This window comes from Misgurnus anguillicaudatus, chromosome 16, assembly GCF_027580225.2.
Source record: "Misgurnus anguillicaudatus chromosome 16, ASM2758022v2, whole genome shotgun sequence".
Taxonomy (NCBI): domain Eukaryota; kingdom Metazoa; phylum Chordata; class Actinopteri; order Cypriniformes; family Cobitidae; genus Misgurnus; species Misgurnus anguillicaudatus.
Window position 1 is genome coordinate 13,640,212 of NC_073352.2, and position 114,899 is coordinate 13,755,110.

General features: G+C 37.8%; 3 protein-coding genes across 5 annotated transcripts; 1 reads left to right on the forward strand and 2 right to left on the reverse strand.

Annotated features, from left to right (window-relative positions):
• Positions 1-11,138: 11,138 nt before the first annotated feature.
• Positions 11,139-73,183, forward strand: glra1 (glycine receptor, alpha 1). 2 transcript variants are annotated; one of them, XM_055178919.2, is made up of 10 exons: positions 11,139-12,036; positions 17,887-18,011; positions 26,017-26,055; positions 37,750-37,817; positions 41,729-41,952; positions 45,622-45,704; positions 46,154-46,291; positions 49,980-50,194; positions 56,304-56,450; positions 71,270-73,183. In XM_055178919.2, the coding sequence occupies exons 1-10, from the start codon at positions 11,990-11,992 to the stop codon at positions 71,555-71,557; spliced, it is 1,374 nt and encodes a 457-aa protein (XP_055034894.1). In that variant the 5' UTR covers positions 11,139-11,989; the 3' UTR covers positions 71,558-73,183. The 2 variants fall into 2 exon arrangements, with proteins under 2 accessions (XP_055034894.1, XP_055034896.1); XM_055178921.2 differs by lacking the exon at positions 26,017-26,055.
• Positions 73,184-80,427: 7,244 nt separating this feature from the next.
• Positions 80,428-91,094, reverse strand: g3bp1 (GTPase activating protein (SH3 domain) binding protein 1). Of its 2 annotated transcripts, none has more exons than XM_073854146.1 (12): positions 90,934-91,094; positions 89,873-89,989; positions 89,560-89,641; positions 89,295-89,468; positions 86,525-86,615; positions 86,348-86,438; positions 84,793-85,003; positions 82,275-82,376; positions 81,811-81,928; positions 81,404-81,532; positions 81,214-81,323; positions 80,428-81,128 (listed from the first exon to the last, which is right to left on the reverse strand). In XM_073854146.1, exons 2-12 carry the CDS (start codon positions 89,965-89,967, stop codon positions 80,904-80,906), a joined length of 1,428 nt encoding a protein of 475 aa, XP_073710247.1. In that variant the 5' UTR covers positions 89,968-89,989; positions 90,934-91,094; the 3' UTR covers positions 80,428-80,903. The 2 variants fall into 2 exon arrangements, with proteins under 2 accessions (XP_073710247.1, XP_073710246.1); XM_073854145.1 differs by having other exon boundaries at positions 81,802-81,928.
• Positions 91,095-93,702: 2,608 nt separating this feature from the next.
• sparc (secreted protein, acidic, cysteine-rich (osteonectin)) lies at positions 93,703-104,248 on the reverse strand. The gene is made up of 10 exons (XM_073854147.1): positions 104,117-104,248; positions 99,769-99,838; positions 99,579-99,605; positions 98,193-98,280; positions 97,662-97,783; positions 97,348-97,468; positions 96,462-96,595; positions 94,423-94,564; positions 94,170-94,325; positions 93,703-94,089 (listed from the first exon to the last, which is right to left on the reverse strand). The coding sequence occupies exons 2-10, from the start codon at positions 99,823-99,825 to the stop codon at positions 94,061-94,063; spliced, it is 876 nt and encodes a 291-aa protein (XP_073710248.1). The 5' UTR covers positions 99,826-99,838; positions 104,117-104,248; the 3' UTR covers positions 93,703-94,060.
• Positions 104,249-114,899: the final 10,651 nt, after the last annotated feature.

Below are 114,899 nucleotides of genomic sequence, written 5' to 3' on the forward strand. Positions count from 1 at the left end.
ACGTCACAATTGAAAGACAGCAGTGCCTGGGAAGACACAGTATTCTGCCTTTATATGAAAAAGAAAAGTCCAAAATAAAACCTGTGCATCACTTTCACGTTAGTTCACAAGCCTGTGAAAATGTAAAGCTTTGGCTGCTGACACCACCAACTCATCTGTCTGATTTAAATGCGGGGTGCATGATTTTTGAAAAACACTTTGGAAAAGGGAGTTGGGCTAAGTACCAAAACACACTTGTAGCTAATCAGCAATAAGGGGCGTGTCTACTAACCAACATCGTTGGCAGGGTTGCACATGTGTGGGGCAGGTCTATCAAAAGAAGGTCCAGATTTTATTGGGGTAGGGGCGTGCTTATTTAGGTGATTTCAAATGTCAACATTGGCTTTCAGAGATCATGCACCCCGCCTTTAAATAGTATGTATCAATTTATATCATGTAACTTCAATTCTTTAAATGACATTGTGCTGCGTGGGGTTTTGATGCATGGTAAAGATGTCTATGCTAAAGACATTCGTTGTTTTGTATATGTTAGTAACAACACTTACTGTATTTATTATTTGAATGAACAAAACCTATTAAAACTGAGCTTGTGTTAAACACCTGTATTACTGTGAGCATAACCATACATAACTTTTGCTTTTGTTAAAGGTGGGGTATCAAATTTAAAAAAAATGCTAAAGGTAGCCGACTAGCAATGAAATCACGATCCCACCCTCCATCCAAAGTTACGCCTCTTTCAAAACACATGAACAGGCACAGATCAGACGGTCACATCTCATGTCTCATTCACCAGTCCCTACTGAAAAATCCAACTAAGACCAGCATAAGCTAGTAGCTGGTTTTAGCTGGTTTAAGTTGGTTTATGCTGGTCCTCCCAGCCTGACAAAGCTGATCATGCTGGTGGGCCAGCTGGTCTTCCAGCCTGACCAGCTAAGTCCAGTTTGACTAGCTTAAAAAGTGACCAAAACATAGCTAGACCAGCTTGCTACACCAGCAAAACCAGGTTCCTACACCAGCAAAACCAGCTAAAACCAAGCTGGGAGACCAGCTAAAACCAGCTCACCAGCTTAGTTCGGACCGAGATCTATGATTGGTTGAACATTTTTTGGTCCTACACCTTTCACAGATGACATAAATTTCTACAAATACATTTAAAAAACTAAACATAGTGATTGGCAGAACCCGCTTAATCTCCCCTTAATCTTCGCTTAATCTCCATATCCATTTCAATGTATATATATATATATATCCCTAGGGTTTTCCCCCCCTAGGACTTTTTTTTACTTCCCCGGCTAAAAAATTCCGGGGTTTTTTTTCTCCTAGGGGGGTTTTCAACCCAGGGAGGCAGCCTTCTTGGGCTTAACTTCTATATGTTACATTAGTAATAAATTTGCTTTAATGTTGATTTAAAGCCGCAGCAAATTTAGCTGCTTGTGCTATTGTGTATTATGTTGTGCTATCTGTCGATTTTCTGTGCTTTTCACTGCTTCTATTAATGTAAAGCTGCTTTGATACAATTACCAAATTGTGAAAAGCGCTATATAAATAAAATTGAATTGAAATTGAATTGAATTGCTATCAGAATGTGAGGAGACTTTTAACCAGCATAACTAAAAATGTTTCTGGATCAAATAAGATACCCTGCCTTTAATAGACATCTGCTGTTTTCTTAAAGCTGAGCTTAAATATACTTACAAGAAAGACATTTAGTAATTCTTAATGTATTATACTGACATGTAATATTAGCTTTGTCACATTTGATTAAGCTAAAGTCCATTAACTACAGATACAGAAATATAGGCTATTATATATAATTGCATATTTGTATAATTGTAGTTTGTGTTGCTGTCAAAATACAATTATAAATGATAACAATAGAGTTCTATTCTCACACATACTATGGTTGTGTGTGACTTTCTTCTTGTTGTTTTTTTAACTAAAGGGGGCACCACAGTAAAAGGCCGCTTAGAGTACCAATTTGGCCAGCAGCGGCCCTGTGCAAACATTAAAGGTATTTATATTTTGTACATTATCTATTAAAGCTTATATTTATCAATCAAGTAGTTGCATGTTTTGTGCCTTCTCTTAAACATTAAGAAAATGGAGCATTTAAGTACAGTATCATTTGATCTTATAACTGAGCAATTATGCCCTCTTTTCCTTGGGAAACTTCACTTCTTTCTCATGAATCCTTCCCACAACTTCAGTTAAATACCTGAGGGATGTGTAATTGCATTCGTCTCAGACCAGTATTACAAGCAGACTAGACTTATGCATTATTCATCTGCATTCCCCTTTGCTGTAGTTCAGATTAGAGGTCATCGTCTTGTAGAAAGCGAGGTGATGTTACACCGGCCCACTGGTAATAACACTGTTGTGAAAACTTTCATGGTATTTACAAGTATAACAGTGCAATATAGTTATCTTACAAGATGTGCTCTCTCTCTCTCTCTCTCTCTCTCTCTCTCTCTCCCCCTCAGCTTACCTGTCATAATCTTTGACACACTGCAGGGTCCCTCACTGATCATTGATCCTGCTTTAGCAGTATCTCAGTAAGATCTCAGTAACTCAGCGGGCTTAGTGTAACACCTTCAAGAGTGCAATTACAGAGTAAGACACTTTCATTATTCTTTTCGAAAATAAAATTGATCATTGACATTCATACATTGTGTAGAGGAGGCACAGCTGTAGCTAGTGGCCCCAACTACATCTAGTGTCACCATGATTGACAGTTTGTAGCATGAGTAGAAAAACGCAAGTGTAATTCCGCTTACAATTTTTTTCTGTGTCGTAAATGACCATGAAATCGTTGCTTTGCATCATGGGAGAGCAATCGAATCAGAATTATATTGACCCACTAATGCATTATACCCTCCTCCATAGAGGTGGGGTCTTACGTGTCGTTTGCGCCATGACACCAAGATTTACAGATGGTTACACGTTATGCATACAATTCTCAGATTCCTTGTGATCACCAGTCTTTGCAAACTCAACACAGGTTTTTTCTGAAACAGGTCAGTACAAATCTCAAGAGCGGTCAGTGGAGTGAAGGACCAACGTTGCCATTTATCAGTCTGGCTAATTTACAAAGATTGCACAATGCGGTTCCCTCCACAAAGATGAACAAATGTGGCTTTTAATGTGATTGCCAGAGGCGCTTCTGCCATCAGTCAAGGTTATGGTTGCTTGCGGTCATGGGGTTCAATATTATTCTAAGAATCTAACAACAATACACGTGGATGCTTTGAAATAGCACCTGTTAAAATTAATGAGGCAGGGAGCTGACTGCTCTCCTTTGTTTTACGCATGGGATATTTCTGAAGAGATGATAGCAATGCTCCGTTGCATTGCAAGGATGCCATAATTTACTCTAGCAAGTTTGCTGGAATCATTCATACTGTAAGCCAATAGGTTAACACGTAAGCGAATTTGTCAGTACAAACAAATAATCTCGCATTGGCTTGCATTGATTTGTCCAACGACATCAGCACAGTGCACCCGCTCTGATCACTTTAAGCCCGGATGAGAACAGGAGGATGTGCTCCTTCACTCCGAGGACAGGTGGATTTATCATCCCTATAACAAATCCAAGAATTTGTCTAAAACTGAATCCAGATGAGGGAGCATTCAAAACAAGAGAGGCCCTGGCCTCTGTTAGTTGCATGAACGCTTTCGAGGGAAATGACACATTGGTGAGCAAACACAGGGTTCAGATTTGGCATGTGTGACCTGTTAACATTGGTTCCAGCATGCTCTTTCTCATGAATGTGCACCTCTAGGCACAGGTGTGTCCATTTAGCATGAATAATCAAAATGGCATCCTGTTTTATAGATGTGTGTGTGTGTGTGTGTGTGTTTATCAGTTATAGCACCCTACGGGTCTCTGTTTTAATATAAAACAGAGAAAGTACAAACCTCAGTCACACTTCAGCAAAATTACATTTCCATTTTGCAAATGGTTCCTATCTCCATTTTTGCAACCCGTTAGAATGCATCTATTAGGTAGGTCAGTCTCATGCCAACTGCCTGTTAGTTCTGTGCTTTGTAACGAATGGTGATCATCCAAAAGTCAGTAAGACACCTTTCTTTTCACCTTATTTACTAGTTTAATCTCAGACGGTGGTTGTAAATGCATGCCCTTGTGCCGTAAATGTTTTACAGTGCATTTATTTTGCTGCTGAACCGCATATATTAAGCTGATTGCCGGTAAGCTGTTTCATCAAGAGAGAGAGATAATGTTACTACGGTACATTGAACTTATGACTTTGCGCTGCCTTTGTGTTTCCCCAATAAAAAGGTCCTCGTTTATGATGAAGTACACAAAACCTCTCTCGTTTCTTTCAAAAACACATGCCCTTTATAGAGAAACACGCCCTTGATTAGCCCAAAAATATCTTTGTGACTGATGGTCGGCTTTGTTAAAGTAAATTGGATTGTGTGGGCATCAACAACAGGTCATTTTGATGGAGACACAGATGAGAGCAGATGAGAATGTGTTTTTCTACCCAGTCTCACGTAGATGCGTATAAATAGCACGAAGTTTAAAGGGGCCATGGCATGAAAATCTGACTTTTCCATGTTTAAGTGGTATGATTGGGTCCTCAGTTCTTCTGTCAACCTAGAAAATGTGAAAAAGATCAACCCAGTAACTTAGGTTTGGTAAACCATTCTCTGCAAGCATGTGAAAAAATAGGTTGTTGAAATTTGGCTCTCCTTATGATGTCATAAGGAGCTCTTGTTATAATACTGCCCCTTAATCTGCACTATCCAATCACAGCAATGCCATTTAGTGCAGAAAAAAAGGAGAGAGAGAGAAAATTATTGACAGCACAATTGAGTTTCAATTGCATTAAACCACCATCATTGTGATCAGTGGTTGCACTTCATTTTAAAGGACACACCCAAAACGCCACATTTTTGCACACACATACAAAGTGGCAATTTTAACATGCTATAATAAATTATCTATATGATATTTTGAGCTAAAACTTCACATATGTACTCTGGGGACACCAAAGATTTATTTGACATCCTTAAAAAGTCTTGTGCCATGGCCACTTTAAAAATCGTGCAATACATACGCCAAATTGCACTTTGGCTGCGTATGATACGCCAGTCCTTCCCATTCACTTAAACGGTGCATCTTTTTTGTCGTTTTATTTATTGGTTTCTCAATTTTTTCTGTTTTTTAAACCATTTTTGCTTGGGTTTAGGGTTGGATTTTAGATTTGCTTAATGAGGTTATTTAATATACAGGTTCTCCATGTTTTTGTCCATATTTAAGCCATGGTTGCTTGGAGTTGGGGTCATTTTTATATAAAAAAAAGTTGTTCTAACTCTAAACCCAAGCGAAAATAGTAAAAAAAAGCAAAAAAATTGAGAAACCAATAAATAAAACGACAAAAAAGATGCACCGTTTAAGTGAATGGGAAGGACTGGCGTATCATATGCACGCCAAAGTGGAATTTGGCGTATGTATTGCACGATTTTTACCCTTTGTGCTATTTATACGCAACTCTGTGAGACTGCGCTGGACTTTTTAGGACAGGTGCACAGATGCTCTGACAGTATATAACCCAGTAATAGCAAGGTTTAATAAAACACCTTTGGACCCAATGTGTTCATATTAGTACCTTAGAGCAGTGGTTCTCAAACTTTTTCAGCGTGCGGCCCCCTTTGTGTACGGTGCATTCCTTCGCGCCCCCCCCCAAAAGAAAATTTATGACAAAAACCTGTTCTAAAACTTCACATTTTAATTAAACAAAACATTAAATTATACAAAGTAGTGCTGCCTTATTTTTTTAAGTTTAATTTCACACAATTCATGAAAAATTAATGTATTTTATAAAAATGTAATAAAACTGGGGCCCCCCTGGCACCATCTCGCGGCCCCCCTGGGGGCCCCGGACCCCAGTTTGAGAACCACTGCTTTAGAGGTATACACTGGTACAAAATCTGTACCTAAATGATATATTAGGATCATTTTAAAGGTTACTGCCCCTACGCTTAAACAATCCTGTTAAATGTTTATTTCAATTTGGCTGACAATCAAAATGATCTGGCACTCCTATGTGGTTATGCATTTGTTGATGTTAACAGCACAGGCATGGAAATAAACTTTTTATAGTTATGTTTAATTGGATTCATTCATTGTGTCCGCATTTAATGCCCGAGGCACCGTTTTTGATGGATGCAGCAAATTCGCACGCTACGTAACTTTAAACACACTCGTATTCTTGTGTTTTAACAACCACTTTATTTAAAACATTATCAACATTATTTAGTTTTGCCATAATGAGTCGTATAAAGAGTTGGAACGTATTATGATCTTGCCACCATACAGTTACGTGATTTGTGGTGCTCTCATCCAGGCTAAAGTCTCGTAATCTTATAATGAGAAATAACCTTACCCAATCAAAATATCAAGGGTATATTTTCACAGAATGTCCTTTATATAATATAGAATGATTTTATGTAGAAAAAATTTTCAAAATAGGCATTGCATTATTTAACAGCAACAGTAGAAAAAGAGATCTAAACACCTGGTCATGAGCATTAAATGAACTTCAGTGGATGATGATTGCTTAAATAATCACCAGACGCACATGCAAAAAACACATCAGTGTCAAACTCTGGTAGCAAAATCCATAACTCCACACCACAAGTAATGCAACAGTTACTTAAAAAAACTCTGTAGTAACTAAAGCTGTCAGACAAATGTGGTCATCGCTCCATTACTTCCAGGAATGGCAAGCTCCAGCAGCCTGGTCATTTCTCTCCACTCATAATCCTTCATGTTGAAAACAAACAAACGACAAACACAAAAGCCACTTTTCTTAAAAAGAAAATACACTTTAATCTCTTTCATAAACTTCAGCATATCCCCTTTTATCCCCAGTCTGATAAAGGTGTGTGTGGTTATGATAAATTATGTATGTATTATATGCCTGTGTTACTTAATAAAAAAAAGAAAAATCCCATCTGTTCAACAGCTGGAAGTTAAGAGACTTATTGCATCTATAAATATCTCCTTTAGCCATCTTTATCGTCTACTGAAATTTAGAAATGTCTTAAATGGAACCATAACATGAGTTGTGTTATGCAGGCTAATTAATCTAACAAGTGTTAAAAATATTAATGGTTAAGTAGGCTAGTTAGTAAAGTGTTGCCCAGATTCATGGGCGTGGAAACTATGAACCACCCACTTTTTAATGCCAATGATATAGGACCCACTCACTTTTTCTCAGATTTAGTGTATATGTCTGTTTACTTGTCAGAGCCCTGTCAATCAAATTCAAGCGACAATTTAAAAAAGCAGAAAAAATTGAGAAACTAACACATAAAAAAGCCATGAAAAGATGGGAAGGGCAGGACTGGTGTATCACATGCACACAAAATTGGAATTTGACGTATTGTATTGCACGACTTTTCACACTGCTTGCTATTTATACGCATTTAATGGTAATGGGTTGCTATTCTTCATGATATAATGAGCTGCCAAGGTGTTTGACAGAGATACAGTACATCTGTGAGTCACACTTTTGTAAAAACTGATAAAAAGTGTAAAATTGATCCATACTGATTAAAGGAGCCGATCAAAGGAAATTAAGAGACCACTCCAAAATTCTTTTGATAAAATAATTGTCAGCTATGTGCTTACCATCATTTATCAAAATATGAAGAGTTTGATTATGAAATCAAATAACTCATTTTGAATTTTTCAAAAATATTAAAGAGCAACTGTCGTCCGATTCACGATTTCACATTTCCTTTGGTGTGTAAGTGTGTATTAGTACATGTTAACGATATGCAAAAGGTACAAACCCCAAAGTAAACAACGTAAGTTATTGTCTCCAACGTAAATCTCTTTTCTTGGACTACAACAAACACACGGATTGTAGGCAACAGTTTACTTTCTGGGCCTGTTGACGTGGACAAGACCGACATTATCATAATTCCTCCGTCATTGGACTGTAAGTTAGCCTGTAAGTTTACTCCTGTTATCGTTGCATTGTGAGCGAATCTTTCAAACATGGTATGGAGCGTTACATTTCTGGCTGACGTCAGAGGTATTCAGGCCAATCACAACGTACAGATTAGCTGGCCAATAAGGGACACAGCGCTTTCAGATCAATGAGTTTTGTACAAAATCAATGCGTTTGAGGAAGGCAGGATATCTGGAGCTATAAAAATGTACAGTATGTGGAAAATAATGTGTTTTTTAACCATAAACCACACATTGTATTATACCAAATACAAAAAATAACATTGTTTTTTAGCAATGAAATAGGTGCACTTTAATAAACATGTTTTTTATCCGGTTTTGGAACCAAACTCTTCGTATCTCCCAACAAAATAAAGAAACTCATAAAGGGTTAAAACAACTTGAGGGTGAGTAAATGAAGACAGACTTTTCATTTTTGGGTGAACTATCCCTTTAAAGGTTCTTCATGGAACCATAAAGCTTGACAAAGAACCTTTCAGGAACCTTAGTTTTCCAGAGTATAGTGGCCTGAACCCCAGAGCTCAGGTGATTAAAAAGAGCATAAAGCAATGGCAGGATCCAAGAGCAGAGCCAAAGGGGAAAGAAGAGAAAGGCCTATCCATCATTCCCCGTTATATACAAGAGAAAGATGTCTTACTGTTGAGAAAATGTGGTGTTCACTTTTTTGCTTTGCGAGATGTTTCAATGTATCATTCATGAAAGCTTCACTTCCTGGTTATATCACTATTATGCCTGCGCTTTGCATTGGCAAGTATTATTCAATTCTTGTTACTACAAGTGCAGTCAAATAGAATTTAGTTGAAAACATCAAGTGAAACTTAGATGAATTTTACTCTTGATGTTTGCTACAAGAGTGAAATTTAAAGGAAAACACCACAGTTTTTCAATATTTTACGATGTTCTTACCTCAACTTAGTCAAATTAATACATACCTATCTTTATTCAATGAGTGCACTTCATCTTTGCATAGCGCATTGTGAATGTGTTAGCATTTAGCCTAACCCCATTGATTCCTTAGGATCCAGACAGGGATGAATTTAGAAGCCACCAAACACTTCAATGTTTTCCCTATCAGCCTGATCTCACGTGAAATCGTACATATTTTAAACCCAACCCCTAACCATGCACCTAACCCTAACGTCACAGGGGTCAAGGCAAATCGTACCAAAACATTGTGAATGTATAAATTAAGACAAAATTAGCCAACTCGTAAAATATGTACGAACTCTCGTGAGATAGCGTTGTTCCCTATATAAAGACTGTTACATGAGTAGTTACACAAGTAAGTATGGGGGCACAAAATAAAACATGGCAATTTTTAAATCAGATAAAAAATGAGAACTATTGTATGCACTTAGTTTGCAGCACTTCAACCTCTGGTGCAGTACTATAAGCTAACAGTAATGCTAAAATTAAAAACAAAATGTGCACAGTGTGTCTAATGCTGCGTTCACACCAGCCACAATAGAGGCGTCAAGCGCGAGTGATTTCAATGTTAATCAATGTGAAGACACTTTGACGCACGTCTGGAGGTCTCGTGGCGCGAATGGGGTGTGTAGCGCGGCGTGGTGGACGTGATTCCACCTCATTCACACATCTAGTTTGCGCAATTGCCGAGAATTGAGCGTTGCTGCGGGAAATGCGCGAGTTGAAAAATTGGAACTTTGGCGGAAAACTGCCCCGCAATAACCAATCAGGAGCTTGCTCTATTAATGACGTGATTACAGGAAGCGAGCAGAGTCGCAGAAAGGGGCTTTGATGCAAATTTCCGCGTGAATGTCTCGATGACTAGAATTTCACGCACGGCTTTCACGCGCAAACAAAGCAAGTAAACTCATGCTACGTACACACCAAACGCGGGGCATCATGTTACTCGCTCTAGATTACTCTCAGGATTTTATTCGTGTCATGCGAATTTTTCGCTCGAGTTGAATATTTTCAACTTGGGCGAACACGCGTTTGAGGCAAATAGCGCGTGTTTTTGCAGCAAACGTGCACCCATATCGCCCCACGCGTCTGAGCGCGTCTTTGCATTGACTTTGTATGTAATCTACTCGCGCAAATCATTGAACTCGCATCTGGTGTGAACCCACAGTCAAAATGTTCAAGCGGCAAACTAGAAGCGGTACACGCAATTTGACGCCTTAAACGTGGCTGGTGTGAACCCACAGTAAGACAATGACCTCAAACACATGTCTATTGTAAGCAGTTGTTTGAATTAGTGTCAAGTTAATATTGAGTTGGCGGAAATGTGCGATTGTTACTTTATGGATAAGCCTATAAGTCAAACTAATCAATTATTTATTCTGAGTTAACCTGTGATATTAACCAACTGTTGTCATGTTAAATCATACACTCCAAAATAATGCTGTTTTTTTTCAACCCAGCGTTGGGTCAAAAAGGGATGAGCTCAGCCTGTTGGGTTGTAATTTAACTTATGCTGGGTTGTTTCAACACAAAGTGCTGTTGGGTTGTTTTAACCCATTCTTGGGTCAAATATAAACATTTTCGGTGTTTATTTAACCCAACGGCTGGGCTTGTCCCTTGCCCCAACACTGGGTTGAAAATAACCCACAATTTTTTTAAGTGTATTTTACCTAAATGAAATGACATGTTACACTATAAAAATGGCTGTGTTATTTTTGACCCATAATGGGTAAATATTGGACAGAACACACCGCTGGGTTAAAATTGACCCAATGCTGGGTTGTTTAAACCCAACTTCTGGGTTATTAAATCCATGATTGCATAAAAACAATATTGGGTCATTTTAACCAAGCATGCGGTCATTTTAACCCAGCATGTGTTCCGTCCAATATTTACCCATTATGGGTAAAAAATAACACAGGCATTTTTAGAGTGTATCAAGCTCTTTTAAGGTTACCCATCTTACACTTTGTTAACAGAAAGGTGCACTTGTGAACATCTCACCCCAGCTGGTTTAAACACTTCTTGATAAGCACTGTCGGTCACCATCCACCGTCTTTTTGTGTTGTGTTGTCTTTTCCTAAACATTAAAGTAAATATCGACCCAAGGCTTCAGTGCAACCCTCAAAGCTCAACATATGGCAGTGCCCGCGTCTCCAATCCGAAGAGCATGCATTTGTCTGGAGTGCCAATCAGACCAATGACAGCGGCATGTGGGCGTGTGTTGAGAGTGCATGAGCTGCTTTTTGAGTTTAGTAAATGACTGCAGCAAGAAATACTGTGAAGCTGCTAGCGTTTATGAGCGCCTTATGTGCAATGGCACAGACTCTGTGTGCTAAAACATTCATGTTTTGCCATTTATCACGAGGATTTTAGGGAAACGTTGAAAGCGAAAATGAGCAGCGTCTCGTAACTGGACCAGACAATGGAAGTAGCGTCATGCAGCAGTAACAATTCACCCCTGGGAAACGAGTCCGTACTGAATAAGACTACCTGCAGGAGCACATCGGTCAGAGGAAGCTAAACCTAGCGTGTGGCTTCAAAGCGACACATTTTCCCACTGGGATGCGTATGAAAAGAGCCTCGGAGGTACAGAGAAGACGCGCGTGTACAGATTTCCTTTGACTTTGGTGGCATTCCGACGCTGCGAGGAGATCGCGTGTAGTTGCGTTTGTTTGAAATCGCTCGCGCATATCGCCCGATGTGTTTTGGGATGAATATATTTGCCGACTGCACATCTAAAGCTGTTATGGATCGCTGGGAATGAGCAGCTGAAATTGATCTCATCGAGTTCATTCACAGCACCGTTGCCACCTGAAATCCCGCAGCACGCTCGAGTCTCTGTCCGTGGTCCTGACACGGAGCTCGGCTTCACCTGAACAGCCTCTGTCGGGAAAAACATGATCAGCTCGTCTGTACGATCCTGAGATTTCTGTGGCCTTTTTTTGGGGAATCGGAAACGAGCAAAGGACGAATCGTTCACCTCAGAAGTGAGTGGAGAGGGATTTGTAGGGCGCACTGAGCTGTAGCTAACTACATCCACTCAAATCCGACACGATGTTCGCACTCGGGATTTATTTGTGGGAAACTATTGTATTTTTCAGGTACGTATTACGGTATCATACGTACGTATCATCATTTTCATTTTGTGCATACTTTCAGCGTATTTTGTGTTCTTTTATGCTGATATACACGATTACTTTTGTTCTGTTGAGAATATTGTGTCTCAGGAAATAAGCTAAACAATTGTAAATAACGATTGACGTGTTAACATGCTTAAAAAAAGAAAATTGCTCGTGGAAATGCATGTCTAGAGACTGAAAAGAGAATAATAAACTCATAAATCATAATTGCGTGACGTTCAGCCATCCGAGTCATTCCCTGCAAAGCATTACTGTTAAACCGGACAAACAGCGACCACTAGTGGCTATTTGACGAATAGGAAGTTATCAACAGGCAATTTGACTGCAACTCTGTCAGTCATGGGTGTATTTATAAAAAAAAATGTCGTTAAATGGTGAGGCAGTCGATAGTTAAAAAACAAAACAACCATAGATCAAAGGGTTAAAACACAGAGTGGGAGGATGTGTCTCCAAATTTAAATTTGTTGTCAGTGCCTGCTTACAATCTCATTGTTTCCCTTCATTCATTCATTCATTTAATTCATTCATTCATTCATTCATTCATTCATGCATGTAATAATGGTTTAATGGTATATAATCCACAAAATTATTTTGTTTTTACAGATCTGGCATTGTATAGCGCAGTCATAAGAGAGCATTTACAATTGTCATTTAACGATTAAATGTCACCATTTTCTTACATTTATACAATTTTATTATTTAGTTTAATAAAAATACACACACAAAATGTGTTATTCAAATAATAGTTTTACTAAAATTAATGGGTTTTCACAGATCTGGCATTGTTTAGTGCAGTCCCATAAGACGACAGTGTAAAAATCTCACGCCACCAATTTTAACATTTTAAATTTTGTATCAAATTGACTTGAATTTTTTAGTTTGGAAAATACACACACACACACACACACACACACAAAATGTGATGCTCATTTAAAAATTTGTTCCAAGCTTAAATCGGTTTCATGTTATTATTTTTCCTAACTCATTATCCTAATAGGTAAGAATTCAGTATCATAATAAATGTACTGTAACAGGGCTTGATTCACGGTGTCTAGCTGGTGGTTTGCAGTAATTGTTTTGCATTCTGTGTGCAGTGTTTAGTTAATGAACTAGAATCAGGATATTGCAGTCTCAGCTCTTACTGCTGAACTTTGCAGCGCCTGTTAATTGATATCTCTTTCCCAGTCCCAGGCTCATTTCACATGCAGACTTATTACTAAACATTGATCACTCTGCCAATGCCAATATCACTGACAAATACAAATCGTACACAAACATCATTTGCCCTATGAATTGCGTCACTGTAATTGATTTTCGTGTAAGCTTGCCCATTTTCCATGCAAGGATTGTCATCATGCGAGACGCTGTAAATGTCTTTCGAGTATTTTACCGCCCATGCATAAAACAGGCATGATGTTATGTCACCACACAGAGAAACATTGTATGCAGGTAATGCTACAATTACAATTACAGTAATGGAAATGGCTTCCAAATATAGGAAGCTGTAGCTTAGCCATGACTGCCCAACCTTAAAAAAAATAGATAATGAATTTACATTTTGTCTTGGTGAATTGGAGATTGATTTCAATCTTTGACATGACCTTACTCGGTCAATATAAAATATTTAGAGGTATTTTTTTTTCACAAAATGCTCTTAACATAATGTAAAGTGATTTTATGTAGAAAACAGTAAATCACCAAAAAATGGCTTTAGATGCCGGGTCACATATTGGTCCCAACCCTTGGACGTGCACTATATTTTTTGTAATATTTTACATCGTCATCTCTATGTTGGTTTGGTAAAGATCTAGATGTTTCCTTGCATTGCCTTTGATAATGTACTTGCATCGCTACGTGGCATTAGTGATTGTTTCTCTGAAATCGCTTTGCAAAGCTCATCTATGAAAACCATGAAATTGCACAGAACCCCCAAGGGTTGATATCAGCTAATGGCGACATTTAGTATTGTGCTTTGCTCTTAAGAGACCCTCTTTGGTGATTGTATATACACAGGTAGTGGCAGCAATGAAGCATACGTGTGTGTATGTGTGTGTATGGTCTCAGCTGTGTGTCTGATTGTAGTGCTATTTAAACCTAATTGTCTCATTTAAGGCCGAGAAAAGAAAAACACCAAGTTCAACAAAAAAATTGCCTGCCCAAACAAAGTTCTGTGTGTGTTTCTAACCACCGCTATTAGACAAGTTCATTACCAACTGCTGAGGCATTAAAATACATCATTTATCAGCAAAGACCAAAGCAGATCAAAGCACAAATAACATTGACTGTCGCTGTAGTGTGAAAGCAATTGATGAATCATCACCTTCTTGTTCTATATAAAAAAGCTGGATTATTTTCTACCCAGCACTGGGCGAAAGAATTACTAACCCAACCTGTTGGGTTGTAATTTAACCTACGCTGGGTGGTTTCAGCTCGAAATGCTGAGTTGGCCCTTTTTGATCCATTCATGGGTTAAAAATAACCGAACAATGTAGAAGTGTAAAAAGAAATATGAAGAGTTTGGTTCCAAAAGGAGATAAACGCCATTTAAAAAAAAAATGTTGGCTGTTGCTTGTTCTCACACGACAGCATCAAGCTTCTCTCGTGCTAACACATTGACCCCGTGGGGATCTTATGAAAAACTTTTCATCATTATATTCAAAGTCAACGAAAATTGAGCAGGACCAAACATTTTATATCTGATCAATGTCAAAAAAGTTCAGTGACGACGTCCCAAGGACGACAGTCTTCTTAATAAGACAAAGTAAGTGTTTTGATTAAAGGTTTGTCAGTTTTCTTAAAAAAATCCATATAATTTACTCACCACAATGTCATCCAAAATTTTGATGTCTTTCTTTGTTCAGTTGAGAAGAAATTATGTTTTTTGAGGAAAACATTTTTCTCATTTTAATGGACTTTAATGGACCCCAATACTTAACAGGTTTAATACAGTTTAAAATTGCAGTTTCAAAGGACTCTAAACGATCTCAAACGAGGCATAAGGGTCTTATCTAGTGAAACGATTGTCATTTTTGACAAGAAAAAAAGCACTTTTAAACCACAATTTCTTTTCTTCCTCCTGCTGTGTGACAAGCCAGCGCGACCTCGCGTAAATGCGTAATGACGTCGAAAGGTCATGTGTTACATATATGAAATGCACATTTTGCGGATCATTTTAAACAATTAACTGACACAAAGACATTAATTAGTATCATTCGACATACAACATGATGACGTATTACGTGAGGTCGCGCTGGTGCGTCACAGGACTGGAGATAGATGAGAAGTTGTGGTTTAAAAGTGCATATTTTTTATTTTTCTTGCCAAAATTGACAATCGTTTCGCTAGATAAGACCTTTATGCCTCGTTTGAGATCATTTAGAGTCCTTTGAAACTGCAATTTTAAACTGCATTAAAACTGTTAAGTATTGGGGTCCATTAAAGGCCATTAAAATGAGAAAAATACTGGAATGTTTTCCTCAAAAAACATAATTTCTTCTCGACTGAACAAAGAAAGACATCAACATTTTGGATGACATGGTGGTGAGTAAATTATCTGGATTTATTTAAGAAAATTGACGTATCCTTTAATGCCAATAATGTTTATTTTTTTAATCAGTGTAGTCAACTAAATGAATATAGCATGGCAAAGATCAATGCACATTTGTATGTTGATTCAATAGATTTATAGCATTTTGAGAAAAAAAGTCATGGATTTATTGCATTTTGTGAAAACAATAATCAGTTTTTATTATAAATCTTTTAAAAAACAAATTATGGATTTGAATTTTTAATGTTATTATAACCTAAAGATGCTATGTGAAATTAGTAAAAATGGATGTTTTGCGTATTAAAAACCAAACTCTCCATATTTTCAAGGTCTAATTTCTATATTTTCCCCAAAAAAGTGTGTAGCAGTCTGAATCTGCTCACATGTTTTCTTCTGTACTTCAGCTCGGAAACCACACTGAGAAATGAAGAGCGGTTTGAAGAAATGGCGCCTTGGTGTCAGAGAGGGGCTTTGATTTCTCGAGTGTTACAAAATGCAAGATCAATAAGGATTCTGCTCATCAGTGGTCTTAAGAACATAATGAGCTACACTTAGGGCTAATGATTGGATCCTCACATTAAAGTATGCAGGTCTCTTGGTTATTTGCATATCATTTCTGGCAGCATTTTCTGGTTTGGGTCTTGCAACATCAGCAGAAGCATCAAACCCCCTCCACCGCCATGGCCAGTATTGATTAAGGTTCATTTGTCTAGCAGTGCTGCTTTGATCAGTGAAACCATTAATTATTAGAGACACAGTTTAAATTCAGTCAAGAACCCACACTACATGTCCAGGTTCTCCGTGTGCCAGACACCACTAGACCAAAACTAATAGAGACTGCATCCTGAGATTTCACACAGCCACAAAAGATTTTTTTTTCGACAGCAAAGTGATACAGAGAAGACTCCATAATCTGACGTGCCATGACTAATCTCATTATGTTTACATTGCAAAAGCGTACAGCACAATGGATTTTGTTCCTGTGTTCGCATTTGAATTGAGTCAATATGAAAAACAATTCACACATTTCATTTATAAAATCACTGTCCATTTATTTAAAATGCATACAATTTGGTTTATGCTTCAAAGAAGGAGTTTATTTCAGCATTTTGATATTTGAAGCAGATTTTCTTTCTCAAGAAAGATGATTTATTGTGCTCTTGAAATCTAGATCAGCACCTCCTAGGAAATTTCGCTCTATGATGTATCCACATTTAAATGCCAAAGATTCTTCCAATTTAAAAGTTACTCAAGCAGACGCCGGTAAATGTTAATGAGAAAAAAGAATAATGATGTGCAGAACAGAAAAGACCATCGGTTAGGCCGAACTAAAAGTAGGACTGGACGCAGGAAGTCAATAGATGTTAAAGAATAATGGATATGCTGCCAAAACAGTTAGACAGGATTCAATGGCTGGTTAGGAAAATAAAGCAATTTCCCCAAAGAAGGAGCCATGAAATTGGCAAGCAAAAGAAGCATGTCTCAAGGACCTAGGTGAAATCAATATACCACAGGCTCTTTTGTGATTATTATCCTTTATTTTTCTTCAGACGCACTGAATGCTGTTGGTTTAAAAAACAAGGGATGTGGTATATGTGGGAGGACATAAAGAGGTTTTTAAAATCCGTCATGCATAGAGGAGATTTGACAATTAAAAACAGGCCTGCTAAAGAGCCCTTTGGAAGCAGTTAAAAGCATGGCTAATCGGCATAAAGTGGTCATATTGGCTAAAAGCCCATGGGATGAGGGATCATGTGACTTTCAGACCAGTTAGTGACCTATCATTTAATATAAACCCAGCAGATAGGTTACACAGTGCTAACAGAGGAACAGATACGTACCATATTATCACTAATTAAATTCTAATGTAATCGAATGCAAATGAAGACACGGATATTTATGCGTGACGAGATCTCCGAATTAATATACACATTCATTCAGTTTTTTTCAAGGATTCTCCGTCGGTGTAGAATTAAATTAACTTCTCTGTGGTGATTTGCATGCATTTAAAAACTTTTCTAATTTCCTTTGTTTTGTATCAGTGTTGAAAATTACAGCAAATGATGCAACATTTCAGCTAGAAATGAAAAACGCGACTCGAGTCTGAAATTCATCAGCATGCCTCAGGGCAGAAAATGTAATAATTAAGGAAAGTCTCATAATGTGCTTGTCCTGCATTGTTGATGCTTTCGTCGAGACGACGGCTTTATTCAGCAGGTGAACAGTTCTTTAATGCCCCTGTCTCTCTTTCTCGAATTTCCCAGCTTGGCAGCGTCCCAACAGGCAGCAGCACGGAAAGCTGCCTCTCCCATGCCCCCGTCAGAATTCCTGGACAAGCTTATGGGAAAAGTGTCTGGTTACGATGCAAGAATCAGACCTAATTTTAAAGGTAGGTATATCCACCAATACACTATTGGATATCACAGGAATATAGCCACGCAGACCTTCAAATGCATTCAAGAATTGGCAATAGATTGCAATGTATATGTTTTTTTCATACTGAATAAAGTGAATTTGTCAAAAATAAACTATAAACACAGGTGATCTAATATGGTAATAATTCAACAGGTTTCAAATCCAACGCACACAATGTCCCTGTACAATACAAGATTATATTATAAGGGGAGAACTGGGACGAAAGTAACAAAGCGATTTTTTTCGAGCCCTGACAACATTTGCATTCCGAAACTATGACAGGATCTTTAGCACGCAACCCTTGACAGAGCTGACAAATATTTCGATATTTCGTTATTGTTTCGCACATATAGGTCCAGAAAGCTGTTTTTGATCATGGAAAGTGGTAATTTTTTTCTTATAATGCGTTTTGTTTTATTTCATGTGTTACAGTACTGATCAATGTACAGGTTATTTAATGCTGTAACACATCCTCTAATTTGATTTCATTTAATTTTTATAATGTTCATTCTGTTGAAAATTTTTTTTTTTCTCAACAATTCAAGTTTGTACTGTCAGGTTGCTTTTGAAACATTTGATGAAACGGAAATTTCAAATGAAAATGTAATTTAATGATTTAATAACGACATAATATGTTGGCAGTTACAAGGTCATGGGCATGTATATTTACTAAAAACAAGTGTAACCAAAAAATCTCTTGTTCTGTTGTACCTGCGTTCAAAGTGAAATTATACTGAAGTCGTTTTACATTTGTTCAAAATTACACCTGATATTGATAGACCACGCTTGTGAGTTATTGACCACAGCAAACTATATCTCTGTCTAAAACATTGGGTCCCATTCACTAATAATTGCTTACTTTTTCGTATTTATACGCACACTTGAACTTCTCACGAAAACTTTCAGCCTAATTCACAACACGTGCGTACGCACATTCATTTGTTCTTATACTTGTTATTACGTTAGTGAATTTGAAGTGTTCTACATAAGCGGTTGCATGTACAAGGTTGTCAATTTGCATAAAACACGCCCAATCTAGCTCCATATAAGGGCTTTCCGCAGCGCTAGTCCATAGAAAATTTTAGAGCAGTTTGTCATAGAAGCAAAAGAGCTCGAAAAGAAATCTATGATCATATTTATTATCCGTAAAGTTCTGTTTTCTTAGCATTTTTTATTTAGGAGTCACTGGAGGAAGCCAGTTCTGCCCACAACCAGAGTAACGTTAAAGACGTATTGAATGCTTTAACAAATATGACATTTAATTAATATGACAGAGACGCGCATCTGTATCTAAAATAAAACAGACAGGAAATCAAGTGATTGACGTTTTTAGAAAACAGTTTAAACATCAACAAAAAGTAACGTGCGTCACACAGATTTTCGCTTAGAGCGCCTTTAAGCAGACCCTTTCATATAGAGATTTAAAAAGTGAGGATGGAAAGCGTGAAAATTGGTCATTACGTGCATCTTATTTATATGTGTAGAAAAAATAAGTAGGCTATAATAATATATAATATAATGTATATAATAATAATAATATAGATAATGTATAATAATATATAATACAGAAAATATTATAACATAAAATATAATCATGTACATTATATATATCAACATTATTTTAAACATTATAATTATAGCCTAGTATTTGATTATAGCGTACGTGATTATTGTGTATGATTGGTTTTAGGTTTTCTTGAATGTTTGGGTACATTTAGAAGACATTTTGATACAAAGGTTTTTGTTGAATCACGATTTGTTCGTGAAAACATCCATACGCACATCTCACACATACATTTGTGCATACGCATGCTTAGTGAATGAGACCCATTATCTTTTAAAATTACGTTTTTCTGAAAAATTTTACTTTCGCCCCTGCTCTCCTCTATTATATATATTTAATTATTACATAATTCACCCAAAATGAATATTCTGTCATCATTTACTCACCCTCATATAGTTTTAAACCTGTCTAAATGTCTTTGTTCTGCTGAACACAAAGAAAGATATTTTGAGCAGTGTTTGTAACCAGTTTTTGAGCACCATTGACTTCCATAGTATTTTGTCCTACTATGGAAGTCAGTTGTGCTCCTGCTTCCTGCTTGATTATAAATGATATTCCTTTGGGTTTAGCAGAGCAAAGAAATGTATACAGGTATAAAACAATATGAGGGTGAGTAAATGTTGATAGAACTATCCATTTATCTCTTAATAGTAGCCTACTGTTATTTCTCAATATATATAGTGCATATTGTAGCTAAAATGAAGTAAATGAATTATGCTATTAGTTTTATTTAGAAACCTGTTTCAAAGCTGGCTACATTCCTGTTTAAGGAATGATCTTTATCATTATCCTGAGTGTATGTCTATGGTGGTACTTGGGTACTTATAAGTTATATAGTGTGATGTGCTCTGGCAATGTTAGAAATAGCCACTGCAAGATACATGTCAGAGGTTTCCTTATATTCAACAGTGTCAAGCATTACAAATTATAGTGTGCCTGTTTCTTGGCTATTCCTGGAGATACACAACATTTTTCTTCCAAAGCTATTTCAGTATCTGTCAAATGTAAATATTAAAAATAATCGGTTTGAAAAAATATTTTAAGGAGAATTTCTTGGAAAATGTGTACACATAAATGTAAACGCCTATTGAGGTGTAGTGGTTCTTTTTTTACTTAATTTACTGTACTGTGTGAATATAAAATTTAGGCTATTCAACACTTAAATATATTGTATATACAGTAGTGTGTTTATTCAAAAGATAATGTTGAATGCATATTATTTGTAAAAATGTTAGATTTTCATATATTTGATCTTGCATGTTTTTTTTCTGGTAACACATTACAATAAGGTTGTATTTGTTAAAATGAGTTCATGCATATGAACTAATAGTGAACAATACTTCTACAAAATTGTAGTTCATGTTAATTTCAGCATTTATTTTAACATCAAAATTGTAATTGTTAACATTAGTTAATGCACAATGAACTAACATGAATAACTGTATTGGCATTAACTGACATTAACAAAATAATTTAATAAATGCTGAAAAGTACAATCATGTAACTAATGCTTTTACAACCTTATTGTAAAGTTTTACCTTTGTTAAAAGAAATATTATTTCTAAAATGTATTTTCAAATATATATGTTGTATATTTATGCCTTTAGGAGAAATTGAGACTGTGTCGCATTTCCTTAAAAAATACAGATTGATTATAGCATCATTTAATAAAAGGAACATCGGAGCAATGTATCCAATTGGGACCTTGTCTGCACTGTTAAACCCGCTTGAACGCTTAAATGGTCCTGTTTGATTATGAGGGGCCTTGCATCTTAACCTTGCTTGTGGCAAAGGATTTATGTCTTTTTTTGTTGGCAGTTAGTGCTGTGATATGGTGAATGAATTCTGACATCTTAAATGTTTGCTGTTTGCTGACTTTGCTGCATTCTTCTTTATGGTGAACTGCATTTTACTTTGCACAGCTGGTTGATTGTTTTCTCACTTGAAACGACCTTGAAGTCAAATTCATTGTGCACCTCATAAACTCTGCAACTGTTCGAATGTTAATGTACTGATACAAAAAGAGGTCATGAAATAACAATGTAAATTAATAATTGTTTCCAAAAAAAAACAGCAACATTGGCCCGCTGTTGTAATCTCATTATGTAATGCATTCACTTCACAATTTAGGGACACATGTGGTCACATGACCAGCCAGGACATTATGAAATACAAGAGTTAGTCACGGCCGTCCAGTCAACCGTGTAAGTTCACGCTGAGCGGGGAAGCTCGCGGGTTCACGGCCAATATTCTCCACTCCACGTCAATAAAACTCACATAATGTAAGAATCGCTTCTGAGGAAGTCCTCAACCGAAGCCGAGCGAGGACGTTTAGAGGGTCGCTCCTACGCAAACAGCATCTAATGTGAGAAGAGATTTTCTCAAGCTCGTGGTGAGGAGGAGCTCACCTCCTCTTATTATTGCCTCTCTCGCAAATTTGGTCGTACAGCAACAGTGAAAAAATGAAGTGAAAATGATGAGACTTGCCTGAAGCAACGAATGTGCCGGCATGAGAAGAAATTACACTGATCATGACTGGGACTCACTGTGGGAAATCCTTCCAAATGATTTAGCCGGGATTCAATCGAAACGAAAATCTCAAACTCTGGCATATTTGGGGCACCCCATGCGGCTAGATTGATATATTTTCACATCTTCCACTTTCCCGTTCAATCAACGAATGATGAAAGTTGGCACTTTTTCTCATTCTAGTACAGTTGAAGTGTGTAATTTTTTTCTATGGTAAAGTACTTTCTCCCATCCCATAAAGATGACTTAAGGGCAAGCCACTTAGTTTTGCAGTGAACTCTTAAACTCTTTATAAAAATAAAGATGCTTTCACGATCCCACAGGAGAACCTAAATTGTCCCATAAAGAATCTTTGCCACCTTTATTTTTTTAGGAGTGCGTAGGGTGTTTATTCGAGCATCCCGAGCAGCCTAAGCTAGCAACATTGTCACAATGAGATGCGTTTGGGGGAGTGGCATTTTTGTCTAGCCGATAACTCAGTGTTCAAAAAACCTGTCCGCAATTTCATTACAGGAGTGTCGCAAAATTACACACTTCACCTCTCAGTCTCTGTAATCGAAATCATTTTCCCTTGAATAGACTATTTCTTGACAGATCAAAGTAGCAAATTGGGAATGGGTGAACCTGGGATAGGGACCGTTCGTCCGCGGACAGGCAGCTAGCCGGAGCCGTAATCTGCGGCCGCTGGTGATGAATGGTGCGGAGTGCAGATGTGTCTCCGGTACCCGCGTTAACCTTGTCCCTTCTCATCAGTCAATGTGAAGAGCAACAGGGCCGACAGCCACGAGGTGCTGCGGATCCTCCCAAATAGTGCAATCATCGGCTGCTCCGGCTTCCCCCTCACCCTCAGACCAGCGGTCTCGCACCTGCCCCGTTTCAAATTAGCTGCCACGATGCATTACAGTCATGATCCGTGTAATGCTTTCTGATTACTATGTCACTTTGCTTCTGAATGGGTTCTATGAGACAAGTGTACATTTGTAAATATACAGTCTGCTGCGGTATATTTACTGATTGCTTTTTGATTTTCTTTTTGGATGTCCTGTATTTTACCTCTTTGCATCTGCTCCTCATTCATGTTATGAAGTGCAGAACCGAAGCATTATTCGCTGGTGGAGCTTGATGTTAATTCTGTGCTATCAGCACATGCTTAATGGGACTGTAATAGGATTAATGGGAATACTCTAATGAGCGGGGGTGTAGCGTTCACATACAAATGGCAATGGCGAACCTACTGATGCTTTTCACTCGCTTCAGATGATGAAGAATGAGAGAGGAAGACTCAAAGTCTTTCGGGTGTTTATCGTGTGAAGCTGTTGGATGATGTGTTTAAAGAGTAACTTTTGGGTCCCTAGAATATACAAGGACATGCTAAAGATCTGTGGTTTCTTTTTAAAGGCTATGAATTTGTTACATGACGTGATGCAATGTTTTTCCAGAGTTTTGGCAGAGGTGGTGCGAGTTGTTTTTTCACAATGGTGGAAACGAATTGCTTTAGGGTTACACTAGAGAATGATGTTTTGGCCTTTAAGAATACGTCACAACAGAGCGATCTGAGACAGAGGAAGGTTAGATCTGATTTAAATTTTTCCTACACGTTTTAGCTCATCACCTACAAATTGGTTTAATCCTCGTAGGGGTGCAGACACTATCATGCATGGAAATTTAATTTTAAAACTTCTGTTACTGGGATTCGAAGTCGAGGGTGCGACTTATTTAATTTCCAGTGCAATTTTTCACAGTCTGTTCAGGAGTGCTATGAGATCGGGCCTTGTAAGGTGCCAGAATAAAACTTACATATGTGACCTGTAGCATCAGGGTTTCCCGCAGAATTTTTTTTAGTTCGGGCGTGTGGTTGGGGCCGAGGGCGTGGCAATCAAAGGGGCGGCGCGTATGCGTCATGATGAAAATGTAAATATTTTTATTTAAAACACTTAATTTTGACGAAACATTGACAAAAAATGAACACATACTAGATTATTTATCAGTTAAATGTTTTTACCTCTAACGGGAATAGCTGCGTGGTGAAGTGAAACTAAAGGGTTAATAAACACAAACTAAAGCAGATGTTGTAGAACGTCTGGCGAACGATAATAGATAGCGCAAAAATTATAAAAACTGATTATTTCCCACTATTAATTACATTATCTTAAAGGAGTGTAACTTCTGTAGCATGTAAATAATGCACATAAATAAAGTGAGCAAGAGCGCTCAACAATTATATCTAATCAACAGGCACGTCCAACCTAGCTAGCAGGTTGCTCAAACAACAAAAATCACCAGCTAACTTTCTTTAAATTTGCTATAGACTAATACAATAACAGGCTTATATAAACCTAAAACATAAGTCCACTTACAGTTCTAACGGACACGTGTTTTATCAACTGCTATCCTCCAGAAATGACGGACCACGTCTTATCTCATTTTGGCCGAGTGGTGTGCATGCACGCTTGCGGTGTGAAGTGCGTCTGCGCTATTCTCCGAGATGTTTTATCAACTGGCTAGTTATCCTCCCGACAGTGACGGTCCAAACCACGTCTTTCTCATTTTGGCCGTGTGGCGAGCGTCCCCGCTCGAGGTGTAATGCGCGTACGCGCTATTCTTCAAGATACACTTGATGGCCTTTTTTTTTGACGACTTGGTTAAGGCGGTAGTGTTTCCAAGCTTAGGCGGGCCGCCTAAACTGAAATGTGCTGCGGGAAACCCTGAGTATAAAATACATCGAACTGATCCAGTCAGGTGCACCTGTTATTGATTTTGGGTTTGATGTTCTTCTCTTCTTTTAAAACCTTTTTTACACTTTTTATTCAGACTAGTCTCAGCTTGTGCTTTACATCTTCTGTAGCTTTTCTCAGTATTATCTCTCACATATATTGACAGCTTGTGATTCTTAGGTTTTCTCTATGAGACAGGCGAGACCTCCAAAATGTTTGTAGCAAATTGTCATTACCTACAGTAAGATCTTTAGAGAGATCAATGAAAATCAATGAAGGCTCATTCAGAGCGGGATTGAAATGGTTAACGTAGATCCTTTCACACAAAGGATAAGCCTCATGGGAAGTGCTGGATTAGTCGACGCTGGCATTATTAGTGAACATGCAGTTCTTTAAAGTCTTTAAATCACCCATTTACTTTCATGTTTGTTCAGGTTAATTGCATTTTATTGGATGAGTGATTTCTGTTTACAGTTGTATGCAAATGACGGACACAGTCGGTGCTGCTGCCCTATCGGAATAGATTGAATTGTATTCTTTGTGGTCAAGTGTTCACGTGGTTTTTATCTTTATGTTTGTGATACAAAACCCTACAAAACCCCTGATGTAGAACATGCTGTAGGGAAAATGACCAACGTAAAAGAGTATAAATAAAAGAAAATAAATAAGGGGGGCTGGTCCTGAGGTACGTTCCCATACCTTTTGTATTACACATACCTGCAACCGAGTGAAAGGCAAACCAATCTGATCATTTAAAAAAAGAAATTTTACACTTCGTGCGAAACTTAAGTGAAGCCAGTTTGACATGTAGTCTTTGCATTTTCCCTTTCTCTAGTGTATTGCTTCTATTAGTGCTTTTTGCTATCCTTTGCCTCCCGTGACCAGATATGCATTGCAACCCCCATCCTTTCCTTCATTTCAGTGCTTTGCCTCTGTCCTGCCCGCTCTGAAGTTTTGGACGAATAAGTGCATCCCTCCTTACCCGCTCTTGCCCTTAGTATGCCCTTAGCACCCAGTACTCCCTGCCACACACTTCAAGTGTTGGCAAATGTAAAATAAAATAAGTGAGCCTTGCTGCTTATGTTTTTTGTTGGTTTCGCAAAGAAAAAATGAAAGCTAAACGTCTTACTGTTAGAATATCATGTGATTAATCCTGATCTTTTTTTCATTAGACCCACAAGGCTCCAAATCGGATGGTACTCACAAGAAAGGTACTTTCTTTTATTTATCAAGGTTCATACAAGCTTATTGATTCATGCGGGCGAGAAAATACGGCAGCTGGAGTATTTCTTGGCTAAATGAGTTGAAATGTTTGTGTGTGTCATTACGCCAGCGTGTTTGTTGGTAAATGGTACAGTATCGTTTTTAATGGGAATAATTAGACATCATTTGTTAATGCAGAGATGTACTGTCAATTATGAAGGCTTGTAAAACATTAAATGATGGCCATTGGATATGCATCTGATCTGTATTTGTTGTTGTATTAAATATTATTGCCTGGCCCATCCACCTGATGCAAGATCAAACTATTTGGTTTCAGGCAGGACATTTGCAAAAATAGTGTACATTTGATTATTACATTTATTTTGCTCTCGCTTCGGAAAATGACAATTTTTATTAAAATCTGTGCGCTGCCTCTGGTCGTTGTTTAATTTGTTTTTCGGTTTAAAATGGGAGCTTTGTTTAGCACCGACTCATCCCGTAGCTGAGCTTTGTGTAGCTGCGCATGGTTTTGTCTCTGTGCCATTGATCTTTCGCTATTCTTGGCTTAAAAATAATTGAATGGAGAAAGCAAATGAATTTCTACACCTGACTGAGCAGAAAAACAGCGAAGAATCTTGTTGGCTCACCTTTAATCAAACATAATTGATGCTGTAAGTTATTTATTATGTGCATTTAAATATTACATTTAGATAAAATCATATTTGACTGATTCTGATCAATCCACTCCTATGGTACACCTAATGCCGTCTGTCTTGAGACTGTAGCTGTGGAGGATTTGGTCATGTGGTTTGCGTGCCGGCAGCAGATTGTTGTAAGTTCCTGTTATTTAGCTTTATTAAGGATATTGCATATCCAGCTCACTCTCTTATCTAGACTAATGTGGAGTCCTCTGAATGTTTGTCACGGCTACAATGTTCTCAGATGAATAATCATAGCAGTGGTATTCACAAATCACATTACTGTGTATTATTCTGCATTCATCACATAAGTTTAATCATCATTTTACCCAGCTTAGATTATTGCTATCGATGGGTTTGCTGTAAAATATGCTTTTGTTGTGTTTAATGAGTATTTTATGCATACATTAATGTGCATTGTGTATCATTCTAATGATGGTCAGTAATTATTCTCCATCACAGGTTGTTCAGTTTTTGGTCTTGATACTTTATATTAGGGATGCACCAATACCACTTTTTTGGAATACGAGTACGAGTACTTGCATTTCAGTACTTGCCAATACTGATACCGAGTACTTAATAAAAAACATTATTTAAATTTACAGGTAACAGCTTTAGTCATATAATTTAACAAAAAAACAAGGGACTAGTTTGGAATAAAGAACATTTATTTAAAATAAAAAGCATGTTGTATGCAACATATTACAGAATAAATAATTATAAAAAAATTAAACAGTGACAGTGCAACTCAAGTATTTTTTCAGTTTGTTGTAAACTCTTTGGACAACACAAGAGGCATTAACCCCTTACACGCCGCTCAAAGATAGACATTTCTCAGAGGGGGACTTTTAACGAGTACGAGTACTTTAGAAAATGTGGTATCGAGGCTGATACCTGATGCCAGTATCAGTATCGGTGCATCCCTACTTTATATACAATTAGCAATAACCATTGCCATCTAATATGTGAGATATTGGTAGTCTATTTAGTCTAGAAAATAGCAGCTTTAGTAGCTATTACTACCCAATGTGACCCTTAAACATTAGGGTAAAACTATATATTAATCCATGGGTTTTTAACAGGGGGTCCGTGGCGGTATTACCAGGAGTCTTCCAAATATTGTTTGAATTAAACATGTATTTATTTTGAAAAAGGAAATTCAGTACAATTAAAATGTCACATCGTATGTATGTAACTGTGTATACCAAAAATGTATACATTATTAGGTTGTTTCAATATTTATATTATTTAAAGCTCCCGTTCTATCTGTGATTTTGAAGCTTTGATTGTGTTTATAGTGGGCAATATAACATGTGTTCATGTTTCACGTGTAAAAAAACGCGGTATTTTTCACACAATTTACTTATCTGTATAGCGCTGTTTTCACTGTCCTCAAAACAGGCCGATGTCTTCCTTGTTCTGTGAAGTCCCTCCTTCAGAAATACGTAACAAGTTCTGATTGTGTAGTTTGTTTAGTGTGCTGTGATTCGATAGCAGCTTAGCTTGCTGTTAGCTTAGCTGGCGACTGACGTATTCCTGTAGGCGGAGTTTAGTCAACGAACTGTTTTACTGACGTCATTAAAGCAGGAAATAGAGGGCTGTAGTCCAAACCGGACGTTCATTGTAGGCTTTTAAAGAGGAATTCTATTGAAGAAAATATATCGCCTGGCAGTGAACTTTGAGCTTTATCATTTTACAGGTATTATTTATGCTATTATAGCAACATTACACACTAACTAGGGTTTAAAAAAATGGTATCAGGAAGAACGTGACCTTTAAATATTTGTAAATCCCAGCCCTGTCACACGAAATTATGTACCTATATTTTTTTATTATTTTTCATGATACTGTCACGAATTTCTGAGTTTTTTTGTAATCGTATTACGAATTTCTGTTGATGTGTAATTGTCACGTATTGGTTACTCAACTGTTTTGTCCTATTTTCTTATCATTTTCGCTTCGGTTTATAAAATGACATCTTTACCCAAACCAAACTCTAACCCTAATGCCAGGCAACAATGGTTTAAAGTTTTGAAAAAATAAAAAATAAATCTGAAAAAATAGTATAAACCAATACTTAAAGTGACATCCTAATGCAAACACCAAATCTAACCTTAAACCGAAGCGAAAATGGTTTGAAAATAGGAAAAAACTGCTGAGTAACCAATACGTGACAATGACACAGAAATTCGTGATATGATCACGAAAAACTGTGGAAATTCATGACAGTATCACGAATTTAAAAATTATGTGACTATAGGTACATAATTTTGTGAGACTGGGTAGGTAAATCCAGTCTTAATTTGATACATGTAAATGATACATAAAGAGGTCATTGGCCTGAAAAAGGTTTAAGACCTCTGCATTGAACTATAATATATAGAGGTACTGTGAATAAACATATTTCACAATGTTTATTTTTTTGTGATTTTGGTACCACTTTACAATAACAGTAGTTACAAAATACACAAATTAGCTAACATGAACTTACGATGAACAATATTTAGACACAATACTTAAGCATTTATTAATGTTAGTTCATGTTAATTTCAGAATTTATTAATCTTTTTTTATCAAAAGTTACAAACAATGAACTAACATAAAAATTCTATTGACATTAAAGGGGAAAGAGAATGAAAAACCATTTTTACCTTGTCTTTGTTGAATAATGTAGTCTACCCGCATTCCCAAACATACAAAAAGTGCTAGATATGCTAAATATCTCAGTCTCATAGAAATTCCTCTTTTAGAAATGTCAGTCAGAAAACGGCCCAATCTGAAAAACTGATGCTTATGACATCACAGGCATCTCACTGCCCCTCCACTTTAAAATAATTGGCTACATTTTTTGAGTGGCAGCAAAGTCAGCCAATCAGTAATGAGATTGCAAGTTAAGCCAGTAGGGGGAGCCAAATAGGTGCAAAACCACTTGTTTAAAATCCTCCACCCTAAAAGAGCTATCTGAGAGAGGTTTTTAGGAAGCTTCTAAGGCATTACAGACCCAAACAAATTTATTTTTGTCTACATGTCACATCACAGAACAAGGATAAATACCCCGTTCAATCATTCTATGTCACCTTTAACTATAACATTAACAAAGAATAATAAATAATGATAAACTGTATTGCTTTGATTTACAACTAATGTTTACAAATGCAAGCTTATTGTAAAGTGTTACCATGATTTTTAATAAGTAAATGCGAAAGTATTGTTTATTGTGAGTTCATGATCATTATTTAGTTTGCTATTCAACCATTGTTAATTGTAAAGTGATCCCAAAATTATATTTAATAGCATATACCAATATGCAGTCACATTGCTATGAAAATATATATTTATAAAAATAAATAAATAAATAAGAGTGTTTGTTGGTAAATGACAGTAAAGTATTTACAGACAGTTTTAATTGGGAATAATAAGACATTGGTTGATGCAGAGATGTACTGTCAGTTATTAAAGCTTATGCTGATAAAGCATTCATTAAAATGGCCATCTGATATGCGTCTGATCTAATCGTACTGTAAATGACATCCTATCTGATAGCGCAAAATAGCACTTTTAGATGTGCATGATGCCATTAGTAATCTTTTGTTGTATAATTGAATATTAATGTTTTGCCTTTTCACATGATACAAGATTATTGTTATTGTAGATGTTACCACATCTTTTACACCTGTAGTATATTTCTTATTTTAAAGATTTTTTTACAGCACTGTTTAAAAATATGTACTATTTTGCTGGGGATGCAGCAGTTATAATCTTCTGATTAGACTGAGAATTATTCAGTAGATTCTCAGAAGATTCATTCACACATCTGTTTCCACAGAGCGAACTGCCACAGAGAAACACAACTCCACTGAAATCTCACAGCAAGAGTTTTCCTTGTTTTTTCCATTACTCGTTGTTTTTTCTTATTTAGTCACCATATTATGTAGGGCATCGAATGAAGTCACTGCACATTTATCTGCAATATTAAGCAATGTTACCTTAATTGTTTTTAACACGACAAGACAGGAAATTCAATGGCAGCTTTGACCCAGACCTGATGTCATTTTCATGCAAAGTCATCACAGTACCATTAGGATTTGAGCAAATCCCCAAACGGTAGTGTGTGATGTCATGCACTGCTTGTACTAGGGGCGTGAATGTATGGCTCATTGAAAAGATGTGTGCTTATAAGCAATCGCACTGACAATAGCATAGCGTGTGGGCTCGAACAAGTAGCTCGGTATGTAGTGACATATATATAAGTATTAGTTAAACTGCATAGCAACATCCTAGCAACCACACACAACATCCGAGCATTGTGGCACAAAGGCAAGCGTCATTTATATATTATTATTATTAATATGAATTATATTATTTAACTACAAATCTTTTTTTTTAATGTTAACCATTTTATCTCATGACTTTTGCAGCTCAAGCTAGGTAACCAGTTTAATCAAATGGTAGTCAACTCATTCTCTATTCAGGGCTCGCTGCTATGGCCCGCCTATTGATTTATGTCTGTCCCTCCAGCCTCTCTCTCTTCCAAGGCTGTCATGTTTCCCCGTATCAGTGATGCTAGCCTCAGGGGCAGGAAGAGATCCTGGTAATTTAGCAGTGTGTCATTACTTATAGGCATGTGACAATGCAAACTCAGATGCTCTCACTGAAACTAGCTGTCAGTGCACGGCTAGCTCTTCCCGCCCGTGCCGTGGCTGTCTGGCTCTTATGAATTTTAATACAATCCCCTTAATGGTTAGGGTCGCCTCCAGCTGAACCAAACCTGAAGTGATGGATGGCTGTGGCTCCTGTGCAATCTGGATTTGTTTGTTGCTGTTTAAAGTAGAAAATGCACGGAATATAAAATGAAACAACTTTTTGGTGGACATTTCATTCGATCGTGCACGTCAGTGTCGTTTATAATTGTTTTTGATGCACAGGTTGCATTGCTTTAGCATAAAACTTACTTTCCCTGAATCAAAATATCAATAAAAAATTGAGTTTGGTAGCGGTATGATTTCTTTTTTTGTGTGTGTGTTAATTAAATTAATCTGAAAAATAGCACTCGTTCATTGGTGCTTGCTTATAGTATCAGTATCACTGCTAAAATAGCTCAGATTGCCAATAGATTTACTCAGCATTGGCCCTTATGTCAGTGCATGAGGAGTAAGAGGAAGCCCTTGACATTTGACTTGTGTGATGTTGATTCAGTGAAGTGTGATGAAAACGATGTGCTAACACGAAGAAGCCGGTAGGGCACTCTGCCGTTCCTTTGTTTGGAGTGGCTATCACTCCGTTTTTTGTGAGAAGGACCGTACAGGTACAACCGAAGCCATATAAATATTTAATGCCTCAGTGTCATTGTATTTCTGCTGAGAGCAGCTCGATTTTATACATGAGCAATATCATTAGGCTTGCTTTATTTATATTAGACACTTTCATCTGCGGTGGTCCACTTACCTGAGAGGCATTTCGAGTGCCCGTTGTTTGCAATAAATCCATTCGGCTCCCGCATTGAGGGAGTCCTCGGGGTGCAACATCTCGTGCGCCATTTTGTCCTAAGCTGACCAGCTTTAAACAGACTAATGGCTATTCGGACGATATCATTCTTTAGTTTTACCGCAGAGATGGACTGTGGTATTGATCAGTTTAGGCACAGACCTTGTTAATAATGACTATGAACCGGTTAACTGTATTGTTGGTTTATGAAAGAGTATTTGGTCTCTTGACACAAAGAGCTGGTTTGTCTGTTTGTAGGCAAGATTGTGATTCATGTTTTATTGTATATTATATAAGAATGAATCTAAATGAATGTTTGTTAATACGGTAGAAATGTCCTCCGTCTTTGTCTCTAAGAGAGAAGAGGCTGATCTTTACGACTTGCGCGTCCTGTTTACGTCTGGGTGATAAATGGAAGCGCAGTGAAACGTGTGAGGTTTCTAAACTACCATCACCTCTACAAGACGACGGTGAAGGGACAGATCAGAAATTAAGATCTGAGTTAAAAATATAAATAACCAGAATGTCCCTCCGCTGGCTGTTGCATCCCTCTGCAGAGAGCAGTGCTCGTAGGAGAGACGGGCGCAGATTGTCTGGCAAAAACATGGCACTACAAATCATTGTTGCCGATGAGTCATTCGTTCGTGACAGATAATGAGCTCTGTCTTTCTCTCTCTTTCTCTCTTTCTACTTATTGGAGGCCGAGCTCACAAATGAACTGCAGTGAGGGTGAGGACATTACATTTCCTCTACGCTGCGTCACATACTGCAAGGAAAGCCAAAAACAGACAAATGATTACAGCCGATATAATGCCCAGTGGAAGGAATGTGCCAAGAGCAATGAACCATTGAGCCTCTGCATAGAGACTCATACAAGAACTGCCTAAAACATTGTGTACACACTCAAACAAATGATTTTTGCTGCATAATTTACTTTCAAATGAATTATAATGAGCTAATGTAGAACCATTCTTGGGTATTTTGTCATACCATTGCGTTTAATCCATTTAAATTTGTACTACAGAACTTGACCAAATCTCTGCATTGTAAATTAATATTTTTTGTTCATACAGTAAATGAAACTGAATGAACGGGGAGAGAACATTTGCAATCTGTAAATGTTCCCTCTGTATCCCTATTCCTGTATGCAACGTTGATTAAAATCGCAGGTTACTTTACGAACTTAAAGTCCCCCTGTAGTCAATAAATCTATTAATTAAAACTCATCATTGAGAAGCATAATAGCATATGAAGAGTTTCGTTGCAATCCGAGATAAATCAATTTTTTAACATTTTTGTCAAAACATGTTTATTATTATGTTATCATGTTATTATGTTGTTTTATGGTGCTACTTAGCTCTATTTTTTAAGTTGTGAAGGTTTAAATCAAAACAAACCAACTGCAGTTGAATTGAAATTAATTGGAATGCACAACCAAAAAACGAGATTTCTGAATAATTAAAAAAATGGTGATTATCTCGTTTTGCAATGAAACTCTTCATATGTAAAAGTTATTCATGTGACAGTCATTTCTTCATTCTTTAAAACAGCTTGAATGTAACTCTACACCCTGCCTCATTTAGTATACGTGGATCTATGTATATGCAAATTAGTCCCCGCCTTTTCTCAATCACACAGCTTGGACCATAGATATAAATATGTGGATTAGTCCCCGCCTTGACTTTTGCACTACCTCGGACCATAGATATATATGTAAATAGATGCTACATTCTGCAGTTTCGGACACATAACTGCTAAGTCCGGTTTTACACAATGCATACATGAACTGTGCGTTTGCAGCACTATTTATTTATTTATTTATTTTGAGCATCAGTAGAAGTAGAGCTGAAGCAGCTGTGCTGCGATTGTTTCAGCGTGAGTCTATGCGACACCCATACATAATATCTATGGCTCGAACTACTGATACACTTGTTTAACTGTGATGATGTGATTGGTTAAATGTTTGTGACGTTGGAAACTAACGCGATTTTAAACCGTGTCTGGGAATGAGACTATCTTTGGGAAACTCATCAATGGTTTTAAATGATGAATTTGCACATGGTTTGTCTTAAAGCATATTAAAAACATCACACAGTCATATAGATGGTTTCAGCCGTAACAACATAAACAAACGCTTTCGTGGAACACACTTAACTTCCGGTAAACTTCGCTAAGAATCAATAACAACAGAGTCCTTTTAGAGTATTTTATTTATACTACAAGCAAAATAAACAACAGGTAGATTACTTAAGTTCATATTTCACAGCTAAAGCATATCAAAAACTACACTGAGGTAACGTTACTGTGTAAAATGTGTCCTATAATGTATACAATGTTAACTACAAACCGGCTGCCAAACCTCCCTTCACATAGCAATGATCCATGATCGCCGTCTCCCCTTGTCTTTAGGAAATCAAAACATTTGTTATTTTCGACGAGGTATTTGTTCCAGAGTTCATTTTAGGGTGCACTCACACTATCCATACCAAACCACGCTCGGGCGCGTTTGACCCCCAAAGCCTGGTTTGTTTGACTAGTGTGATCGCTCTGTTCCACGCCTGGGCGCGGATTGGTTAATCGCGCCGCGGCCGGGTTGCAGAGGTGGGCCGGAGCGCGGTTCACTTGCGCTCAGGCGCGGAAGGCTGTGGTGTGAGCGCAATCGCGCCTGAGCGCGATTCAAAAGGTGAAGACGTCAGTTGCGCGACCACTCACCTTCATCTGCCTCCGCAAAAACCTTTTGATGCGCGCAGCGGGGTTACGTGAATGTCCGAGCTGCGCACGTGACAGATCAACCAAGCAATATGATGACGTGAGAGGGCTGTCTGTAATCGCGCACCAAACGACTCCGAATAAAAAACACAGACCTATCATTACGGTGGGTTCCAGTGTTCAGTGAGAGCTTTACTTCCTGCTTTTTTCAAAACAATCGCATCTTAATGACGAAAACGCGCCCGGACTCGGATCGATAAAAAGTACAGTGTGAGTGCGAGCACCTGGGGGAGTAGGGAGGGGTGACAATCGCGCTGGGGCATAGTTTGGTTTGGTTTGGATAATGTGAGTGCGCCCTTAGCCACTAGTCAGACCATTAAAGGCACTCTAAGCGAATCTGTGTGATGTCACTTCTTGTTGACGTTCGAAGTGTTGTCAAACAAAATGCAGCGTAGCCAACTCCTCCCCCTCCTTTCCGTGCTTCCTGAAAGAGTCATGAACGCGCCCAACTCCCACTCCCAAATCCTTCTTGTCGTTTATTGGCTGGGACACTTTGTTATGTTTCGTGGGGTTTGACCACTTTGGTTTTGTTGTAGGCTTGTCGCGATGGTCGGTGAAACCGGTGCTTCAGCCTCTTACCGGTTAGATCACTTGCTGACCGCGACACCGTCTTTTCCCGCCGTTTTGATATTTTCTTGTAATTAAATCATTTAGTTTCTTTAGAGAGAGCAAACACTAACAACTGAATGTGTCTGCTACCTGAATTTAGCGGAGCTGAACGCGCGTCACATCACAGAGCAGCCGGTGTCAGATTTCATTTATCCCTATTAGAGTGTGCGAGGCGAGCTGACTGACCAGACGATGGCAGAGCCGCGTGCTTATTTTTTTTTGTTATAATATACATATATGATGTTTAATATAAGCAAGATTGTTTTGTTGTTGTGTTTTTTATCAAGAAAAATAATAAACCCATCATTCAAGCAGCGCTTTATAGAGAAGTTGCCGGTTGCTCTGCTTGGGACTGGCGGGTTCTGTGTGAATTACCTGCGCACATTGACTCAAGCACTTAATTAAACCAGCTGTTGCACTCGCATTGAACGCAAAATCAAACGCAATTTATTGCAGGGTACGCAAGCACTGCATTTAAACAGTTGCGTAATTCAAAAGTGAAAGTAAAATGCGCACGTCTGCATACGCATTTATAAGCCCCTCCCACACGGTGATACCGGTAACACGTGAATTTGCTTAGAGCACCTTTAAACAAACAGAGACCCAAAGTAAAGTTACAATATGCGTTAAATCTGACTTAACATCTTAAATGATCAATTATTATTCGTTATTACCGCAGTGATATAGTTTTTAACACTGATTGTTTATGTACTTGCTCAATAACTGATTTCCAAAGCTATCGCATGGTTATTCATACGTATTTTACGAATTGGCTAATTCGTATTCATTCGTACGATCAAGTTTGCTTTTGCCCCTGTGATGTTGGGGTTAGGGGCGGAGTTTCATTATTGTTTTTTATGATAATAAAATGTTTTGTATGATTCACTTCGTACGAAATCATACAAATTAGCCAACTCGTAAGATATGTATGAATCAGGCTGGATTTTTTTTAAGCCAAAATAAATACTGATTGCAGCTTTAAGTAAAGTTTTAAGAATGAACAATTAATATTTGCTGGTGTTCAGTGTTCTGTTAGGGTGACATTGGGACTTTCAGTCATATTGGAGCTTTTGGTTAAGCTATGATGTTTTACTTGAGAAGCAATTATTGTGGACATGACAAAGTGCTGCTTTCTTTGTGAACATTCAATAATAAATGTAATTTAAATTTAAGTCAGATATGGTGTGTTAGTCTCTGCCATTGTTCACTAGTGTTTTGCTTTTCAGTATCAGACATTTTAAGGATGCATATTTCAAATGTGTTAAAACCACTGCCTACAATTAAATTAATTCTTTTTAGTACACACAGCAAAGCTATTTTGGCATCACGAATATGCTGTGACTTGGGATTTATTTGCAGGTGATTATTATTCTTTGGACAGGTTACACCTCATTTTACACCTCACAAAAAATTTCAAAGACTTTGCAGATTGCAATATGTCCCTGTCCAATAATCGACGCATTCAGCACTGTAAGATGCCACGTGTGGCCGAAGAAATGGGTTGCAAGCTTTTCTTGCTGCTGTTCAGCAGCTCTGTATCTAACTGCATGAGAAGTGTGGAGCCGTCTGACAGGGTCTTTACGAGGGCATGAGCAGCGTGTCACTCAGAATATCTCCCACTCCCTGTGTTCACACAGCCATATGTGATGGATCGGTTTTTTATTTTGGTTTATGGTTTCCGACCAGCCGTGTACATCTGTCTCCGTGACTGCAGTTTTTCATTTATACGTCTCATTGTGCCCCAGCAAAGAGATTTACTTATGATATTTCCTAGAACAGGAGTGGGGAGAACATTGGGTTCCCCACGCTCAGATTTCTTTCAAGGGTTTGGTTTTTCATCGGTGTGATAATATGGTGTTCCGGCCTTTGAAAGAAAAGTTTTTCTTTGGCCTTTAATGTATCATTAATATTTTACTTTGACAAATAATCTACTCCATGTACTGTAACAGTGTCTTTATTTGATAAAAGCCAAGATGATACATATATCTTAAACATTGTATTCATTGTTTAATGTCTATAACAATATTTACACAGGTAAGTTTTAGTTAGTAATAGTATTTTTATGCATTAAAGGTTATTAAAATCAATCAACTTTTTTGTCATTTTAATTGTATGTTTTGTTTCTTTTTTGTCTTTCCGCAGGTCCACCTGTGAACGTAACATGCAACATTTTTATTAACAGTTTTGGATCCATTGCTGAAACAACAATGGTGAGTGCACAGATCTCTTAAAATGTATAAGTGATGGGTAATATGTGTGTGATGGGGGAGCGTATTGGATAAATGACCCATGATGTAAAGTCTATGATTTGAATATTTACAATTTTGAACTTTTAAGCTATTGATTATTATTGATCCATGTGTGCATCCAGTGTTCCATGATTTTTAATGCTTTTATCAATATACAGGGCCGTATTATGAGTGATTATTTCTTAACCCTATTGAAAGTAATTGATATCTAAGCAGGGTCGGGCAGAAACATTTGGAGGGGAAGGTGCTCAGCATATAAAAGGGGTGCATGGAACATTTTTGTTAAATTTAAAATATAATTCTGTTCGTGTCCTGATTTTTTATTTTGAATGATAAGGATAATAAAACATGATTGATAGGCTTTACCTGTGTTATGGTAAATGTACATATTTTTTAAATAAATACTATAATAACAAAAAAAATGTTATTCATACTTTCATATCAACATGATCTCACGGAAGGTCGTGTTATAGTTACACCAAATTTTATCAATTTCTTCATGTCCGTGGCACGGAATTTAGCTTTTTTCGTGCCTTGAGCACAAATGTCTTTTTCGTGACACTTGCACAAATCTCTATAAACAGTTTTTCGTGTCCGTGGCACAACTTTTTTTCGTGTCATTTTATGTATTGTTTTCTTTTTTTTCCCCTATTTTTAAATCATTGCCACTTGGGGATAGATTTGGGGCTCTATCATACACCCGGCGAGTGTCTTTTGCTAGTTTCAACCCGGTGCAATTATTAATTTTACGTTTAGCGCTACGTTGTTTAAATAGCAAATGCATTTGCGCCCATGGGTTTTCTGGTCTGAAAACGAGTTGTGTTCAGGCGCATTGTTGGCGCGTTGCTATTTTGAGGCAACCAAAATAGACTACGCCATTAACCAACAAAAACCTGCTCTAAAGTCTAAAGTCAATGGCACAATAGTGTTTTTGTTTTTAATGAGCGCGTTAGTAATGTGTGCCTATAAACGGGACGACAACCTGCTGCTTCACCTGTAGCCTGGTAAGTAAATAAATGGTTTGCTTTAAACAAATGCATCTATTTTTAAATTTATTGATTTGACGGATTTATGTTGACTCTGTACCTGTGGATATGATGAGATGAGAAACATTTTAAGTAATGCTTTTTAAAAATCCCATGGCACTGTCCGAGTGCAGAAACACTTTGGCTCTCCGCACGTTTGTAAATTCTTTATCTCTTGTTTGTATTTTTAGAGTACAAACCTTTTCTTGCATATTTGCAAATAATTTTATGAGATTACAATTATTATGTAGGATATCAATACATTTACAGCAATTAAAAGCCTGTTATTTGTACTTCTATGACTGAAAGATAAAGGCTTTTAAAGGTTTTATTTAACATTATTCTTAAATTGGGGGTCTTCTTCCTCCACTTAATTTATCAGTTTACACAGTCTGTCATCTAAATAGGGATTAGACATAGCACCAGTGCAACTGGCTTTTAAAGGGGATGAGAGATAAAACTCTCATTGATTTATTGCACGTTACGCCCAAAACACACCCATTACTCATTAGGGGAATATGAACAACCCTTTTCGACCGTGTGCTTGGCGCACAAACCATTTTTCCCGTGGTTAAATTAGCAAAAGTTGCATTGGACACGCCCATTCTGTGCTTAGATCGTTAAAATAGGACCCTTGGGGTTTGGGTTAGGATGTACTTTTATGTATTGGATTCTACGTTTTTTTTTTTTTTTGCTTTTAAAACGGTTGGGTTTAGAGTTGGGGTTTGGGTTAGGATGTCTAAAAATGTAACAGCCCCAACCCCAAGGGCAATGGTAAGAAAATAGGGAAAAAAACTATGAGAAAACAATACATAAAATGAAACAAAAATTTATAGAAATTCGTGTGAGTGTCACGAAAAAGACATTCATGCTCAAGGCATGAAAAGAAATTTCGTGCCACGGACACAAATAAATTAATAAAATTTTGCGTGACTATAACACGACTTTCAATGAGACCAGTCTGTTCATATACAGTTATGCTGAGAACCCCACTCACCGGCAGTTTCGACAGTATTAACGGTATCCTTGTAGTGTGCTAAATTACTTAAGATGTGAGGGATCGCCCCAGTTGTCAGGTGAAAGGTCATCACGTGGGTCATTTTATTTACGGCTAAATTATTGTTCATTCCTTTTATTTAAAGGGGTCAGGCTTTTACAAAAGGGATTTTAATTACAAAAAATACACAATTTTGCCTTAAAAAAGTGCATCAAAAGCCAAAAGGGCAGGTGCTGATGCATCTAAACACCCCCACCACCACAAGGCTGCACGTGCCTGTTTCCAATCCAAAAATATCTTAACCCTGGGAATACCAAAGGCTTGATAGACCAAGATTTCCTATTTTGCACAAGCTGAGCAAAGCCAAAACTTCATCTTGCAGAACTCCCTCAAGCAGAACAAATGCAGCGTTTTCCACTCTTTCTTTCCTCCATAACCAGCCGAATTGATCCGAGTTGCTCGTGCTCTTGTTCACACTGAGCAGGCAGCGTCTAGATGCAGGGAAAGTAGCAGGTAACTCCAGCAATATCGATAAATCTTTAGTGCTTATAGGCAACCGAGAACAATGTTTTATCCAGTAATGATGTGACCTGCTCCGGCCACCGCTCGGACAGGCGCTTCCCCCGGCTCTTCGCTGTCCTAATTGTTTACCCTTTTTCAAAGATATAAGGCCCAAGGGAAAGGCGAGTGCCTATTTAATTAGATCACAAACTCTTTCATTTTCTTCAGAAAGTAAGAGATCGTGTACATTTCAGAGTCCGTCGTTTGTTAGCAGAGTTGGGCACGCCAGAGTCGTGCAAGACGCCAAACTTTTTCTAATATGTCACCGCCAGGAAAGGATCTGGCCTTGGGCTTGAATCGCATTATGAGTGGGTTGTTGCCATAAATCACTCTCTTTAGCCTAGAGAGATCAAATCAGAAAAAATAGTGTGTGTGTGTGTGTGTGCTGATGAATGTGTGCCCACTTCCTTGCTTGTTTGCAAAATCGTTTTGTCGGAAACCAGCTGTATGTTTGAAGGGTGCCATTTGACTCCAGGGGTCCTGTTTGTGATCCAAGTTTGGTTGTAGTAATGAATGTCAGATACTAACATTAGAGTAAGTTTACTAATTTTGCGATATTAACGTTTTTTGCTACGTTTTATCTGCTGAAGTAGAACAAGCGTTTGATTGAGAATGATACTGTTTACTCAACCTGCGTAATGGGGAGATAATACCATCCGTAATGAAGCCGCAATGTTTTGATCTTAGCAGGGTTCATTTTGTTTCAATGACCTTGGGTTGTTTATCATAAGAGAGAAATATTGACATTGTGAAATCGATGGGACTTGTTCTTTTTCGTGCTACGGTGGCTGTGCTCTCTGAGAGGCAAATCTAATAACCCGAGACCCATGATTCTCCTCCATCAAAATAGCTTAAAATTCTGGGGGCAGACTGCTCACCTTACATTAGGATAATTGCCCTGAAATGTCCTCGCATGTTGTAGCTGATTGCCGTCGCAAAGGTCATCCGCTATTTTTTTCCCGCGTGTGGATCATCCCAAGTCATACCAAGGTACATTACTGGCTAGACATTTTAATGGTCTCCCCGAAATGATAAAACTGCTTATATGCTTCTGAAGAGATTGACAATTATGGCAAAGTTGGTGATGTGAAATGTCACTGATCTGAGTCTGCGCAAATACAATTACTTTGAGCTGAATATGTTGTGACTTGAGGTCTAACATACCTGGACTAAGGTTAGACACACATGCTAAATAAATAAATAAATACACAAGTGCCTGTGAAATTGCAGCTGATGTTAGCAGTGGTCCTGCTCTGATGTATTGACATGGCTGTCTTTGTGTGTCACAGGATTACAGAGTGAACATTTTTCTAAGACAGCAGTGGAATGACCCTCGGCTGGCTTACAGCGAGTATCCTGATGACTCCCTTGACCTTGATCCCTCTATGTTGGACTCCATTTGGAAACCCGATCTGTTCTTTGCCAATGAAAAGGGCGCCAATTTCCATGAGGTCACCACTGACAACAAGCTTTTGAGGATTTCAAAAAACGGGAATGTCTTATACAGTATAAGGTGATTATATGAATCAGTTCTATAATTAATATCCGAAACAATGTGTATAGTTGTTACACTTTCAAATATTTCTTTAAATATGCTAATTTTCCAGCTCCCCTAGAGTTAAACATTTGATTCTTACAATTATGGAATCCATTCAGCTGATCTCCGGGTCTGGCGGTAGCACTTTTAGCATAGCTTAGCATAATTAATTGAATCTGATTAGACCATTAGCATTGCACTCAGAAATGACCAAAGAGTTCTGATATTTTTACTATTTAAAACTTGACTGTTCTGTAGTTACATCGTTTACTAAGACCAACAGAAAACCAAAAGCTGGGATTTTCTAGGCCGATATGGTTAGGAACTATACTCTCATTCTGGCGTAATAATCAAGGACTTTGCTGTCGTAACATGGCTGCAGGAGGCACGATGATATTACGCAGCAGCTGAAAATAGTCCCCTTGGTTACTTCCAATATCAGGGGACTATTTTCGTGCACTACATAATATCATTGTGCCTCCTGCAGCCATGCCACGGCAGCAAAGTCCTTGATTATTACGCCAGTCCGAGAGCACAGTTCCCAACCATATCTGCCTAGAAAATCACAACTTTCAATTCTATGTCGGTCTTAGTACACGATGCAACTACAGAAGAGTCAAGTTTTAAATTGGAAAAATATTGAAACTCTTTGGTTATTGTTGAGCGTGATGCTAATGGTCCAATCAGATTCAATGGATTGTGCTAAGCTTACTAAAAGTGGTACCGCCAGACCCGGAGATCAGCTGAATGGATTCCAAAACGGTAAAAATCCAATGTTAAACTCTATTGTAGCTATAAAATGAAACTATTTTCAAAAAAAGTGGAGTGTCCCTTTAAAATAGGTTTATTTTTAGTATAGTTTGAAGTTTGTATGTAGGCACATCATGCCTAAAAAGTCCACTGAACAATGAACATTCAATTGTTTCACTTAAAATTTGCACTTACAACAATACAGTTCATTTGGCTATTATAAGCTTTCCTGCTAAATGTAAACCACATCAAAATCTTAATCAAATCATACACTATTTAGAAAGCACAGATTTTGTTTATTGTGTGGTAGAGTTCGAAATTATGTAATAATACATTATGATTGCTCAAAGCATCTAGGGGTGTTTTCTAGCACATTTTTCAAATCTACTTTATATCTTATCATTCTAGCGTTACAAGGCTGGAGTTGTTGAATTGCGATGTGGAGTGTGTGAAAGGAAGGTCACGTCTCTTAACTTGACACTATCAAATGAACCCTTTAGATCAGTTTGGGCTCAGCCCTGAACTCCCTTTAATTTGTGCCAGGAGTTAGATTGAAAAATTCGAGTAAATAACCACTATCCCCTGACGTTATTATAGCCTTGAGTGAGATCTGCTCATCCAGGCTCTGCAGCGAGCTGTTCTTTTTCGTATCTAGCTTTAGGATCTTAGAAGGTAGTTCACTACGAAACTAACATAGTCTTTGTCATAGTTTAAGACAGCTCGAATCTGTAAAAAATTATATCAAATCAACATACCGTCGCTGCCCGATGAAACTCACGTATGTCCAAAACGGTTACTTTTCAGGAAGTGAAAAAAAAACACCGTATTTCAAAAGCAGTTAAATGTAGCGTTGTCATACTTGGTACGGCATCTTCACATGTAACCATATTCTTGCCAGTGTAATGATATAATCCACGTTTGACCAAAATTGAGTTTAAATGGACATATGTGCATATTTTACAGTAACGGTGGTCGATACGCGTTCTTTCGATCATTAATTAGAATGGCCAAGTCGCATTTCATATTGACAGATGAATACGTTCAGTTTATTAAATAGCCTACGTCTTAGTTTATTAAATAAGCTTAGTTTATTTAATATTAATTATAAATTTATTAAATGTCTCTTGCAAACTATGAAGGGACAATGAATTAATACACTGACATGGTAATGCTAGACAGATACTTTGTTTGCACAGTCCTACCGTAATTTGGTCACTCCTAGACGTACGTCTGGCGTCAGGGGGGAAACGTTTACCTCGATGAAGGAAAGTCATTGTCATGTTTATTTAGCTATCCAGTGCTGAGCTCCGATGAAACTTCACGAGACCGCGGAGATGCTTCCACAGGGCAGGAGATACGCGGCGGGATTGACAGCTTTGACACCAAATGGATATACGTGAAAATCAGATGACATGATTTCACAAGTTTTCATTGGCATATTTAGATATGTGAAGCATACTGTATACGGAAATGGACCTGTACATTCAATCCGTCGAAAAATCTCAAAATCTGCAAAATGGACATACGTGGTTTTCATCGGACAGCGACGATACGTATTTATGTTTCTTTATCTAATCAAATTTGTTTTTTTAAGTTATGTCAACTTATTACAAGTCAAAACTTAAAATAGTAGGTTGAATTGACTTGCAAAACCAAATTGTTTTAACTAGGGCTGTGCAAAAAATCGCTTGCGATTCTCATGCGTGTTTCATCAGTAAAGCCGGTTCTGTGATTAGTATTAAATCGCCATCAGCTGCTTTCAGACGGAGCGGCCTTTACCACACAAAGCCGTAGCTCACAGAGAAACTAGGCAAAATTCCTTAGATTATCGGAGTCGATTATTTTTCTTGATTATGAACCCGTTTTTGCCTAGCTTTTCTGTGAACTACGGCTCTGTGTGGTAAATGCCGCACCATCTGAAAGCAGCTGATGCCGATTTAATACTAATCACCGAACCGGCTTTACTGATGAAACACACATGAGAATCGCAGGCAATTTTTTGCACAGCCTTAGTTTTAACTTCATGCTGCATGTTTTACAGTGTGGGCGATATACCTCAGATTTAATATCTTGTTATCCTTCTAAATTTTTGCTATATACTATTATAATATTATAATATTTTTTCTATTGCACTAAAATAAAATAAAAACTTTTTTTAAGGTATATTTAAGATGCTTTTATGCCTTTATTTGGACCGTGGAGAGTTGACAGGAAAGTGTTTGGTGGAAATAGGGTAGCAGCATCAGCAAAGACCTCTGAGACGGGAATTGATCTCGGGCCAGTGTGAGGGTACCGGTGCTGTACGTCAGCGCACTAACCATGGGCCCATCTGTTCTGATTAAATAAATACTTGATTTTTTTGACCTAGTGATGACTTTTATTAAATGAGCACGTGTAAAGGCAGTTTGAGGTGATAAGAGATTATACTACAACCTTTTAAATTGTCTTCTTGCACAGCTTGCAAATTATGGTATTTAATAGTGTCTGTTTTCTAAAAACCAAGGCGTCACAATATTACAGATTTTATGTTAATTTGGGGTACTAATTCATCATTCACCCCTGTGTCTCTTTCCATACTTTTGTCGATTGCTGTTGCCATTTTGATAATGACGAGTTACATTGCACAACTCTTGAAGCATAAAAGGAGCGAAATTGCCTATTGATGTCATCTTTGGCACATTAATCCTAATTTTCAACAATTGGATTCAATATTCACGATATTCTGTAATGTTTATCTTCCGCACAAATTTCTCAATAATATTGAATAGTCGATATATCACACAGAACTTGTTTAAATGCATCAGTTTTACTGCTGGAAAAGAAAAGGAAACAGAAGAGCAGTCTTATTTTATTTGTTGCATATTCATTGCTGATAGTGGATCTTGTCGTTCTCAGAATAACACTGATTCTGGCCTGTCCCATGGACCTGAAGAATTTCCCTATGGATGTGCAGACCTGTATAATGCAGTTGGAGAGCTGTAAGTATGCCCTGATCCTTTCAGCCAGATGGAGTGTATTTATTCAGTGGTGCAGAGATGGATGTTGTACTGGCTGGCACGAGGAGATGAAGAGCATAGTGATTTAAGAGAGCCTTCAAGTAGATTCAGCAGTCAGCAGGGAGAAGCTTCTGGTCCCTGACACCACTGTTATATTTCTGTATATTTGCCAAATTAAAGGATATTTTTGTTTTGTAATGCTTAACTTTTCCATTGTAAACAATGTCCTGTCTTGTGCTTATTTTGCTTTATGAGTCTTGGAACAAAAACTGTTGATGGGGGATTTTTACACCCTGTCAACACGTTTTTATACAACACCCTGTCAACATTGTTAGCGAAAATGATGTAGTCCCTTGCGAACAAAATGGTTTATTAAAATAGCATCGTCTGACCTCACTTTAAAGTCTTTTGTTTCCTCTCTCTTCTACTAGTCGGCTATACCATGAATGATCTTATATTCGAGTGGGATGAAAAAGGAGCTGTGCAGGTGGCAGATGGACTGACGTTACCACAGTTCATACTGAAAGAAGAGAAGGATTTGCGTTATTGTACCAAGCACTATAACACAGGTTAGTGTCATTTAATCTCATGTTATTTTCTCTGTGAAACTGTTCTGTCTGTTCAGCTGAGCGGATAACGCACACACACAATACTCTTATATGGCTGCGATCACAAACTGTTATAAATGACTTAGTTCGGTTCACAGGTTTAGCTAAAGGACAGGGACCATATTTCTGATTCTTCTTCATGAGCTTTCGATTGAGTTAAATACCATCTGCTCTGTCAACGTCAACAGTCAAAACATTTTACACTCCAGATAAACTGGAAAAATGCTGAAGGCCAGACTAGTTCAGATCGAAATTAGAAGCACGGCAAAACAGAACGGACAGTTGGAGCAGATTTTTTCTTTTTTTAATAATAATTATCATTGGCATTTTTTTTTTTACAAAAAAATCATAAAAAATTACAATTTTGTTCTCATTAACCACCTTCTTTCCAACTTTGTGTAATTTTTTGTAACGAGACACAAAACAAGATTGGTCATCTATCTCATACTCCAGAAGTAAAGATAAAACATTATAATGCTACCACCATAATAGACTATACGATTTCTGCACTACATTTCAGGGATCAGGTTTGACAATAAACGTCATTGACAGTAACACTGGACCACAAAACCAGAAATTTGGAATTAATAAATCATCTGAAAACTGAATAAATACTTTGCATTTCTGCAATCTAAAGCCCTTATTAGACGGGATTAGTTTTACATGGGACCTTTGAGAAAATTGTGCTTCTCATAGGTCCTCTGTTTTTAATCCCGTCCGAATCGGCCATGTCTGTTTTTCTCTGATGACCTCTGTAAAAATTCATTCGTCTGGATGCAAATGTCTGTGTTTGCCCCCAATATCTTTTGAAAACGTGGTTCTTTTCGTTTTTTGGCCAACGTGATCTGCCGTAAGGTCTTATTAACGTGCATATATTGTACTTCCCGAGTCCTGTTTATTCATATGGATGTTTTTTCAATTCGGCAAAATAAAATAATTAAATCAAGACGAGCCGAATATCAAACACTGCTAAGACTGACCACTGTAATATCAGTATAAGGTAAGAAACTCAACCTTATTTCGTTCAACTCCGGAATGGTAATGTTAATTAATAAAGATAATACATTTTTATTAATCATTATTTCTTCATTTCTCTGGGTTATTATAAGCAGCCATTTATTTAAAACACATAGGCTACTTTAGTAGGATTTGTATAAATTATTTTGATTTGTTAAAATTAAATTCATAAATGATATGTTCTGTAATAATTTTACATTTAAAGCAAAATATCAAACATTGCAAACACTCTTATCAAGAGCATGTGATCTTCTGCAACGCCCAAAAGCGTGAAACAGACACTCCCATCTCTGGAATAGCGGCAGCCTGAAAATTTTAGTCCTGTCCGAATCTGTACATAAAATCACAGACGTTGTGGGGGACATGTTGAAACTCAAACGTTGTTTGGAAAACTAATCCTGTCCAAATAGTGCTTAAGGGTGCAAAACTCTAAATATTGAGAAAATCGCCTTTAAAGTTTTCCAAATGTATTTCTTAGCAACACATATTACTAAAAATGAATAAGTTTTTGATATATTTACAGTAGGGAATGTACAAAATATCTTCATGGATCATGATAAATCTGCATTAAAAATATATAATTTTGACTCATATAAAAAATGTGTTTTGTTGGCTATTGTCACAAATATACCCATGCTGGTTAATGTGGTTTTGTGGTCCAGGGTCACATGTGTTACCATTAATAGCATGACATGCTTAAGATGAGATGGTTACAATAAAGATTATCGAGTGACTATTTCCATTTTTGTTGCTAGCGACATGCATAGATGGAAAGAGTATTCTGCTCAAGTAAAAGTACCGTTAATTTAATAATATTTTACTTAAGTACAAGTATAATTACTGGTGTAAAAGTCCACTAAAAGTAAGTCATTTTAACTTTACTCCTTTTTTTTGTTTACAGCGGGGTGAGGTGGGGGGTTCTAGTATAGTTCAAAAAGGAAACATATATCTCAGACTTCAGTTGTTTTTAATTGAAGGAACACCTTTACAATTAAAGTAAAAAAAATATATATAAATATAACTAAGAAACATTTTTGGATTTGTTTAATGATATTTACAAGTGAGTTATGCACTTTTGAGACAAAAATATGAGGTCAGCAACTAGTAAATACAATCACTATAGTAAGGCTGTAATTGATTTATTGCTCGTAACATGCATTATTTTATTCAACTATATATACAGAATTAGCATACTGAACATATGAGATAAGTGCCATGACTATATACTTTTATTCTTTACACGTTTATCGTCTTCGATCTAGTTTTCCTGATCTAGGCACCTGATGTGTAAGACTTTTATCCCCCCCCCCTCATCTTTGCATTTAATGACCCTGCACATTCTCGAGGACGTTCTTAAGTTGGCATGGTGTCAAAATGATTGACACATCATGCAAATGAACAGTAAAAACTTATCTCAACATGCTTGCGCAGGTTTGATGTCATGTGTTAATACAGTAAGATGCGAGTTCAGTCACCTTGGGCAAACACAGCTAACACTGCATAATAAAGCTATTGCCTTTCTTGCACTTGTAGTCAAAGTGGTCGCTTAAATATGGCCAAGGGTTTCTTTCATAAGAATTAAATTCAGGGTCTACATCACTGGCATCTGTCTTGTCCACTCCACGGTTCTTTTTGTGAGTTTAGTGCGCGCCTTTTCACCTTACAACGGATATGATTTAAGTTAAGTGAAGTACAATACTTAAAAAAAAAAAAATTTGTCGACAATAACAGATTTTAAAAACTACTTCAAAAAGTAGATGTACACAAAAAGAACTACTGAATTACAGTAAGGCGAGTAAATGTAATTCGTTACTTTCCACCTCTGGCGACATGCTGTGCCAGCCTAGCTTCAATAAAGTCTATATCATGAATGCAAAGCTTTCAGTAGCATGCAGTGTTCAAATATAGTGATTGATAATAAAACCAAAACACTCAATGTTATCTATGCTATCTCATTTGAACACAGATTGTATTGCATTGCCGTGTCTGCTTTGCACATCACCTCTGACCTCACTATTGTGCACATCGAAATCCATTGAAGACTCTGGGGACGCCTTAAAACTCTCATCATCCTCATACTGTGTCTGTTTATCTCTCTTTTCGCTTCTCTTGGCGTAAACATGTTCTTATAGCACAAACACTGAACATCCAGCTCAGTGCCGAGTGCACAGGCTCTGCCGCTCCCCAGTCAAGCATTAACCGGGAAATTAAAGTGTCGTTTTTTTCAGATTTATTAGCAGCGATCTATTTTGATTTGCAGTCCTGCCTCATTTCAGTCCAGTTTGTTCTCCTTCAGTTGCACTCCCTTGTGTCTCTTGGGAGAAATAGACATTAGATGTAGTATTTTTAATGCTGCATCTCTTTTGTTTTTCGCTTGGCTGTTTGCAATCAGCAGAGATCGTAATTCAAATGAAGGGTTTGCGCTTTTTGTTTGAGTTGTGGTGTCAGTGCTTCTGTTTGTACGTGTATTTACCTTTTATGTATTTATTTTATTTAATTTATATTCATTACACTGTTCATATTGAAGTACCATAAGGTATATATTAATAAATCTGCAATGACAAAACACCGCAGATGTGCTGTCACGTCACAGACAGGCAACAATAAAACCCATGTACTTTTTCTGTTTCAGGGAAGTTCACATGTATAGAGGCTCGTTTCCACCTGGAGAGACAGATGGGTTATTATCTGATCCAGATGTACATTCCCAGTCTCCTGATTGTTATTTTGTCTTGGGTGTCTTTCTGGATCAACATGGACGCCGCCCCTGCTCGTGTAGGTTTGGGCATCACTACTGTGCTGACCATGACCACTCAGAGTTCAGGATCTAGGGCCTCTCTTCCTAAGGTCAGTTGGTTGTTGAGTTTTTTAATCCTTCCTTTATTACATTAAGCTGATTTTGTATGTAATATTCTTTTGCCGTTTCATTATGTCGGGCTGCAGGCCTGCGATTTGCATTTATATTGTACTACACCCTCCTTCATCATAATATCATAACCAGACAATTTGTGGCCCACTAACATTATCTCTTACTATTTCTACCGACTTTTTAAAAGCAATATATCACTCTAGGGTAAACCTAACACACACACACAAAGTAACTACAGCATATATATTTTAATACAGCATATTAACTGCTTTGTCCTACCTAGTGCAAAATAAATGTCTTGTCTGTCTACACCACATTTTTTTCGGGTGACAGCTTCGTTGTGATTATCTCAGCATTAGGGTTTTGAAAGTAAACATCCCATTTACTTTCTTCCTACAGAAATGAATTTATAGCAATAATGTCAGCTTTAAACCTTTCAAGACATGCCTTTCAGATTGCATTAATATCTAGAAACCTTAAAGCAGGGGTGTCCAAACTCTGTCCTGCAGAGTTTAGCTAGGTAGATTTCTGCTTTTATGTTGCATGTAAACGTCTTAACTGGCTTCCTTGCAGTTTTGTCTATGTGTGCACGTCTCCGAGTGTAAAAGATAAATGTCACAAATGGAAGAAAGTGTACAGTAACGCATAAAAGTCTGCTCTGTTGACTGAGAAACTGCGAAATTTAAAACTTGTGTTACATTAACAGGTTCTGGAAAAGACATGAGAAGAGATACAACAGTATAGCTTTCGGTTTATTGTTCTGCATTAACAAGCCAAAAAAAAGGTTTCTATAATAAACCGATTTTAATAGATATTCGCTTATTATGTGCAAGTAAACGCACTCACTAAGGATATGTAATTTAAAGGGTTCTTTAAAAAATCCAGATAATTTACTCACCACCATGTCGTCCAGAATGTTGGTGTCTTTCTGTGTTCGGTCGAGAGGAAATTGTGTTTTTTGAGGGGGGCATTCCAGGATTTTTCTCATTTTAATGGACTTAAATGGACCCCAACATAACAGTTTTGATGCAGTTTAAAATTGCAGTTTCAGCGGTGTTTCAAAGGACTCTAAACGATCCCAAACGAGGCATAAGGGTCTTATCTAGCGAAACGCTAGTCATTTTTGACAAGAAAAAATATGCATTTTTAAACCGCAACTTCTCGTCTATCTCCGGTCCTGTGACGCGCCAGCACGACCTCACATAATTGCGTAATGCCGACGAAAAGTCACGTGTTACATATATAAAACGCACATTTGCGGACCATTTAAACAATACACTGACACAAAGACATTAATTTGTATCATTCGACAGACAACAACGTCTGAACAGTCCTCTTTCTCCACACTTGTAAACATTGGGGCGTAGTTTCGCTCACGTCATCTGTGACCTCTTGACGTGATGACGAATTGCGTGAGGTCGCACTGGCGCGTCACAGGACCGGAGATAGACAAGAAGTTGTGATTTAAAAGTGCATTTTTTTTTTCTTGTCAAAAATGACAATCGTTTCCCTAGATAAGACCCTTATGCCTCGTTTGGGATCATTTAGACTCCTTTAAAACTCTGTTAAAATTGCTATTTTAACATGTTACGTGTTGGGGTCCATTAAAGTCCATTAAAATAAGAAAAATCCTGGAATGTTTTCCTCAAAAAACATAATTTCTTCTCGACTGAACATAGAAAGACATCAACATTTTGGATGACATGGTGGTGAGTAAATTATCTGGATTGTTTTTTTTTTTTAAGAAAATGGACTAATCCTTTAACAGTTAAAAGAGGTAAACATTTACATAATTAAAGTTTGTCTGGACAGCTTGACACAGCTCATGAAACCGTAACTTTTGGGTGATTGGGATGTGAGATCGTGCTTATGGTGATCATCTTTTACGTGTTGCCAATAAATCAGCTATCTGTAATAGAGGAGTAAGTTGTCTTTTCAAATGTTTACTTGATGGAGTACTGTATTTTATTTATTTATTTTGCTGCTGTCTCTTTTAGTGTAAATGTAAGATGAGCAACAACTTTTTGCTGCAAGCTGTTGGCTTTCTGTCAAGTCTGATATAGGTCTTAACAGCGCCATCTTTCAATAACATCATCTTTGCAAAGCCAGAAACACATTGTGACAGATTTACAAAACATCTGGCCCAGAAATGTGAAGCACAGACTGTCAATTCAGATTGAAATGATCAGTAACCTTGTTAAACATGAATTTAAGCTGCATGTGTGTGAAGGCTGGGATCTTTAAAGGCGGGGTACATGATCTCTGAAAGACAATGTTGACATTTCAAATCACCTAAACAAACACGCCCCTACCCCAATAGAATTGTTAGTAGACATGCCCCTTACTGCTGTTTTGGTACTCGGCTCGACTACCTTTTCCAAAGCGTTTCTCAAAAATCATGCACCCAGCCTTTAAGGATGGGTTCAAATACAGCCAAAAACATCAAAAAAGGTTTGGTAAAATTTCTGCATATTTTGTTTTCTACAATTCTTCTAATATTGTGGGATAACATCACCTCCTGTGTGACTGCGGGCCAAATTTCTGAGCACTAAATAAAGGTGCAATCAAGTCCTCCTGGGAAGTTCGTATTTATGATCGTGGAAGTCATTGTTACACCATGATGTGCATTCAGGTGCTAAAATGACACATTGGGCAATTTCAGCTTTTTAGTACTACTGCTACAAAATGAAGAGCAGCAGATGGGCATTGGCTGTGTAATTGATGATTTATGTATTTTTTTATTCTCAAGCTGCCACAGAGAATGATGGGAAATGTAGTTTGGTCACTCAAGCCTAACGTTGTGTGTTCTGGCAAGCTTTTCTCTCTATTCATTTTTTTCAGCAGTACAAACACAAAACCCCCAGAAGCTGATAAATACAATTTATTATGATTTTATTATTTACATACCCCCAACTCAGACTTAGGTATAGAGGTGCTCAAAGGTACTCGGATGAATTATTAGGTATAAAGATATGAATTAAATTTTTAATACATTATGTCATTAAAGGTTTAACTGTACTGTATATAAAGGTAGTGTGTGTATAAGCAGTGGGTCTTCATCTTATTTGTATTGATGCTGTCAAAGACTGTTTACATTAATATATTAAATATATTAGGGCTGTCAGCGTTAAAGTGTTAAAAAAATGTACCTGGTTAATTGCAGTCAGTTTGACCACCAGTACCATAATATACATTTTTATTAGTGCTGGGTAAAGATTAATCGTGATTATTTGCATAAGATATGAGTGTGTGCTTTGTGTTAATATTATGTATATATAAATACACACACATTCATGTATGTATTTAAGAAACATTTACATGTGTATGTATATTTATTTATATGTTTATAGTATATTCTATATTATATATAAACAAAAAATGTTCTGAAATGTATATATGTGTGTGTCTGTGTTTAAATATACATAATTATTACAAACAGCACAGACACATATATTATGCAAAAAGGCACTTTAATTTTGTATTCGATTAATCTTTGCCCAGCACTTATTTATATGTTTTTTAATTAAGTTAGGGAGGAGTATGGTCATGTAATCCAACCAACCAGCGTGAAGATGTGTTTGTATATAGCCGTCTCTCACCTCTGTCCCGTGTCAGTTTTTTTCAGCATCCCTCCTCCACCCTATCGCCTCACTCTCAGCTAGTATATAATCTATCCCAGTTAAAGAGTTGGAAGTAGGGGAGAGCGGGGCACAACCTAATGCTTTTTGGTTTTGGCTCAATCGTTAAAAAAATATTTGAGTTTGATTCATTATATTTTTACACAAGCAACACACACATCTCTGCTACAAATGACCATTTGAAATTTGTTTCTAGTACTTACCATTCTTGGACAAATGTGACAGAAGTGCAAACGTTACAACTTACCCCATAGGTGGGGTTAATTGTAACAGGCAGGGGGTTAGCTGTAACACTTGCTTAAAATTAAGTGTGCAGGCAAATATTTCAATACTATTTTGTCTATATACTTGAAGTGGATATTGTTTATATATCTGTCTATAATAGACAGGTATCCACACTGTATTCATTCATCCAGCCCTTTTCTAACAATAGTTCAATTATAAATAGATACAAATGTAAATATATGAGAAAAAGCAGCACAATTATGACAAAACATTTTTTTATATGTGACCCAGTCTGTAATAACCATACTACAGTTTCTCGGAAAAGTCTGATTTTAGCCATTCATTTCATTATGATTTCAATCTTTGATGTGACCTTATTCAATCAATATTAAACATATGAACAAAAATAAATTTGACACACGATTTTTGATAAGACAGGCACATTTATTTTGTTGGCAGCCAGCAATCATAGTGTGTATCCTATTTAAAACAACGGCAAGAATTACGTTAGCGGGTTTCATACCGTAAGTGCTGAGGGGTTAGTTGTAACACAGCGTTACAATTAACCCCGCTGAGTCAAAATATTTTCAAGCCCACCAAAAAAGTTGCTAAGAGCTGCAGACATATTTCAAAACGTTGCTATGTTTTAGTCAACAAGACACTGATTAAGATGACATAGCATTGAATTTGGTATCTTACACACCCAACTTAAAAACCAAAAAAAAACATATGATGAAAAAATTGACTTACATGTCACCAAAACACTCGTTCATCAATATCTCTCTGGAAAAACATTATACATTTCCAATAATTTGCGGGAGATCGTCTTTTGGCAGCGTGAAAAAAATAAAACAAAATGCTCAACCTTGTGCAACAATGTAAACAGTCCGTGTTACAACAATGTCATGAGTTAACTCGCGATTAATTGCATATTAATCGCAAATTTTTATCTGTTCTAAAGTAACACTTTTCAAGCTTTTAATACTCGAATCAACACGAGAGTGGACAAATATAGATGCTTTATGCAAATGTGTTTACACCAGTCTGTTTACATTTTCGACAGAACCATCAGCCATTGTTTTGTATATGAATTTTACTTTCAGAAGACCTTTTTTTTCTTCTCCATTTCTGTTTTCTGCTGCATCATGTGGGACCCATGCTGGCAAATTGAGTCGGAATGAGCAAATGTTTTTATATTTGTTTATATTTTGACATTCTCTACGAAAAAACTTTAAAACAATGTATAATTTGTTGGAATCTGACAAAACATGACAGAACTACACCTGTGTGAATTTAGCAAAGTTAATTTTGGGAAAAATACCAAATTACTACAAAAATTACCGTATCCATACCTTAAAATCACTGATAAAACTAATCAATTTGGCACACACAAAGTCAAAAACAATATCATTGTTTTTTTGTTTTTTGGGGGGGGAATGTTTGTAACCAAACCGATCATGAGCCCCATTCACTTCCATAGTAGGAAAAAATAATGCTATGGAAGTAAATGGGGCTCATGAATAAACATTCCTCAAAATATTTTCCTTCGTCTTCATCAAAACAAAGAAATGTATACATGTTTTTTTAGCAACATGAAGTAAATGGTGACAGAATTTTCATGTTTGGGTGAACTATCCCTTTAATGCTATTATTCCACATTAATATAACTTATTTTAGAAATCATTTTTTCCCTATATTTTTCCTATAAGGTAGAAACAGTTTTTGTCGTCACACTCTCACCCCAGTGGGCTCCATTCATTTTAGCAATGTTTTCTGAACCATGCTGCTGTAATGCAACCTAAACTCCACCACTACTTTGGTCACTGACTTGTCAAATAAAGTGAGTCTCAGCTGAGCTCTTTTCCAGGCCAAAGAAGAAGCTCTAAACTCATCGCCCCAAAAACACTTCAAATGTCAGCATGAGCAGAGACCGACCCGCATACAGCCATGCTCTGAAAAATACTTTGATGCAAAGCCTTAATTCTTAAATTCTGCATATTTTATGTATTACCATTTTGATCTTTATGTCAGGCTGCACCGAGCAGCGCTTCCAGCTCATTGAATTCTGGATGAAAGTGCTTCTTGTCTATTGTACCTTAAAATGGGCATATTTTACAACTTTCTCAACTGGAAAGTTTTAAGCACTTGAGCCAAGCGAGTGAACTCTAAGCCTGGCAGTGACTAACACTCGTGCCTGTTCTCTGTTGATTTTGCCTTGCTGCAGGTGTCCTACGTGAAAGCCATTGACATTTGGATGGCCGTCTGCCTACTCTTCGTCTTCTCCGCCCTGCTGGAGTACGCCGCTGTCAACTTCATCGCACGCCAACACAAAGAGCTGCTGCGCTTCCAGAGAAGAAGAAGACATCTTAAGGTGAACCCTGCAGTCATGATCTCTAAGCCGAGTAGACTTTACATTCGGTTCTGCTAAATATTCACTTGGTTAAGGATTCAAACAGTCGATGTTTGCATTCAGAGTTACAAAACACACAGAGAGTTAATATTTCATCTGGGCACTGAGCGGCAGTGTCTGATGAAAATGGCGCAGCGCCACATTCAATAAGCAAACCCAAGGTTTTGTCAAATTGGCTTTTGGCTATGCTGTATTGCTGGTTTGCGAATTTTGCGAATGAAAATCCCACAGAAACATTACATCATAACCTACATTTCAAAGCACACCTGCTGGAAAATGAAAAAAGTGAAACAGGAGCTGGTGGTGTGGACACCAAAAATGTGACCTTGCCTGTGAAATCACCAACTTTTATTGCATAAAATCATCCTACATAATAAATGTACATGTAAAATATAACCATGACCATGTCAAATGTGTTTTTCACCATTTATGACATCATAACCTGTGTAAATCTTTAACTGTGTTAAGCACTAACTATAACAAGCAACTGCAAATTATCACTACACATTGCCTTTGATCTTTTCTCCATACAAAATATATATATATAAAGTGATTGAGTAGTGTTAGTAGACACAGACGAATCTGTTCATGCACCTCAAAATAAACCAAGAGTCTTATCGTTGTAATCCTCAGTCTGCCTCTGGGCTGCATGTAATAGGTGCCTAGAAATTATTCGGGTACCTTTAGCCCCATACAGGGAAATCCACAGAGACACACATCGGTTGATAGCAAACCTGCCACCATTCGAGCCCCAAGGGCACAATGGCACAAATCACAATTTGAACTGTTTAAAATGAATGCCCATCCAACGACCGCCAACCGTGACATTCCAGATGATGTCACATGAACATATATGATAAAATATTACCATGTATACTTTATTTCTGAATACGTGACAGAGCTCCAGTTTTGCCGCATTATGATTATCACCGCCCAGTTAATGAAACTCCCCGGCCACGGTGATCCACGGCCGCCATTCGGCCCTCCATCCTGCCTCACAGGGGCTATCAGTCAGTGCCTGCGCTCTGCACTGCAGCTCGGAGCTGTCACCTCACTGCACTAGACAATAAAACAACTCCCCGGCATTACCACGGGAGCTTATCGACCTTCTCCTGCTCGTGTCTCAGCTAGAATAAGGATTCCCCCTGCTGGACAGACTGAGATCTGTGTTCATCAGTGACCCCACAGGAATCTTGTTTTTACGTTGTGGAAACAGCTGTCCTGAAGGATTTCACTCGTACGCTGCATTTCACTACAAAAACCCGCTTCTCGTTCACTAATCACCCGTAATCCACTTTAACCAGACGCTAAATGCACCAAAATTGACTTAGATTTATTAAAGAATGCGCATTATGCACTAAACTCGGTGCTGTTTGCTCGCCACAATTAACATTGCTCTATATCTGTCTACAGAAAGCAGACACTAAAGGATTTCATTTAAAAGAGATGCTTGTGTATATTCTCTAGTGATGACGGAAGGAATTATTCATATCCACAAATGATGATCAATGATATGAGATATGCATATATCCTGACGTGCAGCGTAGTTGAGCGCACTTTACGCATTTTAAAGGGGCCATGTCACAAGACTTTTTTTAATAAGATGTAAAAAAAATCTTTGGTGTTCCCAGAGTGCACAAGTGAAGTTTTAGCTCAAAATACCATATAGATAATTTATTATAACAAGTTAAAATTTACTTTAGGTGTGAGCACAAATGTGCCATTTTGGGTGTGTCCTTTAAAATGCAAATGAGCTGATGAAATGCAAACACTGATCGCAATGATGGTGGTTTGTTGCAATTGAAACTCAATTGTGCTGTCAGTTATTTTTTCTCCCTCTCTCTGCACTAAATGGCAGTGCTGTGGTTGGATAGTGCAGAATAAGGGACAGTATTATCATAATAAGACATCATTTTCAATTTTTCAATTACCTATTTTTTCACATGCTTGCAGAGAATGATTTACCAATACTAAGTTGCCGGGTCTTTTTCACATTTTCTAGGTTGATAGAAGCACCCAATTATAGCACTTAAACATTGAAAAAGTCAGAATTTCATGCCATGGCCCCTTTAAGGAGTCGCTTCAGGTGCATAAATTGCAGTGATGGAGCACAGTTTCGGTATTGCAGTAATCGGATGTGTCCTATTCCAACATTTAGAAATGTCTGGAAAGATATTTGCACTGTGTACCGTAAGGAAAGTCATTTATTTGGTGAATCAGGTGTTGAAACAAGCCAGACAGCATGTGCAAATCTACCAAGCTATCAGCAGGTGCAGTACATTTTTACCGAATTACATTCTGAATATGAATTGGTCATGCATCCTCAAAGAGTGAAAAATATTGAAAACGAATTAAAAGGCAAGAGTAACTCAAAACCACTTAACAAGGTTTAACCAATACCACTTAACCAATACTAAGGCATGCAGAATATCATCTCTGAACGCACAACATATTGAACCTTGAAGCAGATGAGCTACAGCAGCAGAAGACCACATCGGGTGCCACTCCCGTCAGCTAAGAACGAGAAACTGAGGCTAAAATTGGCACAGGCCCACCAAAATTGGAACTGGAATTGGAAAAAACATCGCCCACTCTGATAAGTCTAGATTTCAGGCAAGACATTAAGATAGTAGGGTCCGAATTTGACCTAAACAACATGAAAGCATGGATCCTTCCTGCCTTGTATCAACAGTACAGTTACTGGTGGAGGTGTAATGGCCGTTTCACACGGTACGCGGCAGCTGAGAGTGTTTAGTTCATTTTCAATAGAGGACGTGCGGAAAGTGGCAAAACGGGGGCGGCTACAGAAGTAAACCAGAGTTGGTCCGCATGCCTTGCTCGTGCACCCCTATGCTGACACGGCACCTTTATGGCAGGCACCGTGAAATATAAACATATTTGCACTAAATGCTGCACAATATGCTTCCACTACATGAGAAAAGACGGTGATTTGGCCGCTTGCCGCGTACCATGTGAAACGCCGATAATGTTGTGGGGGATATGAAGAGTTTGGTTCCAAAACGCAACAAATTCATTTTGACAAATTTTGGTGAAAACGTGTTTTCTATACCAAGAAAGTGACAAGATGAAAACCACTATTTTCTGTTACAAACTTTCCCATAGCATCTTTAGGTTATAAAAACATAAAAAAATTCAAATCCATAACTTGATTTTCAAAGATTTATTATAAAAACGAATTCTTTTTCCACAAAATGCAATAAATCCATGACAGTTTTTTTCAAAATGCTAGAAATCTATTCAATCAAATGTGCATTCATCTTTGCCATTTTATATTCATTTAGTTAATAAACATTAATGGCATTAAAACACTACTTTGTCATATTAAGATCACTGTCATTGCAGCGGTTATACTTGACGTCGTCGCTTAACATTTTTCACAGCGATCAGCTGTCAAATGTTTTGGTCCTGCTCGATTTTCGTTGACTTTGAGTAAAATAATGGAAAGTTTTCATAAGATCCCCTGGGGTCAATGTGTTAGCATGAAAAGCTTGATGCTGTCGGGAGATAAGCACCAGTCTCCCGAGTGCCTCTCACGTAAATTATTAGATGTTGATGGCTTACGTTTCTTTCCCGTCACAGAAAACCAGCACAGGTTTATCAATGCAATTAAAGTATAATTTTGTTTTGTTTGTTGATCATGAAGTAGAAAGTAGATGAGGAAAACTAGGACTCTGTGTACTCAGCGCGCCGCCATTGTTTGTTTACATTGCATGACTGTATGGAAGCCGAGAGAGGACATGCACTATTATTATTTTTGCTTGCTTGTTTTCTCGTGATCATGACTTAATTTCTCGTGATCTCGAGATAACAAAAGTTGTTTTCTCGTGATCACGACTTAATTTTCTCATGATCTCGAGAAAACGATCTCGTTATCCTGCCATGATAATCCAAATGTCATAATGTAATTTCCTGTTCATAATATTTATTCTATTTTGAAGTGGACTGCTAATGTATATGAGTTGGGGTCTTCGCCGTTACCACAATAATGTGTAGATAGACTTAATATATAAATAAAGTTGGACGTTCATGTTCGTGAATTTAGGGACCATCTCTAAAGTAATACTGTACACGTTTCTATCGTCAATAGTATTTAACAGTTTATTTAAATAAATATCAACAATCTAAAAAGTGTGCATTAGCTGACAACCACATAAACACGTTGGTTTTGTGACTGTTTGTTGACTTTCAGTCATTCCATTTAAATGCTGTTAAAAGTAGAAACGTGTATTGAGTAACTTAAAGACGGTCCCTAAATTCACCACTGTAAAATTGTAAATATTGACAAATCTATTTCAGCTTGAGCGATCTCTGATCCAAGTAAAATCTCATTTGTTCATCCATGCTAATTTAGCAAAATATGCTTTTGCTGTTTACAAACAAAACAACACGTTCTATCGAGTACACGCAAGCTTTAATCACATCTCAAGAATACAACTTTTGTTATGTCGAGATCACGAGAAAACAACTTTTGTTATCTCGAGATCACGAGAAATTAAGTCGTGATCACGAGAAAACAAGCAAGCAAAAATAATAATAGTGCATGGCCTCTCTCGGCTTCCGTAGGTGCGCTGTAATTTCTGGAGCAGATTTATTGCGTTCTGTAAAAAAGGAGGAGTGGAGTTTATCGCATTTTGGGAAAAAAGGGAGAAAAGATGACAGAATAACACGGCGGATATTGGATTTTGCGTAAAATTAAGAATTTAATTTTAACTACTAACCTGATATAATACTGATTTTGGCAGTAACTCATTTTTTCAAAAATGGCGTTTATCGCGTTTTGGAACCAAACTCTTCATATATTCTTGGCACACTTTGGGCCCCTTAGTACCAATTGAGCATCGTTTTTAAACGCCACGGCCTACCTGAGTATAGTTGCTGACCATGTCCATCCCTTTATGACCACTTTTGATGGTTACTTCCAGCAGGATAATGCACCGTGTCACAAAGTGGCCTCCACAGTGACCAGATCTCAATCCAAAAGAGCACCTTTGGGATGTGGTGGAACGGGAGATTCACATCATGGCTGTGCAGCCGACAAATCTGTGTGATGCTATCATGTCAATATAGATCAAAATCTCTGAGGAATGTTTTCACGACCTTGTAAAATCTATGCCATGAATAATTAAGGCAGCAAAGGGGGTCCAACACAGTACTAGCAAGGTGTGCCTAATAAAGTGTCTGGTGAGTGTATCTTGTTACCCTAAATCTTAAAGGGCACCTATTTCATTGCTAAAAACAACGTTATTTTGTGTATTTGGTATAATACAATGTCTTTGTGTGGTTTATGGTTCAAAAAACACATTATTTTTCAAATACAGTACATTTTTGTAGCTCCAGATTTCACTCTCTTCCTGAAACGCACGGATTTATTTGAAAAGCGCATTTATTTGGACAGCTATTCTGCACGTTGTGATTGGCCTGAATACCTCTGATGTCAGACGGAAATGTGGCGCTCCTTATCATGTTTAAAGATTCGCTCACAATGCAATGCTAACAGGAGTTAACTTACAGGCTGTGAGACAAAAGCAGGAGGAATTATGATAATGTCAGTCTTGTCTACATCACCAATCCCAGGAAGTAAACTGTTGCCTACAATCCATGTGTTTGTTGTAGTCCAAGAAAGGAGATTTAGGTTGGAGACGATACTCGCGTAATTGTTTACTTTGCGGTATAAAGGTGCCCTTTAAAGCAGTCAAATCTGAAGTCCAGTTCCCTGTTTGTTTGCAGGCATAATAATAAAAACGAAACCCATCCATACTGCCACAACAAGACTTACTAGTTCAGCCTGCAATATGCATCAGATGATGAGTGGATGTACTGTGAATGAGTCTGAGATGGACTGAAGCCTAAGAATTCATCTAACTTGTCTAGCTTTGTCCACTTTAAATTGTATCTTTAAAAAATTTGCATAAAAAACAAAGTTTAGATGTTCCGAAAGCACATTTGCATGAACAAGAGCTCTCATCTTTTGAAGTGAGTTGTTTTAAAAGCATTTTAACTAATAGCATTAAACTCTGGAAGCAATCCAGTGTATCGCCACACTTAGTGAACTACCAGAATCCCTTCCGTGCATTGGCAGAGTTTATTAATAACTGGATGAAACCGTACAACCTCTGGACTGCAGATGCCTTTGACTTGCTTAACAATGACAAGTGCACATTAGCGAGTGGTGGATTGATGGAGAGTAATCACCTTGTTAAAGCTGATTGTGATGCAGAGGGGATCACTCACGGGATATTGTCCCATCTATCTGCACTCAGCTCTGAGCAGTGCAACTGCCGTCAGTAAGCGCGTAAGATGCGAAAAGGGATTATCTATGTAAATAAGAATGAGGGGATAAGTAAGACGCCTTCTCACTTCTCTGACTGGCCGTCCTTAGGTTGGCTGAGCGCGGGTAGGATAATAAAAGTGCACGATGAGACTGTTTTTGAGTTATGCGGTGTGATGGAGCTGAGTTTACTCGAGTGTTTAATACAGACGGATGTGTCGAGTGAACTTGACACTGGATTGTATGTGGCGCAAAATAGTACCGTTTGCTTCTTTTGTTATTGCCTATACGTGCATGTGTTGCTTATTCGAGGTGCCTGCCATGGTAAGCATGGCTGTTGCTATTGCTACTTGCTATTGCTGTTTGTGTTTTAAAAAACAAATTTTTGTGTTACGTGAACTTGTTAAATCTTTAGCAACCCAGGAAGTGGTCCACTTTCTTCCCCCTCATTAATTTTTAAAAGTTAGACCTCCACCCTCTTATGTATTTTTTAACAATATAACATGAAAAAAAAAAAGTAAAATAATATCGGTTTTCTAATTAGTTTATTGTTAAAAGTTTAAAGGTGCAATGTGGGAGGTTTAGAAGGATCTCTTGACAAAAATGCAATGTAATATGCACAACTAAATTATCAGTGGTGTATAAAGACCTTACATAATAAACTGTATTGTTTTTATTACCTTAGAATGAGCCGTTTTTATCTACACCGCGGGTAGATAAAATAGCCCTAAACAGACAAACTGTTCTACAAAGCACGTTTCGTCCCTACGTTGTCTCAGAATGAGACGTGTTTGTACTGTGGCACCTATTGTACAGTAGCTTTTCTTTTTTGTGTTTCAAAACTGAGACTTGTTGCAATTCACTAGCTCACCACTAGATGGTGTGAGAAAAACCCACACTGGACCTTTAAAAGGTCATTTGGGATGTAGGCTACTGCGCACATAAAAGATAACTTTGTTTATGACATGATAAAATGGCGTTAATTTCGAAAACTTCAAATGTTTTAATGTTTTTGATTGAATGATTTTTAACTTTTGTTATGGCAACTGAAATAATTTGATGGAAAGTTCCAGCGCTTTGACTATTTTAGTGCCCGAATTATTTGTGCGTAATTTTTAACGTTGCATATATTTTGTGCATTTTTGATGACAAATAACATTTTTAAATACAACAAGATTCTTTATCTTTTTGAAATTGTTAAAGGAATAGTCTACTCATTTTCAATATTAAAATATGTTATTACCTTAACTAAGAACTGTTGATACATCCCTCTATCATCTGTGTGCGTGCACGTAAGCGCTGGAGCGCGCTGCGACGCTTCGATAGCATTTAGCTTAGCCCCATTCATTCAATTGTACCATTTAGAGATAAAGTTAGAAGTGAACAAACACATCAACGTTTTTCCTATTTAAGACGAGTAGTTATACGAGCAAGTTTGGTGGTACAAAATAAAACGTAGTGCTTTTCTAAGCGGATTTAAAAGAGGAACTATATTTTATGGCGTAATAGCACTTTTGAGAGTACTTCGACTCGGCGCAGTAACACCCTCCTTCTCCCATTATGAGAGTGAGAAGGGGAGCGGACTTTTCAGGCGAGTCAAAGTACTCCCAAAAGTGCTATTACGCCATAAAATATAGTTCCTCTTTTAAATCCGCTTAGAAAAGCACTGTGTGTATTAGTACATGTTAACGATATGCAAAAGGTACAAACCTCAAAGTAAACAATGACACGAGTTATCATTTCCAACATAAATCTCTTTTCTTTGACTACAACAAACACACGGATTGTAGGCAACAGTTTACTTCCTAATATTGGTGATGGTGATGTAGACAAGACCGACATTATCATAATTCCTCCCGCTTCGGACTCACAGCCTGTAAGTTAACTCCTGTTAGCATTGCATTGTGACCGAATCTTTCAAACATGGTAAGGAGCGTCACATTTCCGTCTGACATCAGAGGTATTCAGACCAATCACAACGTAGGTGGGCAATCGTTTTTCAGAACGATGAGTTTTGTACAAAATCAATGCATTTGAGGAAAGTAGTGTATAGAGCTACAAAAATGTACAGTATGTGGAAAATAATGTGTTTTAACCATAAACCACACAAACACATTGTATTATAACAAATACACAAAAGAAAGTTTTTTTTATAGCAATGTAAATAGTTGCACCTTAATATTGCCCTATAGGCAACAACTTATTTGCTGAACACAAAGGAAGATATTTTGAGCAATGTTTGTTATTAAGCAGTTTTTGAGCACCAATGACTTCCATAGTAGGAAAAAATACAATGGAAGTCAATGGTGCCCCAAAACTGGTTTTTGCTTAAAATGTCGTTCTTTGTGTTCAGCAGAACAAAGAAATGTATACAGGTTTGAACAACTTTTGGGTTGATCTATCGCTTTAATTTAAAATGTACTTTCTTATTTACAATGAAGTAAAGCTTTTAGTTACTTTACTTGAATAAAATAAGTAATTAAGTACTAGATTATTTATAAGTAAGTATTAAATTAAATTTGAAATATAGTGAAGCAAAACAAAAACACTAAGTACAAAAATACTTGAAATTTTGTTTTTGATTAACCCCCTAAGACCCAAGCTTTGGTTTGGCTTGCATTTTAGATTTCTTCCAGCTATTTGAAGTTAGGAAGAACCAATAAATATAATAACCAAATATTTTGCTTTGAACATGAAGCAGTGTAATTATCCACATTTGTGTACAACAGGTTCCAGTTACACAGAATTAAGTATTATGGGGCAAACAAGAAAAAATGTGATGTCCACATTCTGTATGTTGACACACCAGGGGTCTCATTTAGTAAGTGTGAATTTTCCTCATATCCCACCCTTCAAGTCCATTTTCCCGTCAAGTTTGTTTTTTATAGATCACAACATTTGCCTGGGAAATGGCGTACGCATGTTTCCAGCCCCGTTTTGTGCATACGCCATTTCACACGCAAATGTTGTGATCTATAAAAAAACAAACTTGACGGGAAAATGGGCTTGCAGGGTGAGATGAGAAAAATTTATGTAAACACACTTGCAGGTGATCTGTGATGTATAAAGGGAACATTATTTTATAAGTCTTAATATTTTTTAGCATATGCCATTTTTGGCTTTTGTACGTACGTAGATTTTTAGTATGGTTTTATAAATGAGACCCCTGGTCTTAGGAGGTTAAAGTAAAAGTACTTCACTACTTTACATCTGAACTTGCAACTACATAGAAAACACTAATCTTTGGGATAATGCATGGACAAATACCACTCATATTATCTTCAAAAAATGTAAAAATGTTATTTTATACTTTATAGTTGCAAAACTACTAGTGCAATGAAATTACTCTCCAGCAGGCTAAGGATGCAAACCTATTTATAAGTACGCTTTATTTAATAGGTACCATAAGAATCAATGCTTGTCCTGAATTTTCTCTCTTGAGCCAGCATTTCTAACTTTATCCTGGAGGTCACAGGAAATAGAGACTGAGCGCAGATCATTTCAGTGGTTTTAAATAGACGATGGCATGTGGTGAACAGGGCCAGAAATACTGAATATAATTTTCTTCATTTTAAAAGGCTTAATATTCTTCACAGAACAAATGTTATTTGTTGGGTCCTCATTAGAATTCATGAGGGCACAGGGAAAGAAAAAGGGATTTTATAAGCATACATTCGTCTAAGACACAACCGTTGGGGATATCTGCATAATGCACGAATCTTTTGTTTTACGCTGCTCATAATATATTCATTCTAAGTCACCCATAGGTGATAAAAGAGCAGACATTATGTAAATGTAATGCTTTTTAATGGTACACACAGCAAGGGTGTAAAGAAAAAAATGGTGCAAATCATCCCGCATATGACTTTCACACAAATATATACTGATCACGGTACCAGGCGTCCTATGCAAAACATCTCGAATATATACCGTATATATAAGATACAACCATAAAGTAGGCCCATTTCAATCTCTGTCATTTATCACCGCGTCCCAATAAAAGACAGAACAACATCAATCACATCTAAGTGCTTAGATTGATGAAGGAGCTAAGAGGTCCTGTATGGTGCGTCAGACGCCACACCCCTGATTTGCAAACGCCGGCGTGAGCAGCATTCTGATGCATGCCGATAATGTTGCGCCCCACCATAAAGCTCACGGATGCGGGCAGCCTGTTATTTTTTTCCCTCTAACAGTCGGACTGGGAACATGGCCGGCTGATGCGGTAATGGAAAAGCTTTAATTAGGGAGGGAGGGTAATGAATCTGGCAGGGCCGGGCTGGAGGGAAAGTGACGCAGGACGCTGCGCTTGCCGCAGCCCTGCTTCTCTTTACAGCTCCACGTCACGTCTTGGAGCTACCACATTAATCATATGGCTGCAGAAATAAAGGCGAGCATCCGTAATACTTACAAATGGTGAGCCGTTGCAGCTGAAGGACGGGGAAGGTCGTAGCACCCCAGCATCAAAGATAACGTTGTATACAAACTAGACTATGGAATAACATCACCCCTATATACACACACAAACACATACATATCCTAGTATGATCTTCCATTTATCCCGGCACACATTAAAAGTTATAAATGGGATAGCTGAAAGACAAGGACAGAAAGAGGACAAAGTGTCTAAAAATGGAGTCTGGCAATGAAAATGGCTGATCTTTTAGGCTCCTTTCCCAGCGCTTTTGTTTTCTTCATTGGTTTGCACCTGCAAATAAACTACATGCATTATGAAGATAATAATCCTGTTTTGCTTCCCTGGTAATCAATGGGAAATATCCATATGCGCTGAAATGTGCTTGTCATTTTGGTGCCATTTTCATTAAAGGTGAAACGTGCACTTTTTACTACCCGCATCGGCAAATGGAATTGCAAAACGAATAATTTGCAATTGGTTGGAAAAAGGGATCCCATCACACACTCACAGCATTGGTTAAGCAAACAAAACAACATTTTGGTAGCACTGCAGAGTTGCCTTATCTCATGGAAATTTGCAGCTGCTTTACAAGGTAGCTGATTTGCATGAATTTGCACGATGTGAATCATACAGAAATGTATGATTATTAGAAAAACACAATAATGAATTCCTACCCCAACCCCACTGTCACTGAAGCAAAACGATGTTGTTTATAATGTTTACATTAATGAACATTTGTTGTCTTTTACTCTATTGAGTTGTATTGTATTGTGTCATATTGTATGTTGGGTACTGCGTATGCTGTATATTTTGTATTGTGTATATTATTGTACAGTCATAGTCGTATACAGTGTTCGAATTGAGGGGGAGTGACTGGGGTGGTCCCGGACCTCCTATAAGCATTGAAGGGCCTCCTATAAAGCGCAAAAATATAAATTAGGGGGTCCCCTGGTTTTTATAAAAATACTACATGAATTTAAAAAGTTCCAAAAGCGATACTGTTCATTATTTGTCCCAATTTTGCAATAAACTAATCGGGGTGTAGCTACGGGGTGGCCCTGATTTAAGGTTTGCCACCCCTGTTGGGCAAAGTGTGTATATTTGTCATTTCAAATTTGGTAGAATGCATAGAAATTATGATTTTTGCCACCCCAATTTAATCACTGGGTCTTATGGCCACCCCTGAAAAAACCTGTTCTGGCTACGCACTTGAAACTTAGCCTGGCTAACTACAGGCTAATTTTCTCGTATTTAAGGCGTGGTTTACGAATGCCCAGAGCTGTTTATTGGGCACTATGAATGTCTATCAAATGCGTCTGTACAGCCAATCGTTTTAATTATACCAGATGACGTATGTACAGCGACATCAATTCAAGCGTCAACAGCTTTTATCGGGTAGGCAACTGAAAGCTATGCAACTAAACCGGTAGCTGTATGTTGATATTAAAAAGCAACACAACTTAGTGCACTGTGACAACCACAGTACAGGCATAATGACAATATGATATTAATAAATACCACTTACCATTTATAAGGTAAATGGACGGCAATGACTAGCAGGTTGGTCCTATAAAACTCAGTGGCTATCATGTCTTTCCATATCCAAACATCCTTCTTGGATATAAAAATTGTTTAACGCCAAAAGTTGCTCTTTTTTAATAAACTTGCATTCAAAACTTACTTATAACACTATCTAAGGCTGCATTGAAAAGTAACTTTGCATCTGCTGCCGTGTTGGATAAGCTAAATTGCTTTGGTGTGTCGCATAGACATCGTCATCGTCTTGCTGCCCCCTCCCCATTCTCCGATTTGTTCCTTATTTTTTAGGGAAAAAAATGGTCCATAGTTTCCATGCTAGACTTGCAGCATGAATAAATTTGTGCGCAAGGCAGCATGGGGAAACCCAGGCTACTTGAAACTAATCCAAAAGATTTCTGTTTGAAATAAATGTAAACTCTAAGTGTGCCTCGCGTTGTTTTCAGGAGGAATTGTTAGATTTAGATATAGGATTGGATAAGGGGCTTTTTATTATTTCACATTAACTAAAGGGGTAAAAAATTGTTAGGTTTGAGTTGGGGGTAATTCTTTCATTGAAACGCTGATTCAGACCAGGACCATCAAAAAAATATTGATCCAGGATCACATCTTATTATAGCACGGGTTTGATTTCCCCCGAGAACACACATATTGCTTTAATGTATACATTGAATAGATTGTATGTCGCTTTGGTAAAAGCATTTCCCCAATGCATAAATGTAAAATAGTTACGAAATGGGGTGAGATTGTGTTGATGTATTTAAAGGAAAACACCACTGTTTTTTAATATTTTACTATGTTCTTACCTCAACTTAGATGAATTAATACATACCTATCTTTATTTCAATGCGTGCACTTAATCTTTGTACAGCGCGTCGTGAATGTGTTAGCATTTAGCCTAGCCCCATTCATTCCTTAGGATCCAAACAGGGATGAATTTTGAATTGTATGGCGGAAGAGCACTTAGTTTGCAGCACTTCGACATCATCACTCCTGACTACTCCCCGTCTTGCTCAAACTTCCGTCAATATTACTGCGCCCAAGGTCGAAGTGCTGCAAACTAAGTGCTCTTCCACCATTCAATATAGTTCTGTCATTTTTTACCCACTTAAAAATCGCCATGTTTAATTTTGTGTCACCATACTTACTCGTAACTACTCATGTAACAGTCTTTAAAGCTCACGTAACACACGCTGTTTCTGCATTTCTGATATTAATCTGGAGTACCTATAGAGTAGTATGACATCCTTTATATCTCTGAAGAGTCTTTAGTTTAATCAGATTTATAAAAGAAAGATTAGCTTTACCGAATCATTCCGATAACGTACGAAAAAATGAAGAAGGAGGAGTTATAAGACGGGAGGAGCGAGTACAAGTCATGCAACACTATACAACCCTGTTTTAACTTATGATTCACTACATGTTCGTGTCATTTATATAATATACACGCGCCTATTTCCAACATAAGACAGAAGTCTTACTTACCACGTGTAACTCGTCATGACCCGGTTATGAAAATCCAGACCATCAAACACACACGCAAAACTCCGCTGCTAATCCGGATAATAAACTATATCCATTGTTTCCATAAGGCTGGATGTCTTCTCCTTACATCCAAAAACACACTTCTTGTTGTGCCATTGTTGACTTTTGAAATTAAACAAAGCTGAGTGGCGTGATAAGCTGTTAGCAAGCTCTAGCGTCTCCCGCTGACTGACGGCTGGGCGGGGTTTTCCGGGGGAAGTTTTCCGGCGAAAGCCCATATAAAGAAGTGATACGTATCGAAAACCCCTGAAACGTCAGTTAGAACCGTAATCGAAAAAAACTAGCCGAAACTTGTACGAACCCTGGCGAAGTGCATTCGGCACAGAAATACTCTGAAACACGCCCAACTGCATTTTTGACACTTTGCCTACGTTTAGCATGAGGAAACAACTCTATAACTGTGTTAATAAGTCAGAATGCTTGAAATACCATTAACCCCCCCCTTTAAATAGGGAAAACATGGAAGTGTTTGGTGGCTTCTAAATTAATCCCTGTTTGGATCCTAAGGAATGAATGGGGCTAGGCTGAATGCTAACACATTCACAACGCGCTGTACAAAGATTAAATGTACGCATTGAAAAAAGATAGGTATGTATTCATTCTTCTAAATTGATGTAAGAAAATAGTAAAATATTGACAAACGGTGGTGTTTTCCTTTAAGCAACAGTCTCAGCATATTAAGATGGGACTTAATCTCAAAAATGAACATGTAAGCAAAAGTTGCCAAGCAAGGTCAGCATTTAATCTCCTGAAATATTGTGACCTCTGACTGCTGTCCAGCGAACATATGTCAATAGTTAATTCTCATAAGCGCATGTAATCCATAATCATGCTGTGCCACATTAAAGATGTGTGCTGCAGATCAAGCCAACAGGATTGAAGGGATCAATAAAAAGGGCATTAAAGGCCAACCTCTCCGCATTGTTTAAGGTGGAGTGTGTGGATAATAGGCTTGTTGACGCTTGACAGATCCACGATTGTGCTGTGTTGCAGGAGGACGAGGCAGGAGACGGCCGATTCAGCTTCGCGGCCTACGGCATGGGCCCGGCGTGCCTGCAGGCCAAAGATGGCATGGCCATTAAGGGGAACAACAACAACGCGCCCACCTCCGCCAACCCCCCTGAGAAAACGGTGGAGGAGATGCGCAAGCTCTTCATCAGCCGCGCCAAACGGATCGACACCGTGTCGCGCGTGGCCTTTCCGCTGGTCTTCCTCATTTTTAACATTTTCTACTGGATCATTTACAAGATCATACGCAGCGAGGATGTTCACAAGCAGTAAGAAGAGATCCGAATATTCCCGTCTCCACGCTCACACTCCCCATCTTTCTGCGCCCGCCTTTATCTCAGTGCAGCGCTCACTTGCTTCCGGTGATGATGAGCCCCCGGCAGAGGTATTTATGAATATTTTTTCGTCTCTTTCTCTCCTGCCCCCCCATGAATAATCCGGACCTGTGCAATAGCAATGCAGTAAAATGCATGATATATGAATGTGGCAATATATTTACTAAAAAAAATTCGAAACGACTGAAGTAAATATGAAACTTTTTGCAAAACGTCTCTAAAAACTTCGGAACCGACGACCCAGAGGAGGAAAACTTTTTTGCAACTTGAAGACGTACTGCATTGGGAGAATATGGAGAATCGTTACCGCTGTGTAATATATATCATATATATTTAAATTATAATACTTCCATGAGACCGCCTTTGAAAGTTTAACGTATTTTGAGATTGCAAGGCAGTTCGGGGCTTCCATAAATACAGGAGGAAATGTGGCGGGTCCTGTAGACCCAGATTTGCATTCGATGTGTGTATTACAAGCACTTGTCAGAACTGTCCCGATGTGTAACTCTGATATGAATTACTAATGGAGTGCCAGTCAAAACAATTATTTATTCGACTTGTGGTCAATGTGTTCCTCTATCTGTGCTCATTTTTTGTTCATGTGCCAAACATCAATATATCTTATTTTCAGGTTGATGAAAAACACTAAAAACTGAGAGATCTCACTTGCATATTTCATCTGTTTACATTTTCAAAGGACTCTGAAATATTAAAAGCTAAAACAACCTTGCTAAGGTGTGTGTGAAGGGAACATATATACACATACAGTATATATTTATGTATATGTATGTTTTGGCAATTTCGACCCACTCAGAATGCACCAGAAATGGACACGGATAAAAGCAGAGATACTCATACGATTTCATACAGCTGAAAGTGTTATTTTTATAAGCTTGGTAAATAAGCAGTACAAGCCAGTGCCATGATAAAACTACAACTATATTTCAAACCAAATGTATATTACAGTGATTTTTCAAACTATATGATGTATGTTGTGCAGCAAAGTTAATAAGTGCACAAAGGTTTAGTTTATGAAATTTAAAATGCATCTTCATCTGGCTTCTCTATGCAATAATCATATATGCAATTATTTTAAGTGTTTATCATGGTAAATATGGATATTTTATTCCGAGGGCCCACAAAGACTTTATCCTGTATGTTCAAATCCTCTATTCATCCTTGATCATGGCTATAAAACAGCATTGGGAAACTTGTCTATGCATGGCAAGGCTTTTTTGTGCTACAGATGATATAGATGTCATTTTTCACTTTTGTAATGTTTCGTTTGACTGCTGGTATGAAGAGATCCACTGATTTAAAACATGAACATGGTGTCCAGGGCTTAACAGGCTGTGTGATAGATGATAGATGCTTTCTGTAGGATATGCAAGTTTGTACCATGCGTAACATCATTTGTTTTTTCAAACCAAAGAGTCATTTTGTCACAGCCTATATTTATAACAAATATGCTTTTGACATTTAATTTCCTGTTTTCACTTCAGTCCTGGAAACAGACATTGACGGTTTGTTCATTTATAAAATCTGTAATGTTTAAAAATGAAAACATTTTTTATTTACAGCCCGGAGGGTGCTGGGGAAGTGCAGCGAATTTACAGCGTGTGTTTCTGTAATTATAGTGTACTTCTAAAGTACATACATGTAATTTTAAGGGAACAATTTATAATATTTTGGAAACAAAGGGGTAACAAGTGCCACTTTAATTTACAGCCCGCAGATGTTGTATTTACTCTTTAACTACGTGAAACAAGGGGGTAACAAGTGCCACTTTAATTTACAGCCCGCAGATGCTGTACTTACTCTGTAACCACGTGAAACAAGGGGGTAACAAGTGCCACTTTAATTTACAGCCCGCAGATGCTGTACTTACTCTGTAACTACGTGAAACAAGGGGGTAACAAGTGCCACTTTAATTTACAGCCCGCAGATGTTGTATTTACTCTGTAGCTACGTGAAACAAGGGGGTAACAAGAGCCACTTTAATTTACAGCCCGCAGATGCTGTACTTACTATGTAACTAGGTGAAACAAGGGGGTAACATTTTTTGACTTAGACTGTAACAACACAAAACAATGGTATATTTACACAGTAACTACAGAAAATACACTCCTGGAAAGGATGTGTTAAATTTTTACACATCTTTGTGTGTTAAGTTTTTGACACATTATGTGTAATTTTAACACATTATGTGTCATTTTGTGTTAAAATATAACACAAGTTGTGATAAAAGTAACACAAAATGTGTTGTTTCCATAATAACACAGACATGGGTGGATTCTGGGACAACGCATTTAGTGTGTCGTCCCAGAATCAACACTAATGTGTTGTTTTTAACAAATTCGTTCTAAGAGTGTAGTTCTAGTTTTGCTTGCTTTGTTTTCACCATAGTTGCCTTGCCTATTTTTAATTTTGCTTGATGACCCAACAAAGTACTCTTTTTCTTTCTTAAGGTAAGTAACCTTTATTGAAAATTCTAAATAAATTGTATCGTACCAATAAATAGCATAAACACATTAACTGAATTTCAGGTTTTGTTGTTTAGTAATCTAAAATACTTACTGCATATATTATTTGTATTTTTCCTGGTTGTTGCCCCTTTGTTCCCCAAATATTATAAATTGCCTTGTAATTACATGTACGTGCTTCATAAGTGGGCTATAATTGCAGAAACGTGCGCTGTAAATTCGCTGTACTTACGCAGTATTTTCCGGGTGGTAATCTAAAGCATTACCGTTTTTTTTTTTTCAGGTCCTTTATATTTAGACATTTTGTTACATAGGATAGTCTTGACTGGGCAACACATTACTAAGAAATACAAAAAAAGTCTAATTAATGGTATAATAATGTTTTGGTCTTAATAAATATATGAGATATTTTCACATTTTGAAATAACTTATTGTTTATTTAAATGATCTGGCATCATGACATCATTCGAAGGGCTATTTTTGATTATCAATGTCAAATCCTCTTCTCCTGTATCAGTATGATATTTACATACATGTGTATATGTGTTCTGAAAACTGGTTTATTTCCCAACATGACGGGAATTTCATTAAAACACCGGATTATCGGAATTATATTTAGGACTCATTTAGCCGAAACCAAATTCATTAGTAATTCAAAGAGGAACATTGTAAACCAACAGCAGCACAATGTAGCAAGGTTACATATCATTTGAATTTTGTTGACAGGATCTGGATTTGTAACATTCCTCATAATCTTAATCATGATTAGTTTACGTAGTCTTTCTTAAACTGGTTACGCTCCATCCGTGAGTCTGATAGAGACATACGATGTATAATATACATCACAATGTACAGTGTGGAAAGTGATTGAGATGCTTTTGATGTGCTCATTTTTGATGCAGGCTCTGAAATGGGACAATTCAAATATGTAGTCAAAAACACATTTAAAGAAGATTTGTAGAAATGTTGTTCAGCTGATTTCTTTATCGACAACCCCTGCTTAAGGCTATTTCTGATACTGCTCTCTGTGTAAATGACAGCAGTTTTGCCCTCACACACCCAACGTGCTAAACGCAATATAAAAGACAAGAACATCTGAGATTAATCCTGGCTTGGGAATACAAGGGCAATGTGATGTGAAATGTGTTCTGTATACAAAACAGGTTTGTTCTTTGGCCTAATAATCATGCAAATGTCATTTTATTGTCCATATGATTTCAGTCGATCTAAATTATTGAGGCATGATATTGTTTTTGGCTTTCGCATTTATTTCTTTAACCCCTTTGTCGTTTTGAACAATGACACATTGCGTACTTTATATTGTAATCGCCCATGAAACGATGATGTCAGAGTGACAGTGGGCATGGTGATCTGATGTAAGCAATGTATGCAAAACTGTGGGTAAAGTTTTCATTTTTGCACAAGTTGGTATGGCCTTAATTTTTTGGTTGATTTGCTTAAATTGTGTATTGGCACAAAGTGCATCTCTTCATTTGCTTATTGACAGAGTGCATCGGAGTGCACTTTCAATTGGTGAAAAAAGCAGCAGATCCTTATTTTTATGTTCCAATACTAAAATGTGGAATTTTGCATGAATAGAATTAAAATGGCAGATATTTTTTGGCTTGTACAGAAATGTGAGCAATTTGAAGAAAAAAAGGAATGTACCATTTCTGCTATATCTGTATATAACACGATATTTATTGAAATATGTCATAATGCTAAATCGAATTCTACTATTAAAGGTTTTCTGAACTAAAATATCTCAACTGTTTGTGAGAGTTGTGAAGTTTGTGAGAGCTGAATCTTAAAATATTTCAGTGACTTATGGGTCAGTGATGCTCATTGTTGTCTACAGGTCTATTTAGTTAGCAATTCATCTAATATAGGATAATTTTTTTCAATTTTTGAATTCATAATGAGGCATAAAAATATAGAATGTAAAAAAAAGTAGGGTAGTATCATGTAAAAAAGTGACAAGCTTGCCAAGTATACAACACATACTCGAAATGTGACCTCTGCATTTAACCCATCCCAGTGAGTAGTAAACACACACTGCAAGTTGTGAACACACACACACCGAGAGCAGTGGGCAGCTATCCTAAAAAAAATCACATGCACATGATTGAATTAAGTTTTCTTAAAATAATTTTTCTTTAAAAAATTGTTGGATCTACGTAATTTTATTATGTACACCAGTTCAACATGATTGAATCAAGTTTTCTTAAAATAAAATTAATTTTAATTAATGTTAATTTCATTTTAAGAAAACAAATTTAATCATGTGCAACCGATGTCCGGAAGTTTTTTCCAGTGTAACACCCAGAAGCAATATAGGGTAAGGTGCCTTTCTCAAGGCCGTGGGTTCGAACCGGCACCTCTTGGGTTAAAGGCCCGACTCTTTGTAGCATATTTGTAGCATATAGTATATTAGTATTACTTTTATTAGCATATAACTCGTGAGGCTCTTTATCAGTAACTTGACGGTATAACCAACATTATTTGACAAAATAAATTGTACAATAATTATTAACTATATTGTTTTAGAAACACTTTTCACTGGGGCATGACCCTTTCAAAAAGTACATATTTGCAACTAAGGAGCTCATATTCGTACCTTTAGAGCAGTGGTTTTCAAACTGGGGGCCGCGAGATGGTGCCAGGGGGGCCCCAGTTTTATCACATTTTATGAAATTCATTAATTTATCATGAATTCTGTGTAATAAAATAAAAAAAGGCTACTAACCAAAATCACTACTTTTTGGTATAATTTAATGTTTTTATTAAAATGTTGAGTTTTAGAACAGTTTTTTGTCGCAAATTTTCTTTGGGGGGCCTCGAAGGAATGCACCATACACAAGGGGGGCCACACGCTGAAAAAGTTTGGGAACCACTGCCTTAGAGGTACATATTGGTACCAAATGTATACATACCAAAATGGTACTTTAGGACTCTTTAAAGGGTACTGCTCAAGTGAAAGCTAGGGACCTTTTTTTACTGGTGTACTGTGTACACATGGTGTAAAAAAATTATAGTTACTACTTTTTAGATTTACACCATTTTAGAAATATTGTCAAACAAAATAGCTTTATTTCATATAAATCATATAAAATCTTTGGCAACACTTTTAGGTTGTATTTGTTAACATTCGTAAATGCATTAGCTAATGAACTAACAATGAGCAATATAGGTTTTCAGCCTTTACTAATTTTTGTTAATGTCAATACAGTTGTTTATGTTAATTCATGGTGCATTAACTAATGTGAACAGTAACACATTTTTATTATTTTAATAATATATTAGTAAATGCTAAAAATATGAATTAAGATAAATAAATGTATAGAGATGACAGTCAGGTCCGCTCTATGGACAGAATAAAAAAATAAAATTAAATTAAATAAAATTATCAATGTTTGCTAATGCATTTACTAATGTAAAGTGCAACCTTATTGTAAAGTGTTACCAAATATTTTAAAATCATATGATACTAACATAAACACAAAGTCCAAATAATTTTGTTTTACGGATTTGCATGTGCAAATTTAAAACTATTTTTAGGATATTTATATAAATGCACTGACTAACCACAATGGTTTACATTGTTTTGTTAACACAATAAGTTTTTATTAGTGAACAAAATTAAATGCATTAACTAACACGAACAAATAATAAACAATATAGTTTTCCAATATGCATTTATTCTTGTTATATAAAGTTATTCTTTTTATTCAAGTGCATTAATTAATGTTAACAGTTACAATGCTTGATTTTATAAATGTATTCGTAAATGATGAGATTAACATAAACTAAGATCAATAAATGCTGTAGAAGTATTGTTCATTGTTTGTTCATGTTAGATAATACATTTACTAATTGTTAAGTTTGTAATAAACACAAGCTTAATGTTAAAGGGATAGTTCACTTTAAAATGAAAATTCTGACATCATTTACTCATCGTCATGTTGTTGTAAACCTATATGAATTTCTTTTTTCTAATGAACACAAAAAATATATTTTGAGAAATTATGGTAAACAAACAGCAGATAGTGACTTCCATAGTAGAAAAAATATATTTTGGAAGTATTGTGATAAATGATGAAGAAAATATTTTGATAAATGATGGAAAGCACACAGTTGACAGTACTCATTAAATTCCATCATATTTTTTTTATTCCTACTATGAAAGTCTATGGTCACTTACTGCTGTGTGTTTACCATCATTTCTCAAAATATCTTCTTTTGTGTTCTTCAGAAAAAAGAAATTCATCCAGGTTTAGAACAACATGAGGATGAGCAAATGATGACAGAATTTTCATTTTAAAGTGAACTATCCCTTTAAGTGTTACCATTGTTTCTTTGTAAGAGTTAGACAGTGTTGAGCACTAGTAATTCATTGAACATATCAGAAATAACCTTATTTCCAGCATTTTCTCTCATATTATGTGTTGATTCTCTTTATGAAACACATAACCTTGGTCTATAGTTAAAGGTGAAGTGTGTAATTTTTAAAAGGATCTCTTGACAGAAATGCAAAATAATATACAAAACTATATTATCAGTGGTGTATAAAGACCTTTCATAATGAACTGTTATGTGTTTATTACCTTAGAACAAGACCTTTTTAACTACATACAAAGAGGGTCCCCTTACATGGAAGTCGCCATTTTGTGCCCCCATTTTTCTACAGAAGCCCTTAACAGACAATTTTTTTACTAAGTTGTCTCCAACTATGACATGTTTGTCCGGTGGCAGCTACCGTAGCTTCTTTATTGTTTCAAAAGCAAGGGGCGAGCAGTGGACTGAGCCTTTGGTTGCAATTCGCAACCTCACCGCTAGAATTTACACACTGCACCTTTAAATGGTATTCTTATATGACTATTATGAGTATTTATTTAATTTTTATTTATGATTGAAATTCAAAGCTGTGTTTATGGCTGGATATATACATTTGCCACATATTTCTGATATTCTTATGGTAAAGCATTCTTTTATTTTGTGGTTATGAACCAACAATTTTTATATTAAGTCAAATAATGGAAAATCAGGTTTGTTTAAAGGAAAATTGAAAATGTCTGGAAACTGAAAATTCTATAATCATTTACAAACTTGTATTTCTTAGTTTTGCTAAACACAAATATATTGTGTAACCAAACAGTTTGAGCACCCTGACTTTCAAAGTTTTTTATCCTAATATAGAAGTCAATGGAAATATCTTTATCTTTAGCAAAAACTAAATGTATACAAGCATGTTGGCATTCTTACTTTCGCCTTATGCCCTACATTACAATAGATTTTAAATTATGCGCATGGATTATTATCCAGAAACGCTTGATCAATTTCTCCCCCAACCCCAGTTTACCCAGACCATCTGACTGTCCTGCGCATTACTACTACATTGGGACTGAATTGCTTTACAGCTGACACCGAAAACCGCCACGGGGCCTGAATCCAGTGAAACATGAAGGCTTTGACTAAACGTTTCACAATATACAAAAAATGAATATTTTCAGTCTTAGCCCAGAAACAGAGGCATACATTTTCCTTTATTAACAAACTAACAAAATGCTCCTGAGATCGCCATATTTTGACTCACAAAGTATGCAAGCAGAGAACATAGCTGTGGTAAGTTTTAAATAGCTTGGACCATCACCGTTGTGATGCAGAGGACTCGTGGGAGTCAAGTTGTGTATAAGGACCTCTTCAACTCACATGTGATATGTATGGGAAAGCAATGGAGCGGTTGCATACAGCAGTTTTCCTTTCATGAATACCAATGCTGGGCCACCTGCTGGTCAACACTCAGCGGCCACTTATCATACAGTTAATCCAATTGCTACCGTGCTACACTTGTAAATCTTCAGTTGATGCAATCACATGAATTTATAATTAAGGTCAATAATCTCATGATACATCCGTAATGCAATCACACTGACAAAATGGAAAGATGATTGGCCGCCGGATGCCTCGGGATACAGTACCTGTGAAAGAACGCTGCTGGAGTAATATTACGTATTGATATTTGTTGAGAGCAGCAGCACAATATCACAAAATCTCATCATTCTGGCAGCTGGGTGATAGATGTCTACGGTCGCAAAATTGACTTGCTGTTATGACCAAGACTATGCTGGCAATAACGAAAGAAAGATTGAGCCTATCCTACGAGAAACTATAGGTGGAGGATTTCCACACTTCTTGACCAATTAATGTCCATTACTTTAGTCATAAAGCAGCATTTATAAATTGGGACTGCAAAGCACAGCGTGATGCCCCATCCATGATCATGGGAACCCAGTTAACCTCATCCCCAGACAAGACACACCCATGCTTCAAAATAGTACATAGTTTATTTTTGTTCTCTCAACAGTGGAGTTGTTAAAATGTTGTCATTCTTGATGAAGTGCAACAGTAGAAGGCAAACAGGATTCTTTACATGCTAGATAGTCACTCACACACAACCATGATTCGACTTGGTAACAATTCCAAATAAAACCATACTTGCAATTGACCTGAAAGCGGGTGCTAGCAATACACAGGATTGCCCAAGCAGTAAAAACACGTTCCTTTAAGAAACAGGGAGAGAACGCTAAAACCAAATACCAGGTTTCTCCTTCCCCAATTCAAGTAGTTTTGTTTTTCTACAACAAATTCAAGTTCAAACTCAGAAATAAAGGAAGAGTCCAGATAAAGAATTCAAACTCCTGGGTCCTGGAGTGGGGGGAATGGAGACGGGGAACAAGGAAAGCCATCTGTGTTTATTAACCAGGGTGACTTGCATCAGCAGCGAATGACGTGGGAGCTGCCTCACTGACGCGGTCCCGTGAAGCGGGCCTCGCTGGATCCTGTGCCGCGACCGGCTCCGAAACTAGGTTTTTGAGCCATGCCTCCACGGGTAGGTGGTCCCCTTGAACCGCCAATCCGCGGTCCTCCAGGGCCTCTGGGGCGGATGTCTCGTCGGTCACCTTCACGGGCCGAGCGGGTCTTCTTTTCTTCCACGTTCAGCCGAACATCTCCTCGCAGTTTAATGGGCTGGAAAGTAAAAGTAAAGAGCACTTTTTAAAACGTCATGCATTAGATATAACGCAAGCAAACTACACATAAAAACAAAACTTACCCGATTGCTGAGAATCTTCTGCACTGGCTCAGAATCATCGAACACCACAAATCCAAAGTTAGGCAGCTTGCCACCGCTGTTAATTCTCAACTCCAAGACTGTGCCATATTCTGAGCAAGAAAATAAACAGGTAAGCCTCAACCACAAAAAAATGGTTTTAAAATATAAATTTATGCTTTCTAAAACTCACGTTCAAAGAATTCCTTAAGCTCTGTCTTATCCACATCATGGGGTACGTTTCCAACAAAGAGCTGTTGGCTATCAGGATACCGGACTGTTCTCCTCACCTCTGACTCACCACCTTCTCCTTCCCGCAGTGCTAAACAAAGATTGTGCATTAGACAAGTGACAACGCAATCTGCATATGATGTATCACCACTTGGGTTGCTACTGGACCAACGGTGATTTGTGCTTTAATTTTACTTTCAATTTTGTAAGGTGAGAGGCCATTTATATGCAGACAGTATGTTTATTAAACTGTGCTGAAGCTGCCTCAAGCACTATAACTCATACAGAAGCTGCAAAATCAGCTACAGTAGCAAGCTAAATTACATATTGTTGCAAATAAATACTGAAATGAAGAATTACTTTGCGGACCTCCTGGCCTAGGTGTTCTGTGAGCTGGAGACGGTCCTGGTCTTTGGTCACGTGGTCTCTGGTCTCTCTGGGGTCTCTGTGCTGTGGTCTGTGTTTCTGCTTTCACCTCAACACGCGGCTATAAATTAACACAATAAATGTTGAATACCCAATAGAAAATTAGCATAAATCATTTTAATCAACTCTTAAAAAACACATACATTAATATAGCTTTCTACTGTTACGCCACTAAGTAAACAAGTACAATATATTGATGGGGTATATATATAGATGAGATTTAACTTGGCCTACAAGTTATGCAACAGATATGCATGTAAACAACTTGTGTACTGTTTTTCTAGATCAAATGTTACACAAGGCATTTTCAGAACTAACGTTTTAATATTAGCATTTTTATCAAATGATATACATGCACTTTAATACTTTACACATGTTGCTTTCACTATTTGTGTAATGTTATTTACCTGAGCTGATGGGACTCTGACAACATGTGGAGGGACACCTGTGGCAGGGACCACTCCACCCGGTGGGAGATTCTTGCTTGTGACTGAAGCCCATGAGGATGGCTAAAAATGAAAAGGAGATTAAAGATCTAATATATGCCAGTTTAGCATTGTAAAGTTAAGTTAACATGTGACCCAATTGATCATTTTCATGCGATGTCACATACTTAGGGGAACGCCCCCACTGGAGGACAAAACGTGCTCATGGTAGAAAGCAAATTTTTTCATTTAGCTTAAATACTGAATAGTTGTTGTGCAATAATATGCATTAACTGACGAGGAGACAAGCCTGGGCTATGCTTCTTTCTGGGTTTTCGTGACCACGTCATCAAAAGGTAAAGTCACGTAAACACATGAAATATCAAACATTACATTTTAAGTCAAATATCTGCTTTATTTTCTTACCTGGAATGTTGTTAGCTAAAGAGTTGTCATGTGAAAATGCAAAAGTAATGTGAAAGAGAATATGCAACATATGAAATGTTTGCAAATCATTTCACACCTTTTACATTATTTGTTGTACAAAGTATATTAAAGCCGGTTCCTTGATTAGTAATAAATCGCCATCAGCTGCTTTCAGATGGAGCAGCATTTATTACATATATTTCCCCGCATGTCAGTGAACTACGGCTCTGTGCAGTAAAAGCCGCTCCATCTGAAAACAGCTGATGGCGATTTAATCATTTTAATCAAAGAACCGGCTTAACTAATGAGATTTATTGTGCAGCCCTAGCTCAGATTGATCTTTATTGTTTTTCCATTAATTAAAATAATATCATACAATACAATGATAATGTTAATTTATACCACGGGGCTGTTGAATACTTTAATCTGATTGGATTATTGTTTATAGACCATTTCAAAAGATGCAAACAACTAACATGTCAAATGCCTTAAAGGGCCGGAGTCAATTTTTCCACCCATACCACAGAAATTACTGAGACACTGCTCTGGTGATTATTTTAAATTATTTGAAAATAATGCACACCCGCGGTGTAACAGCACTCTGCATTGTGCCGCATTGCCACCTTGGGTGTGCGTTATTTTCAATTATAAAACGGGTCTGTTGAATGCTGTGTTCTGATTGGCTGAGAAATGTTCCATGGGTATGCATTAATTTCTGATAACCGCACACCTAACTTGTCAAATGTCTTAAAAATAGGCACCAGAGCAGTGTTTGTGGTAACCGTGGTATAAGAGGAATAATTGACTCAGGTCCTTTGAATTATTTGAAAGTAATGCACACCCGCGTAGTGCCGCATTGCACCTTGGGTGTGCATTATTTTCTTATCGTTCAATGGCCTGTCTTCAATTATTCCTTACATAATCCTGGCAGCAATATAAAGCGAGGAATTTCCCACAAAATGTATGTAAATATCGGCAGATTCCTGTCAGACCTCCACTTCAGCTTTTTTAGTGACTTTATAGACCAATTTGCTAGATGTAAACAACACTGGTCAAGAAACACTTCCTGTTTCTGGAAGGAACAGTTTTCTTAATTTCACATATCTTAAAGTTGTTTGTTGAACTTTTGATTCAATTCTGTTGGTTGTATTTTATCCCAACGTTTATGTAGTGTCAAAAAAACGAAACAGAAAGTGCTTCTGGACCAGTGTTGTTCACATCTTGCAAAATGGTCTATACACAGAATCGGGTGCTTCGTAGAGATCTCAAGTGCCCAAATCTTGTATTTTTTGTTCATATCTTAATATTTGTTCTGTTGAGAGGTGATTTAAATATTCATGACTTGAAACAGGTGAAAAATTGACCAGCTTGTGCTGCTTCTCTATAGACAGTCCCCTCCAGAAAAACGTGATAATGCGATCGCATGATTCAATGCATAATCAGTCAAAGTCCGCATATTTATGTTGGGGCCCGCATTTTTTTCAAATACGCCACACTTTCACCGCATAAATTGCAGATTTCTGCGAGCAAAATACACAGGGCTTGCATGATTTCATAATCTCCGCATTTTCATAGCAAAAAGTTGAAAAATTATACATTTAAATTGAGGTAGTAGCCTAGTGAGAACAGGGTTTTGGGAAAATCACTTTTCTCTTTTTCATCCAACTGCAGTTTTTGCAAGTTCCTGCATAAAACTGCATAAACATCCCACATATTCCATCGCATTATTTAAGAAAACGTGCCGCAAGATCAAGGATTTTTGCCTGCAACAATCACAAAAAAAATTGAATTTTTCTGGAAGGATTGTATAGAGAGCCCAATGTAAACTGCCGCTTTCTTGCCCTCCAACCCACGGTGGTTCACATGACTGAAACTATCAATTGAGCATGGCTAGTCAACTCTGGTCCTGTAGGGTCATATTCAAGCTCCACCCCTAGGTCCAGCACAAGTAAACAAACAAAAACATGACTTCAGAATTGCTTAAATTCCAGATCGGCCTCCTCGGAAAAGTGGCCTTCGAGGACCACAGTTAACTAGCCCTGTGGTAAAGAGTGAATAATGAGCGTGGTCTTACCCGGTTGTCCTCTGGCATGGCAGGCGCGGTGTCAGCAGGCGTGGGTGAAGGGGGAGATCTTTGAGTCTTTTCCTCAGCATGAGCCTCAGGTTGACTGACAGGCTCCTGTTTCAACTCTACAGCTGCTGGCTCAGGCTCCACCTCTTCTTCTGGCTCAGGCTGGGGCTCTGGGGTTACAGCCACCTCTTCCTGCACCACCTCAGGCTCCACACTGTAAAAGCCACCATTTTATATTAAACCACCTTTATGATCTTAGTGGCTCTCTTTGGAGAGGGTATCATATAGAGCGAGTTTTAGACGCTACATGACTGAGCTTAAATAGGCTTTGCCCTATATTGCAGATCATGACATAGTAAACCTGCATGTTCTATATTTAATTGGTATGAAGGGCTAGCCAAAGCGTCCTCAAGAGACCCATTTAAAGTTAAATGATTATGATATACACAAAACGTACAGATATTCTAATTTAAAGCTTAAAGGGAAATTCCGCCCTAAAACGGAATTTAGGGTGTTTTTTCGTTGTTAACGAGTCAAACTTTCATTTAAAAGCATATTTATGACTGAAGAGCAACATTTAAGATATTTAAGATGTTCGTTTTCTGGTAAACTGGTCTTTGAATGAGAGTGAATAGGGCATGTCGCATGAGTGCACAAAATCTCTATTTTTACAACACTAAGAAGGCTCGACACAACGTGATACTTTACTCGAAGTATCACGTGGGTCTCTACACATGAACGCGAGCATTGAGAACATTGTTTGTGTACACAGATTTTAGTAAAAGCGAAAAGTTTGGAACAACTTACCGTGCTGTTAAACTGCGTCCCGCCGCCATATTGCCGGTCATGAGCAATCGATTTCAGAATGCGATTGAATGGACTCCATAGGACGCTACTTTTTCAACTACAGAGTCAATATTGTTTTTCACTTGAGACAAAACAACAAATTATACGTGCAATTATATGGAACTATTCTTTAGGAGCTATCCATCTTTACTCTCCTTCCTCCTTATGTCGCATTCTGAGATCGATTGCTCATGACTGGCAAGATGGCGGCGGGACGCAGTTTAACAGCACGGTAAGTTGTTCCAAACTTTTCGCTTTTACTAAAATCTGTGTACACAAACAATGTTCTCAATGCTCGCGTTCATGTGTAGAGACCCACGTGATACTTCGAGTAAAGTATCACGTTGTGTCGAGCCTTCTTGGTGTTGTGAAGGTGGAGATTTTGTGCACTCATGCGACGTGCCCTGTTCGCTCCCATTCAAAGGCAAGTTTACCAGAAAACGAACATCTTAAATATCTTAAATGTTGCTCTTCAGTCATAAATATGCTTTTAAATGAAAGTTTGACTCGTTAACAACGAAAAAACACCCTAAATTCCGTTTTAGGGCGGAATTTCCCTTTAATGCACAAGCAGTAACTTTAACTGAGGGACCCCAATAATAACATGTATACTGTGCTCATCCAATCTTATTAAATTATAATAGGGTCAAACACTATTTGACAAAACTGAACAATTACAAACGGAGTGAATCGCAAACTTAAAGATGGTTACCAAGGTGACTGTTCATAGTATGAAGGAGGCTCTTCCTGGACCACCTCAGGTGAATGGTCCCGCTCCAGCTCATCCACATCCTCCTCAGACTCTGTCAACAGAAGGAAAAGTCAGCTTCTCACAGTGAGATGAATTACTCTTAAGAGCCTAAATACATTAAGATTATCAGATACCCACCCTCAGGAGGTTCAGAGTCAGAGTCGCCAAATACTTCATCCTGGTACCGGAATATATCATTGTGTACGTAGAACTTATTTGCAACAGTGCCCTAAAAAAGATGACAAAAACAAAAATGTAGATAGACAGGAGTAATAAGACATCAATTACGAACAACAAAAACCAAAAGTTAATTTGCTCCAGGGGAAAATTGCTCCAGGCACATTAGGTAAAGATCTTGTTTTGACAAGAACTACTGCATTTTGAAAGCTGCCCTTTAATAAAACTTGCATCAGCCTAATACAGAAGACTGAAAATGGAGATGACTCCTTGAAATGCCAAAATAATCCATTATAAAAGATATAGACTTAGACTAATTACATTTATAAAGCCTGCCTTAATAACCAATCCATTTATCTGACTTATCTACTCATTTGTGATTAAAGGATAAGGATTTTTAGCAATCATTTGAATTAAAACTAATTTGGTAATGAACCTTTTAGCCGATCTGTGATCTGGTTTCATTGATTCACAGAATAACCAGTATTTCGTCTCAAAAATAGATACAAAAAGAACAAAAAATCAATTTTAACAGATAAAGTAAATGATATAAATCATGCCAAGTCATCTATCAACTGGTCAGATTGGCTGACGTTTAAAATGTGTAATATTCATACAAGACAAAAGATGAGAAGATGCACGGGTGCATAAACTGAACAAGATGTATAAAGTCGTAGCGTGGTGGTTAGAGAATCGGGCTTGTAACACGAAAATTGCCCGTTCAAGGGCGCACTCACACCATCCAAACCAAACCCCAGCGCGACTGTCCCCCATGTCTATTCCCCTAAATGGATGCGCTCCCATTGTACTTTTATCGATCCGAGCCCAGGCGTGCTTTCGTCACAAGGAGTGCTCTCTTAACACTGAAACCAATCGTAATGTTGAGTGTGTTTTTAGTCAGAGTCGTTTTCTCACATCTCTATCATAATAGGCTTGTTCAGAAGGCTATAGTGTGAGCGCAATCACGCCTGAGCGTGATTCATAAGGAGAGACGTCAATTGCACGACAACTCACCTTCATCTGTCGCCTTAAACACCTGATGCGCGCAGCAAGTGTACACGAGTGTCCGAGCTGCACACGTGACAAACCAACTAACCAAGCAATAGGCTTGTTCGACTTTATGTGGCGCCGCAAGAACCGACAGCCGGATGACACTGAAGTACCGCAAGAGCGAGACGAAATTAGACTTCGTATGATTTCTCGAATTGTTCTCGCGGTACTTCGATGTCATCTGGCGCCACATAAAGCCTATTGCTTGGTTAGTTGGTTTGTCACGTGTGCAGCTCGGGCACTCATGTACACCTTGCTGCGCGCAACAGGTGGTTTTTAAGGCGGCAGATGAAGGTGAGGGGTCGCGCAATTAACGTCTCTCCTTTTGAATCACGCTCAGGCGTGATTGCGCTCACACTACAGCCTTCCGGACTTGAGCCCAAATGAACCGCGCTCCAGCAGACCTCTGCAAGTGGGCCTGGGGTGCGTTTCCCAAACAACGACGTAACTCGTTGCTGAACGACCACAGTACGATGCATCGTTGGAGAAACAAACTACCTTGTCACGACTGTTTCCCGGAAGCATAGTAACTTTGTTGCACATTCGTCGTTTGAACGATGTTGCTTTAACAACATAGTACTTCACCTCCCACGTGACATCATCAACTAATTAATCTGTGCAAATCGATTTAATGTCAGATTATAACACATATTGCAACGGAAGACTGATTTTGTTATTGTGATTTAGTTTTCTGTTGTTTATTTTCAAGATATTTAATTCACGCGCAAGTTCCCTCTTACATCACTCCTCCCAGGGATTCCCCAGGGTCTTAAAGCTCATAGGTCTGCGCACATGCGCAGTTTTCAAATGCAGCCTTTCATTGTGTTTACAAATTTAAAGGCGTAAAATAAAATTGTAATGTATTTAGAATGACGGATATAGACTGTACTAAATGTTTTGTGCTTATTTTGTTCAAAAGCATGATCAACAAATGAAGTCTACATATGATAATAACAAGGAACGATGCTTCTAACGACAGGTCAAGAGCTGTCTTTCCAACGACACAAGTTAGCGATGCAGTTTGCGAATGTTCGTTTGAACGATGGTTTTGGGAAACACCAAATCGTTGAACGATGTTAGTAACGATGGAACTAACGATGTTCGTTGGCTAATAACGATGCTTTTGGGAAACGCACCCCTGGGCGATACAGAACGATCACACTAGTCAAACAAATCATGCTTTGGGGGTCAAACGCGCCCTAGCGTGATTTGTTTTGGGTAGTGTGAGTGCGCCCCAAGTCTCATGGTCTGCAGGTTGTGACTGAGGAGCCCTTGAGCAAGGCACTTTAACCCCAAATGCTCCCCGGAATTGCTCATTGCTTCGGGTGTGTGTGGTAGTTTCTCAATCCGAAGGCTGCAGAGGTCACAAGCTTGGTTTAGTTAAGTTAACTGAGCATTATATTCATAAGTCATAGGCATATTATAACAATTTACAATTAATTAAGAATAAGTGTCAACTTTATAATTGTTAATATCATGAAATAAAGTACTGATGAGGTATGCAGCCTACAAATGCAACCTCCGGAGGCTGCAGCCTTCGTATTGGGAAACGGCCTTTGGGTGGAATGAGTTAATAGCAGAGGTCACATTTCAAGTATGCGTTTAATAATTGATAAAAATGTCACATTAAAGTATTACACTGCTATCGATCCACATCTGATAACAGATTCAATGTTCATACCTCAGGTGCCAAAACAAACGTCTGCATGAACTTCCTCATGGGCTGCATGTTATTGGACAGCTCGCCCATGACCTGCACCACCACTCCCTCGTTCAGGGTGGCATGGGCATCCACATGCCTTATCTTAGTGTGGCAATCTCGGAAGCTCAGAGCCATGACCTTTTTATGGATTTCCTATAGGAAAACCATCAAAAAAAATTAACATTTGAAACAAACCATCATTAAAGACCAACTCAGATATGAGTACTGGTAATGAATCGCTTACCGACTGCCCAAAGACTGCTTCAGCTTGTTTGCCATTACCGTCCAGACCACCGTGAACATAAGAGGAGTTCTTGCCATAAAACCTAAGAACGAGTCCAATACGCATCATGTTATTTTAATACACATCACTTCATTTTAAGCACACACTTAGCCGGTAGGGGCTTTAAAAAGGTTGCTACTACAGAAGTCCAAATCTAGATGTTTAAATATAGCTACACATTTTCCATGTTACATATGCAGATACATAGTTATAAGTAACAAGTTTTACTGATATTCCTTAGCAGTAGGTTTACGTGAAGGCACGTGACTCTCACCTGTGCAGGTAATCAGGAGCCTGGTTCAGCAGGGTGTAGTACTGTCGGACAAACTCTCGCCCGACAAGCTGGGCACTTGGCTTCTCCATCACCATTTCTTTGGTCAACTGGTTTCAACTGCAAGTAACAAAAACATGAAGGCTCATTCTCAAACTTGATAAACTTTAAACATAAATTCTGAAGAAATGAAACGCGTTAGACCCTAGGGTGAAACTGAAACAAATCCCTTTGTTAAGCCAAACGACATCGAGACGGAATGAGGGCGTCGACGCCTCTTCTGTGGGTTTTTACTGAAAATCAAACACCCTGCGGTCAGGGGATAAATACTTAAAATTGTTTGCTGTTCGTGTAATAAATTTTATAGCTAATAAAAAGCTGAAGTTGTACTAATCAGACTGGCCCATTGTGTAGTAAACTAGGCCCGTTCATCTCTAATGGCCTCGTTGCCAGTCTGAGCCTGCTTTTGTGATCACTCTTACGTAAACGACAAGCTTAAGCTAGTATTTATGGCAAATTCACATTTTCTGGAACGTCTCGAAGCACAAAAATGAAAAAGGCACGTGTACAGCACTTCGTCGCATTAGGTTATCATGGGGTGTGTAAAACACCAACCCCGTACATTTTTTTAAATAAACGTTAAAGCGTGTGCGTTTCACATCTAACGTTTAAATACAAAAGTAATAAAATGTTATACGCTATAAAAGACGAGGTAAAATGGATCCTCTCTGACGGAAATGTCGGCTAACAGAAAGCGGAATATAGCTAAAGCTAATTCGCATCGTGTCAGGCAACAAAATCTCACACCGGTAACATAACTGTGTATTGTAACACATACACTTTATAATACATGCGTTATACGAAAAACGGGTGATATATTTCTTTATATATTTTATATTTTTTAATTTAATGTAAAGAAAGGTTTCACGTCAAGCACATGGCTATTAGCTGCGCACGAGCTAACTGAATCAATAAGCTAACAGCTCCGGTAGCAGAAATCATGCTATGAATAAAAAACGTCACGTTCTCCTTAAAAATACAAGTTAAAATATCAAAAAACTTACCCGGAGGGAATCAGTAATTTATATTTGAGATTGAGTTTGAAGTGATTTTAACGAATCACCTCCCGTGCCGGTAGCCGTGAGACTTTAGCTCAGATACTGGCAGCTGCAGCGCGTGTGGCGAATTGCCGGTTTTACATTAGCTGCTACTAAATCAATCCGAGCGGGCACGCAAAAGCCAGCAACCAATGAGCTCTTCGCAGAGATTGTGCGCAACCAATCAAAATTGGTCTACTAAGAAAATCCCCGAAAATTAGCCAATTATAGTCGATCATAGGATTTTTTTGTAGCCTTTTAGAATTGACGCTGAAAGGAGGTTGCTAGGCCTGAACGTGATGAACAATGTGAAGAATAGTAATTGCGTAGTAGCTACACATGGTGCTTTCTGTTTCTGAAACGGAGTTGCCAGGTGATAGTTATGCACATTATAAACAGTACAACACAATTAATAATCAACTAATTTTGAGCTGCGTGAATTAGTGTGTTGTATTTGGTCTGTTTTTGTATCCAGTGTTGCGAACGTTTGAAGACTTCAGTTTTATGCATACATTTTTACAAACATCTCAAATGGTTTGCAGGCAGTTTTATAGAACTATAGTAGGACTAAATATAACAATATCGACGATTTGCAAGGTTTACTTGAGGTGCACAGGAAATATATTGAGAACGTTTAATGTCCACTAGGGGGCGACACATATCCCATATATATATATATACTGTATGTAACGTTAGGCCTATATACAATTAACAACTGTAGTAGGATAAGGACGATACAGATCATTTGTTTGCAATTGAAAATGATTAATTTGACTGCCAACAATCCATGATGAGTATTCAATCCCATCACCAAACACTTTCAACATCTCTAATTAGAGTTTTTTACTAAACGCTTTTATTATAAGATGGTAGAACATACAGATATGAACCTTTTCTGAATGTTTGGATACCATTTATATCTTTATCCAAGTGACTTACGGTGCATTTAATCTGTACATTTTATCAGTACTTGGGCTCCCTGGGATCAAACCCATGACCTTTCATTTGAGCCAGTGGAATACCAAATAAATAAGATAACGTTAGATTGCAAAGCAGATTTTGAGATCAAGTTGTGTTTATGTATTTTAATTCCCATGTAACACAAATGTATTAGTTCATATGTTAACAATAAAATGTATTTTGTAAATTGCTTTGGATACGCGTATCTGCCAAATCTATAATTGTCTTCTGTTATGTTAAAGGGATAGTTAACCAAAAATCGAAATTCTGTCATCATTTACTCCCTCTCATGTTGTTACATTTCTTTTTTCTGATAAACACAAAGGAAAATATTTTGAGAAATGTTTGTAACTAAACCGTTCGTGGACCCCAATTACTTTCATAGTATTATTTTATCCTACTATGGAGGTCAATGGGGTCCACGAACGGTTTGGTTACAATCATTCCTCAAATTGTCTTCATTAGAACAAATACATTTTTATGGGTTTGTAAAAACATGGGAGGGAGTAATGATGACAGAATTTTCATTTTTGGCTGAACTATCCCTTTAAGCTCTGTATATTTCTCAATTTTAATCATCACGCTCATGGTGGTAATCAGATTGCATGTGTATTTGTTAATATGCATCCACTTTATAGATCTGTACCACATTTTCTGTTTTACAGGGTTAAAGAGATGGTTGGAAGAAGAGAGGAGTGTATTTACTCCTCCCTCCCATTGCAGAAGGGGTTGGTCTGAACTCACTGTTCTGTCTGGAGCTCTGCCATTGTTCAGGGTTCCTGATGTGAGTGTCTGGCTGGAAGGGTGAGCCTGGAGACTGGGTAAATCCTGCTTTCTGTCGCTCTGCTTTCCCATGACTGTCTATCCTCACTTGAGACCATTGACTTATTTTCCCACTGCTTTGTGCATTACATGTAACACACTTGAGTCATCTCTGTTTTATAGCGTGGGTTTTAATAGTTTTTGAGAATGATAAGATATAAATTATAAAAATAATCCATCACTTGCTGTTTTGAATAATCCCAAATGTCATAGAAAACACATTTAATTTGGCAGTTAAAACAACTGAACACTTAAGTTTGAGAAAACTAAAGTAAAATTAAAAATTAGACTAAGTTGAAAACAATATTTAAATAGAAGTGTGTTTATTGTTTGAGGTTTTTCAACATTTATCTCTTCAGTGCAATTCATTAAACAAGTTCACTAACCTTACAGCCTATGTCCCAAAATATATTTTTATATTTAAAAGCAACGAAATTATGTAAACATCCTCTCCACCCTTGGTAAATACTAACATATGTGTTTTAGATTTCTAGCCGCACTGTATACAGTACAGTGACCCTCTTGATGTTGAACTTTATTTTACTTTAGCTGCGTTAACCATTTGTGAGTAATGCAATCTGATAATGGGGGAAAGATAAATAAAAATGGAGAAATGCATGCAAAGATGATTTTGAAAAATTCAGTAGCTTTTATTTTGTAAGAGTTGCATAGAGCCCACATTGTGGCAAATACTGCAAACGTATGTGAACATGTTAGTGGGAGGAAAAATCTCATCCTGCGAGATTACGTCCTCTTGAGGTTCAAATAATATTTTCTTGTTATTACTCAAATCTTAAAACACTCAACATTTTACCCTGATTTCTGACAGGTACAATACGCAAATAAACACAACAACCTGTAGATATCCAGAGCTCCAATTGAAATCGTTTTTCAGATAAAGAAACCAAAACAATAACTCCACCACCAAAAAGTGAAACAAACAAAACTAAAAAGTTTATAAAGCAAGCAAAAGGAACATTTATTTGGAAACTTTATTTTTGTTTTTGTACATTTCCACCATCTGAACTCCAAACTTACATTAAAATCAAGCCCTGATTCTGAGTTTCAAAAAATATATCCGTCAACATACGTAGTTCATCATATATTTAATTCAGCCTTTCCGACATCTATTTGGCCAACTTCAGACTAAAAATGGGCAGTGTGATGAATTGTGCATTTTTTAAACATTATGAATGTTTAGTGGTATATGCAGGTTGTTAGAAATCGCGATTAGCACCGTTACTTTGATTTTAATTTAAGGGTTAGCACCTCGTCCCAATAGTAACTAGGAAGTGTCAGTATTAGACATGCTTTAGATGACAAGGTCCTTGTCGATATCCTCTGAAATCAGAAAACAATCCGTGTTAGCAAATATAATAAATGATGCAATTGATATCATTGGCATTTATAAAGAAACTCACGCTCTTTAATTCCAAAGCAGTTGGCCCATTCCTCAAGAGCGATGTACTTGTCTTGGTCAGCATCGCACTGCTCAAAGAAGCTGGTGGTGCAGTGCTCCATTGGGATGAGAGGAGCACGGAGAGGGGCCAGTTCAGTGTGAGACAGGAACCCGTCAGAACACACAAAACACACAAACCGTATTTATAATGGGTAGACATGTTGCTAGAATTTCTCTTAAATAATATTTCGAAACCAGATAAAGATACCCGTCAGCGGGGTGCTGGTCAAGCTGGCCGAATTGCCAGTGCACTGGGAAGATGTACATGTTGTAGTTCTTCACAAAGTCCAGAGCCAGAAGATCCAGAGAGTGCTCACCAGCCTCCAGTCTCTTCTCATTCTCATAGATCTTCTTCACCTAGAAACAGACAGTTGCTGGTAAGATATGGATTCTGCTAACTTTTTTTGATAGACCTTAGACATAACTGCAGGTATCTAACATTTATACTAACATTATTCTATTTGCTTAATATTTACTTTATTGTGATCATCCCTCTGCAAATATTCTACTGACAATAAGTAACTATGCAACTAAACTAAAAGTTTCTTCACAGCGATGCCAAAGAAGAACCACTATTGGTTCCTTAAAGAACCATTCAGTCAAAGGTTCCTGCAATTTTATAATCTAAGAAGAACCTTTTTAACCCGATTTTAAAGGTTCCTTACAGAACCATTTAGCAAAAAATTGTTATTTGATGGCATCGTGAAAAACCTTTACCCTAACCCAAAGTGTAACCCTAACCCATACAAGTGTAACCCTAACCCATACACTAACCCAGGGGCGTGTATTCCTGGTCCTGGAGGGCCTGCAAAGTTTAGCTCCAATCTTAATCAGGCCCACCTGAATGCCATTCCCAAATCATCCTGCAGCCTTTGATTAGATTTTTCAGGTGTCTAGGACCAGGAATGCCCACCCCTGCACTAACCCTACACAAAAAATGAGTGCTAAGTAGCACTAAAAGCTCAAAAGTCATAGGGGAACCATTTTTATTGCTATAAAGTATCTATGAAGAACCATCCGGGGGTGATATAGCCATAGATATGTATAATAAAGGCTAGATATCTCGCCCGCGCTGCTGTCCAATTGAGTGGAATGTCCGCATTTGACGGCCATCTTACCACAGGGCACTCGCTCACCTGCAGCATTGTGCAGTGTGTAATTTTTAGAAGGATCTCTTGACAGAAAACTATATTATCAGAGGTGTATAAAGACCTTTTTATAATGAATGTTATGTTTTTATTACCTTAGAATGAGACGTTTTTATCTACGTACACAGAGGGTCCCCTTACGTGGCGGTCGCCATTTTGTGCCGCCATGTTTCTACAGAAGCTCTTAACGGACAAACTTTTTTTACAAAGCTGTCTCTGATGATGACATGTTTTACCGGTGGCGGCTACCGTAGCTTCTCTATGCATTTCAAAAGCAAGGGGTGAGCAGTGGATTGAGCCATTAGTTGCAATTCGCAACCTCACCACTGGATGCTGCTAAAATTTACACACTGCACCTTTAATGGTGCATGTACTTTTAAATGACCTATGCATAACTTGCATAATTTTCTACCGATTTTCAAACGGTTTGGCTTGTTATAAACGTCAAAGATGTACTGATGACACTGAATACTTACTTATACTAAAAAAATTAAAAATTCATAAAAAATGTTATAGAATTTCCAGAATTATAACCATGTTAATAACGTTTGTAAGAAACCAAACCATTTAAAAATTGGTAGAAAATAGAGCAAGGTCATTTAAAAGTACACGCACCATTAAAACACAATGCTACGAGTGAGCGAGCTCCCCGTGGTATGATGGCCGCCAGGTGATGACGTTAGAGACTCACATATTATACATATCTATGGATATAGTACCACTAAAGCACCAGATATGGTTCTATAGCACAATATGGTTCTACACAGGTGTTACATAGCTGCTATATGGCACTTAAAATGGTTCCCCTATATGATTACGAGCCCAATTTTGGGGGCTATTTAGCACCGTTTGTTTTTAGAGTGTACCCCTAACAATCTACTAATACTCTAATAAGAGTAAGTTGACATGTGGTTAAAAAGTTACTGTCTGAAGTGGACTACCAAAATAAAGTGTAACCTAACTTTAATTCAGCGTAATGGTTACTTATATTTGTAGGATTTTGTGATCAGTGCAAAAATTCATTTTCTTCAAAGGTGGCTGATATTTAACTTGTGATATGCATAGCCTACATTGTGTCATGTAAACAACAGTAGTCTTGAACTGACTCTGAGTTTCTGCTTCTCTGTGAGGAGGTTGTTGTCCTCATCACGCTCAAACAGGGTCACCAGCACGTTCTTCAGCCAGTCCCTCATGCGCAGGGGAAACTCATTCAACTCGTTGTCCAAGCAGGGTGCAATGTCTGTGGCGAAATTCAACCATTAGAAACAACAGATAAAAAACTCAGCAAGCCAGGAACCCCCTTTGGCATGTACTTTATTTTCGAATCAACATTATGAAACTCGACAGCGTACGATTTGGAGTTTAAAAACGGGCCCTTTGGCTAATATTAGTGCCATAGCCGTTATGGTCTTATTTGCTCATGCCAGAAACACATTTCTCTTAGTTTATCCCTGACTGATGAGACACCCCGCCTAGCAATGAGACTATATGCCACAGCAGGAGCTCCATCTGAGCCCTTTAGTCCCAACTGATCTCATAAGGCATACATGTGCATGAGGAAAATCATTCTGCTTTGAGAAACAAGCCCAATCTTGCTCTGCGCTCTGCCTGTGCAAAGGGGCAACAGGGACGCCTTAAAGCTACAAGCTATCAATCAATCCAAAGCATTAAGCGCCGCTTTTTTAACCCCCAAGACTGTGACGGGTCTATGTTAGACATATTCTGTGGCATAAATGTTGAAATTATTTTCCATTGTTTTGACAATTTATCATATGGTATTGATCCATACAAGGACATTTTAAAATCCTACGGGGTGTTTCTACTACGTAAATTAATTAATACTTTATTCTAAATTCTTATTAGGCAATCGCAGGATGATTTGACTATGCAAAATACCCTATCAGACTGTCCTACCAGTATAAAATAAATAGGTAGGATGATATGAAAAACCAAAAAAATAAGCAGTGTCACACCATTAGTGTGCGGACTTACATTTGCATGGTCCGATGTAGTCCATGTGCAGTTTGTGGCCCTTCTTGGTGCCCTCCAGGGCGCATTTGGTGGCAAAGAATTGGCAGGAGGACTCGTATGTCTTGTTGTCATTGCCACAAACCTAAATGCCATAAACATGAGCAGTTTTAAATGCCACGGCCGTCAACTTGACAGGCTCAGATTTGTACCCAAATCACATGTTGTATTTAAACTTTACTGGGTAAGTACAAAGAGTACTTCCAGGCATTGCTGTCACTGTGCATGTAAACACATGAAATGGATGTGAAATGAAGGAAATGAGCAATGAAACAAACGTGTTCGAACTCTCCCATTGGGGCGGGGCAGGTCAGAGGGTCCTGGCAGACACACATTGGCTCGTTGCTGTCATCGACCTCGCACACCTTGCCTTTCTTGCAGTGATGACTTAGGCAGGGGTCTGTGAAAAAAAATAGAGTAAATGTACCAAAACTGTTTATTCCTTATTTGTTTCAGTCAATTTTTCCTTTCTTATTTCCTACATATTTTGCGGCAAGCAAACACGTAATGTGGCTGGATGACTGGTAGTCCTGCATAACTATAGTCTGTCCGATCCCATAATTATAGCTGTCTGCTTTTGACTTATATGCAGTCTGTCATTACCCCTGGCTTTATGTGCATCTGTATAATCTATTCACATTATAACAACCTGAAAGGAAGGAAGACCGCATGATGCAAGCAGCAGATGCATCTCTTGGAAAAAATACATTTTTATTAATGTACAAAACTTTGCTGCATCAGACTATGGAAGCTCAAACAATTTGATGAAAAGACGCCTCTGGTTATTTAGGAAATGTCATTTAACTCACTCTCAGCAATAACATCCTCCACAACTTCAATGGCCTCATCAAATTCTCCTGTCTCCACCTGGACTGGGTTGGCTCCCACTTCCAGCTCCTGAAAAATAAACAAAACACTGTGGATATCTCCTGCATAACACTGCTTTGGTCTTTTAAAATAGATTGAGCTTCAAATGAACCAAATGGGTATGACCACAAAACTGGCCAGCCATGGTAGACTTTGCTTTTGTTTCCAATGCAGCTGGCATCTCTGCGCACTATGGGAAAGCATTGAATCATAAATGCCCCCGTTCAGATATATTTGTGCATTTTAATCTCCCATGGAGTTTAAACGGAAACTGAACATCTGTTCCCATCATGGGGGGTGATTTATCCATTTTTTGATTTTGAGACTTTAGCTTGGATTTCACAAGCCTGGCTTCCATTAAAGACAACGGCGAAGGGTATATTTGACTTCATACGCCACTGTGCAGACGTCGATGACATCAAAATACAGCGAGAGCGATTCGAAAGCATACAAAGCTCTCGAATCGCTCTTGCTGTATTTTGATGTCATGCGCTTGTTGGTTTTTGCGATGTCAAAAACACCTCCAAACATACCATACGCCATATTTAAAGAATGATCATGTGACTTTTACGCTTGTGTGGTGATCTGTAAATGTGAAAAAGTGTAACCATTGCAGTTTTGCGATATATTTTCCTTTTTCAAATTGCCTGAAATAACACCCTACACGAGTGTAAAAACATTTTTGTGATATATTTGTGTTTTTGTAAAATTGACTGAATTCGCTATTTCAATTTGTGCAATTTTAAATGGGAATGTAAACGTTTCTAGAGTGAGGGGCAACCTTCTGATCTCTCTGATGAAGCCAATACGGAAGTGACTTAAACTGCAATTCATCAACTGGCCACTAAAGGCTCCAAAAGGGAGTCAATTCCCATAGACCACCATGTTAAAAATGCCCAACTTTACAGTAGAAAATAATATGTTTACAGCCTGGTACAAAAAGTGTTTTTGGTCTCTATAGCAAATTTTTTTGCTCTTCGTGACAACTGTTTAAATTATATTAAGCCTTAAACTTCTGCATAATTAAGGGCGTGGCCACTCGAGTGGCGGATGAGCTGCTACTGCTGTCACTAGAGTCGAGCTAGGCGGGCGTGGTTTCAGCAAACAGACACCTCAGCTTCACCCATGTCCCGCCTCTTTACCCATTTTCGGTTTTCCGCGAGTGATTCGCGGTGACGCGCGGCCAAGATGGCGACGGCAGGCAACGCCTACTTTAAGCTTCAAAAACGATCTTAACAAACCAATGGGTGACGTCACGGACACTACGTCCATATTTTTTTACAGTCTATGGTCTAAAGACAGGGGCACATTTTTATAATACAACATACCTCTTCAACAGTTGGCTCCTCTTCAGCCTGCAAAATGACACAGAAATTAAATTCAACGAAGGTCTATTTATAACTAATAATGAGACATAACAAAATTAAAATGCTAATTCGTTCACATGCCAAGCTTGTTTATTTATTTGCATATTTAATTAATATACCCTTTTTAATTATAGTACGAGTTCATACTTACTGGAGCAGCCAGGGTCTTGCCAGCGAGGCAGATCAGGAAGAAGATCCAAACCCTCATCTTGAGTTTCAGCCTAAGAAAAACATAAAAACTCACATCATGAGTTGCTGGAGCATGAACCATCTGGACAACAAAGTCACACACACATCAATCAGGCTTATACATTCCCTTTTATATAAGTCCACCTATGGCTCGAGATCAATATGACACCAGTTCACCTCACACACTGAACCACACACATTCACAGTTTTGTACCAGCTGCCGTTTTGGGATCTGGCATAGACTGTGAGCATTATAACATCTTGCATCTGCCATCAGACCTGCTTTGTATGCTGTGTAGCGGATTACCAGCCAGTAGAAGTCTGTGTCTCTCCAGACACAGAGGCTGATTGAGATAAGAGCTCTGCTTGTCTTTGTTCTGCTAGCTCAGATGCTTTCTTTCCTCTCAAACAAGCCCTGGAAGAGGGATGTGATATGTTCCCCTTAAAAAATACACTTTGCTGTGGGGTGATAGGGGATGTTTTTCTCCCTGCCCGTCTGCCTGTGTGTATAGATGTATATGTTTATATATCAGCTGGTGTACTTCAGACATCAACGATCAAAGCCAGACACTATTGTTTGTTGTATAAAAAACAGGCAGAGTGCTTTAGCTTCCTGTCATGTACATAAAAGCAGCTAGCTTAATGATATATTTATCTTGCGTTAAGTACTTTTAAGACTGTTATGATTATAAAAGAATATTTAAAAAAAAGTTTGATGCTAAAAAATATGTAGTTGAGGAAATCAACCAAAGCTAATTTTCACCCCTAACGCAGTGATGATTGTGTTTCTGCATGAGTGGATAAAGAGTGGGATTATCCGCATTTTATCTGCACATTCATAATTGGTAAAGTTGTAAAATTCCAATGGGAATGAAAGGGGGATTCTTGAAACCACTGATGTAACAATAGTTGGTGAAGAAACTACTGGAAATCTCTTTGCTTGCAGCCCAAGTTTGAGGAATTCCTTGGAAAGAAATGCAGGAATACGATTTTTTGTGGTACAATCTGGCGTTAAAACAACATTTAGTTGGTTATGATCTCCATTGTTAGACATTTTTTATGCAGTGCCTGAGAATCACAAATTTTCAGAATATAGACTGTTTCATCGGAGGCACGTGATACACGTCTGGATCCGAACCTTACTTCCGGTTCGTTTTTTTAATGGTCTGACTAGTTGCTAAACTGATCTCTTGAACAAATGCCTCGTCGAAAATAACAAATGTTTTGGTTTTCTAGGTAATCTATGTGTTGTTGTTTTGCTTGTTATATAAATAAACTACGTTTAAAGAACTTTGTTGTTATTTATTGATAGCGGAGGTCACGGGAAGTTACGTGCGGACCGCGACAGCCGCTTGTTTATGTTGTTACTGCTGAAACCGTCTATAGTAACAAATAATACTTCTTAGAGAGAAAAATATAATTAGGCATTGGGTCAAAAAGGGACAAACCTGACCCATGGGTTGTATTTTGCTGGGTTGTTATGGCCAAATATACACATTAACTGGGTTAATTGACCCTTTTTGACCCAACGCTGGGTTAAAAATCACCCAGCCTTTTTTGAGTGTATTAAATTTGTTGACTATCATTATAGGACGGACTTTTTGTGAATGCAATGCGCAACTCTTCAATGTGCACTTTTTGCATGATTTGTGTTCCTGCTGGAGGACATGAAAACAGGACAGGGTGTCAACTCTTTAGTTTTTATTGGCAGGGAAAAATAAGTTGAATGTCTCTAATAGACCTTGACATGGAAAAATAAACGATTTAAATGCAGACAAAAATCCTCTTGCTTATCTGTCAATAAAAACAAACAATTTCACTGGGAAAATTGTATTTAAACAGGCTAATGCTTATAGCAATGTGAGTCATAGGATGAAGGAAATGACCTTATGTCATCCTAAATATTTAATTTGGATGTACTGCTTTCTTGTTTTGGCATTTGTGTATAAGTCACTTGTAGGGATGAGGTAAAATACATTACGGTGGCGTCGCTTTAGAGCAAAACAACCTGTTTTATTTGGAAGGTCGCGATCAAAATCAAACATCTCGGGACTGAAGGAAAGTCAGCGGTATAAAGGGTGCCTTTTTAACTTTGTATTTAATTTTGAGTTGGGTAAGGTAAACTGCTAGGGGGGGTGTAAACTGTGAGGAAAACAGAAGCTCATTGCCCTGTTTTTTTCCAGAGTCGTGCATGCTGGCGAAATTCTCACCCCTCTCCAGAGTGACAAAACAGGTGGTTCAAACCCAGGATAAACAAATGAGTTACTGCATCTAAATGAGTGATGCTATACTTTGTCTCGCTGCCAAAGCACCTCTTAAAAACAAGCTCATAAAATATTAAACAACGCATCACAAGTATCACACACTTGCATACTTTGCTAGTGAAACGCTTATCATCAAAATCATTTTTTAGCTTGTTAAATACAAACATGTTATTATCATCAATGCCCAGTGCTGGGATACTGAATCTGGTATGGTAGGATATGCTTGATTTAAACCACTTGGCACGAGAATTAAACTCTTACACAAACCACCTGTCCATTACGGCACAATTACTTCCCCGCATCTGTGCAATGTTGAGCGCTAAGCAGAAAAAGCAGACCCCATCTTATTAAAAGCTTCGCTGTAACAAACAGAGTATCTGCCAGAAGTGCAGTCACGTGAAAAAATGATTAAACTCCACAAAACAAATCACTAGTGACATGCGAAGGCTACGAGGTCGAAACCTGCTGTAACGCCAAAACGTCACGGCTGATTTTGTTTCGCATGAAATTAAAACTTATCTCTCTGTAACATAAAATTTTTTTCAAGAAAGAGCCGATACAAAGCTAAACCTTGCGCAATCGAAATGAAGGGGGGCCACTGTGGGAAATTTCATCCTTTGCTGAAAAACATGGATACGGATAAGGTATGTCAGGTACAGGGACCTCCGAGGCGGACAAAAACAGTCAAACAAGAATGACTGCGCAGAAAGATCTGTAACCTGAGTAAACAATCACCTCACCTTTTAACTTACATCCCATCCCCCAAAGCTGTTTGTAAGTTAAACCTCTCTGAAGAACTAACTATCTGCTTAATTTGAAAAAAGGAAAAGTACAAATTCCATGGCAAAGGAATTATAACCTATTAAAATTATTGCAAACTTTAAAATGAATCTATTTATTTGTTAAAGCCAAGTCATGAAACACAGTTATTTTAAGTGAGGATTAAATCTAATCTGCATACTTCAGTTGATTTGCTGACTTTCAAGTTTAGAAATAAAGATTTTTGTACTTACTTTCTGGATTGATTTTTCACTTATCTGCATTGTAAACATGAATCTAAAGCAGAATTGTAAATCACGGTTGGGTTTTTTCCTTTATTTTTTTGCTCCATACAAAGGTCTTGCCTGTTTCTGATGAGAAAAACAGATTGAACCTTTTCTGTTTTACCCAAAGGCACATCAAAATTCTTGTTTCAATATTTTTTACCATCTCTTATGAAAATCTTTATAGTGCCCAGGAGGAAAAACACAAACTGGAAAATTGTATCCATGTCATACCACATTTTTCAATAAATATTACATTAACCTTATATAGGTGCCAAACATTTATCATTTGACTTTTTAATTAAAAATAAACTGTACACATTAGATTTGTGGACAGCAAGTTTTGTTTAAGTAAAAAAGTTTTTTTTTTTAAGTAAATATTTTTTTTAAACCTGTTTCATTATAATAACAGCAGCAGCAGCTGTGATGGTTAGTTTGTTCACACATCAGTCTTGTTTGTCCAAAGAGGCTACATCTGCCTTGTTTCGACATGGTCCCAAACAGCTGCTGAAAAATTGCCATGGAAACCTGCATTCCTTTGGATGGGAGTAATTAAAAGGGGAGGGGCTTCTCTCTCTCTTTCTCTGAGTCTATGACGCTCTCCCCTCCCCCTCCATCTCTGACTCCCGGTTCACCCCTCCTGCTGCTTATGTGGCACACAATATATCACTATTGTGCCTCTCTGTGCAATACAGTACAGTTTTTGTAATGTTGCAAACTTAGCACCAACGCACTGATTTGCACAGTGAATGGCAAATAATCTGTTCAAGTGTTTTTATGAGGATATCATTTGGTAAAACACAAAGAGTGCATGAACAATTGACACCTGTTTCCAGTGCAAACATTCAGTGATTTCTGTAAATCTGTGCACTTTTAAAGCTAAAGATAGTGGAACAAACTTAAGTTAATGTTAGCGACAATTGTTTTCTCCATAATTATTAAAAGCAATTTGATATCAGTAGGTTATGTACAAAAGAGTAGCTACACAAATAAGTGCTCTTACCTTCTGTCCGTCTAACAGAGAAGCCAGAGAAGAAGTCAGCTGGTGAACACGTCTGAAACTATCTAACAGCAACACAAGTCCACACAGAAGACATTTGCTGTGGGCAGGCCCGGTCAACCCCCTTCGCTCAGTTAGGGTGGGACGTCCCAGTTAACTCTGTGTATCCAACTCACATGAACTTTTATGTGGTATACTCAACACCAAGCTATTCATTGAATGTTTGAACTTTGATTTATTATTTATTTTTGATAAATAGTGCATTATAATAGTGCTTAATCTTGTGGTGTGTAAACCTTTTTTTGTTTTGTTATAATGCTTTTTAATAATGTAACTGTATTGTTTTTGTAACTGTACTGTAGTGAACTCCATTATGAGCAAACGTGGATACGAACATAACAGGGCAATGCGTATTGTGATGTTTGTGTTTGTTTTACAAAAACTCACAAAGGCTTTCCCTTCCAGGTAAATATTATTGAATAAAACATGTCAGATCATGTAGGTCAGTTGTTTCGTGATATATCTGAATAACAATGACTTTTGATCTCACTCTAAAGCAAAGGTTAAAACAAATAGTGGATTTCAATAACTTAATAATGTTTTTAGTTATTGTTAGTTATTGTTAAAATTATTAAATTATTTATTGTTATAAAAACAAAGTTTAAAAGATATTTTTTGTTTAATTTTTTTTATTCAATTAAAAAAATTTGACACAGTGTTGGATCACATCATATATTATTGTTCAAAGCCTACACTAAAAATACATTTGAAAATCGAATTAATAAAATAAAAGGAGGTCTTTATCACCTCTCTGGTCTCTCAAATAGGGTAAAGGTTTTTTTTATAGTAGGTCTGGTGTCTTTTTTTATCTTTAGATGCACATACTAATAAAATAAACAATGATTTAACTTGATAACCATTAAAAATGAATTCATGACCCATGGTAGTGGTGCAAATGTAGCTGTGTTAAATATTAGTTTGCTCTAAAGCAGCTCATATTTCAGATGTGCAGAACAGATTTTTGTAGACAGCGTGTCAAAAAGTGTTGATTCCTGTTTAAAAAAGGAAAAAAATCCAAGTCTTAAATTCCATGGGCTCTTCCCACTGTATTTTAATTTTGTTCTCCTGACCACCAGACTAAACTAGTCACTCCTTTCTTTCCACGCATGCATGAGACTGATTCCTCAAAATTCATGGTCAAAGAGGTATGCTCTGTTATAGATTGCTAATGTCTGTACTTTCTGAGTGTACGGACCAGTAAGGAGAGAAACATCTGGATGAGACAACGCTGGAAAAAAATAGCTTCTCTGCAACGTGGCATTTTCCATTCTGGCCTGTGCAGACACTGAAGTCAGGACACAGAGGAGGTGTAATTATTATACACTGCAGACGTGGCGATGTCTGTGGGAGCTAACAAGTTCTCAAAGGGTCATGGACTGCCAGGATTTTGTTTCTGATATACAAATACTATATAAAATTAACATCTTTTTGATATAAGGTTCTCTGCAAGACAACAATTTGTTTATTATTTTTGGAGAGCAAACTAAGACTAATTTCTCACATTTAAGAGATCCTTAATTGTAACATGTAATGTATTGTTTCTCCTTTAGTTTTTTTAGTTTTTTTATTTTAACAATATCTTAAAACGTGTATAGATTTGCCAACATAGTCTGCAAGCGATTTCCTAGTATGCATGTCATAAGAATTTTCCAAGATTAAATTAAACTTTACAAAAATAAACAACAAAGTATAAATAGTTTTATACTTTGTGTAGGCCTATATCTACATTTTTTTATTTAATATTATAAAATAAATGTTTTCTGCGATATGATGGGGCAACACCTTACCAAATAAAATAATATTATTTGTTGTGTGTCAAAATATTGATTTGTTTTGAAAAAGCCTCTCTTTGGTTATTTTACGGGAACTACCTCCCTAGGGACCCAACCCCAGACGGTGGGATTTTGACCTCCGTTTCCTCAAATAAAGTTACACGGGTTCTTCAAAGACTCACATCCCTCGAGAAACAAGTGCTCTTTTCATTTTATTTCCTGTTTAGTCTCAATGTAAACTGTGGTCATGCAAGAATATCTACACTTGAACACATTAGTTTACAGTAAATATTCACAGTATGTTTCTGTTGTGTGCATTAATATAAAAGAATACAGTATCTTGGAAAGATTCACAGCCTAATAAACAGGTTTAGCTGGCATTGTGCAAGCTGAAATATAATTTAAACTAAACAGTAATGTAACTGCAAAGTGGAGCAATGAGCTTTCATCTTCAAATGTTGTAATAGGAAATGCAATAGCAAAATGTAAAAATTAAACTGTTCAGTCTTTGTCATTGCGTCATGTGCATGTGTCTTTTCACAGTGAACCGTGTCATTGTCTAAAAGAGCTGGTTTGTAATTTGGAAATGTAAATTGTATTTGGAGGCTATGTGGAAACTATTTCCTTTTCCACAAAAATACACTATTTAACATGGTCCAGGTGAATATTATCATATTAATAACTGAGAGGAGATCAAGATCCATCTTAAATGTAGTTATTTAGTTATTATTACCTCAGTTTTCTTGTTGAGAAGCATAATGCTTAAATTTGTGTTTTTAAACCTGCTAACCCAGACTATTAAACTCTGATGTTTTTTTGCATCAGCTGCATTAATAAAAAAATATTAATACCTTAAAGCATATAGGACTTCTTAAAAGAAATGTGCAACTACTTAAAAAAATGCTATTTTATTTTATTTTTAACGCAGTGTTTGGGTTAAAAAGGGTTTTAATTTAACCATGCTGCGATGTTTCATCCCAAAAGGCTATGTTGTAGCATTCTGCCATTATCAAGTCAAATTTAAACATTTCTATGTTAACCCAACAACTTTGTCCCCGTATTACCGAGCCCCTAAGGTGACATTGGAGTAAAAAAAATCTAAAGTTTAGTTTCATGTGCTCACGTGAAACTTTTGCTTGATCACTTGAAACTTTCATGTGCAGAATTTTTTTTAATGTTTTGTTTCGCGTGTGCACGTGAAACTTTTTTGTGCGCACTTGAAACTTTCGCTTTAACGTGCACGTGCGTTAGTTTCACGTGCGCATGTGAAAGTTTCACGTGCGCTTGCGAAACTAAACGCGATAGTTTCACGTGCACACGCAAAACTAAACTTTTTTGCCCCTAAGGTGACATTGGAGTAAAAAATGTAAAGTTTAGTTTCCTGTGCTCATGTGATACTTTCCTGTGCTCACATGAAACCTTTGCGTGCTCACGTGAAATTTTCATGTGCTCACGCAAAACCTTCATGTGCAGAATATTTTTAAAGTATAGTTTGAAACTTTCGTGTGCGCACATGAAACTTTTGCTTTCACGTGCAATAGTTTCATGTGCCCTCGCAAAAGTTTCACGTGCGCGCATGATAGTTTAATGTGCGCACGCGAAACTAAACGTGATAGTTTCACGTGTGCACGTGAAACTAAACGTGATAGTTTCACGTGCCCACGCGAAACTAAACTTTTTAAATTTTTTCTCCATGTCCCCTTAGGGGCTCCGTACTTTTTGACCCATCACTGTGTTAAATATAAAAGTGTGGCAATCAGACTTAAACTCATCAATAAGCTTATCTTGATCTAGGGTAAAGAATATATTAAAGGGCACATAGTATGCAAAATCCACTTTTACAAAGTGTTTGGACATAAATGTTCAATTCAATTCAATTCAATTTTATTTATATAGCGCTTTTCACAATACTCAATTGTTTCAAAGCAGCTTTACATTAATAGAAGCCGTAAAAGCACAGAAAAATGACAGATAGCACAACATAATACACAATAGCATAAGCAGTCAAATTTGCTGCGGCTATGACGCGACATTATGAGCGAGCGTATTACTATTGTAACGTCTAGGAGAAGAAGCTAAGTTAAGCCCAAGCAGGCTACCTCCCCGGGGTAAAAAACCCCCTAGGAGAAAAAAAAACAAAAACCCCGGGTTGTTTAGCCGAGGAAATAAAAATAAAAAGTCCTAGGAGGGAAAAACCCTTGGGAGATATACATGTATATGTCACAGGTGACGTTTTGTGAGGGCGGAACCAAAAGTGTGGAAGATGGGTTCCGCCCGTCGATGGTTCCGCCCGGACGCTTCACTCAGAACACCGGAATTTCCGGGGTTTCCCCGAAACCAAAATTAAGCCTGATCATGCTCAGGAGGGGCGAATCAACACAGCGGTTGCTAATAGGCTGACAAGGAGAAGAGTCAGTGCATAAAAAAACCTTTGCAGACATCAAACGGGGTGCTTGTGGTATACTTTGTATACGTTGTGTTGCTGCTTTGCAGACGGACCACGCTGGTCGGATCGCTCTCCTGGGGAAGAGAGGAAGAGACAGTTAGCTGACGAAGGAATATTGTGGAGTTTCATTTGAGAAAGAGTGGACACAGAGCCATCAAGAGTGCAGTTAATAGCAGTTGTTGACAACAAAGCGTGAGTAACAGCTGTGGTACTTATCTGTGCAATACTTGTACGAAGAGTTGTTTTGGTGTGTGCCTTTGTGTTTTTGAGGTCCCTGGCCCCACTGGAGAGGAAAGCGTGGGCGAGCCGCGGGTTGACCGGAAGCACGGATGAAGCACTTGGTAGGAAGCACCGTTTACCAATAGAACAGTGGCCCTGTGGGAAAAAGGAAGTGCAGGTGAGCCAGAGAAGTGATAACCAACACGCCGGGCCTGTGAATAACACACATCTCACTCTCATTTGCGGTCCAGTTATCGCCCAACCATCCTCTCGAGGTCGTCGTAGCCAGGTGGCAAGGGCGATCTAAAAATCACGCGAAGTTGTATATGAGTGCTGTGGGTGAGTTTCACTGATTGATGGTGTTTACGCTTTACTTGCTGTGTGTATGCTGTGCTTGTAGCGTTCAAACTGCCTAGCCTCCGACGAGTCACGAGACGACGACATCCGTTGTGGCCTGGGTCCTAAGGAGAGCGAGAAAATTGAGCCCTGTGCCCGGGGTGTGTCAACGAGAGTTTCGTTTGTCCATAGAGCAGACAGTGGTGAAACCCAGTGAGTATTATCAAGAGTGTACCGTGCGGACTGTGGGTAGTAACGGTGTGTGTACTGACCTCTCCAACAGAAGCTCGTGGTGAGCGGAGCCCCGACGAAGGTTCGCCCCAACTCATGACCCCGGTCGTGGAAGAAGGAGGGGGAGTTTGGGAAGCGTTCGGCTCCGTGTCATCGGACCCACTAGTCCCTACGACGCCCGGACAGCCGGAGTGGATGGGCGAAGGAATACGGTGCACCGACACTGTAGCGAAAATCCACTGTTTGCAGCAATTACCTACCTGTACAAGTGAAGCTCTGTGTGCATGAAGATCCCCAGTGCTGTGAGTAACGTAACCTGTGAAGTAAATCTGTTCTGTGCTTATAGCAATTACCTACATGTACAAGTGAAGCTCTGTGTGCATGAAGATCCCCAGTGGTGTGAGTAACGTTACCTGTTTAGTATATCTGTTCTGTGCTTATAGCAATTACCTACCTGTACAAGTGAAGCTCTGTGTGCATGAAGATCCCCAGTGCTGTGAGTAACGTAACCTGTGAAGTAAACCTGTTCTGTGCTTATAGCAATTACATACCTGTACAAGTGAAGCTCTGTGTGAGTGAAGATCCCCAGTGCTGTGAGTAACGTAACCTGTGAAGTAAACCTGTTCTGTGCTTATAGCAATTACCTACCTGTACAAGTGAAGCTCTGTGTGTGTGAAGATCCCCAGTGCTGTGAGTAACGTAACCTGTGAAGTAAACCTGTTCTGTGCTTTTAGCAATTACATACCTGTACAAGTGAAGCTCTTTGTGAGTGAAGATCCCCAGTGCTGTGAGTAGCGTAACCTGTGAAGTAAACCTGTTCTGTGCTTATAGCAATTACATACCTGTACAAGTGAAGCTCTGTGTGAGTGAAGATCCCCAGTGCTGTGAGTAACATAACCTGTGAAGTGAAACTGCTCTGTACTTGTAGAAATTACCTACCTGTGCCGGTGAAGCTCTGTGTGGGAACGAAGATCCTCCAGTGCTGTGGGTAACGTAACCTGTGGAGAGAACTTGACCTGTGGCTATAGCCATCACTTACCGTGCCAACGAAGGTCCCGTGTTGAACGAACAGCGACTAGTAACGAAGTACCTTACCCTTGTCTGACTAATATTTGATTCTGCCTCCAGGAGAAGCGGAGCGCGCCACGGATTGTTGGGCCAGAGCCCCCAACGGAGCCCCTGTCCCCAGTCTTTCCCCCAAGTGGCCCTGGAGGCGAAGAAGAGACACATTAGTTTTAAATGGCCCTTTCCCATTTCCCCCTTTCCTTTTTAAATATTTAATAAAGTTTATTTTAATTATAGTATACTCGTCTGTCTGGTCATTGGGGTGGTCTTGGGAAACTCCTCGAGGTGGAAGAGTTGAGAGGGGCGTGACCCTTAGCATAGTTGGGTCCGCCCCCGGGGTGTGACATATACACACACATATAAACGGATAAGGAGCTTAAGCGGAGATTAAGCGGAGATTAAGCAGAGATTAAGCGGATATTAAGCGGGTCCTGACGGTGGTCGTTGGTCAGGCATTAGCTGGGCATCACATTGAAGGACGACCAGTAGATCAGAGGTGTGCCGACTTTCACATCTACAGGAACTGGGTCTGTTTGTCCCATTGTTCTCAGGGTCAATGGGACCCAGGGACGAGACCGGGAGAGAAAAACAAAATCATATTAGCATAGGGGCCGTTCACATGTAATGCAAGTGTCACACAGTGATGTGGTTTAATCAGCTTAGTTTCAGACAGACTAACTATTGCGGCATAATTATATTATCCACAGTTGAGGATTTTGCAAATTGGGGGCCCACTGCGACGGTATATATGGTAACTAAGGGTCACCTTCCGATTTTTAAGAGAAAATGAAACCTGTCGACCCGTTTGACTAAGGCCTGTAACCCCACTGTCGTCGTTAATGCAGGTTCAGTGGCAAACGGGTCTATATTGCATACTATTTACAAGATCACGAGAAAACGCCAACATCGCAACCTGACCATACGTGTCAACCCGTTTGACTAAGGCTGGAGGCCCCACTGTCGTCGTTAATGCAGGTTCAGTGGCAAACGGGTCTGTATGGCATACTATTCACAAGACACAAGAAAGCGCCAAAATCACAACCCAACCATACGTGCCAACCAGTTTGACTAAGGCCAGAAGCCCCACTGTCGTCGTTAATGCAGGTTCAGTGGCAAACGGGTCTGTATGGCATACTATTCGCAATACAAAGAAAGCGCCAAAATCACAACCCAACCATACGTGCCAACCCGTTTGACTAAGGCTGGAGGCCCCACTGTCGTCATTAATGCAGGTTCAGTGGCAAACGGGTTTGTGTGCACAGTTTGAACACAACAACCATACATTGAAAAAAATCCCCATTAAACCAAAGCTATCTCATTAGACATGCTGTTTTGATTCTCTTGGAAATGTGACATCACACAAACAAAGCATAATAACACTTTTGCTCCCACCCAGATAGGGTCATTTTGGACATGCTATAATGATCTGTGGGGGATTTTGAGCTGAAACTTCACAGACACATTATTATTACATAATATGTGCCCATTAAAGTTTTGAGCCACTAAAAATAGACCATGACTTTTCCTATAATAAAGTGTTTGCTGCAGTCCTTCTTTATCCAGGATTAGATCTGTAGCTGTAAAGTGGCATTTTCTAAAACCAAAATAATTATATTTTGAAGCTATATATTTTATGTATTATAAAATACTGTTGGAGTTTTGACTGAAAAGCAGATGGGTGTGTTACCTGCTCTTGTATTATAAAGAAAAACAATAGCTCTTCCTTCTCTATCCCAATTTCCTTTACTCCACAGATGATTTGGACAGATATGAGTGCAAAGAAAACATCTGGGCATCGATCCAGGAAGACAATGATAAACTAACAGATGGAGCAAATGGACAGAATAGTGAACACGTCATGATTTTTTGCTGTTCTCGTTGCTAAGTGGATTCAAATGTGGTGGATCAGTGTGGACACGTGATAATGGAGTGGACTGCTTCTAGTGGGATGGATTATAAGTGTTGGGTTACATGGTGACGTATACATCAAAGACTGTTCTGGTAATACTAAACTGATAGATAAATACGCAAATAAAAACTTTAAATAGCATTTATTCTTTAAATGTAATAAGACTTTCAGCATTGTGGCATGAGTTACAAAGTGTTTTTTTAAATGCATCCCTTACATTAAATCTTGTTGAATTAGACCATTGAATCATTTCCACCTTTCATTCCTATAGATTTGTCTCTGGTTAACTATATTTTAGCTATACTTTAGGCTTTTTGATCCTGATTCAAAGAGGCAAGTTGCTACTTAAATATCTTATTATTAATCTTACTGTAAAATTCATTTTTTATCACAAAACTCCTGATGGGCAATTATTCCTGAATCATTCCCACAATGAGGATTTGATACAGATGACATTTAAAACCAATGCTGATGACAAGAATATTAAGAATAGAATTATGGTCTCATAAAAACGTCCTTGTGTTGCCACATCAGCAGCTTTCTCATGAAATCTGAAGTAAATGAATAATCCATAGAGTCTTTTCCATAAATGACATTTAGAGATACAAATTAAAGCAGCGTTTAATCAACCCCCATAGTCTTTATAATTAGCTTCAGTTTTGGCCCCATCTGTTAAGATTTTTCAACAGCTAATTTAGCACATAAGCAATGAGTGCAAACCTATTCGAATTTACTAATGGACTGTATGAAAGCAATCGTTTCATTCTTTTCCATCTTTATTACAATGCGCGCACTGCAGAAATCTTTTTTCTTAATTCATTGTCTCTTACAGTAAAATTAGCGAAACATCACTAAAACAAGGCCAAGTCTGAAGTAACATTTCCATTCTTCACCAAGACTTATATCTTATTATATTATCTTATTAAAACATTTTTCATCTCTAATTTTATATCTCTTAGATCATATATTTTTATTTCACACTGCGTTTCAGTAGCTTAGTTGGTACAATAAGGAACATGGTGGGAACAAAACTGAGGTTTGAGTCTCACATAACACATTTAAAACTAATAGTTTAAACAGGACTATATGCTTGCTTTAAAGGGCACTTTTATGGCCATTTATACAAGATGTAATATAAGTCACAGGTGTGTCTAGATGTGTCTGTAAAGTTTCAGCTCAAAATACCCCTATAATAAAAATGCCTCTATTTGGGTGGAAGCAAAAAAGCGCTGTTTTGTGTGTCCCTTTAAATGCAAATGAGCTACAGGTCCTCACTCCCTTACCAACAGACATGCACTTTCGGTTAAAAATAAATCTGATCCTGCGAGAGTCTGAGACAATATTATCTTTAGCCGCATGAACACAATGTACTAACAAACACATAGAAAACCAGTCAGGCAGTGGTGTGGGCGGGGCTTCATTTGTGTGACATCACATCAATGAGAATCAAAACAGCATGTCCAACTAGACTGCCTCAATAGGAACTAAAAAAGAAAGAGAGGGTGTTTTTTCTTTTTAGGGCTGTCTGCCAACACACATATATGTCCAAACCTTGTAAAAGTTTGAATATAATGTGCCCTTAATAAAGTCAAACTGCGTGAAAATGTTTTTGCTATTTTGAAAAGTATATAAGATTTTAGTTAATTAAATGTATATGCAGTTCCATGCAAATTTCTAACTTACCATGAAAAAATAAAGAACCAGAAGTTTTTATCCATACTGATATCTCAGATGTAGACTTGTTGGTGTTTTAAATACCAATACGAGGTCTCTGATAAAGTTTTTAAGCATCCTTAAATTTTGTTCCATATAAGCACAGCTTGTCAAACGGAAAAATGTCACATCCATAATGGTTCTTCTTTCTCATAAATGCATTTTGTTACATCCATAACACATGTACTGTCGCCTAAATTTCCCTTTATCTAAAATAAAAACAGGAATGTGATGTTTTTCTTATATCTGGACATCATCAGGGGATTATGAAAATATAAACAGATGCTTCAATATATTGGTAATAACTGCATTCTCTGAGAAATTATGTTTTATTTTTTGACTAAAAAAGGTCACATTCATGCTGGAATTGCTCCTATGTATCTTGAAACTGGCTACTTTTTCTTTTAGTAAGATTTTCTATTTGTAGTCTTGCTTTCATTGTCTTTTTTACATGAACAATTCCTTTTAAAAGACTACAAATAAACCCATTTTATTGGTTTTTACTCAGAAAATATGATGTCATACTGCATACGTGATATGGTCCTGTACATTTGGTGATACAGTAACCCAGCTGTGAGTTTCATGAGATGTGGAAGTCTGCTCACTATCAGATACAGACTGTACTGTGCTTGGGTTATAGTGAATGTTTTATCCCTTGATCAGCTGACGTTAATGCACTTGTCTCTACCCGTATGGCAGTCTACAGTCACGTTTCACAGATTTATTATTTTAAAAGAGGCAAAGAATTTCAGCATCTTTGTGTGACATTCAGTAGATTTTATCATCTGCAAATACTGTACTTTCTTTCAAAAGCACAAAAAATGAATATCTCGTCATCGTTCACAGTCTGCTCCTTTCTGTAAGACATGTCTGGTCCAGAATGAGCCAAAGCTGTAGTTACTTGCATGGGCTTGGATTTTGCTTGGATTCTTAGTTAAGTAGGTGCATGTGATCCTGTTAATTTGTGAAGGGTTGGTGTGAACAGGGTATATGTGGTATAGCTGTTTGAGCCTGTCACGCAGCGACTCTGTCTGA

Bases quoted from the DNA above. Each gene is read 5' to 3' on its own strand.
- g3bp1 (XM_073854145.1), bottom strand. From the start codon at position 89,967: ATGGTGATGGAGAAGCCAAGTGCCCAGCTTGTCGGGCGAGAGTTTGTC. The intron at 86,616-89,294 runs GTATGAACATTG...CATCTTTTTTAG, and splicing joins CGTTTGTTTTGGCACCTGAG to GGCACTGTTGCAAATAAGTT. The intron at 85,004-86,347 runs GTAACCATCTTT...TGGCTTTTACAG, and splicing joins TACTATGAACAGTCACCTTG to TGTGGAGCCTGAGGTGGTGC.
- sparc (XM_073854147.1), bottom strand. From the start codon at position 99,825: ATGAGGGTTTGGATCTTCTTCCTGATCTGCCTCGCTGGCAAGACCCTG. The intron at 99,606-99,768 runs GTAAGTATGAAC...GTCATTTTGCAG, and splicing joins GCAAGACCCTGGCTGCTCCA to GCTGAAGAGGAGCCAACTGT. The intron at 94,565-96,461 runs GTCAGTTCAAGA...GTCTGTTTCTAG, and splicing joins CAGAGAAGCAGAAACTCAGA to GTGAAGAAGATCTATGAGAA.
- glra1 (XM_055178919.2), top strand. From the start codon at position 11,990: ATGTTCGCACTCGGGATTTATTTGTGGGAAACTATTGTATTTTTCAG. The intron at 37,818-41,728 runs GTGAGTGCACAG...TGTGTGTCACAG, and splicing joins CCATTGCTGAAACAACAATG to GATTACAGAGTGAACATTTT. The intron at 45,705-46,153 runs GTAAGTATGCCC...CTCTTCTACTAG, and splicing joins TATAATGCAGTTGGAGAGCT to TCGGCTATACCATGAATGAT.